Source organism: Phasianus colchicus, chromosome 3 (genome assembly GCF_987193195.1).
Source record: "Phasianus colchicus chromosome 3, bPhaCol1.hap1.1, whole genome shotgun sequence".
Taxonomy (NCBI): domain Eukaryota; kingdom Metazoa; phylum Chordata; class Aves; order Galliformes; family Phasianidae; genus Phasianus; species Phasianus colchicus.
The window spans coordinates 23,038,311-23,155,843 of record NC_143438.1 but is presented as its reverse complement, the minus strand read 5'-3'; the positions used below and the strand labels follow the sequence as shown (position 1 = coordinate 23,155,843).

Sequence of the window (117,533 nt, the reverse complement as noted above, 5' to 3'; positions counted from 1 at the left end):
TGGTGCCTTGCCACAGAAACACCAGACTCTCCAAAGAAGCACTGCATGGATGATGTGTGAATGATGGTGGTAATTGGGCATGGCATAGCGTCATCTGTTTTGGTTGTAAAAGAATACAGCAAGCAGGTGAAGAATGTTGTGTGTTGGTATTGCACCTGCCTGCAGTTGTGGACCCGTGGTTGAGGACCCATGTCTCAGGTCTCTTTGTGCCTTCTGAGAAAATAACCTGGATTAAACCTGGATTCAGTTCACTGAGGGAATGGCAAGTTGTCCTTGTTACCAGTGAAGGAGCAGTCAGGGACAACCTCTCTGCAGACATGAGGAGGATCTGCTTATAGGAGAGGAGAGTTCCAAGACTGCAAGCAAAGGTGAATCAATAGTGTTATTTGCCCTCTATTCTCTTTTTTACTTCTCACATGCTTATAGCCTGACTTCTTGCTTAGGGAGAGAGAAATAAAGCCTATATTGTCTGAAAAAAGTCAGACTTGCTGCATGTGACTGCCTGTTTCTTCACTTTCTGCAGAAACCCACAATGCAGCAGTGATCCCAGGACTTGTTTTGCAGCTGGGCTCCAGCCCTCCAGCAGTGGGTGCTGCCTACCAGCCCTGCGCTGAGCAGGGAATGCAATAGGGCTGTGCCTCTGCAGGGCCAGTCTGTGGCTGTGGCCATATGCCTGGGGCTGCTGAGTCCCTGCCTGAGGAAACGGAGAATGCTCTACCTTCCTTCTCCCTGTTGAGGGGAAGGAACATCAACCCAGGTTAAATCAGAAGCCCCAAACCCACGAGTTCATTGTAGAGATGAGGCAAATAGAAATGGCTCCAACACGTGTGTTCTACTGCTGCACAGAGTGTAGAAGCAACCTCTTTTTCTGTGCCCTATCCCAGCCCACCTGTTTAATGGTGCAGATTTTTTCTAGCACAGCCTCCTGCCAAGCCAGTGATCTCCACAGGGATAGCTGGGAGGGTCAGGCCATGCCCTCTGCAAGCGGCCTTGGGGAGGCTGTGCTGGGTGCCAACAGCTAATGAGTGCCTCAGGGAGTTATCTCTTGCTGATTTAAAGGCCCTAATTATATTTATGGCCATGTTCTGCATTCTTGGCCTTGGGCAGGAGCCAGCTATGAGGTGGCCAGGAATGAGCAGATCCTGCTTCAGGGACAGCTGTCAGTGACTGAAGAGAAGGGGCAGCCAAAGCAAGCCAAAGACCCCAGCCAATGCAGGGGTCTCCGGGGGCTCTCTGGGCAAAACATGGTGGCTGCTCCCAATGATGCCATAGATTGGACAGAACAAACCATACGGAGAGCTGCTGCCCAGCCTAAGCTAAAAACAGAAAATGGCATCTCATCTGGCCTCAGCAAGAGGACAGCGGAGGCAGCAGAGTCCCTGAAGCTGGCCACAGGTGTGAGCAGCACCTACAGACCTTTGTTAAGCCTTAAATACAGCAGCTGCTGTCACATCAGGAGAGCTACTCAGACTGTGATCCCACCTTCAGCCTCCTTGCTGCAGTGGGTGGTGCAGATTTGGTTGCTCTGGAGTGCCCAAGGGACAGAAATATTGTTCAAACACTAAACATTTTTGGTGAAGGAATGTTTTCACAGCTTTCTGAGACTGCCTTTGGGGGCTTGCCAGATGGGCGGATGAAGGATCTTCTCATGACTTTTGAGTTTATTCTGACATGATGAGAAGAATGCTCTACTTTAAGTAATAAGTATCTTTTTAACAAAATGAAAATTTTAGGGTTAGTGTGGAAAAAGTATTCTGAACATAGCTAGCAACTTATGAAGGCTTCACAGAAATAAAGTGCCTGCATCGTTTTATGGATACCTTTGGATTTCATTAGCTTCAAGTTGTCATGGTTTCAGCTGGGAGAGACTTTATTTTCTTTATAGTGTCTGGTATGATGTTATGTTTTGGCATTAGGAGAAAAACAATGTTGATAACACACTGATGATTTAGCTGTTGCTGAGCAGTGCTGTACCGAGCCAAGGACATTTCGGTTTTTCAGCTCCTCATGCTGTCCTGCCAGTGAGAGGGGCTGGAGGAGCACAAGGAGCTGTAAGGGGACAGAACCAGGACAGCTGACCCAAACCGGCCAGAGAGATGTCTCACACCATATGGTGTGATGTAAAAAAGCTTGAAAAATGGAGGGGAATTGGCCAGGGGAATAGCTGCTGTGTGGGTTCCGGCTGGGCATTGATCATCAGGCGGTGAGCAATTGCGTTGTGCATACCTTGTTTTGTGTGTATGTATTTATATATACATATATAGAATTATCATTACTATTATTATTTTTTTTTCCTTCATTTTCAGCTTTAGTAAATCATTTTCATCTCAACCCATGAGATCTACTTGGTTGTTTTTTCCCCCGACTCTCTTCCCCAAACCCTCTGCGAGGGGCAGTGAGCAAACGGCTGTGTGGTGCTGAGCTGCTGCCAGGCTAAACCACAACACAAGTCAAGACCTTACAGTTGGCAGCATTGAGCTCATAATTCAAAAACAATTTGAGTGTTGGATTAATTTCTCACCAGGAGGCATATTTTGATTATTCCACATGAGAAGAGTGCTTTAGACCATGTCAGATTGCAAGAATTAATAACACGGAAGCAATGAGAATCATATGCAAACTGTTAGAACTTTACTTAAAGTAATTAGAATATGAAAGCTGTTGGACAATATTGGAGCACAGATCTCCCCCCCTCCTAAAAGAAAGCATAGGTCATTCTTTTTAACAATGCAAAAACATACATCTCTGTTAAATACATAAACAACACTCAATTTTTAATGCAACACATACTTTAATACTTTCGACCTCAGCAGTCATTGAAAAAATGTACAAAGTTTTACCTTCATTGGTTTCTTTAGAGAAAACTACAGAAAACTCACATGTTCAAAGCAAAGCAAAACATTCATTAAAAAACGAACGGGTAGCTTTAGGTGTACAACTTCAAGAAAACAACACTTCTTTTGAGAGAAATCAATTGGAATTCTACAAAAGTATGGCAGAAAATGACGCATGAGGTAACATTTCTTTTAAAATCTAGGATCCCTGTACTGTAGTTCCAAATAGGGCTCTGACTTGACACCTACAGTCCTTGGAAAATTGACTTGTTTAAATAGTCAAGGATTGCTATTAGGCATACTGCTTTGCATAAAGATAGCTTTATCCTGAAAGACACTGAAAGAATCTGAATCTGATAGTGAAAGATACTCTGAAAGAAATGAAAAGCAAGTGATACCTCTGAGGTGAAATAACCATTTGCCTAGTTCTCAGATTTACCTTAAAATAAGAGAAATGAACAAAAAATCAGCTTTTTCCTTATGGAAAGGTGACCTTAACACCAGTGCAAACACAGCATTCCCTAAAGGGTGCCCAGCTGCTACTTACAAGCCTACTGAGAACAGAACAAGTCCTTGTCCTGCAGAATGCTCTCTGGACAGAGGCCCTCAAACATCCTCCTGCTCCTTCCCAAGAAAGCGTTCAGGCGCTGTGCTGCCCTTTCTTAGGATGCTGCTTCAAGACACTATTCCCCACTCTCGTTTTTTTAAAGTATTTCCATTAAACTAAAAACAAGTCAATTTTAGAGAACCCAAAGGCACAATTAGAACATGCAAATATGAGTTCAGTATTTATAGGCATTTCTGTGGTGCTGTTCCCTGCAGTATCCAAGCATTTTTCACCAGCATCAGTGAATTCTACCCTTAGAACACCTTTTGGAGATTGGAGAACCTGCTATCCTTGTTGTTACTAATTTACAGATGATGTACAATATGGTCAAAGCCATCCTGAACCTCTGCTCTAAAACAGATACTTTCTGAAGGGCATTTCTATGCAATTTAGCCCTTCTCCATGATGATCCCTGCTGCGGAGACAAAATACTTCTCATCTGCTGCTTTTCCCTCTGGGTTTTGCTCAGCCTTACAGTTCCTTCTAGAGCAACCTTGTGGCTGGCCGTTGCTCAACTATGTAAAGATGGAGAGAGTGGGACACGTGAAGCTTCCTTCTTTCTCCACTGCAAAAAGTGTGACAAAGTTTGGTGTTTTTTGTATTTCTAGCACCGCAAAGTTCAGGTTTATCTGATGTGAGCAGTGCTGCCTGGTAACCTTCATAGGTGAGTGAACCTCTAGTTAAAGATGATAAATGAGGGAGTTGCACCATTAAACGCATTTCATCTATGCCACCAAGCAGAACAGACTCCTTGGTCTCCAGTTGGGATTTCTGCAGCCTGTGGTATTAAGATGCTCTGCTAATGTCACAGCACAAAAAAACACCAAAAGCAGCATCAGAGGACCTGACAGTGGCTGCAATCCCAGCCACAAGTCCATCAATAAAAGGCAAAGTCTATTTTCCCTCTCTCAGAAGACCCAGCCCTAGGGAAGAGCGCTGCCCCCAGCTTGCTCATATTGGTGGAATGACAAACCACCAGGTTTTGTCCTAGAGAGGCTCTGTGTCTCGAGTCACCTCCCACTTGGCAGCCAAGACCTGGGGACCCATGGCCATGCTAGTGTACCCAACCAAACAGTGCCCTGGGTGCTTGGCTTCAAGAAAACAGAGGCAGCAGCAACAAAAGCAGATCTAAAGTTGCAGTAGTAGTGGGGCCAGTGTTCTGAATGAGTGACACCACCTGAGCTCAATTGTGTTTATGGTGGTGGTGGGAGCTCCTGTCCCATTGACAAAAACACAGGTTGAATTCTGCATCTTGTGCATTTGCTTTGTAATAATGTATGGTGTTTTATGGGTAGATTTTTATTAAAAATAAGGTAAGTGAAGTGCACTTTGAACTGTATTGTTGAAAAAGTGATTAATTTTAAAAAGCTTGTTGACATCCTCTATAAAAATGCATACGAACCTTCATTTTTTTGCAGGTTTTTCTTTTGCAACATTGTAGCATTCGCAAGGTTTGTAGATAAAATCAGTTGATGTAAGTAACCCTCTGGCCTGTAGCCTCCTAATTGCTTCATTACAGCTTAGGAAGGACATTGCGTTTACTGTAATAGGACACAAAACTAGAGTTGCATTAGTGCTGTCTTAGAGAGCAAACTACAAAGCTGAGCATGCTAGTTCAGGCTCTGCTGCTTTCTGCATGTGTACTCACACTCTGCTTTCCACCTAGGCAGGATACTCATTCAAAGCTGATGCTTTTTTTTCCATTTTTTTTTTGTTGTTGTTTGTGTTTTGGTGGAATTATGGATATAGCTGTCACTTCAATTTTAAAATACATCCTTTCCTAAGAGGGTATTTATATGCTCTGATTTGTAGACAGGCCAAGCTGTTATATTACATAAATTATTACTTTGCATTACCTTGATTACATGTATCAGAAAGCATAGCCTTTTTATAGTGATGAGTGATGCACATGAAAAGAGAGTGGTGCATGCAGTTTCTCGCTGGTTGCAGGCTTTTGTACTTAGAGAGTTAACTGTAAAAGTGCAGTGCAGTTCTCACATATTTTGTCTGCGTATACAATAGCTGATTTTTGCTTTGCCCTCACTGTGGGGCTCCCACAGGGTGGGAGGGTGCTTACAGCTGGCCCTGAAATATGAAAGTTTTGTCATCTGTGAAAGAATCTGTGAAGCTCAGATTTTGGCTTAGATATCTGCATTGTTGAGCCCTAGAGGGCACCATCTCTCAGCTCTGAAATCCTAAAAAAAAACCCCAAACAGTCTTGAGATGACAGGACTATTCTAGGTTCCTAAGTGAAGCAGAGAACAATTTAGGTCAGATGGAGATGGCAGGTATTTATCTATGTGACCCCAAAGCAGGGCCACTTTAGACATCCATCAGGTTGCACAAGTCCAGCTGAATTTTAAACTTAACAGATTCTTCCTATCAGCCTCTCCAAATCTTCTGGCTGTATTTTAGTTTTCATCTACACAAAGTCCTGTGCTTCCCAGTGCTTCAAACAGTGCACTGCTGCAGGGCTGTAGTGCCCTGGTAGAGCTGGGGCATGGTGCTCAGAAATCACCAGAAGATCAAAAAAATGGCTCGAGTTAAGTAGTGAATTTGAATTAATTCTCTAAATTCTTGATTTTAAATAAAGAACATCACCCAGTTCCTTCTATTTCTTGACTCCTTTTCAGCTTAGCAAATGAAAAGCAAAAAGCAGTTCACAAAAAAAACAGTTTTGTTTTAAGCTACATTTTAAAGACTACATTGCTTGACATTCAGCATGAAGACTACATTTTCCTTCTCAAAATGCCAGCAGACAAAATAAACCTAGCAGGAGCCTTCAGAAGAAAATAAAGAAATGTCTGATGATGCAGAACTGGAAATGAGAGAAAAAAACAAGGTGAAACTCAAGTTGATGTGAGGAGTAACAATGTCTAGTAATCATACAATGCCAAGGAGAAGTCTGGCAATGACTTTTTTGACTGTGCACTGTTTTCCAAAGCAAATCCAGACGAGCTGCCCAAAAATCACTCATGAGCCATGGCTCCCTAAGCACCCTGCTGCATCCCCCTGCTCTGCCGCACTCTGGCATGTGCGACCCAACTGTACCTGAGCTCATGGCTGACTTAATGTAGGTGCCTCACTTCATGCTGTGCATCAGCACTCAGTACAACAAGGCATGCTGCATGCTGCTGAGAAGCCAAGAAGTGCCTGTGGTGCTGGCGCTGCCTGGGAGACATGCAGCCCTTCAGTGGGCCCTCGCCGCGGCCTGCAAACACGGCAGTCTGCACGTGCATATGGCTAACTTGGTACTTGGGAAATGCCAGTTTGATATCAAAACTGTGTAATTCACTCTTTGTTACTCTGTTTAACTTTGTTTAACTAAAGGTTGTGACATTTGCCTGGTTTCTGCCAGTTACTTAGAATCAGCAGGCGATGTAAAGTCTCCTCCTTGCACGCCACAAAACCCACATATTGGTTCATTTCTGCTTCAATACTTTTCTGAGATGTTTTCATGCTTGTCTCTCTGATGATTCCTCCACTCTCAGAAACCCAAATACTCAAAGCTGTGTGTCATTTACACATCACTTCTCACCCTTCAGTTCCACTCCAGTGCAGTTAACAGGAGAATGGCGGAGCATTTCTGCTCTCTGTTGATTGACTTCCACCCCATGATGCTGTCTTTAGGCTGGCTATGCCACATCCATAAGCTTTTCCACGTTCCCCACTTCTCTCCCAGCTTACTGATCTAAATCCCACTTTTTCTTACTGGTATCATGGCTGACGAAAGGTCATTTTACTTATTTGTTTATGTAGCTTTAAACTGCAATTCTTTACACAACCTATTCCCTCTTTAAGATCTTATTTATACTTTGTTCCAGCAAACTACATACAGCCAGTAGTAAAAATGTGTGCATAAAACTCTTACATACACATTCATATATACATACCCTTACATATATATATATTCATCTATTTATGCATGGCTTTCTGATACACCAATGGCTACACTCAGGTATCCCCAGCCACACTGTCCCACTGATCACACCGTGCCCACACCTCAGTGAGAGGCCAAGGCGTGCTGCTGCCCTCCTGCTCCCACGCCATCCCGCACTGCCTACGCCTCGTGGCCTCTCCAAGCACCCCAAGGCGTCCTTTCACCCTTCCCTTTAAGCACGAGGCGCCAGCCCACAAAAAAAGAACTCTCTCCCTCAAAAGGCTCATCTGTGCGCTGTGGCCTGCACTGAATACACTGCATTCAGCAGCTCACCCTCCATCTCCAGCCACTGTCTGTCTGTCTGCAGCAGTTCGGCACAACCCGACCGAGAGCCAGATATAAATCTCTCCCATTCAAAGGAAATATTTAGCAGCAAAATGAGTAGGAAACAAAAGACTTCTCTGTTACTCACCCATACTCTTGCCCAGCACAGCTCTCACTCTCAACCGCGTGGCTGTGTAAGAGGGGTGGGACACGCAGAGCCTGCCTCACCAGGGCCATGGCCTGGTAAGCATGTGGGGGAGATAAAAAATACGTGTTTTCCAACTCCTATTGGGTCTGTGAAAGGAAAACTCAGACAATTAACACAATCTTAGGTACGTATTAAAAGCCTAGGAACATTAATCCACAATCTACCAGTGTCCCTTCTACTTCCTGCTGTGTGGTATGCTCCTTCATGGTCTAAAACATAAGATATAGCAGGCAGATCAACTTTTTTCCTCTTTTTATTGTAACTTCATTGATATCATTCAGTTACTCTCAAGAAAGTATCGAAAGGCTGAAACTTCCGTGAACTCAGTGAGATGATGGTGCTCTGTCTCTCCCTCTCAAAACAGACAACTAACAGATTTCTAATACTTCAAAATGTATCACACAGATAGAGATGTCATGAGCAACACCACAAAGGAGACAGTATTTCATCAAACTTCAAGAGTCCCTTTGTGTGGGAAGAAGCCAACATGTTCATGAGGGCCTGCTCAGCAGATACACTTGGGTGCGTAATGATTGCACCCATTTAGAGGGATTCGGTCGAGCTGGACATGGCAGCACACGCCTTTGCTCCAAAGGTCCAAAGGTTGGACACACCATCAAATGGGGCCCAGATTGTCACTGAAGCCCTTGAAGATGTCACCAGATGGAGTTCTGGGTGTTGCTGTGGCACATGGAGCTCCTTGTGGACCTGCCATCAGGTTGAGCATGCTAATGTGAGAAAGTATCTGCTGGGACACCAAGCTCCCACATGGAGTTACGTGTTGCAGATACATCAGCAGATTTGGTTAACCCAGCAATGTAAAAAATACACAATGCACAGGAAACACGAATCAGTATTATGCATGTGTCCTTAAACTTTGTGATACTTGCCCGAATCCAACCACTCCTGTGCTCTTTTTTTTTTGTGTGTGTGTGTGTGTGAAGTAAAGGAATATAACTACCCACAGAACTGAAATTTTGACTTTTACAATACCATTAGTTTCACTCTATATGACCAATAATTTACTCTTTGATGATTTTTCACTTTTCTATCTAAAACAAAAGACGCAGTGCTTCAACTAATTTGTTTTCAAATTCCTACTTTTTGGTGCAGTGATTACCTTGAACCCTACATCTGTCATGCTCAAAATTCCTCAAAAATACTGCTATTTGAATTTCATTCAAGTATCAAAAGAAATACTACACACAAATAATTATTGTTTTATCCCCACAGTTCCTGAAAAACTGCGTGTTGTGGATTTGGATACAAATGCACAGGAGGGTCATCCAAAACTACAGGAACAGAGAAGTCTTTAACTGGCCACTGTGATCCATAACAGTCTATATACATGTTACATATATATGACTGTTTGAGAGCATTCATGAATGCATATGTGTACAGTCTCCATACTGCACAAAGTTAATTTGTCTGAGGACATTTTTTTTTTGTCTTTAAAAAAAATCTCCTATAATAAACAATGAGAACAATCTTGTGGTGGCACAGAAAATGTGTGGCTACTAGGTTTAGTTTTGTCCTTTACTGCCACCACTAATTAACCACAGATTTTTCAAGTTTGTCATTGAACAAAATCACTTCTAAGTCTTCTCTTACTGCATCTGCACATATAACAAGTTGGTACAAATGTCTAAAATAAAATTCATTGATACAATGCCTTTCATTCTAGCTACACCTGGTTACTAGTCAACTCGGTAATGTTTATAGACATTTTTAGCTGAACTTGGAAAAATAAGAAATGCACTGTCGCTTAAAATAAAAGTACATAATATACAATATATATATTTATACACATGTGTATGTATATACACACATATATTGATATAACATTTTGAAGTAATGGCTAATTCTGCTCAATTTTTTGAGTGCTGGGACTACCTGGCAAATAATCTAGAAACTGAAGTTGTCCACAATTAAATAATCATTTCCACAACTTATAAAAATATATTTTTACTAAACAAAGTTTAAATTAACTGGTTTTAAGATATACCATGTAGGATAACTGTATCCAGAATCAGAATCTGGCACAGCTGCAAATGAAAGAACCCAAGCTACTACAAATTGGACACAGGAATGCTGCCCCGCAGCCAAACACAGAACAGCACAGCAATAGAAGCTGCTCCCGCAGCCATCATCAGTGGCACCCAAACCATCTCTGGTTCAGTAACCTCTTACATAGGCTTCATTTCCACTTGACAAGAACCGACCATCCAATCCCACACTCTACTGTTTAAGGCTCAATTAAACTGCACAGTGCCTGCCCTGTTTGCAAAGTGCAACTTGCTGGTTTGAGCAGCTTTCCACTTCCATGACACTGTTAGGAGCTAACAAGTGATCATGGTCCCTAATTGAGGACTTGGAGGATTACCAGTACTTGAGCTTCACCATACTGATTCTGATCTACTGCATAGGTAAATATATCATAGCAAAACATACATATATGTGTGTATATATATATATTTATATATATATATATATATACACATGTGTGTGTGAGCATGTGTACATCACCAAATTAAGAATTTCATGGAACTATGTGTAGTAATGTGACACAGCATGGTATCCTGCACAAATTATCTATATTTTTTCTTTCAATATATAGACACCAGAAATAAAAGTAGAGCAAATCAAAGTTAAATCAGTGGACAAGAACTTTGGTAAAGCTTGTCAATTTTTATTTTTTTTATTCAAATACAGTCAAATTATATCAGTTGCTATCACCCTCTTCAGAAGAGGAAAGTGCATGTTTTTTTTTTCCTAAAGAAAACTATGTGAGGTGATGCTTAGCTATTCAAATAGATTCTGAATTAAATGCTTACATTTTTCAAAAGATTTCTGTCTTTCAGATGGAATGAAAACTAAACAGAGTTCTTGTCCTGTGTGTATTTTATTTATCATATGCATATATATATAGATATATATACATGTATGTCTCTGTGTGTGTATATACACATCCACACACTTTTAACAGGAGAGAGGAACCTGTTTTTCCCTATATGGAGACTTACGTGTTCCTCCCTGTATTGTACCCTGTGCAGTATAAGCTCTAATGATGAGGCCAAACAAAAAGATATAGTTCACCATAGTATATTAGTTTATGTAGCAAAGTCATTTTCAAGCAAGTAAAATAAAGCTCTGTATTCCAAACTTCTTTTCCTTAACATTTCTCATAAAGAAAAGGAAGGAAAAGGAAAGAGGGGAAGGAGTAGGATTATGGCAGTAGCACTGAGCCAGTGGCACTTGTGTGTGTGCACACAGGCACACGCACACAGCAGGGCTTTGGTTGACAAATGCAGATTGTCCAGAGAAGATGGATGCATAAGTAAGGAAGACTCTACAGTGATGCAATTGTATCTTTTATGTTTGCATGGAGTGAGAAAACAAATTCAATTGAAAAAGAAAAAGCAAAGACCTCTTTTTAGGTCCCTCATCAGTGTGAGCATACTCAGTATGCTAGAGAATTTATCTGAAACCTTTTAAATCAAGGCCTCTTTATTACAAAAATAAAAACAAACAAACAAAAAAGTATGAGAGACGACAAGATGCTGAAGTGTCACTCCAATCGTCCCTGTAGAGAACAATTGCATCCCATTTCTTATTCATTCTCTTCTCTCATTTCTACGATGTCTGTCATTTCCTCCGTGTGGGGCATGTCGGTCATGGCAGAGTCTTCACCTTCTGCAGATGTTTCATTCTCATTCCGCTTCTTTTTCTGGATTGAAACAACCAGTCATAAACATACAAATATGTTGTTTGTGAACACAGCCCTACAAACTTTGGGCAATGGGAGAAGCAAGGTAGAAATAATACATTTGTTAGGGTATGTAATAAAGACCTGTAATATCTGTGTCATATTCACGGCTTGCCACTAACAAGTTGTCATAATTTAGAAGGTTTTCATAAACTTTGGGACTCAGCTTTCACCTTTCTAAAATAAATGCAATAATAGATGCATTTCTTATGCTAACAGACATCCAAGACAGGCGTCACTGTGACTGGAGGGAAGAAAGCATCTGGAATCTTTTACATCATAGACTTTTTATTATTTAAAAAAAGCAAGTAACATATTTGAGAAGATAGGTTGCTCTAGGGAGAAATCTGAATTTCTCAAATGTCAAACTTCAGTAATTTTTAAGATGTAAGCATTCTGGCTTTTCTTGGTATTGCTGATTGACTGTGAGCCCTCACCCCACCAAAGCCTAGTAATACTTGAGTATTTTTGGACAGCAGGAGCGGGAGGGCATTCAAGAGTCCTATGATTCATCCAGGATGTCCTGGATTAGTAAAGCTAAGAAGTATTCAGCCCCACTAAAAACAAATTGAAGCATCTGTTCCTTATTATCCATTTCTCAGCAGGCTGACTAGTCTTACTGAAAACACTTGTAATGCTGACAAAAATACCCCCATAGGTATTACTGATTCAGCTGAGTTTAGGCATATCAGAATTTCAGTATTTCAGAGGTGTCTACACAAGTCTTGATTTGCAGATCTCAAGTACTGAGCACTTTAGGTGAGAACAAGTTGATCCATACAGCTACTAGTTGGCTTTGCCACTGTCACAGTGGCTGTGGAGATGATGGTGTCAGTTACATGCTAATTCTGGTAAGGGAATAAATTAGCTTGGCACAGCAATTACTATCACTGCCTGCAAAAAAAATGAAGTACCATGTCCCTGGCTAAAAGCACTCTTTAAGCTACTACTGCAATAACAAACAATCAGAAGGTAAATGAAAAACAGATAGATGGACATTGCGAAACCTCAGGCCAACAATAGCCATCTCAAAGTCTATAGGTCTTACTCTGGTGGTCAGGAAAAGCGTAACAGATTAATCATGACAGAGATCAAGGCCCAAGTCTGAATTAAGATCTGCTTTCACCAGAATCTGCAGAGCCTACTTCTTACCTGTTTTCGATAGACGTAACAGGCCGCTATTGCAACCATAGTGGATTCTCCCACAAACCCTGCTAGAAGGGATCCTACTCCCAGGGTGGCTCCATGAACTCTGTGGGTAGCAGACAAAAGATCAGTCATGGTTGTGTGACAGTGCATAATGCATAATTATATTTCTACTGGCATGTAGAACCAATCAGTTTTTAGAACTATTTCTTTCAAAGAAAGGCACTAGCAAAGAGAATAACTGATATTTTAAAGAACTTTTTTGTTTCTTAACTTACTTCAGTATTTTGTAAAAAAACACATTCTGAACCCCATTCCCAACTCAGAAAAGCTGAATACAGAATTTAAAGACATGTGAAGCGTGCTGTAGAATAGATTCTTTAACTTTATAAACAGAATATTCTGATATCTTTCTTAACAATGCATTTAACATAATGGAAATAAATGACACATAGGACATGTTTTTGCCTCTCTGGCATTTGTGCATTTTTTTCAAAGTGGTCATCAGTATCTTGACTGCCTACAGCAAAGTCACACTTGTAAATCTGTAAATGTTTTTTTTTTTTCTTTTTTTTTTTTCCTAGATATTGCAACCATTTAGGGTCTATATTACAGTTAGTATTTGGGGAAAACATTCTGGGTTAAGCAAATTCAGGAGACAGGACAGAAGATAAATCAATTCCATCATCTCTGTGAAGAGCAGAGATACTTACCCCAAGTAAGGCAGAACAATGAGACTAGTGATGAGGACGATAATCCGCAGCACTGAGCTGGGTGCCAGCACAAATGTCTTCTTTAGAGTCATCAGCCAACCAGTCAGGTGTGCTCTGACTGTCACTGTTTACGAACAGAGGAAGGGAAGGGGAAAAGGAGGTAAAAGTAGTGAACATCAGTCATTTCATATGAAGATTCTGGCATGTAGAGAGCACTGTTCAGGAAAACATGTGATGAAACTTGTTTCCGGTAGCTCTGCACACTGGGAAACTCTACTAGAAATGAAGTAGCTTTAATGTGCAAATTGCTTAAACAACATGAGTTTAAATATATTTAGTGTATATATATATATATATTTAGGATAGGACAGGATATATATTTAGGAAAGTCAACAATCCTTCATGGGAGCTGTTCTCTTACAATAATTTTATTAGATGCTCCGTTCTGATTAATGCTACACTACATCACATAGCATTTGTTTCTGAAGTTAGAAATTTTTTTAGAGGAAACATTTTGAACAGTGCTGTTAAGCTTCTCGCCTGAAATAGGGACATTAACTAATATCCTGTTTTTTATGATGTGATGATATCTGAAAGTGCCATTCAGACTGGCTGCTGGAAGGGAGACTACTGGAGGCAGTGTCACTGTGCAGTTAGTCCTAGATGCTACAATGACGTTAATTGCAGCCCTGGTAGAAGAACAATACATGCACATATGTATCACTAATGCTAGTTGTATGTGTTCTCGTTCAACTACAATAGACAGAATTGAGGTCTTGCTTTGGACAGCCAGAAGTCCGCCTAATGACACACTGCTCTTACTGCAACCCTTGTATCTTGACTACTGATGTAAACAGTCCTGGTCTACACTGAGTTTGATAAAAACAGTGTTATCATGCTAGGCATGCACTTAATCATTCTTACACGTACAGCCAAGTCTGACTCTAAGGCCACAGCTCAAAGCTGAATTTTTGTTTTCTTGTTTTTACCTGGAACGGGGAAAAAGGAGAAGATGCGTAAAGGAACAACACACAGCTCTGCAAAAGCGAAGTCTACTCCAATTATGTCAACTAAAATCTTCTCTGATACATTTGGTGTCCAAAACATCACAAAACAGAGCTGGGAAGGAAAGCCAGAAGAACAAAATTAAGAAATGTTTATATTTTAGAAGCAAAGCACAATAAAAAATAGGACCTCCTGGTCAAAAACATTGCACATTTTTGTATTAAATGAAGGGAGAAGATGCATACAAAGTAAAAAAACAAAACAACTTGCCTTTCTATAGCATTAACAGATCTATAGCATGCAAGGATTAAGGTTTCATCATCACTAAGACAAACACTTTATTATTAACTTTAACCATTTTCTTTGAATATTCTCGGCGGTTTCTGCCTCTTTGGACGTAGACCAATGAAAGAATACAAAACCTACATGTTAAGCAACAGTTCTGACTCAACAGGTTATGAAGTAGTCATAGAAAAAATAACACATGTGCAAGCCTAACAATACTGGTTTCCTGTGCTTGGTTTCCAACAATTGGAATGTTATGGTTCAATCTGACCGTAACCAGGAAGAAATTGGAGGTAGGGTTTTTAAAAGGCTCTAGAGAGCCACCTGGACCATTACCAATTAGTGTCTTCAACAATAGCTGATGATGCTGAACCCTACAAAAGTTATGGGCAACCTTATTGTTCTCAAGAAAGTGGAAGACAAATTCTCATCTCTCTTAAATCAATCAGAATCACTGGAAAAGAAACAATCACAAGCAAAGCTCCGAAAGATAATGACTTGCTTTAAGAAGTGTATTCAAAGCAATATTTTCACAACAATTTAAAGAAGTTTTCAATAATTTACATGCAGAAAGACTCTAAGGTATAGTGTATTTATACTCAGCTTGCATTCAAAAACACAGATTATGCATGTGTACATGAGAAGTATGTTAACTTCAGAAACAATTCCTGCTGTACAGGTTCCTCACATAGCAAGGCTGACACACATGTAAGGACTTTTTTTTATGGTGCCTGCAAATGGATGTACTTGAATAGTCTAATTCATACAAACACAATAAGAAGCTTTGATATTTATAACACATGCTCTGTTTAAGACCTCTATTTCCCTAAAACAGATTATCATTTTAGCAAAATAAACAAGACCCAGAGACTTGATCTAGATCTAAGATCAGAGAACTAAACACATTGCTGTTCATAGAGCTGTTAGTATGCAATACCTGTGACAGTAAGGCAAAGGTCTTCAGCAGCCATAGCCCTGCAGACATGCTGCCTTGAGGCCACAAATCTACTGGGTCATGCCATTTAAGGAGTGTGCTGTTAAGACCATACATGAAAGAAAACCTTCCATAAAAAGCCCACAACAAATGGTACAGCAGCAGTACATGCCGTTTAACCTTCTGCTCAGTAGTGGGGCAGTGCTTTAGTCTGGACTGAGGAGCCTCTTTGCAGCTGGTGGTTCCAGCTTTGGTTCAAGGCACTCCCCAGGGAGCGGTACCAACAGCCTCTGCAGGACTTTGTTCTGTAAGAAGGTACACCAGAGCTCCTTTCAAGTATAAGTGTTTTTGTAATTAAAAAGGTGATTTCTTCCTGCTATTCTCCCAGTAGAACACACGTTAAGGAAGCAAGCTGACTGAAGAGGGCAGAACTTGGAAGCATAAATGCCAGTGTGCCATGTAAAATATGCACATTCACTGTTAAATTTGATGGCTCTCCATGATTCCCAAAGCATTCTTTTATTTTTTTAACCTATAAGTTAATATCATAGTACCTGTCTCTCTTATTATCCAGGTGTCACATCCATACACATTCAGATGGCTTCTAAGCCAGACTTTGAAGTCCACTGCCTCCAGGGCAGCCGGGATTTCACTCCAGCTCTTTGCTTGTGTGCCAGAGATTGTCCTTTCTATTAAGCCTACATGTATCCAGCACATAGAAGTTTCTAAAGGTCTGTCACTAAGCGACCTGCGGGAAGTCTCAAATTCTGACAGCCTGTGCAGTGGCAAAACCTTTTGTATTCCTGCAAGAGGAATAATAACTAGTTTTCTTCCCTATTTCTGAGTGTAGGAAACAGTTTTTTTTCCCCAACAATTGAACCTTCTACTCCATTACTTTGAATCCATCTTGCAGTGCATTCCATAGAATCATTAATATTGGAAAAAAACATTAAGATCATCTAGTCCAAACATCAACCCATCACCCATGCCCACTAAACCACATCCCTCAGTGCCAGAATAATACATAGAAGAAGGTAAGAGTGGAAGGCAAACTTGCATCATATTTTTTTTTTCTGCTTTAGCCAGCATTTCTGCTCCTGCTAAGCTATTTGTGTAGGACACAACTGAAGCAGAGGGGACAATCCAGAGCAGAGAAAGTTTTGTGGCTGAAAATCCAGTTATTAAAAAGTTACTGTAAAGTGTCAGAGCAAATTCTTTTCAGTATCATAGACAAGGCAGACTGCAGTGATTTATACAAGCTAACTGTAAAGCAACCATATTGAGAATATTTCCTCAAATCTATCTTCGAAGTCCAGTAAATAACATAAGATACAATCACGTCCACTCTTCAATTATAGCTTACCGTTTTCTGAAAACAATAACCTTTATGTGGCTGGTACTGCCCAATACAATTAGCATCCTACTGAGCAGTATAGTTACTACCACTGAAAGACTCTCTATAAAAAAGCTACGAAGAGAATTATTCTCAGTCATGTTCTCTTTGAAGTTAAAGTTTATTTCTAGCCTTGATACGAACAGACTCGATCTCCAGCCAACCCAGACAAGAGAAAGGCCAGCTTGCAAATCAGGGATAATGACTACTATCCAGCTGGCACGCAGGCATACCTCCTCAGCTGTTGCAAACTACAGACCCACCTCCAATCAGCAGTCAGTGCTGATAAATGGCTTCAAAGAGCACTTCTTACACAGTAGCTGATGGGTAAAGATCACAGTGATTGCTAAGCTTAAGGATAAGCAGTTTTGGGCCATGAGGTAGTAGAAGGGCCTTCTATTTCTGACTTGGCATGCTTTTGTCTTTTGGTTATAACATTGGTTGAACATTCATTTTGCTAAGAGATTCCTCTATGTCGTTTTACGTACAGATGACTTTCTCATTGCCAAAGGGTACAAAGCTGCACAAAAATAAATGAATACTTTGCATCGTGCAAGTTCTCTGTAATTTTGTTTCTAGATTGCTTTCAGTTTAAGAACTTTCAGTTTAAGAAGTTTCTTGATTACATCAAAGACAAATTCAAAAAAACCCCCAAGCCCTGCTTCAGGAAAACAGGAATGTTAAACACATAAAGCAGGAAAGCTATCTTGGCTATGGTAAGGTATACAGCAAATAGATGAGTCTCAGTTTTTTCTGATGCTAAGAGTTGTGACTATGTTGGTAGAGAATGAATAGTAATGGGGAAGGAGAGCAGAGAAAACAGATCCAAAGCAGATGCAAGCAGTGCAGTGAAAAAGTGTGGCATGCCCACTTGGAGATGGGACCTACTGGAGGAAGATCAGCTAACACCCTGATCTTAGAGAATGGATTTACACCTATGTCCCCTGTCTTTTTTGTAGGTAAAAGACTCTGTTTACCTTCTTCTGCCCCTTCTTTCCCCTATACGTATGCCTGCAATGTTAAAAATAGAGTAAATGAGCTTGGGTAGGTTACGCTTATAGCTTAATTTAATCTAATCAAGAGCTGAAGACACTACAGTAAAAGCTTCAGCATTGAGTAGCAGCATGCGTGCATGCTTATACTCTGCAGCTTCAGGCTGTGATTGCAGTTGCTTACAATGCCTGCAAACAGTAAAGAATATTGTACTTAAGAATTCTGCAGTTGAGCATTTTAATGCCTTGAAAGTAAGGATTTTTCTTGCAGAATTTTAGTAATTCAGCTAACTTGATTTTTCTCTCGTATAGTATGAGTGCAGGATGATATTAAAGCCTTTTGTCATTTAAATGGCACTTCAGCTGAGAAGTGATCACTTCAAAAACACAGAAAAAGAAGATAGAGGCAGAAGAGTGAAATAGTACAGAGAATATGGAGGTCTGAATAAATAAGGTAGCATTTATTACGGTGTTATCTCTGTATGAACACTAGCCTGAGTACTTCTGAAGATTTTTTAATCACTTGAAGTGATTTGAAGGGTTGTGCGATTAGGTAATGTGTCTTTACCTGATCTGATGTAGTGAAATTTGAAAGACATTATTAAATATGTCAACTTACAGCTGTGTGAGAACCAGTACAGCTGCACTGGATCAGATCAAAGCTCCAACTGGATTAGAGCTGTCTCCCTGCTCAGTATTGCTTGAGTATGCCTAAGGAAAGGGCACAAAGAGAAGAAAAAGGGCAGAATAGGAGATGCCCTTTCCCCAGTGCAGTCTGAGTTGCTGGCAGCTACAGATTTGGGCATTCTCACTTAGGCAAGGCATTTGTAGAAGCACTGTCAATAGCAGTCATGCACCATTATCCCGTGCAGCACTATTCTGGGCATACAAAGTATCTAATATTAGTGTTTTTCTTTTGCAATCAAATTGTGCATTAAAAATACCCCATCCCAAACCCTTCACTTGTGACTGAGATGCTCTCAGTAAGGACTTGTGCTTCCTTTCATGCCAAACCTTGTTTTTCTCATCTGGCAAATTCAATGTCCAGGCATACTGAAAGAAGATGCATTGAAAACTGTTGCTGTCAACAAGCCTGACAGAGCACACCAAACTGTTACTGCAGCTGGGAAAGCATCCAACTGGTAGTACTCAAACTTCTCCTTAATCTCTTATTAAGTGTACTGTGTGCATCTGACTTTCACAAAGGCTTGTAAAAGACTGTCCATGAAACTTTGCGTCAGATGCTGCACATGTGAGTTCTATGGTTTTCCAGAACTATCACCATTTGGTCTCTTCAAAGGCCCTAAAGCTTCTGGAAGCTATTTCCATTTTTTCTGTTGTTGACAGGGATTGCTAGACTTCAGAGACCCACTACATAACACATTATGCTAACAAAGGCCATTGTCATGTGTAGAGTAATCTGCAGGGTGCCAGATTGATTTGCTTTTAGGCACTTATGCAAAACCCTGCATCTCTTGGGAGATTCACTGACAAATACAAGGATTAGAGTATCCTGGTTAGCTATGAACAATGGTATAGCACTCTCAGACTTCAGTGCAACCTCCAGTTAGAAAAACACTGATGACAAAGACATGACTGTTCCTGAGGAAGAGGCTATGAAATCTAAAATGAATGTTTTTAAAAATGCGTTAGATGTAACCTTGTCTCATTCCAGATTGGTATAACAGATTTAACCATAGGGATTTAACCAAGTGGGTGGAACAGCGAACCTGCAAAAGGACCTTCTGTGTTGAAATGCAGTTCATAATTTTCCACTGCAAAACAACTGCACAGATGTTTCCTATCACTTTTTGAACTTAATATGTTTTCAGAAGTGTGGCTGTCCAAGAAAGGTCTTTACCCTCGAACTATTGTTTTGTGTGTGTATTGAAGTCTGCATCTTAACTAACTTACCCAATGCCTTGTTCATGACATCTCTCTGCCCTTTTATGGTATTTGATGCTTAATGAAGGCTTTATTACATATATCAGCTTTGATTTATCCCTCAGATATTTGAGACAATGAAGTTAATCATTTCTACTAATATGAAAGAACACTGCATGATTTTTACCATTTTAAATGTACAATAAATGAATTGTATGAAATAAACTTGTCATGTATTCTACACAGTCTGATCTCCTGAACTGCCAGTCATCTCCAAGATCTCTGTCATTCCCACACAAGCAGAACTTCCATAATTCTATCTCCTTTCAAGGCTTATAAACCAGGATGAACTGTTCTTGTAGATACCTTTGCAAGGTGAAAGAATGTCGTCTTCTAGCTTGAATCAATGTGACAAAAGAGGAGTAAACCTCATATTTTGCAAGATGTTGGGGATGGAGGGAAACTGCACCTGATTTTTGCTGAGTTTCTATGACCATTTTATATATACCTTAATTGAAGAACCTAGAAAATTGAGTCTTCTAAATCACTGTGTACTGGGATTTTTCTTAAACTTATTCTAGCATCTTAATGTTAAAGAAAATAGCACTTACTTTTATTCTCCATTATAAAAATACAAAGTTGTGTACTGTTAACTACTAGTACTGAAACTATGGAAATAGTTACTATTAATTAGTCATGCCTCTTTTCAGACTACATTTGGAATATGTTTTATCTGTTGCATAGCTTTATTCAACGCATAAACAATTTCCTAATACCTCCTGAAGCATTCATTCCACTATGCAATCTCTCAGGTAGTCAAACAACATGAAAAATGTTCAACAGGGTTCTTGCAGAGGAAGACAACCTAACCACACATCAGTTTACACAGACAAAGGTTTTCACGCTTTACTGCAGACCAGACAACAAAATGCCTTATCACAGACATATTATTCCTTGTTGATAGGAAATCAAATGCAAGTATAAGATGAAATTAATCAACAGAAACAACTTTTTGCCTTTTGAGATTAAGATTTTTCTATTCTTTTTTATTTAAAACCACACTACTATTAACTGCCAAAGTTATCTGGAAACTGTGTGGGAATTTCTTTTGTATGGCGTGAGAGCAAAGGCCAGCATCGTCATATTGTTCTGGGAGCTTGCTGCATACCAAATCCTGGCCCACACCAGAGACTTGCAGATTTCTCTCCTATCTTTTCATATATCATGTCAGAAAGCAGTTTCCACCCAGCCACCCCATTCTAGCAACTTCGAGGAATTTTAGAAAAGCCTTTTAAGATGAAGAATCTGATCAGCCCAAAGAGAAGTATTTAGGTTTTCCACTGTGTGCTGTTGAGGTTTAGCACAGTGATTTGCTCTTGTAACTTGGAAACAGACTAAAAGTCAGTCCTCTTCTTGTGTAAAGTTTTCTAGACAAGACTAGGTGAAGCTCCACGGAAAACCTGTCCTCACCTCACATCTGATTCTGCTTCAAGCCAGAGGCTGGTCCAGATGAACTCTAGAGGACCTTCCAACCTGACTAATCCTGTGATCCTGTGAAGCAGAAAGCCCCAGATCTGTGTGTAGTAAAAATGTCAGGGCACAGTTGCATTTGAAAGCTGTTTATCATAATAGTACTGATGTGAATTACCAGGACATTCTCTTACAGAAATTATCCCTCAGGCACTTGCAAGTCAGTACAGATTTCTGTGAACTTTCTTTTCTGTGAAGGGTGCTATAAAGCTGAAAACAGTTGTCATAAAATTTGTCAAGCAGCAGGGGGAGCAAAAGAATCCAGAGCCTGCCTGCAGGAAAACTATGACTTCACATCTTCTGACATAATTGGTTTCTGCAGATTTAAGTCTCTCCCTGCCTTCCCCAACTTACCTTACAATTCAGAGTGACGGAGCATGCCATTCTTTGGAAATAAAGCTAGGTCCAGCAGCTGCATGACAATCAACTCTCTGATAGCATTAGCACGATGTCACGGATACTTCTCCCCCAGCTGCCGCTGAAAATACTTGGGTAGTATTTTCAATTTCTCAATTTAGTCATTTTCTTCTGTCTTAAGTTTTCTGCAACACTTGCTTTTTCCTATCACGATTGCAGTGCCTGAGCAAAATATGCTGTAGGGATGATTTTTGACACTTCCTTTTCTGCTTGCTCCAGCCATTTGTGAGAATAGACCCTTTGTGCGAAACCTGAACAATCATGAAGGAGACATCAGTCTCCACCTCACTGCACCAAACAGAAATCCTTTGTTCTGCAACAAAGGCTCAGTGCGGTTCCACAGATGGGAGAAGGCCCCGGGCTCGCTCATGAGGATTTTATAAAGTCAGCATCTCGTGGTCCAACATCTTCCTGAACAGGCAGGAATACTTCCATCCGTATCTGAAATAATCTTTACTGGAGCAGGAAGTAAACCTGACCTTGAAAAGGTAAAAATCTTCAGCCAGTATTTCTGCCAATACTTCATTTCCAAATGGTTATTTTTGTGCCAGCAGCCTGAAGATGAAAAACATATCTGGGAGTTCCAAGATGGGCAAAAATCAAAGCAGTGAAAACCAGGTCATTCACCAGATGTATTATTTTAAAAGCTGTCCTTGGCATCCATATAATAGCTGATAGTAAATTAAAAAGAATGTAGATTTAATCTTCAGATTTAATGATTGCTTTTTTTTTTTCTATAATGTAGAAGTCCTAGATAGGATGTGTGATAGCTTCTCAGTATAATGAGGCTGTAATGAAGCCATTGATAAAATAAGACAGGGGAATGTGGAGGAAATCTATTCCTCTTTTTTTTTTATTGCTCTTCGTTGTATACTCATTAGAGATAATGACAATGAACCCAGTCACCCAGAGAAATTCAGACACTGGCACTGTCAGCAGCTGGGGCTGCATCCTCTGAGAGGGAACTGCTTCTTACTGTGACATTTCTTCCTGTGGTTTTTACTGCCCTGGTTCTATTATCCTGTGACTTCAATAAGGCCCAGTAGCAGCCCTTGGTAATAAAGCAATGCAGAGACAAAAGATGAAGACAGCCAATAAAAGACAGGATAAAATGAACGAACCCTGAACACAGCGGCTTCTGCACTGGCTTAAACTTTTGGCTGTCTTTTTATCCTACTGGAAGCTGCAGGTATATGTAGTGGCAGCAAAACAAAAACTATGTGGAAAGTTACATAACACTGTGCAGAATTTCAGTTCAGAAGAAAATAGGGTTTGTAATGTTTCTTAAAGCCAGTCACTAACCATGACTAGGCCCTGCTTTGTTACAAGAAGATACTCATGAAAGCACGCAATAAAATACAGAGGAACAACTATCCAAAATGGATGGAAACACTGTAGTGGCTGTTCAGCAATATATAAGGGGAAATTAATAACTCTCATAAGCAGAAAAGAAGATATTTAAGGAAAATCTCCTGCTGAGGAGAGTTGTAAGCATGGCAGGGGAGGATGAACTACTGCTTTAATCTGGACAAATAGGACGATGTGCTATGAAGTACAGTCGCTATAGATTTTGTGCACGGGGAACGAGGATAGGTGATATTGAACCATGATTTGATGTTGTGTGACGCATTTAAATATTTCAATTATCCTTCAAACTATCTACAGTCAAACTCAAATTTCTTAATAAACAGAAAAATACTCCTGCTCACATACTCTTGCTCAGCTTTAGAAAGCACAAGAATCACAGAATCACAGAATGTCTTGGGTTGGAAGGGAACTTAAGGATTATGAATCTCCAAGCCCCTGCCTCAGGCAGGACCACCAATCTCCCCATTTAATACTAGACCAGGCTGCCCAGGGCCCCATCCAATCTGGCCTTGAACACCTCCAGGGACGGGGCATCCACAACCTCTCTGGGCAGCCTGTTCCAGCACCTCACCACTCTCTCTGTAAAGAACTTCTCCCTGACATCCAACCTAAATCTTCCCTCCTTCAACTTAAAACCATTTCCCCTTGTCCAGCTGTTATCTACTCTTTCAAAGAGTTTACTCCCCTCCCGTTTATAGGCTCCTTTTAGGTACTAATACTTAAGTATTTTTCCACTTATAAATTATAGTGCAATTACAATATTGCAAAACTTTTGCTCATCCTCCAGGCCATGCTTATTCTAATGCGAAGACCTCAAAAACTTCCTCTTCTACAACTCACATTTTTTATTTCTATGGAGTAACTTGAGCAGTGTAGTGTTATAGTCTGGGTGGAGCACAATGGATACAGATAATCACACAGAGAAAGAAATCATCATAGTGTCTCCTGTCTTCCTATCTTCCCTGATTTGGTTAACCTGTTTCTTCTAGAGAGGCAGAACCACTGCAGTAGTCAAAGCCTCAGGCCAGAGAGATTAATAAGGTTTGCAAATGGGTGTCTCATTCTGTTCCCTTTTTGCAGAAAGGATGAGGCCAAGAGAGTTTAATTACTGCATTTTCTTTACAGACTGTGATGTTGCTGTCTATCATGACTTATAAATTCAAGATATAAAAGAGGCTTTGTTGACTTCAATCCACTTGGAACTACTTGTTCAGCTGCTAGACACTCCTGCACCTTCACTGCACAAAAACTGTGTTTGGCTCTCTCACTAATATTAAATAACCTCCCTCACATCTTTCTTCCCAACACCTTTCCCAATTCCCTACTGTAACCGTCTGTCCATTAAAGAAGATGCAAAGCAGCAGTGACATCATTTTTACAATAGCATTGGTGCTATTAAGCCTAAGCTGTAAAGTCCTTTGAGCTGTGTCTAATAAAACAAACGTTACAACTGCTCAGCTCTCCTCCTGTGCATTAACTTGGTGACAGACAATGAACGTGGTGTGGTGCATTCAGCCTGCCACCCTCAGCACTGTTAAGGAGAAAACTGGTAATACATACAGTGCTCGAAAACCTGAAGATGCAATTGGCAGTATGTTCTTGCATACACTTTATTTAATAGAAATCATGTAGCTAATTGGAGCTGTTGTTTGAAAATGCATCATTAAAGCACATGGCCTGCCCCAGCTGAACTGAACAGTGTAGTTCACTAACAAACTCTAAGAAATTATTTCCTCTTTTCCAGTGTTAAAATAACAAAACAAAAAAACAGATTGATACTGTTGAACAGATACCGTTCAGTAAAACTGACAGAAACTTTTGTGTCATCACAGAAGACCTACTTTAATAGAGTTCAACTGTGAAATGGGGATGGGATTTAAAGGAAAAAATAAAAAAGAGAGAGAAATTTATGTGGCATCAGCTCAGGTGTCAAGCTGCCCTGGAAAACCCCTGAATTATGCAGTCATGTCCGAGTTCAAAGACACTGCTGCTATTCTAAGAAAAATCCTTGCCGAAGACGAGTCCATTTGCTACTACTGCTGTGTAAGACAGAGTTGCCTTAAATAGCTTGTCACATAGCCTTTAGGCACATCTCACAAGGGAATGCTCTCCTCAACAGAACAAAGTTTTTCTGCAATGGAAAAGTGCAGTAATTCAGCACTTTTATTTGGAGATTTCAGCACTGTACTTAGACTGACACATGTCACAATTGCACAATGCGTAGTACAAACGCACTAGTTTTCATTTTCAGGGGCCCATGTCTTCACTTAGTTTACAACAGTACTACGGCTGGCTTCTAGGGTCATCTAAACAGGTCTAGCATTGAACCAAAATGTTCAGTTCTTTGACAGCCTTATCTAGCAATGGCAGCAAGATCGGCGCAATATCTTATTTATAGACCAAAGCATTTTTGTCAAAGTGTCTTATGACAATGAAATAATAAATAAGTAAAAGCAGCATTATCCACGCTCTTTAAGCCAAGAGAAAATTATCAAGTATGTCTTATTTTCTAAAATCAGAACTACTCAATTTTATGGGCAAGACTCTTCAGCTGAGTCCCTCCCCTCTGCTATACAGATTGTACATTCAATTACACAGCTGCAAAAATTATGACTGTTGGAAGGAATCACTGCTTGCTTTCAACTAAAACCACATCAGTATGACTAATCATATCAGCTCTTTTACATATGGGTAGTCTAATGACTATTGTTTCCAGCCTTTAAATAAAATGGCATATCCAGACTTTTTTTCACCAAGTAATACTACTAATTTCCATTTTTTGAAAAGGCAGCTTTAACACCAGCCTGGAGCTTCAAAATCGTGAGGCAATCCTTAGAGAACTTTTGCATGCTGCCCAGTTAACTCAGGAAAGTTCAAGTGCAGCCTTTGAGGTCCTATGCACATTTTTAAAACAAAACCAAAGTTCTGTTTCTTAATAGAACTATGCGTTTTATTATACTCTAGACCAACACTGTCAACTGTCAAAGGTGAAATAACATATTTGCTTGGTTTGGAGTATGTCTTGTGCAGGCATGAGTGCTCTGTGGAAGGAGATGGGGTATTTTTCTTCCAACTCTATGAAATCAATCTTCAATGACTGGGAGGTTTCACAGGGTTTTATACTGGGAAAATACCTTCTTACATGATCGCTGCTCATATTAAAAGTTTGACTACTAGAATGGAATTTTTTCATCTTCCCATCTTCTGGAAACCTTCTATCCAGTGAAGAATGGATTCATATAACATGTCTAAGTGTTTGTCTTGTTTTTACCTCCTGAACAACCTAGAAGCCCGTTTCCCACTTTCGCACTTATTCCAAAGAACAGGATGTTACCAACAGTGATGCCAGTAGTTTACTGCAATCCATTACAATAGAGTCTTGCCAGGAATACAAAATTACTGATGGTCATGGGAACTGTGGCCACCTGATCTAGATGCAACAGAAGGAAATTTTGAAGTCCCCTTCCTTATATCTATGGTACATGGTAACTCAGCTCGTCGCTTCACTGAGCTTGATGTGCTGAAGCATTTGTGACTTCAGGCCCTTGAATCAAACTGAGTCTTCAGAGCTCATGTGTCTATTTTTCCTCTCTGTCTACTGACAAGCAATCCTAAGAATTTATCACTAGTAGGCAAAAATAGAGACAGGACAGAAAAAGCTATGGACCTCAAAAGTGTTTCTGGAATGTCAGTGAGGACAAATCTCTCGGGACGAGCTTATGAAAGGACTGCCCTTGAGACCTATTGGAATGCATCCAGAGAGAGGCCACAAAAATAATCCAAGGGGATCCTTGGACCTCTCCTATGAGGACAGGCTGAGAGAGCTGGGGCTGTTCAGCCTGGAGAAGAGAAGGCTCCAGGAAGACCTAAGAGCAGTCTTTTGGTATCTAAAGGGGAACTGTAAGAAAGAAAGGGAGAGATTCTTTAGCATGGTCTGCTGTGATAGGACAAGGGAAAATGGTTTCAAGCTGAAAGATGGAAGATTTTCATTGGACAGGTGTTTTTTTGTTTTGTTTTGTTTTGTTTCTTTTTAACAATAAAAGTGGCAATGGAACAGTTTGCCTAGAGAGGCATCCACTGATGCCTTGTCCTTGGATACACTCAAGGTCAGGCTCAATGGGGCTCTGAGCAATCTGGTCTAGCTGTAGGTGTCCCTGTTCATTGCAGGGAAGTTGGACCAGATGACCTTTAAAGGTCCCTTTCAATTCAAACAATTATGTGATTCTACGATTATTATGGAGAACTTTTGAAAAAATATTCTGTAACATTATACAACAAAATCAATGATGAAAGGTTATTTTGCAGTGAGTGGTACTGATAATGTGAGACGATACCAAAATTCAAGTAGGTTAAGTGCCCAGAAGATTCAAGAAAATAATCTGTTCAGAGAAGGCTTTCAGATTGAAATAGTATTTTCAGAAAAAATGTATAAAGAAGAAAGCTTTTCCTTTGTGATCTTTTCCTCCGTGATCTCTGGGAACACCAACAGATGTCAGGGGAGGTTCCAGCTATAGCGAACATCACCATGCATGGACCTCAAATCTTCAAATGACTGTCATATAAAGTTCATAAGTCCAAGCAAACTGGTGGTTGCTTTATTGGGTCCCAGTACTATGGTTATCATCTACTCTATTATTTTCAGTATATCCATCCACGCATGCTGTGTGCGATTTTTTTCCCATGAGTATCGTTTTGTTGCGACTTGTGCAGAAATTTTTTCCTAAAGATGTAATATGTGAGTGTGCACATCTAAAAATACTGCAGGTTGAACAAAACTTCATCGTTAAGCCAAAACACAACCCAGACTTGTGATCCGCAGATACTTTCATCTGTGTTACTTCTCATTTAAGATGAAAAAGTGTCCCCCCCCAGTTATCATTCAGAGGAAATCTCAACAATCATCTCATGTGATTTTCCTATCTCTTAAATTCCAATCTCCAACAATCTCCAACAAACTGGCAGCAGACACGGACTTCATCTGGCACTCTCACAGCATCTGCAGTCATTTAGTAGTCTGCTGTACCTGCGCCCAACTGCAGGCTTCACAGATGAAGTAAAAAAAAATCCCAGTCAGTCTCTGATTTCCTACCTTAGTATTGCAAATATGTAGCAATATAGCACATTACAGATTTAATTAACAGAATACCATACTTTAACTTACCTGATAAGTTGATATTTTTAAGAGCATGAGCAAAATTGAGTAGATTAAAAAAAATAATAATAATCTGTGATAGTATCTTTCAATTGTTTGGTTATTTTTTGTTATAAAGCAATATAAAACTCTAATGGGAGGTTTGAAGAGGACTTAAATGAAAAGGCTGATAAATAGTCCTTATAGTATTCAGACCTTGAGTTATTGCAATGGATTTCATCTCCCTTTATGCTTTTTTAATGCTAGAGTAGATACTTCTAACTGTAATATCAGAATTAATCTCTCTATATGGAGTACAATCACTTGCACAAACCTAACAGACTACAGAATTCAGCCGTCAGCCTTGCAATTCTTCCAAGCATAGACATGACTTCAGATTTTTTCATCATTGTCAGCACCATCTCTGAGGTTTTCCTTGTTAGCTCATTTGCTCGTCAACTTGTATGCAAGTAGCCATAGCATGGAAGACAAGGGCCCAGTGAGCCAGCAGGGAATAGCTATGGCATGAACACATATGCTGTCTTTCCCATTATTCACAGTCAGTTTTGAAAGCCAGGGGATGGGCTGTCAATCCATACTGCATGAGACAAATGTACTTTTTCATTTTGCTGATAAGCCAGTTATCAGAAGTTTTGTTCATTAAAATAAAAAAAGGAGAGGGGAAAAAAAGAAAAGCAAATCTCTGATATCGCCTTCAATGTGGCAGCTGACTTGAAATGAAAAGTAATGAGAAGAATTAAAGAAAATAACTCTAGCCCTTAAGATATCTACTCTGAGTTAATCAATGCTGATTTTCTTAGTACTCTAATACTATGATCACCTCCAGATAAAAGCAACGCACTTAATAAGAAAAGTCACATGTTTTTCTTAAACTACTTTTAACGCTAGGAGATAAGTTTCTGGTTTAGATGAAAGCCAGACAGTTGAACAAAGGTTTCTTACCGTTAAGGACAAAGCCATGCAAACAAAAGTGAACTTCTTGATATGTGTTGCTGTGACGGTGCTATTGGTGTTCACCAGTTTATTGCTGGGGTTATTCTAGGGTAAGAGAAAGAGATAACAAGCATTAGCTTGGCTCCAGACTACTAAGAAGCTGACAGCACTCATGGTCATTTTATTGCATCTGACTGTGTGCATGTGTGTCTTTTTTTGCTTGCTTGCTTTTCAATCTAGAGCTTTCTGAGTATTGTGCAGCACCACAGAATATTTTCTGCTGAAAGTGACAGTAACTGCTCCTATGGTCACTGAGGGCTGAGGAATATCCCTGGTTTTCTAAAGAGTAAGTCCTATTTAACACATTCAGCTTTAAAAAAGAATGGTAACTCTTTCTAAGAAAACTCCATATGATTTTTTTTTTTTTAACTTAGTTTAAAAATTGTAGCAGTTTTTCACAGGGGAAATGAGATTCCATTCCTTTTTACTCCAGAGTGATACCAAATCCATATATGCTTGTAAGTACCCTTACTGATCCAATTAACCAGGGAGGTAATATAAACAAAGCTCCTCAAACAGCTGGCTCTGCTAATGCAGTTTAATGAACAGAACATAATTAGGACGATTAGATGTACCACCTTGAACATGGGCTCTGTACTCAAGTACACATGGCAGTGAAGTTTTGCTTAGAACAACAAAAACCCTTCCCCAAATGTCTAACGCACCAAATGAAGCTGAAGATTTAAAATTGCCCCCAGGGAACATGTTGAAACAAACTAAATGATCTGTGAAAGAACAGGAAGAGATATCAAAAGCAGGGCACCATTAGGAGCTCTACAGCAATAGGGTGTTGGATCATGTACTGCATTTATCCTGGGGCTGTTTGAGATACACTCACCTGTTACCAAACTGGTAAGATTGCTGGGGAGATGTAGCACCACACTTATTCATCCTTGTGTATCTCAAATAGAATACCAGTATCTATTACATCTTGCCTTACTGAAGTTTCTTGTATGAGAAATAGGAACTAGCACAGACACATCTTGGGAATGAACAGATTGAACATGAGTTCTGTGAAGGGCACACCATTATACGCACGTTTGAGAAGCTGATGAAATTTTGCGATTTAAAGATTCCGTAGCAATGAGTACAGGCATGCTGACAGCCTTACTCTCTCAATTAAATACTTACTTGGAAACTTGAGCACATGAAAATTCTTGACCTTTGGATATAAGCAAGCCAATCTCCAAAAGCAGGAAGCTACCCTCATGCTTGCCCTTTTGGGGTACAGGTTATGAAAGACTTCTGTAAATATTTTCTTTATGAGTATATCCTTATTTCTTGTGTTTTTGAAGAATATTTTGTTATCATTAATTTCCACATATGTGAAGATGGGCCCTATTTACATCACTCATCACAGTTTAAACAAACTGCCGCATGGCTCAGCTTTATGACATTTGTTCCTATCTCACGGCTGCTAACACTGCCCTTATTTTATTCTGCCCTTTGCTGTAACTCCTGCCCACACACTCTTTATTCCCATCTCTTGCACACTGCTTAACTCTTGAATCAAAGCACCATACACAATATAGAGTAAAAAAAGTATCCATTCCCAACTACTTATCAGTTAAATAGCATTCACAAATCATCTCATAGTCACTGTTGTTGCTCTGGATGAGATCCGTTAAGGATAATGACATTATCACCATATATTTTCAGGCTAGATGGAGCTCTGAGCAACCTGATCTAGCTGTAGATGTCCCTGTTCATTGCACGGGAGTTGGACCAGGTGGAAGCATTTGAAAATATGGTTCCCAGGATGCGATACCTTTTATATTGTTGATACTGCACTTAGTATCTTTTATGACAAAGTGCTCTTCAAACATACAACTAAAATGCCTGTTCCACATCTTTTTGGCAATTAGATCATTTGTACCAACTTCTGCCTTATCTTCACCCTTTCTGCCTCACATTTATTCCTCAAGAGTGCTATGAGAACTGAAATAAATTGACAACTCATGGTCTAACCCTGCCACCATCTTAGCCAGGAGGGCATCTTCTAGCAGGCAAGTGAGACCTGGATTTAAGCTTCTTAACTACTGTCAGTTTTGCAAGGCAAGAGTTTGAAAGAGATATGCATTTGGTTGTAGCTCATAAGACATACTCATTCCAGGAGCAGTCCTTGCCTTCTTATGTAATCACATCATTTGCCAACAAAATTCTTCATAGACTTGGTCAGCTAAGTCAACGCTACTAAAATAATGGTTTATCTGTGTTGTAAGAGACAATCTTTGTTAAATATTAATATATACCAAAGAACCCAAGCCCATGTCACATATACCTCACAATAGAAAGAACAAGCTGATTGGAACAGAGAGATGAACTCTTTCACTGCTGTATACTTTATGAGACCTCATTTCATTAGCTATGCAGCTAATGAAATGCACAGTTAGTGAGGATGTGTTTTAATCCCTAAAAAAACAGCATCTATCTATTCAAAAGATAGCTGAATACCTTGTTACACAGTTAAGGTTAAAATCATAAATTAGACAATCGCTTGAAGCCATTGAAAAACAATTCATTTTAACTAGGATTATAAGAAAACCTTATCAGTGAGAATAAGAACAATTGGTACCAAAAGCAAAAAATAAATAGAAACAAAACAATAGATGGCCATTAATATCACCCTATTTAAGCTCTGGTTGCTCCATTTTTTTAAAATAATCTATTACACTTGTTTATGGAGGGCCCTTCCATCTCTAAGGATTCTATGATTCCATGGAGACACGAACTAAGCTTCTTCGTATCTGTTTGGAAGAAATTTCTCAGATATCAACGAAGTTACCCTCAAATCAAAATGTTGCAATGCAGAAAAAAGGAGGACCGTGGATGTGAAATCACACTAGATGTATTTACTACATTCCTATGACAGGCACTCACCTTGTCAAAAGCTGGGTAAACTGCTCTAATTTCTGTCAGCCAGCCATACGGCATGTGTCCCACAGGATAGGTAGCTGTCAGAATTGCCACTGCCTATGAAATGAGACAAGGAAACATAGACCTCAGATCTTTGAGCACAATAGTTAGACTAACACAGTATGCCATCTTCCACAAATACTGCCACATTGACCTTGATGCAACGAGAAAAACAGGCATGCAACTGGAAGGTCTCTGCTTCAGGGGGGATGGCCATCACTCAGTCAGGCATTTGGAGCTTAGGAAATCCATCATGCAATATTGCTACATTACTCAGCTTTGCCATTTCACTGTCATGCTGATAACTCGGGGATGACAGACACCTTGAGCTGATGTGTGCCCCTTGCTCAGATGAACGCCACCCTCCCACATTTCTCCCAGGCTATTTTATCTAGAGATACTTGAGTAGCAGAATGCATTAGGGCCCCGTATCATATTTCATGATCTGAATTTAGATAGATTTTCCTTTATTATTCATATATAGAACAGTTTTAAGCAAGACTGATTCCAAAGCAATAGCACTCAGTGGCTGACTGAAGTTGAGTATCAAACTGCTGTGGGGCACGAGGCACTTATGAAACAAAAGAAATGTGCTCTCCCAACTTTGGTGCTAACCAACTAATTGATTGCACTTTGTTCACAGGATCAGATCTGTTATGATTCACCTAAATTCAGATTCATTTCTTGTCTCATGGTAGAGTTAAGAAAGACTTTTAACTACTGCTATGCGGTTCACTTCCAAACTTTCAAAGTACATTTTCTTGGTTATCTGACCACATTTTCCTGTTATAAATATAATTGCTGTCCTTGTGTGGTGAAAGATCTATCCAAACACAGGAAACTGACTATGCAACAATTTGTTCTCTGTGCTGTTTTGAAAAAAAAACCTGTTTTTCAAACAGTGTTAATGTGCTCTTTGTATCTGTAGCTTCCGCGGAAATGAATAGGAGGTATTGCTTTTGGAGCAACCTACGTATATGACATAGAACAGTGGCACCTGAGACTACTGGTAATTGTACTGAAACCTCTGAGATCAGAATGATCCAGAGCAGAGCTTGAAAACCTGAGATGTAGAAACTGTTCAGTGAAAAAAATGTACTGGTCTTGTTGAGGGTGAAAAGTTGGTAGGCCTGGCAGAAATGCCCATGTATTCAGGACTTTTTCTTGAAAGCATGGCTGAGAAACTCAGAGGCAAGTACATGTAAATGATCATTTGAAGTAACAGGGAACACTGACTTTCTCACCTCTGTGGCTGAAGAACTGCCACCTAGGTCCCGGGAGACAAAAAGGTTGACAATGGGCCTGCTTATTCGCTGAGTTGCCAAGATTAATGCCAAAGGCCACCAGAAGCTCAGCATCTTCCTGATGGTAGCCTCTCCCTGGAGAGAACAAATAAACAAATGGCTTTGAAAAGAAGCACACCGAACTGAATCAAAAGCACAGAGAAAGTATTTCTGCTTCTCTCACCCACTGTCAATTTAGTGCATTCATTTCATTAAGTTTAAATAGCAGGACTCCAGAATATACTCTTTCATTTTAGCAACACTGATTCAAAAGACGTTGTGTTGAGGATGTCAAAAAATAATGCATAAGGTACCTGAATAATTGTTCTGATTATTAATTAAGAAAAGTTATGTGAACTCCAATACAACATTCAAAGGAAAAGAGGAATTTTGAGACATTCTTCCCCATGAAATAAAGCATCTGCTTCACTTGGTGCTATCTTACAGCATTAGAAGGAGAGAGCTCAGCACTTGAAATGTTAAGCAGACTGCACATCAATACCACCTAATGCACTGTCTTACAAGCATTAATAGCTTTGTAATAGATTCCATCATCCCTTTTTAAACAAATCTCGTTTTCCATGCAGGATGGTACAAGCAAGCCCTTCATATATAGTGGTTTAATAGAGTATTGTAACACAAAAAGCAAGTTTAAAGTCACTTAACCACAACATCACCAAATATTAAGACATACCCCCATTTCAGGCCCACTTCTGTCAGGAATGACATCATGTATGTTCCTGTAGTATCCCAGGCATAATGTGGTACATCGGACAAGTGCTCCCATGTATAGGGACAAGATTGGGATCAGGAGAGGCTCCCTGCACTCCAAGTGACTGTGAAGCAAAATGGCTACAAAAACGACCTGCAGAGCAAACAAATAAAAGACATGTAGTTTGTCTGTCTGTTTCTTCAGGAATAATGTATCACCTATCTGACTCCAAGCAAGTCTGTCTGAGCCAACAACAACGTGTGACTATGCTATCTGACTTGCAGCATGTAGAAACTTCTGTCAAGATTCTTCCTTGCATTTGGTCACACAAACAAGAGTAATAAATTAACATCATACAGAAGCTGCATAAGAAGTACTTAAAGGCATGGGCAGATGTCAGACTAGAGTCTATAAATAGGAGGCTAGCATTCAAGTCTGGTAAAGTCTGGCACCAAGTATGTGTATGGGTGCCACCTCTCACAGGAGAATTAGGTATCCTAATATCAACTGAGGCTGAAGACATGCTTCTAGTGTCAGCTTCTAAGTCTTGCCTTCTGTATTTTCAGGGAGAGCATGTGAGAATTAAAAAGTCAGATGTCTTATTCAACTCAAAATTCAGAAGCAGGAAGTCATTTCAATTTTGTAATTTTCTGAATGCAATTTCAGTATTCTTTCATTTGCTCTTGAGCTGAGTGTTACACTGATGTAACCAAAATGGAAATTGGGCTAATGAACAGCTCATAATTAAAACATGCAAAATGAAAGGAATTGATTAATACAATATTATTCTCTTCCATATTAAGAGCTGATGGCATGCCTGTTAAATTCCTAGTGTCTCTGTGTGGTGGGCACAACTGGGAAACCAACTGCATTTGCTTTTGTGAACAGCAGCATCAAGAATAACCCTGCTAGAGGTTCTGTGAGTTCCAAGAAATATAAAACACATTGTTCAGGGGCAGGTTCTGTTTTTCATTGCTAGTGCTTAAGAAATGCTTAAATCACATTGTACACAGGTTTATTAGGCAGGCTGTGATGTTTGAAAGGATGTGTAAAATAGCTTTTTTGAACCCCACAAAAGAATTCTTCAGTAAACTGAAGAAAAATCAGTCATAAAATGTGCACACACAGCCATCTAAGGAGAATTATCTACTGCCTGTGCACCTATTGTTTGTGTAAGGTGTAGATGTAGGTGTAGGGAAAGTTAGGGCGTGGAGAATCATCACATTTTGTCTTCTAGATTTGTTCTTGCTCTGCGCAATACTTTTTTATAGACTGGAGACAGGTGTCTTATTCTTCACGAGCCTGGCACCCCACTCACTTGTGAAAAGGCCACACGTACCACGGCCAAAATAGGAATTTCAGTTTCTGTATTTAGGTGTAAATGACCTGACATGTATCTAAGGTTTGTCATGTCAGAACAAAAGCAGAGCCTGGGTGTTAAGGTCATTAAGAGTAATTGGTATTACCTTCAGGGATTTAATGTAGTACTGTAGAGGAGCAGACATGCCAAACATAGAATAACAGCTGACTGAATAGTTTAACCTGATTTATAGTTTTCTCCTATTTTGTATGAAGAAAATGTGATGGAAAATTGAACTAAGTGCTACTGACCTCATATTTCCTTTGATGCTGTTCTATTATTATACTCTTCCTTACCCAGTCACTCCCTCAGCTAGTAATGGGACAGTACGGTAACTGTTTACAGGCTCTGGGATCCTCCATTTAATAGTATGTTTATAAATACTCTAAAAAGAGGGCTCTACATTGGTTCTCAGAAGATACAGCACTGGACATCAGCAATGCATATGAATATTGTTTTGTAAGCATGTCTCGTAAGAAGCAAACAGGATATTTAAGACCTCCCTCACAATTGGAAGTTCAAATGCTTGGTCTTCCCTGCACGACCCAGGAGGTATCAGCACAGGCTTCTGCTGCAGTTCCAGGCTTTCATCTTTTGGTCTATTAGCAAGAGCAGTGCTACAGAGGCACTCAGAAGATGGTTTACACCACTGTGTTTCACTACATTAAACAGCATGTGCAAAACTGACGTGTGGACATCAAGTCTTCACTTCCCTGCCTACATACCCCACTCAGGATCACAGTACAACTGTGCAAAGTGTGGGGGAGAAGGCACATGGGGGAGAAAGGCCTCTGTCAAAGCCATCCATCAGCCCCAGAACTGGTAGCAGTCATCAGTCTCTCTGTCTGACCTTTCTATTTCCCAGATATGCAAGCATATATAACTTGATTCTCAACCATCCCAACACAGTATTTGGAGGTGCCCTAAACCTAACTGCCCTGGTTCCCTTCTTTTGACACTGCTTCAAGATTAATTTGATCCAGCCAAGTGAGTCCAGTCTACACCACAGCTGTCTGCAAAGAGCTTCTGCACAGTGGGGAAACTACTGGAGAGCAGCATGCAAAAGGCGATCCTGGTGTGATTCCCATGGTAGAGACAGAAGCCAATCTCTGTGCAAAAGCACTAGTGCTTAAGAAAGCATCTAGTTCATGGCACAGTGGAAACAGTCATTGCCAAGAGGAGCCATTACCTGAGCTATGACATCTGAGATGGAGGCACATCCCACCAGGAAACTGTACTTGTGTTTCAGAAGAATTCCAGCATGCGTCCATGCCTGGAAAAAAAAAGGCAGAACAGAATTTGGGAAATTATTATTATATTTGTTACAGATTTCAGGTTCCAGAATGCTGTTTTCAGTATGCTATATTATACACAAAAACAGTAGCATCTGGTGTGAACCTGGGTAAACGTTAAGCCAGTAGTGCAGAGAAAGTACTACAACACTTAGTTCCTTTAGGCCTGGGCTAGAAGGAAGAATAGAAATAAACTTACTAATTGCATAGAAATTTCTGAGGACGAGTGCCAGTAAGAAACTGTCCGTTCTTAATAAAACAGATGCTGCACAGGACAGATTATCACACTAAATAACCTATCAGAAAAGTGGTTCTTGTCATTCTCAAATTGGATGCATCTCAGAAATACAAAATTCATTGGCTAAACTGAGTCCCATCTGGAAAACAAAACTTAATGAATCAACATCTTTTTATTGTCAGCTACTGTTTTAAGAGGAGAAAGCAGTGGAGGCATGCCACAAAAAGGTTATCATTTTTACTTTTATATAGAAGTATAGGAATGAATAATTGCTGCCATATTTTTGTTTACATAGTGCCAGCCACATGCAGTAAGCCTGGTGATCAAGAGAGCAGCAGCCCACACACTTGAGATATGCTGGACTTAACTGTGCTTGAAAAAAAATGATGGTAACATATATCTTTTCAATACATTTGCTTAGAGAAAGTATTGAGCTCTGCAAGTAATCTGAGAATGTTCAGTAAATCTAACTCTTTCACTGCTAATTGCATTGAAAGAACACATGAACAGTCTGCATGGCTCATCACAAGATGATTAGTGCTTTCCAGCATGCATATGCACTAATTCTGACAAGGAAACTAAGGACTTTAACATTTGTCATGATCTCTGATGTTCAAATTCCACCCAGATGCTTTTTCCAGGTAGCAGAAGATTACATGTTCATGTATATCCAGAACTACTGCTTGCAAAGGACATGCCTTCCTCCTGCAGACCTTCATTTTCCCATCAAACAACAGACTTTGCAAACTAAGGGAACCAAAGAAAAAAACAGCATTGATATTAAAATTCAGCTGTGAATTATGCACTCACCATGGCATCCATAAAAGGGAAGGCAGCAAGATAAAGGAAGGCCCTCCGAGTTTTACTTCCCACTGATTCATCCACATGGTGTAGCTTATTAATTATGTAATACCCCAAATCGCTATACGCTGTAGAGATATAAGAATAGGAATGAATAATAAAGATTATATATGGATTCTGAGTAAGATGCCCCAAAGTACCTGAAAGAGGAGGATGCCTAGGAGCTCAGAGAGCATCTACTCAGCAAACAGCTGCAGGGGCTTCAGGATGTTACAGCCTCACCAGCTGCTGTTTATCACTAAGGAGTGCTTTCACAATCCTTTTCCAAGTAACCTTTGGCAGAGGAGTGATAACAAATGGCTGGGTAGGGAGATGGGTATAATAAATGCCACATCTGTTTGGTAAATGAACACACTGGTATTCCAGAAAATCTACCACTCTTTCATTAACTCAGAGCTCTTTGTTAGAAAAGCTGTTATCACCAGACACCATGTATTTCGTGGGTTATAGTGCCTTATAAATCCTGAAACCCCCTATTGCCACTGCATTCTCATGACATTACCTGTAAACCTGCCCAAAGCTATAAAAGGAGTACTATGAATTGCAGAGGCACGCAATAAATCACACTCATTATGCCCTGTGAGTGCCTCTCCCTCACTGCCTAATGACCACCTCTGCTGCAACTGTCAGGGCACTACACAGCCCCTAACAGCTGTTACTCTCCTTCCTTGTTTACAGCTGGCATCTCAGGAGCCACAAGTCAGAAAATGATTTTCTGCACTGCTGGGAATCTCTCTATTTGCTGTCCATTTTGAATCTGAGGAGAGTTTTTAGTGCTGGGTAAAACACTTCTCGCCAGATTTCATTTCTCAAGTGCAGGGTTGAAGACAGGACTATGATATGGAATAAGGAAAAACTAGCTATGTCTAGCATGCCTGAACTTCAGGACTTGCATAAATATGCATAGTTCAGTAATCCAAATAGCTTTCAACTTTTATAAATGATATTATAGATCTGCTTATTATCACATAGCTTCAACTATACCCTTGTAATGGTTGTCAAAAGAATGATTGAGTTGTACAGTCGAACTCCCAATGCAAGTAACTGAAAATTACCTATACCTGGGTAGTCCCACCTCACTTCTCTTCTGTCTGTGTCTCTCTTAAGATAAAGATTTCTAGTGTGAACACTTTCCTGTTTTTCAGTTTATAACAATTCTAGTATAATTGTACACAGAGTACTTTAGGAAAGTCATCCTTTTCATGAAAGCAGGCCACATCTTTGGATCCATAAATACTTGCACTAGTTGCACAATTCAATCATTTTAGCCCATAACTAACTCTCATAACTCATAAACAGTGTTTGGAAGCAACTAAAAAAGAGTTTAACTCATCACTGTTTCATGATGGCTTAGGCATACAGCAGCTAAATGGTTTACAGGACTGACAAGGGAGCAAAAGAAAGATGTAGCCCAATACCACTGGGAACAAATGTGAGACTCAATCCAGACAGGATTGAGGCTCACACCGCCCCAAATGTATTTAAATAGTAAAACTTCTCCATTTCCCTATGCTGGTCCCTATCTACTAAAGTTGGGCTCACAGTCTCTCATTTTACCCAGTAATCCTCAAGTTGGTGAGCTTTTCTTCTGAGGCTCTCCCCAACAATTGGACTCATTTCCTTTCAAAAGGTATAGGGAGAGAATTTCAGACTTTTGTGAGTTCAGAGAGCCCAGCTTAGTTCCTTAAGCACATTAGACACAAACAAAACCACAGCCCCTTCTTATTTTTGCACAAATATGTTTGCACAATTCATACCCTAATTTTCACTCAGTATTTTGAAAACTGTCAGTTATGTATGGATTGTTGTATGCTAACCTTGTAAAAAGCTGTCTTTTTTTGTGGCAGGGCGTTACATCAATGCTTCTAAATTAACTTACCTGAATAAATGAGAACAAGTTTGGAAAGCATGTGAGGCAAGCTACCTATGAGGGCCAGGCTCATTGAATTCTCCCTTAGGTCTTGCTGAAGTTGTGTTAAACGCCTCCTGCACAAAAGCTTAAAAACTGTTGTAGGGAACACACCAGTCTTATTCCCCACGTGGAAACAAAGAGAATCTGCGTCCAGGTGCTGAGGAGACTGCTTTTGTAGAGGAGTCACCATCATTGCAATGATGGGAAGACATCACGACATAGGAGTCAACATTTGTGTTCTCTACACACTCACCCTCTGGTCTTCTTTCCTACTTTAAAGGAGACTTTTAAAGAGTTTAGAAAATGAATAAGAAAAAACTTTTTTTTTGGCTTTGAAAGCTATTAGTGTATTTGTTTATTTATTTACTTTGAGTTTAAGTAAACATTAAGTTTCACAGAATTAGCAGGGTCAAAGGCTGAATTACTCTCATGTCTAGGAACACCCAGCTCACCACATGGTTGTAGTTTATTGGCAGGGCACTCTCAAAGGACTTACACAACCACAGCCCACAGCACCAATTTTTTAGGATTTCTAAGGATATCAGAGCTAGGCTTTGTAAGCTTTAAGATTCGTCCTCCTCTCCCACATTCGAAAGAAATCAACTCTACTGTGACTTTGATTTTAAAATAATAGTGGCTAAGCTAAGCTTAAAAGATAGTTTTAAAATACTTAACTATTTTCTTCCACCTGCCAGTGGAAGCACACGATCGCTTTTGCTGACATCAGTGAATGCTTCCATTCTCAGAAAGAAGGACTAAAAAAACTGAGATGTACTACAAATATACAGGCATGTGTCTCTGAGCTGTGATTAAAGCAACTGCTGATGCAATTAGAACTTAACCTTGGGCAACCTTACATACTTATTATGAAGCATGGTACAAAATTAATAACAGACAATAGGGCTGAAGAATATTACATGAATCTAAAGCAGATGGCTCTTCCCATTCCTTGCATCATTTCAGCGAAAACAGAGAAGTCCAACTCCAAGATAAACTGCCTGTTTGCTCTTGTAATAACTCATTTATTTTGATGTCTACGGATTGGTTTTGCTTCTGATACAACAACATTTAAGCAGGAATTTTTGCTTTTGTCTTTCCTAGTTTTGTTTTAAGATCCAGAAGCTTATAAAATGACACTGAAATATTGTGCACCTAACTAGATCTCCTCTTCTCTACACTGATTTCTGCAACAAGCTGATTACCACATAAACTTCAGACATCCTTGAAACAAGCGAACACACTCTTAATGATGCCAGTAGTCTCAAACAAATAGCTGCAGTGTAGTCATTTTGGGACTGTCTACACTCCAGCATGTTATACTTACATCATAAGGAAAAAAAAAAGAAACCCTCACAGGAAGTGATACCACTTATTTCCAGACACAAAACCTCAAATGTCAATATTTGCTTTTCACTAAGAAAAAAAAAAATCCAATAATGTTTTGGGGTTAAAGTGGTTTTTTTTGTTTTTTTTCTATAGATGTATTCCACATTCATACTTTGGTGCCAATTTTAAAAATGAATTTGGAGACTTAAGAAATAAAAATTGACTCTGCCACTATTCAAAATGATGTCTCACAGGGCCAAAACTGGCTAAGTAATTTGGGAAGGTAGCCAAATACCAATTTGCTAAAAATGTTAATGGCAAGTCTTCATTTGGAGATGGCACAGGTTACATAGATTTCTTTATGTCTTTGATTAGCTTAACTTATAGCAGAAGCTTGGGTCCCACATGCAGAAGGCCAGATGATCAGGGTGTCTTGAGCTCCACATTTCTCTTTTGCTCAAAGCAATGAATAAATAAGAAAACCAGCTCAGGAAAAACTCAGTGTGCACCAATAACTGCAATTGTTGTTCTTTGTGATCAGCCACAATTGCAAAATTGAATTAGTTATTTTTTCCTAACCTGCCACTGTCAAAAGGTCCCCAGTTTACCTTTGGATAGGCCAGCATCTTGCAAATTTCCAAATTAGTCTGTTTTAACTAAAAAGCAATAATATTCTAAAATAAAAAAATGCTGTTGTCACAGGTTTTCTTCATTCTTCCTTTGCCCTTGAATACTTTGCTGATAAGAAATTGCACCTGTTTTGTAAGAAAGTTGTGGGTCAGCTGGGGAAAGAAGTCATTGCTTTAGCAACAGCTACTTGAAGATGCTGAAGCAGGAAACTGTTTTTAATAAATAACATTTTATCATCTCTTTGAAGACAAAAATAAAAAGCAAGCCTGGTTTATATTCTGGTTTGTAGTCCTATGCTATCATCTTTTCCTCGGACAAAAAGTTTAGTACAAACCAGTACGGTGGCCATGTTAGAACAAGACTGACTGGAAAAAATAGCTCATTCTGGCATAAGTCCCACTATGATACCTAATCACTGAAAGATCTTTCACGTATATGAAGAGACCATGCATGCAGGTTCAAAAAAACTGCTAACAACTGATAAAGTTTATACCTGTACAATCTATGCATGAGAGGCTGGTGTCTGTTAGCACATCAGTAATAAATTGGAACAAAACAACAGGGTCACTTAAACTTACTGGACAGCCAGTCTGATGTGTTTGCCTTGTTACTGAAGTTCCCATCTTTTTTTTTCTGGTGATGCCAAATGATCCATTATAGAATTTTGATCAGCTGCAGTAGGCACCAGTCAAGGGTGTCTACTTAAGCAAAAAGGACGTTTTCCCAAAGTAACTTCGTGCCATTTCTAGAACCTCAGAGAGGTGTAGAAAGTAATATTAGCAACCAAAAGGAGATACACTTTTGCTGCACACCTTTTCTCAGTAAATTTGTGAAGCACTGAACAATGCTGTTTTCTTGCCAAAGAAAATGTACAGATCCTATATGACACAAGAGCTAAAAGGTCTCATTTAGTACGGAGGAACAACACCTATGAAATGCATTATGGAACATGATGTTCTATAAATGAAAGCACCATTCTCTCTCAAGTTGGTAATTTATTAAAAAGCCAAAAATATGCACACACAGGCTTATCATCTTGAATCGTTTCTCTTATAGCCCAATATTCCCACTCAAAAGCCAATCTCTGAAATAAATAGATGCTTTACATTCCTTCCCACAAGGAAACTAAACTGCTGGCAGTAGCTGCTCCTAAAATAGCACGGGAAGGAAGGCAGCATACTATCTTCTATTTCTAAATAACAACTGAAACAGCAAAGGCAGGAATAATGTACTGACCAAGGTTTACAGCAGCACTTAATGTGGGAAGAGAATATCTTTTCAGTTCTTTTTGGTCATGTCAATTAGTTTCTTGGTTCTTACTGCTACCTGCACAGGAGAATTACAGGAACTACTGGTAAGGTTGTTGTACATTAGAATGTGGTGCAGAGATGACTTAGGGACCCAACATTTCCAACTGTGAGTTTGGGCGGTTTGGCTCAGCCAGTCACTCCCACAGAGGAATGGGTTAGCCTCTAAGAAGGAGGAGTAGTGGGCAGCTGGTGCTGAAGCAATGAAGTTAGTTGGGTGAAATGGTCTATTTTGATATTTTAAGGAAGTAAAGACTGCTATTTGTGAGTAGCTGTGAGTACAAACTGCAAACAGTTGCAATCACAGTTAGAAATGTGGTGATTCATTGTGGTCACTGTGTTTCTACCATCACTTGTTTTCCTCCTTCTGACTTTCTGTACTTCTTGCTTCACTGGGATTTTTCTCTCCTTTTCCATCTCCTGGGCTTCACAGTCCACAGCAGGCAGTCATGCCATCTTCTTTACTTCCATACATATGGCACGTAAAAGAAATTAAGTCCTCTGAGTGGTATTTGTTTCAGTTTTTCATCTGCTGAACATCAGTAACCTGAATTTTTGTCTCCTGTAGAGTCTCAGGCTTGCAGCTGTTGGGGAGTAGTTGCAAATCCTAAGAGGTTGCCTGTTTGCCACTGGACTCCTTCTCTTCCTTCTGCTAGGAAAGCTGTGCATCTGAGGTTCAGAAAAGAATAATTAGGATTTGAAACATGTTCAAAGGAAACTTGAAACACAAAACTTGGCAACACTGCACCCAGGCAATTGGTGCTAGAATCTGACTAACTCCATTCTCTTGGGCACTCTGCCAGTCCCTGCTGTGGCCTTTGCATATTTTCAGGCATAGACAAGTTAAAATACTAAAAAATATTTTGCAGTCTGCCACCATAAGCAGCTGAAAGATTGCGGAAAGCCTTTTAACTAACAGCTTTAAGGCATGGAAAGTACAGCCGTTGTATTTTATTTATTTTTAAGTATCTACACAGAGGGCATTTCAGAGGTTCTGAACTCAGCTCCATTTCCAGGCAAAACCAAAAGACTTAGCTGGCATATTTTCAAGTGGCTGCCCAAACAGCTCCCTTCAATAAAAAGTCCCACATGGAAAATCCAGCTATGTCTTTTACCTCCAAACTCAATCGTTACACTCCAAATATTCTTATAATCTATAATAGTTTAAAATGAATTTTTGAATGACTAGAAAATATTTCATTTTTCCAGCTTGCTAAGCCAAAAACTTTGACCAGGAAAGCAAGCGTGCAACTAGAATAGCAGCTCTGGGGGCTGAAGAAACATTTTAAGAAATCAGAAAAACTTACAAATGACCCAAGTTTTTAACAGCGACTCACTGAAACAACCTCAACTGTAAACATACTGAGGAAGTGATCAATAGATGCTGGTGAAATAAATTGACTTGAATGCATGGGTTCAAGTTAGAAAATTAGCAACACCTCAATCCTGCCATGGATTTGCCATGGCTAGTAAGCCATTATTGAAATCATTTATTATGACTGTAACATAGAATAAAAATAAACTATATACAACTGCTGTATCAGTGGTGAAGTAATAGAGAAAACTGGAATGCTTGGGAGGCACACAGAGCCACTAATGATAGCTGGCACCCTGTTACAGGATACGAGCATGGGGCATTCATGTTTACCTGCTCTATCCAGGCAGAAACTACATGCTGAGCAAGAGCTGTTCTTCAGATGCATTAGTGTCTGACAGCAAATGGTGCCCCATTTCCAAATCACTTCATAATTTCACAGCAACTCTCAAAATTGCCACCAAACTTGCTTTTCCATTCACAAGCAATAGAATGATCCTCTGCTGCTGCGCAAGCAGCTCAAAGTTACTGCTGGTCAAACAGCAAGTGCCTCCACAGGCTATTGCATTAACTCCCTTCTCCCCCTCCACAGGCCTCCCAGCTTTGAGAATTGTACCTGTCGAACGCAATGCACTCTCTGCTTCTTCCTCCGGTGTCTTCTCTTCCTCACTGTTGAACTACAGAGGTTTCAACTCCATGGAATGAACGACAAGGTGCAGATGATCCAATGCAGTTCTTGGAGATGATGGATTTTAAGTCTTCCAGATCACATGGCTTTTTATTGTTATGGTCCCGTGTCATTGTTTTGGCCAACACATGACATCCTGGTTGATGCTTGGGTTGATATGACATTTCTCCAGGCTCTCAGGAACCGTCAAATCCTGTGGTTGCTTCACTTTTTATGTTCAGTTTAGGGTTACTTATGTATTTTTCTTGCTTCAGAGTGCACTCAAAGAGTTGACCTCAGTTTGGCATAAAGTACTTCTAGCAACTACTTCATCTCTCACAATTTAATTCCCAACAGAAGTGGATGATGTATTAGCACTAGTAATACCTGATATTTTAATGAGGTTACTGGCACCTACTAGCTTACGGTTTTGTACTGTATCGTAAGTAGAAAATGGACCAGTACAGAGGGAACACACCAACAGTGCCACTAAGCTCTGACAAATAGCTCTCCCTAAAACATTTTGCAGTCCTGCCACAAAACAATGTGCCAAACTCATGTGGGCAGATACTGCTAAGTTGATCATCACTACCTTATATTAACACTGAGCTATCTGCTTTACACAGCCTGTCAAACTTCCCAGAGTTCTGCTCATGCATTTGACTGAAAAAGATGAGCAAATTGAGCAGCCAGGCAGGTGAGCCCTGGAGGTGAAATCTGACACTTAATAAACTGCTGAAATGTTACTGAAAATTTGCATGCCTTCGGCATGATAGTGGTCCAAGCTTTCATCTCTTTTGCACTTTCCCTTGCACTTACCATAAAATCATAAAAGAACAAATTAATTAGTTTGAATACTAGCCAAGGGAAGTAAATTAAAAGATGTGTTAATTAGATTTGAAGTGACCTTACCTATTAAGGTATGGAATACAGCAGCTACAGCGCCAGCCACAACCATGCACAAAACTGCTTTGGTCCTGTCTCTCTTGCTGTTCACAAACACCAGACCTACATTTTTGAAGTCGCTCATCGGACCAGTGAAGAACTTCATCAGGGAGTACGCCAGCCCATAGCTGGCCAACATTTCCACAGCATCTTCCTTAACAGCAGCGATGCCCCTATTCAAGGCCTGTTGCAACAGATAAAGACAGAGAAAATAATGCAGCACATGTGGAAGCATACCAAAACAGTCTTCTGCAGCTGGTGTCTGAAAGAACAAGTTCAGTTCTTGCTGTTTCCCCCAAGTTGCGTCTTACTTCTTTGGGCTTAGCAGCAGTAAGTGATATGTAACGTGGGTAGCTTCATAATTTCATATGGACTGTAAGTTCAAGTCATACAGATTTGAAGATAAATTGTCCTTTAGGAGCTAAGGTAAATATCCACTTTTAGTGTTCAATGGAATTCTTGCTGTACCAGAAGTCAGTATTTTTTTCCCCTTTTAAAGTAATTTTATGATTATGCAAATAATCATAGGTGATACAATATCACTTAAATTGGCCTAAGGCCTCAATTGATCAGTGCCCAACCCTTGCAGGCATCTGCAAAGGTAAAAAAAAGCTCTGACATTACTTTATGCTGAAATTTAGGAGCTAAGAGTTTTTTCAGTGCAGTGAGCTTTCCACTCGATCTCTTATAACAGAATATTCTGAGTAACTGGGACTATCCCGTGATGTTTATTATGAAACTAGACCAAATACACACATAACTAAACATATCTGTTCTCCCTTCATGCATTTGGATTTAGAGTGAGGTTGAATATTAGGAATAATTTCTTTAGAGAGAAAGTGGAACAGGCTGCCCAGGGCACAGGTGGGGTCCTCATTCCTGGAGGTATTTAAGAGATGTGTGGAGGTGGTGTTAAGGGCATGATTTAGTAATGGGACTTGGAAGGTGAAGACAGTGGCCTTCAACGTTTTATCCAGCCTAGATGTTTCTGTGATTTCACAAAGTCCTGATCCTATATTCATTTACAGCACTTTGTAGCGTATTTAAAAATGAATACAACACATGTATATATGCATACTCAGGTTCAAATAACCTAACAATTAATTCTAGGTCTATATTTAGGAAATGTCACTGAGAACTAGACGGATTATTCTTATAGATAAGAACCACAAAAAAAAAAAGTGTAGTATTGTCTAAGATTTCAGCTTGCAACACGACTGTAAAATACTGAATACAAATGACAGAATGATAAATTTTATATGCAGTGTGACAACATCAATCATCTGATATATTCAGAAAACTGTTAAAATAGGATTAGATTTGAAAAGCATGAAGGATGAAATATGACTTGTTTTCACAAATACTTAGCTCCTATGGGTTACAACTGCTCTGTCCTGATAGGGTTGTGACAATGTCTTGCCAGGAACATCTCTGCAATCCATGCTGCAAATCTCAGTCTATCCACTTCTACAACACTTCTAACACTGCTTTTTCTGAACAAACAAAACACAGACAGAATATCATCAGGTAATCAGGGTGAAGTACTTCCATTTTTAATGCAAGCATGGTTTTTCTCTTGCAATCTTTTGCTATTTCTTTTCTTTTTGCAAAGACCCTATAAGCAAGCAATTTGTACCAACTTCAAAAACCCCACATTCATACAGCAGAAATTAGTATTTCTCCTAGTGTTCTTATCCACTCTTTCTGCAAAATATACTTAATTTTTGAAATAGAAGTTGCACCATTAGCATACTAAAATTTGTAGAAAACACCAATTTCTCCATCCATTGTATCTGCCAAATCTCTCTTGCAGTGTACTCTGCCCTGAAAACGTATGATTCCAGTGTTTTCATCTGTTCTACTCAAATCTGTCCCCTCTTGAAAATAACCTCTGCTAGGTACTGAATATTTGCAGCTGCTATCCAGAACCTTTTCTGCAATACAGATGACTCCATCTATTGGACTGATAAGAGTTCAAATTATATTAAATCTGCAGATGTCAACTGGATTAGTGGGTGAATAAACTGTAGTCAAAGAATCTGTGGAAAAGAATGTGGCCCGTGAAATGAATAGTTAAGTTTAGCTGCCATTTGTGATGGTGGTTGTAATGATACTGGATTTGGTATCAAGGTAAGCAGAGTTATAATCTGTTCATTTAAACATAACTTTAAGATGCTATATCTCCCTGTTGCTGTTGTCAATAATACATACATAGCCTTAAATTATTTCCTGTATGGGATTCCTTCCTTATAGCTCTTTCTTCTTTTTTTTTTCTTCTGTCTACACTGAAACATTTCTATCAGCTTAAGCTTAATGAGAAACTGCTAACCAATTTCAGGTTGTCTGCTTTAAAAGCTTCCTGTCACATGTAAACAGGTAAGTATCTTTTCCAGCACAGTTTCATATGTACAAGTACTTCCTTCCTTGTTTGGACAACTACTGAATATCAGTCCATGGAGGAAGACAATCCACTGCTGACAAGGTCCCTGGGGCAAGCAGTGTGGTTTTGAGAAACCACATTATCAACTGGCACAGCATGAAGGTCCCTCCTTAGAAATAGATACAAGCCTTTGCAGAGCACAGTGCTCAAGTCAGTGAAAGTAGCTGTGTGTCACCTTGGACCTAGTACCCCAGAGTCCCACTCTAAGTAGGATGGAGAGAAAGACTCAAGTGCTCCTCCTTCTCCCCCTCTCTGATTTTACATACAGGCTGATCTCTTTCATACCAGCAAATGATAGCCAAGTAGATACTTCTGAGTAATTTTCCCCAGACTTTTCCCCAGACACAGACTATGAACCAGGTGACATAAGCTGGCAAAATCCAAAAGGGACTTTGTAAAAGGTTTGCTGCCATTGATTTATACTCCTGTGGAACAGTTGGCTAACATGATGAAATACTCCAGAGGCTGCCTCTGAAAAAGCAATGCTTCTAAATGTTTATTTGGAAAGATTCTTAAGAAATGAACAGTCAATGGAGCTGTGTACAAATGGTTTAGATTCCGTAACTTTTTTTTTTCTTTAAGATAACGGTACAAAATGTTTTTTTATCCTGTGCTTCCAAGCACTCTAAGAGAACTAGCCTTTTTTTTTTGACTGCTAAAGCTCAGATATCATATTTGATATCCTTAAATCCACAAGAAATCCCAGATAGTTGAAAAAGTCTGTTTGGGGTGCTATAAGAAAGATACAAGCAGCTGATAAAACTTCCAGTCTAATTTCCTGATAGATTTTCAGTTAAGTCTCTCACAAAAGAAAAAAAACAAACATAAACCTGGGCAAGGTTTCCATTTTTTTTTTCATCTGATTCCATTTTGTACACTTTTTATATGCACAAAATTACTAACAAAAATTGATCAGTAGCATCTGTGTTCCACACTTGTTTCACACACAAAAGAGCATATCTCTGCAAAGACTTATATGGCTTGCCAAAAGAATCACAGAACTAGACGGTAATAACAATCATGATAATACTTACACATGAAGTTAGCTCAATTATACATATTTCAGATGCCATTCTACTTTCAGCTGGCTCATTCACATCAGTTTTGAAGGGAGAGCTAAGAAATCCATATGTTGGAAGAAAGACTGTCAGTGATGGCACAGTCTCCTCAGTTTTTAATGAAGAGCTAACCTAATTTGTCAGCTGGTGAAAATATCACAGTAAACTGCTTTTCTCCAAACAATGAAAACAGCCATGCCACTGCTCATTCCTCTTTTAGAAATATCATAAAACACAGAATACTTCCAGGCTGATCACTATTTTGTAGGTACACAAACCAGCTGGTCAAAGTAAATCATATTGCTCAAATACTCCTCCAAAAGGTAGCAGCCAGATTTATAGCTACTTCTATTCGATGTCTTGTATAACACATGATGGTATTACTATAAAGATGAGATCTTTGCTAGAGGACACATAAACACCTTGAGCCCTTTTTAATGAAAAAAGTGTGTGCTGCCTGTAATGTTCACTAAAATCAGAAAGGACTAGGCCATATCTTCAAAACTGGTACTGCTGCTCGCTTCCTTTTCTTAGAAGGAACATATGTGACCTCCATCAAATTTCTAGGAAATGCACAATGTATGAATAAAACAATCTTTTGCAAGAGAAGGCAATGATTTAAAGAGCAACAATTGTTAAGAAAAAAGGCAGAGGTTTGGCTTGTTCTATTTTGCATGAGCTTTCAACACTATTCACTAATATTGGCAGAAAAAGTTTGGTTCCAATCAACAGCTTCATATCCTGTTGCTAAAAATTCTGTTTCTGAGACTTGTTCTAAAGAGTTTGATCTCTTCTCACACGATCCTCTCACAAAATGGTTCAGAAAACATTTATAGGATGTTCTCCCTCCCCCTGTCTTTCTTCCAACCTGCCCTCTCCTCAGAAAGTGGAAAAGAGCCAAAATATTTGGTCAAAGAGCAAGCCAACTTAAGGGACAGTCCTTCTCCAGTGTCCAGTAATCCCTCTCTTTATAATTGTTGGCAGCATTTTCATTTCGTAAATCCTGACGCTGAAGTCTTTGGTATCAAATTTACCAGTTGTCTTTGGCAGTTCAGCATTGCCCAGTCACACCTGCACAAACTACACCACCAAAATAGCATGTGGCAGATCCAATAGCCCATCGGCGTGGAATAATCAGACCACTGTATCAGTGCTGTCTGAGCGCTGGTGTATCTGTAACTGTGCCTCACAAAGGCAGGAGCCAATGGTAAGTAACTAGACAGAAACAAAGTGTTGTGTCTATGACTTTCACAGACATAGGGACTGAGGTGGGAGAAATTGGGGTAAAATTGTCTCTCAGACATTTATTTTGGCTCAAGAAGGTTTTCCAAACAAAGTGTACGAAGAGACAGCCCTGAGGAGGTAGAAGTGTCTGATCTTGTAGTTAGAAAACAATGACTAATAAGTGCTCAATGTTATGTGCTTTGTTGTTGATCACATGTCACATAACTGAAGGGCCATCCAAGGCCAGCTCCTCTTGGCCCCCTACCAGAACACCCCTCCGTGCTCCTGTGCTGAGGCATGTCCCAGGCAGCAGCCATGCCATCCACTTGGCTGTCCCTGCCCACACTGCTGCACGTGCCCAGATCATCTCAGCTACAATCGCTTAGGGGCAGGGACAACTCCACAGCCCACAGTGTGGTGTCTGTTTTTTGGAGACCATTGGGGCTGCCCTGAAAATGTGGGTTTGAAGGGTTTTTTATCTCTTGCTGCTTCCTAACACCCCTCCTCAAAAACAAACAAACAAACAAAAACCACAAACAAACCACCACCAACAAAAAAATACAAACTCACAAAAAAAAACCCCAACAAACTGGCCTAGAAAAGAAAAGCAAGAACAAGAATTTTTGCAAGACTCCTACCCTTATCTGAATGCAGGGTACACTGTGACCATCACCAGGCTCATGACTTTACTTGTTGACACTATCCACTCACTACCTAGTGTCAGAGCTGTAAGAAAGTGTGCCCTGGAAGAAGTTTAAATAAGTTTAAATAAAGACTCTAAATCCAAAATTACATAATTTTCAAGCACTGACTGGTTTTCCTTGACCAGAGGTAGATGAGGGAACAGCACTTTCTAACAGGCATTCAGGAGACATAGGGCAGCTGTGGCACAGAGCACCAGTGAAAAAGGGAACCCTTCTCACTGCAAGAGCACTTCTCACTGGTGAGAAATTAGATAAAGCACAACACCTGAGAGCCTTAGTGCCTGCATGTAGATACAATAACTGGCATAATAAGGCAGAGAATAATCAAACAACAAAGCAGAAGACAATCATGGGAAATAAACTAAAATGGTGAAACCAAAATGTTCTTCACTTGAAACATCTGACAAAGTGCCAGAACATTCACAACACCGGAGGAGTGAATGGGTTTGCTGGAGATGATCATTATCCCAGAGAGGTGGAGGACACTGATCCTGAAGTCAAGAGCGCCACGAACCATGATAGTGGGAAGCTCTTCAGGATGCATACCCCACCAAGTGTCCACTGAATGTGTGTCACTGACATAAGCAGGAAGCAGACCTAAACCATTGCTGCTTCTACTGACTGTAGCAGATCTCATTCCTTGAGGGGGACCACAGGCATTGACTTTCCTGACCTTTTTTAGATAAGCAGTGCTCACAGCAGCACAGGACAGAAGCAGAATCAGCATGTCCAATCTGCTTCCCTGCATTGTGACCTCCCTGGTACTCCCTGGCTGATGTTAATTAATCAATTGAACAAAATCTATTTGAAGTAAAACTCACAAGGGAGATCCTCTGCTCTCAAAACAGCATGCAAGCTTTTCATTCAGGTTTCCCTGAGAGCGAAATGCAGTTTTACCATAAAGGCAACCGTGGTTGCTACCGAAGTATGGCTAGCTCCAGTTTGCATTTATTTGTCTTCAGATATTTTTCATGTGGTAGCCAGGGACAAACTTTCTCTCAAAAGCTATTTATATTTCTAAACCTGTGAGCAGAGACAAATAAAACTGAGACATAAACTGAAACATATAACACTGGGAGGTCTGCTCCCTCTTGTTTCAAAATGCCCTGAGGAATAGCTATTATTTTTTCACCAAATTCCATTTTGATTGCTTCTAAGCATAGAAAACACCAGAGATGATACAAAATAATATCACACATACATAGACACAAAGAATATTTGTGATACAGTATCTGCAGCAGTGCTCCTTCTGTTCTTCATTTCCCACAGAAAGCCTTGTGGCTACTGGATCTTTCTTTTCCTGCATTATATCCCCATAGAAAAAACAAGCTGATTTACTATCAGCTGCTTATTTCATAAAATCATATTTTCTCATGTTTATAAATTAAATCTCTGCAAAGACTGTTATAACACTTGTTTGTATGCATGCAGCAAATTTAATCTACGCAGGTCCTGTGCCTGTCAGTCTGGCAACTCTAGTATATTGCCTTTTTATTAATATTCACTCTGTCTCTGCTGATGAATTCCTCACAGCTCTGTGTTTCTGAAATGGATATTGCCACTGTTTCCCTGATCAAATCTTCTTATGGCAGCCAGGTGGAAGGGGCCTTTAGGGGCCAAATTAGGGCAGGCAGTCCAGGGCTGCAATGAGAGATGTTGTGAAAGATGTGCACTTGAATCTAAGCATGCAATTGGAAGTGAATCAGAACATCCAGGGCCATGCAGCTAGGGCCCATACTCTTAGTTTCAGTCAATTTATGTTCTCCCATATTTACCCCTTCTTTTCAGCAGGCTCCACAGTATCACTGCTTCGTACCACTTTGCTGTTGTCTTTCACCAAAGATCTTGTCAGTAGTTCAACAGACCAAAATTTGGCCAACCATCTGCTATTTATCAGCTGTACTGGTTTAGCAGAACCTGTTAGACTACTTGAACTGCACAGAAATCTTGTCAGTTTTTCCAGCTGTACTGAGTGTGCTCCTGAGCATTATGCTTGGAGCACTGAAGGCAAAGCTCCTCATGGCAAAGACCGTGTAGGTTCACGTCCTTAAGCTGCCAGGAGAACAAGGAAGCTCTACCTTTAGCGAAAGTGAAAGCATTTCTCTTCTCACAGACTGAAGAACCCTATGAGATTTCTTTCTCTCTGCAATTGTGAAGTGATTATTCTCCTATCTTGGCTCTTGTAAGAAATATGTGGGACACCAGATCCATAAAATTTACTTTTATTACTTCAGCTCCCCTATTTCTGTACACTCCCCATGCTTTGTTAGTGATTAAGATGCCACAGTCTCCTACTTGGAAGACAAGTAATTGGCATTTCCTCTCATTTTTCAAAGGGATGAAATAACACACAGGTAATTGTGACAGCCAGCAACTGAATTCTAAGCTGTCAATATTGAAGCAAGATGTTATAGTACCACTACGAGGAATGCTTTACCACTTCATAGCAGCTCTAGAGATTAACCTACTCCTGCTTCTGTTTAGATTTACTGATTTTACCACTTCCAAAAATGGTAATTAGCTGGAAGGGGTGGGTTACTTCATGGGTTACTTTGCTGGAGTATGGCTCTGCAAACAGATGGTGCAACTAAGTTTGGTACAACTCAGAAGTGGAAGCCCCCTAAAATGGATCTCCTGCTAGGGGAACCTTCTGTAACATGAACAGCCAATCTCTTTCAGAAATAATCCTTTAAAAAACTTAGCTCAAGTGGTACATGGCCAGGATGTTTTGACTGCAGAAGAGGGTGAAGTTCAGGCTCAGTGACAATGTGCAGGATGGGACCAAAATGGTTTAGAATTATGGGACTTTAAAGGAAGATACTAACTGTACCAAAATAGTTTTTTGCCTAAATCCTCTTATAGCTATACTAAGTGTAAGTTAGTCACTCAAAAGTTGATTATGTTAGAATTATGAAGAGGTCACCTTTAGTTGTCTGCCCATCTCTCCCTCCCACAATGTAGTTCAAACTCATCTGCAGCCAGCTGCAGGCTGAAGTAAATGTAGCTTGCAAACTCCAATCCTTCTTTTGTCAATGAAGCTTCCCAAGTCATTCAGAGCTCCTTGTAAGCTTCATCATGTATGTGTGATTAAGCCTCTGCTATTTAATGAGCATCACTTGTATATACTGAAAGGCTAAAGCAAATTGAAGCAAGTGTCTCCAGACTTTGTTCATTCAGCTTGGGTAAATGTTCTCTCTCTCACTGGAGACAGAAGAGGTAAGGAGTTTGCTTTACAAGTACACAAAATTCTTGGCTTGGCATATGGCAGAACTTATAATGAAAGGCAAATAACTGCAGCTAGGTCACTGGGTCTTTCATTGTCCTCAGTACTGCATTATGTCCAAAAAAAAAAAAAAAAAAAAAAAGGAAAGAACAATCTATAAAGTCTATGTCAAAGCTGCCATGATTACAAAAATATATATAACAATCAAATAAGAATTCTGTGCCTGACTTGAGAGGTAGGAACTTGTCCAGCTGTCCCTAAGCACACAGTACAGCACTACCATTAGGTGTACTTAGTGCACTACACAATCATTCACTCTCTTTAAATGTACTCTTTAAGCACTTATCTCCCCATGTAACATAAGTAACAAAGCTGTTACTTATGTGCTAGGACTGTTCCCAACTTCAGCTGAGCGGAGCATATCTGAGGTCTGTGATTCCCATCAGCTGCTGTCAGGAGCACAGAACAGGGCTGGTGAAGGTCTGTCACGAACCAGCTGTTCTCTCGAGCACACTGCCAGCTGCACAAAGCAGTTTGTTAGGTGTGAGTACTGGTACTGGTGGGAGTAGAGCTGCCAGATTAGCTCATGTCTTAATTGTTCAGGAGAGAGAAATAGAGGGCACCCAGATTACCAGCCTAAGTGCAAATTGTTTCCGCTGTTGGAAACATCTGTTGTAAATTAACTCCGTGACACCAGTAAGAAAACCCTTCATTTGTATCTGTTTATCTTTCCCTTCCATTCTTATTTTTTATACCAGTTATTTGCTTAGGATGAGATTAAAGCTATTCAGTTTAATTGGAAACAAACTCTGAAGAGTGACAATGATTTCCTTTCTCTAGGACTGGTGAATGTATTGCAAAACACGCTTTGAAGCACTTCCAGTTATTACAGCATTTTCCGATACCTGCAGAAAGCAAAAGTCTCACTATGCCAGTGATTCCGCCTGTAGACTCTGACCCAAAGTACCTGTTTAAAATAAATGGGAAGTGAGTGAAAAAGATGTGGGAGTGCAGGAAGATAGAAAGGTAAACTGGCAAAGTTTCTGCGAAGCAAATTTCTTCTCTTAGAAAATCACCTATGCCCGCAGCCTAAGTTCTGAGAATCTTGAACTTCTTTGCCGGTTCTTGCAGGTGGTGTTTACAGGATTGGCTAACATTTCCTTTTAAAAATAGCTTGACTATTTCTCTCGGTATCCAATGACATGAAGTCAACAAGTTAACTCACAATGAAATTATTGCACATGGTTTTTTCCAGACGTTTCCAGTGTATGTGGATCACAAATAACTACAAGGTTCATCTAGAAATTGGGAATCTTTTTGAAAACAGTTATCTTCCATAAGGGGAACCCAGCAGAATTTCTGTGTGAGCAAGGCAGAAAATACCCTCTCTGACAAAGGAGAGCAAGAAGCCAGGGGAGAACGTGATTGCTGTTGCTTATGGGATCTTATGGCAGCTGCAAGCCCAACTGCTGCTGTTATTATAAATGACCTTCCACAGTAATGGAAATGAAGGTAAAATACTAATTAAACTGAAATGCAATCAAGCTACATATGCTCTGTCCTAACTGGATAATAGTAAAGGGGAGAAATGGAAAACATATCAGTGTTTCAGTCTTTTCCTCTGTACCTCTTGAGAACACGTATGTTACACAGAGATACAAAAAAGACTTCTTTCTTAATATACTCAGATGGAAGAACTCTAGAGACAGGCAATAATTAACACTGCTATATCTTCACCAAAGCCTTGGCTAATGCTTTCACTAAGAATTCCTTATCTAGTAACTGGTAGGTCTTTTCCTGAGGGAAAAAGAGACTTAGAAATGCACGGGGAGGTGTAGCAAGCCTTGCAAATTTATTTCTTTGTATCTGGCAGAGGTGAATTTTAACAATAAGTGCAATCCCAAGAGCATTCTTGATTATGCTAAGTATGTTGTGCAATTTGGCACTTAATCTAATCTCAGAGATGTCTACCCAGGGTTCATAAAATCCTCACTTAAAAATACATGTCTTTAAATCACCTCCAGCTGAAGGGGCAATCAGACATATAGCGGATGGGTTTCTCTGCTGAGGAGCCGTCAATGTTGCCATAGTAATTCTCAAATGGGTTCTGTTGTCTAATAGCATCTCTTCAGACACTTCCACAGTGCACCACTTGTCATGAGTTATTTTATGCATAATAAATAAGCTCAATGGTCATTTAGCTCTGCGCTTACTCCAAACTTAACTCTAAGCATAAAACTATCTATCTTTACTGACCCCCTTTCTCAGTCTTACATTTCATTTGACCTTGTGCAATAATTCCTTTTTATTAAAATACACTATTTTTCTACTAACTCTTTCCCTTACACTTCTCTATTTGAATTGGACAGTTAAACCTTACAGCTCATTTTCATTTATCTCACACAAGCACAAGACCTTGACTTGCTAAGTTCAGTAAGAACAGACAAATTTCCAGAAGCTTAAATAAAGGTAATGCTGAAATATTCTAGTACAGCAGATAATTTTGCCTAGTAAGTTTTCTCTGAGTCACTGCTTCTTATCAGTCTGTCTCATCATGCTTTAAAATGGATGTATTCAGTGAGAATATTATTCTATTTTTCTAGGTAGACAAATGTTGCTCATAAATAAACATATGAATGAGGACAGAATACATCTGCAAGTTATGCAGGCAGGAGGGTATTAAAACTCTATTGTCAAACCCCAAGAATGAAGCCATTAGTTTCTTCTGATACACTTTCTGAAGACCTACAAACACAATGTAAGCTGTTTACATGCACAGTTTCAGAAAGCAAAGCTAAGATGAAACATGCTATTTGACTTCTGCTTTATTGCCCTGAGTTGTCAGTACAGTGAGGCAGAACACAGGCAACTAGGGTAGATTTTCACAGACACAAGCCACAGTTGGATCTATATACACCACCCTACTCACCTTCCTCAGTTTTCAAGTTTTGTTTAGGCAAAATACAGCTATTTACAGGTTATCAATTATATGTGCTAACATTGCCTCCTTTATTATCTGAGCACCCAAAGCTTTGCAAAGGAGTCTTTTTTTATCCTTTCTTTTTTTTTTCCTTTTTTTTTTTTTTTCCAGCCTTGTACCTTACATTGTGTTTTATCCTCTGGCTTTGAAGATTTCAGCAAAGGATAAGTTTTAATCCACTGTTTTTGTAGACAGCAGTGTTTTGAAGAATTCACTGATTAAAACTTGCTAATAGTCTGTACTACACTATAAAAGCAAGACAGCTCAACTATTCAATCCCTGCTCTTCAGTAGTGTGATGCTCAACTCAACTCTCTCCCCCTCAGTAAGAATCATGGCAGGATGCCCATCCAAAGCCAATTTTATATTTCAGATTAAAGCTGCTCAGAGATAAATTTTAGCTGTGCTGATTTAATGTTTTAGATCCTCTGCACTTCGCTGCACATCAATGAGAGGACAAAAAAAAAAAGCAGTTATGGAAAAAAACAGAAGAGATTGCAGCTCCTCCAACTTTATGGCAACAGCGTGCTACATGACTCAGAAAGCAAAATAAGAATGGCCTGGGAGTTGGGGGGCTGTGGCAGATGACTGCTCTTCTGGTCAGGCCTCTGCATAATATATGAAAGAGTGGTAGGTAGTCTGTCTTCATTACATTTGTTATCAATTTTCAAATCCAGAAGTAAGGAAATGGATGACAAAATCACTGAGTGTCTATCTAGAATAATAACCTCACTGGATACAAGCTTTTAAAATAAGATGGGACAGACTGATAAGAAGGTAGTTGTCCTGCTTCTTATCATGCTTCCATGGGCTCCAGCTTCTGCACTGGTGAAATCCAAGTCCATTTTGCCTGGCTGCTGGGCTTTGTTCAGTCACACAGTGTGGTTGGGACAAAGTGTGAATGCTCCCAAAACAACCTGTGAAGTGTCATAATGCTAAAAGAACTAGCTTGAACTACAGTGGGCATTACCAACTTGGGGTAAATATAATGAAGGTCTTGTAGGGGTAAGGCAGTAGAATATAAACACTGCAGAAGCAAGCACAAAGCCAACAAAATATGGTGATCCTGGCAGGACTCTCCTTTTTGACTTATGTGGTAGAAGAACTGAAATGAGGATAACCACGGTGACTATAGAACACTTCTGGAAAGTAAGTGTCAGAAATGCACAGAGACTGTTGAGTCTCAAGGTGGAGGTCAGGAACAAATTACTCTGGGCTGGTTTTGACTAATAAAGGCTTTTGGTCTTCAAGAAAATGAGGTTCTGGAACAAACCGTGTAGAGTGGCAGTGGGAGCAAACATCTGAAATATTTTGAAGCATTTGATGCTGCTTGCTGTCTTACAACAAAAGCGAGAAGTATGCTTGCAAAGAAAACTAAGATTTGAGATAACGTCTCTTGTTGGTTTTAATCACTACTCTCTCTGCCCAAATTCCTGCAGATAAACTGTTTGTTTTGAGAAAGCTAGAACAAGACACCTATTTGCATTAGTCACAGGTCTCAAAGGACAATTTTTAATTGGAGCTAAAACCGGCTTATATTCTAGTGGAGTGAAAGTACTCTAGTCTAGAAACTAGAGCTCCTTAACGGCTGTAGGAGTTTGGTGGGGTGGTCCCACAGTACCTCCAAAAGCACTGTCATTTGGAAGTCATGATCCTAAAAAGAGATTTCAAAACTGGCTTACCAGAATGTAAAATCATAGTTTTCTATTTCTATTTCTATTCCTTTCTACTTAAGAAACTTCAGAGATGCTGCTTAGCACTTATCTTTTTTATCTATTTGAAACTGTTTGCCCCAAAGAGTCAAAAATCTTGACTAAGGTTTCTGCTACTCACAAAATTTAGGTTAATTAGGCTGTAAAGTGGCTGAATGTGAAGAAACAGCATGCTTATGAGCTTGGTACATCAAGCAAGTTATCTCCTCTTAGATCTCCTGTTTCCAAAATGGTTTTACAGTTCTTGTAGTCTCTGGTATCAATCCTAATAGATCCTTCAAAAGCACGTAAGTGCTGCTACTGTTTCTGAATTAGAGCCCAGGCAAAAGAGGGCTCCTGAATTTCTTCAGTGCAACTGAAAGTCACCAGCACCTAGGAGCAGTCCTGGCTCTCCTGCAACCTGGTGTCCAATGACAGGGAGGTCTATACTGTGAAGCCATTCGTTATAGGCTTTTGAAACAGAGATAAAGGTTCTCAAGTGAGAGCAGAAGAAAATAATGTGTTCTTCAGAGAGGTTAATTTGAAACAATCCTGACAAAGCTTACCTGTTTCTCTTGAACTTTAGAGGAAAGACAGCTCTTTTGATGGGACTCTGGATCTGAAATAATCACTTTGGGTTTTTGCTTCTGGTCAGATGACTCAAAAAGAGCAATTTTCCCCAGGTCATCCTAGATTTACTGTAGACAGTGATTTCCTGAAATTGGTTACTCTGTCTTGACAGTGTACAGTAACCCCCACTGAGTCCCAGAGTCCAAACAGGAAAGTACACCTCTAAAGCTGCTATTAGTGGGTAGCACAGAAATCCTAATGGGTTTCTCTCTTGTGAGTTAACCTAAGAGCAACAGATTCAGCTTTCTTTACGTGATCATGCACTCTACCAAAGTGCAGTTGGTGGTGTCGTAGAAAACATCTGCTCACTGCTGTCTCTTCTCTGATGCTTGGAGCCTTCAAACTTTCTTCCTCTCGCCCTTCCCATCCTCCACTGCCTTTCTCTGCAGCCTGCATTCAGGAGTGGAGCAGCTGCTCACACACACAGCAGTTACCCAGTCAGCCCCTTGTGGATTCTGGCCACCCTAAAGTCTTGGACCTTGCATCAGACAGATTAATTAGCTTTAAAACCACTGCAAATTACCCCCTGCCTTGCCATTGGCTAAGATCAAAGTGCTTCAAATACAACAAAAGGACTATATTTTCATAAACTCAGAGGTTTGTGAAATCATTTCAATAGAACTTCTCCTTCGCACTTTTATCTACTCGTACATACTCCATCTGTAAGGCAACTCCTTCAGCACTTGTGTTCTGTTTTTGGAAAAGACTTTGTTATTGGAGGACATTTTCTGTTTCTACCTAATTTTAGTGTACAATATTGTGGGAAATACATAGGTGATGTAAAAGCGGAGGAAGTGAAGTGACTGTTGTCACTTCAAATTTAAGCTGCACTTGTCAACTCCACAGAAGACTGCCAAAATCTCATTTTATAAAAGGAATTGAGCTGAAATAATTCTGTGAGTCAATAAATAATCGCTTAAACAAATCCAGTCAAAATCTGGGCGAATACTTCTTTAGCTACATGACTTATTTCATTCCAAACAAAAGAACATTGAAGCCACTAACAAAGCTGCTGATGTTGGTCAAAAGGGTTTAAGGAAAATAAGGTATTTCTTTTTATCATAGGGCTTTCGTGATGTCTGTCCCTCAGGAGGCTATCTTGATTCCTTTAATAAAGATGCCTTTGAGGAAGCAGATACTTGTCACAGTAGTATCCAGTGGATTAAGTCTTTTCTCCTTGAAAGTTGGGGGCTTTATAATTGAAGAGCCGTGAATTATAGGCATTGTAAAATTAAAAGGCAGCTCTGCTCTGAAGCTCAGTTGTGTACTTATCTTGTAACCCTGAAAAGCATATGACAAAGTACAATTGTTTTAAGTTTTTCATACATGGTATTTATTTGGGAATCAAATTGTGAGCCTCAATTTGGGCTAGCACAGTTGTGTTTGCTCTCATACTTTTGGAGGAAGATCTACCGATGTACTATCAATGATGCTAAAAGCCAAAGTTTTCTGCTAAGCCTCAGACAGCTGTGACGGGATGAATTGGCACTGTCTTCACACTTCATGCTTTTGTATCATGACTCTCAATGCCAATGTTCAGCCTAGGCCAGTTCCCAAACCTAGCAAGAACCATCCTTGCTGCCTGTGGCAGGAAAATGATCATCCTTGCAGTGAGCATAAGGGCAGGTACTAACTGACTTGACAGAAAGCAACACTGAATATCAAACCATGTTGTCAGAAGCATCTCAGAAGTGCAGAAGCATCAGAAGTGCTACAAGCTAAGCAAAGGGAATAAAGATTAAAGGCCTTTAAAAAGGCTATTATACTTCCTAATTAAAATTTTATGGTAGCAACACAGACTTATAGAATCAGTAAATCATAGAATAGCATGGGTTGGAAGGGACCCTAGAGATCATCCAGACCCTCTTGGGCAGGGGAATCTCCTAATAGACCAGGCTGCCCAGGACTCCATCCAACCTGGCCTGCCTTGAACACCTCCAGGGACTGGGCATCCACAGCTTCTCTGGGCAGCCTCATCCAGTGCCTCACCATCCTCTAAATAAAGAATTTCCCTTTAACATCTAACCTAAATTTCCCCTTTTTTAGTCTAAAATCCTTCTCTCTTGTTCTATCAGTTACTGCAGGCCCTAGTAAAAAGTCTCTCACAATCTTTCTTATAAGCTTCCTTTAATACTGAGAGGCTGAAATAAGGTCACCCCTGACCTCCTGAGATGAGGCTCAAACTGGAAACAAAGCAGCAGTAACTCTTTTTTTTCTAGCTCACACTTCATGAATGGAACATAAATGTATATAAAGTGCTGTTTTATGCATGTGGTAAGTCCTGATCCTGTTGCTCCTGAATTCACAGCAGCTCAAGAAGCACTTTTTCCTTGAGGAAGAAGTTTTCTTGAGTGCTTCTGCTTCCCCAGGTATCCTGCCGGAAGACATGGAAGGATGTATCAAGCTTTGATACCCCCCCTCTGATCTTGTCCAGCCTCAAACTCAAGTGGATAAAATGTTATAAGGAATAGGAAGTGGGAAACAGCACAGTTCTGCATAAAGTGGTGCTGATAAGTTTGGCGTTGTTGAATATCAATGTATTAAGAACATGTTTATCTTACAGCTGTCTAGCTAAACATTCCTGAAGTTTCAGTTGAATAACAGTCTTTGTTTTCTGTCCCAAATTCTCATGTTCATAAAGGTGACATAATCTTCCAGGCAAGTTTACATTTCAAAGCAATGTTTATCTATCTGGAGAATTTCAGTTAGGTAGTTCTATGATGAAGGAATGGTGTGTCATTTATTTATTTATTTCATCTGAAACATTGGCTCAGATTAGGATTACAGGTCTTCTCCAGACATTTGAAGAACTAAAGTGGCTTAAAGCATCGAGGAACGTAACAGGCTTTGTTCTGCACTACTGCATGCTGAGTGCTAGCTGAGGTGCTACAGCTGCACAGGCGAACACACAGGAACTTCGATTCTGAGAGCCTTTGGCAAGCCTTTGCCAAGCAACTTTCAAACTTTCTGATTCTTAACTGTGAGCTCTCCAGGCCAGCTGTTTGTCCAGAGTAAATGAACAGACAGAATAATTGTACAAAACACCAGTACAAGAGAATATTTCAATAATTTGCTTTTAACCAGATTTTTTTTTTTCCTGCTCCAAGAGAACCTGATATTACTACATTAAACCTTTGCTATTTATTTTTGTGACAGTATTACGTCACATTCCTAAAGATAATGATTTCTTTTTAGGACAGGTTTGTTTGAAATAAAGTATGCCTGCAACATGAAAGCAAAGAGTCACAATTTGTTGCTAGTTGGAAGGCAGCAAAACATATAGAAATATTTGTCTGGTCTTGCGGAGGGGGGATATGTGGAACGGAGAGAACATACAGGTTTGGAAGATGCTGTGAGAAAAGGCTCATTAGGCTTACACAAGAATAGACTTCAGGACATCCCAACAAACACTGGTTACAAGGCAAGGCTTTGGCAGAGCCAAAGATTCATCATTTTCCCCTTACCTCTGCAGAAGTGATGCCTCTGTATTTCTATTGACAGCAGTAATGACAGGTTCATGAAGCAAACTGGGGAAACTAAGCTGCATACATATTGCAAGTGTCCTTTGCACAACCCTATTGGGTTGGACAGGCACATTTTATTTTCTAGGTGACTGGATCTCATAGTGGAATGCCACCCAGTCAGTGGGAAGCAGGACTGCGGGTTTCAGCTCATAAAAACCCCCAGTTTACTGCAGATGCCTTTGGGTGGCTCTGTGGGAGTATTCCTGGAACTGATACTCCCATGCACTCTGACCATCTTACATACTTTGCCCACATGAAGTAAACAACCAAGCTTGCCTTCACAACAGTGAAAACAAAGGAAAAAAGGGAGAAAATCTTCAAGCAGTGACAGCACAAGAGAAAAAGTCATGACTAACACTTCAGAAAATGGTCACCAAAGCAGAATATTCTCCTCCTCTTATTATTACTTCAAATGTTTCAAACAGTAATAAACATCATCCCAAAATTAAAAGAATCCTTCACTACATTTTCAGCAAATACAGCCATGTTGAACAAAGGAACTGAGGACAGAAACTACACTCAGCAAGCTTAATGCCAAATCCAGACAACAACAACAACAGCTACACAGTCCACATTTTAGAACTTTGAAAGAACCAGTGCATGAAATTGCGGGGGGTTTAATTAATTTGTCATGCTGGTGTTTGTAAAAACTGATTAGGTAACAGCATCTGATATGGTATCACATACGAGAGGATTCATCAGACTGAATAATTACATGGATTAGAAGCAGACCTCTGAATTGCTTATGGGACTGGCTCAAAGAGAAATGCAATCAGCAATGTCTGATGGGGATGCTCTGATCTCAAATGAATTTACTGGCAGGGCTCCCTAAGATCAAGCTGATATTCTTTAGTATTTTCATTAATTTTTATTCACCACACCACAAAGAGTATGAATATGCACTTACAACTGTTAAAGATGCAAATGTATCATGCACCACCAGTACAGATGACTTTGAAACTTGTGTAATAGAAAGGGGATGAAAACAAAGTATGAAATGCCAAACCAAATACTGGGGACTAATAACAAGAATTTTTGCCACAAGCCAGGAGTTCATCAGTTAGAGTGGGTGTATTAATGCGTTGCCAAATGACTGACTGGCAATGTGATGCAGCCATGGAAAAAAAAGCAAACATAATTGGAGGATGGATCTGGTGAGGCATTTCTGGTAGAAACTGAGAAATATTGTTGCCATTGTAAGGCTTTGCTAATATTGCAGGAGGAACACTGCACCAGATCAAGGACACTGCCAGAGTATCCCCAGTACAGTGGAAGGTTACTGAGCTGATCCAGGGGTGCAGAGAAACCTGATCAAGCAAAAGGAATCTCAAAGAGCTTGTTTTCCATAGCAAAGCGAAGACTGAGAGGCTGCTCTGTTTCAATACAACCATGGAAAAAAGGGCTGTTTAATTTAGAAGATGGTGCTAGCATTAGAACAAATTGGTATAAACAGGATTTTGGCTGTGATTTAGAAGAAGACTCTCTCACCACTGAAACAGAAAACTGTTCTTCCTCCATAGGTAACAAGAGCAAAAAGATTATGTGGCATAATCTCTCTTAGCAAAATATAATTTGATCACCTGAAGATAGGAAAACATGACCTGGAAACCCAGCTGGGCACCTCAATCTTATTTTTTATTTATTTTCACTGGTACAAGTGTCATAGGATCTCTTGCCCCTTTTATCCTTACACATAAAATTAGGATCAGAAAACATTTTCAGAAGGCAGCTTTCAACCAAGTGGACCTTCCTCCATTTGCAGAGGATGCTCCCAGGGACATCCTCAGCAGTAGGCTCTGGCTGAGGATGGCTCCTGTACCAGGCACACTTCCTCTCATTCTCCAGCTGTTTTCTAACACAAAAAGCAAGGCCAGCCTCTCAGGCAGCATGTTTCAGAGGCAGGCACACGTGCAACAGCTCTCTTATATTGGGGAGTTGTATTTTTGTTTTCACTCCATGGTGTGGCTATAGCTTCCTCTTTCTTCTCTTCATCATGTAACAGGGCAAATCTACAATCTTTCAAAAGAAGCTTGTGAGGGAGGGATGAGTGACATCTGCATTGACTCTCTTTCTTGTGCCCTCACCGCTCTCACCACCTGGCTCTCCCTTCTCTATGTACTATGCTAATGTTGCGGGAGGATACTAGCAGCATTCACCACTGTACACTTAGAGATATTACTTTCTATTTTCTTGAATCATGCTGGTTTCAGTTTTTATTAGCCTTGCCCAAAGCTATCTCCTTTAGCATCAACAAAGCCAATATTTTATCAGTATCACTGTTTTTGCTTGAGTGCATGTACAAACAAAACATATGAATATATATTAAAAGATATAAAGGAAATTACTATGTATGTACTGCAAGCCAAGACAATGAGAAATTTGATTAAGGACTTCATGCTGTATTTTTTAGAAGTGAAATATTAAACGAGGTTTCTGCATTCACTATATTGCTCAGGCTTAAAAGGGTGCAGGCTCAGAAGCATATTTTAGTAGGAGAGTGTTATAGATGGGAAGATCTGTGATCTTCCCATTTAAATCCTAGAAAGATTTTAAGTGGGGGAGATGGGATGGGGGAAGGCATAAAATACCTACTGTTAGACTGTGCCTATTATCTAAGCCTGCAAAAGGCTAGATATTTTATTCAATTTGTGTCATGCCTGTCTTTCTTTAGACTTAACCGTCAGGAATCCTCAGCAGAAGGGTAATCATCATGATGTATAGATATAAAAGGATGACAATTAAACAGCAAATACAGTGCAAGTTTAGAGAGCTGGATGATAGAAGCTTTGAGACAACACACTGTAGTTTATAGTCTTCTCTGTCAGTTGTGTTATCCTTACACAGAAATGGCTTGGTGTCAGCAGAGAAAGCATGCAAGGGGAAGAGAAGCATGTATCAGGAGGCCAAGGTCTCCTTTGAAATGCACTGTGATGTGCTTCTAGGCAAGGAACTTTTAAAAGGCCCCAGTTAGTTTGATATCTCAGGCCATTTGAAATAAGTACTTCCTTTTCCTACAAGGTTCGTTCCTTTTGTTTTCTGTTTTTGAGTTTTGTTTTGTTGGGGTTTTTTTTGGGGGGGAGGGGGTTATTTTGATTTTTTCTTCCATGATTTGGTTTTGCTTTCTTTTGTTTACATTATACTTTTTGGTCTTCAATGGCTAAAGAGCCTGGCCAGCTGATAACAACAGTCCTTTTCAACACTTCTGGATGCAACATATATGCTGGGACAAACTTAGCCAGAATGCCTGATTAATAAGTGGTTGTGTATGTTTTCTAAAGCAGCTGCACAGGCTTCAGTGGTGAATCCTAAGTGTCCTCTGCGATTCCAGAAATCCCTTCAAACAAAGTTCTGCATGAAGAACACAGCAGTATGAAATTTCAAGGACAAATCTTCACTGCCTTCTATTTTCTACAGATATTTGCACCTATATAAAATGAAAAAAGGAAGCTTACCTCATGAGGTATAAGATGGAGGAGAACTGAAATGGAAAATGAAATAAATCATTCTGTTTTGACTTGTGAGTAATAACTGCTGAAGCCAACCTTTCCACACAAAATGCTCCATGGGTTTATGTGGCCAGGATGTTTTGCCACCAAAATCTAGGTGGAGTCAATTGAAATCTGTCCTGTGGGTTTTGCGGTAAGTTAATATGTTTTCTAAATTTAATTTACTCCTGGGTAGAAGTCCTGAATTCCTGAAGATAGCAACCCCTGTATTTTTTTCCTTTTCCTTTTCCTTTTTTTTTTCTTTTTTTTTCTCTTTATTTGCAAATAGACCTACATGGAAAGGTTTCTTACTGCTTTCACTTCTTCCTACCACAGGCTAGTTAATTAACCTAAATTTATTCACTTTGTCATTTTGTGAGTGATGTTCACCTATCTCTATGTCTGAAAGAGTGAATGGCAACTGAAGTGAGAATAGAAATCCTGTAAATGTGTGTAGGAAACAGAAGCAACTTGGACATCTTTTAATGTAAATAAAAACTGAGTGTTATCTTCTTTGTGACGGTCCTTTGAAATGATAATTGGTGAACAGTTAATTGGGTGTCATGAACTTTATTCCACTGCATGTGCTGCTGAAAAAACTCATCAGCACACAAACAGTTCAAAGAATTGTACCAAAAAGTGACAACAGGAAAGGCAGAACTATGATTTGTCTGGCAGTGCACTTCCTGATGACTAAGCATTCACAACATACAAACGGAAAAATCTGATAATACACTTGAAGACCAGAGGCCATAGTAAAAAAAAAAAATCTCCTGTAACAAGGAAAAGGTCAGTGAGACTAAGATTTCATTCAGTCTGTGAAAGCATCTTCAGTTTTTCATAGGCACGAGGACAGGCATGACTTCAAATGCCAGACTTGAAACTCTGATACAGGAAATTTGGCTAAGAATGAATGAAAACTTACTATTCTATTCCCCAGAGATGTAAAGCCTAAATAGCTTTAAAAGATATCCGATGCAGAGAAGAGAGTATTCACTTCTTTTAAGTGAAGGTGATACAAAGATCTAAGTAGTCACATGGGCTCTGAAGAAATTTCTTCTCTCTGGTTGGACAAGTTCAGTGTTATATTTTATCTATGCTCAGGCACTGTAACATGCTAACAGCCAAGGGTGAAAAAGACAAAAGGATGACATTAATTTTAAAATTTCATATATAAGCAAAAAATTCATAGACAATTATCTTGTAGATACTAACAGAAGTTTAGAAGTCCTTATCTGGAAGTCAAACCAAACAGTGGAGATTAAACCACAGCTCTGAAGTTTTGTTTAACTAAGGTTGAGACTTATTGGAGCAATTTGAGCCGCTGCTGAACTTCAAGTCGATCTGAAATGGAAAACAGGCTTGTTTGCCTCCTTCCCTGGCAAACATTCATACTTCTACAGACCTTTCTGTTAGAGGTCAACCTCTCAACCCTCACTCAATTTTTTGCCAAAAAAGTGAGGATAGGAGCAATTCTCTAGAAAGCTAGTAAGTCTTTTGAGGATGATGAAAAGAAAATAATGCATACATTTTACTCTAAGATCTTGGATGCCAGACCTTAACCTTATTCATAAATACTGCAGTGTTTTCCTTTAACCTACTCGTGCACTTAAGGACCACACCTGCAATGACAGGGACTACCTCCTCTACATTATGATAACTGAATATACTATTCCCAGTCTTTTTTTGCTGATGGAAGGAGGACTGGGCTGGGCTGACTTGCACTGACTGAAACACAGTTTTGTGAAATAATGATTCTATAAGCAGAAATGTAGGTGAATCATTTCACGTGCATCAGAAGTCCTTCTCAATTGCTTTAAGTATTTGTAGTTCAACATCTATCATGTCTTTTTTCAGCATGCATTATTCCCCTCACCTTGAAACAGGAACAAAAAGCACTCACATTTAAAAAAAAAAACAAAACTGGGACACCATAGCTTTCAAAGGTAACTCCATGTGCTTTTTCAAACGTGCTTATCTGTCACTTATCTGCTATTCTATTCTATAGTGAATTGTAACAGATAACCTGGCACTTTCTTAATGCACCAATGCACAATTGAGCTCATTTTATTTCCTCACTACTGTGCAGCTAAAATAAGGCATAAATTGTTGCTATGCTTAAAGTGTAACACACTGCAATGAAGCAGATATATAGTCTTCAATGTAAAGTAGCTCTTAAGCATTAAATAAATTACAAGGGCATTCTGAGTACAATGAAAAAGAGCAGGTATTTTCCAAGATACTACCATTGTAATTCACCCATCACTGTTTTCCTGTGCAGCTCTGCTAAGAGCAAAACTGGAGGCAGAGAAGGGAAAATAAGTTTATTTTATTTATGTATAAGCTCAGCTATGCATGCAGGAAATGGCTTTACCAAGTTTTCTTTCACTTTCTCTTTCAGATCTAGTAACATCTTCCTACCAGTATTCTCTAAAAACAACCCAAACTTGAGGCAAACTAAAGAAACAACATGCCAGGCATCCAGGCCTATTTCTTTAGAAGCACTGAAGGAATGAGGAAATAGATCTACAACCACTATGAAAGTATCTATCAATCAGCTTAAAAAATTAAAGTTGGTATTGTTTTAACCCTCTGAAGTGATTTTTTTTCACTCCTTGAAACTGCACTGTTGTCAACTTTGAAAAACTGATCAGTTGGTAAAATCAGAAAACTCAAGAAGGAAATATCGAATATAACAAAATTTGATTACAGTGAATGCCTGAACAATTTTTATATTTATATTTATATTGCTGACATTGTTTTCCCCAAAGCATCCGTACAACATATCTCTAGATCAATTTAATCAAAATACTTCAACGTATTACTTCCTCAAAAGGCTGAATTCTAGTGCTAGGGTAACTTTATTCCACCCTGCCATGCAAACACTTATCACTTCTGTATTTGTATTTAAGTGAATCATCTTTTTTTTTTTTTTTTTTTGTCCTAAGCCAAGTTCTCTCTTTCAGTCTGAACATCTGAACATCAAATGGAAAAGAAAGCACATGCTCTGATGCAGATCCAACTTCATCAACTGGACATGGGATCTGGAAAGGCAATTTCCTTCTGCTTCAAATGCCTTCTTACATTGGTTCACAGCCACTTAATTGATTTCAAAGGTATCTAGCAGTGTTTAGAAAATCTGATTTAGTGTGTTTTAAGCTGACTCTTTTCATGTGCTTCTCAGTAATGTGCTCAGCTGGGATTTCCTAGGAAGAGATTAATTAATCTTTTTTTTTTTTTCTTTTTTTTTTTTCCTGGTTATAGCTTAGATGCTCATTAGAGTCAGTTCATTAATAAATCACTTGTCAGTATCATTACTTTCTGCCAGTGGTTCATTAGGTGATTTGCCTTACCAGAAGAAGACAAACCAAAGGATACAATTTCTTGACATTAATTCCCTTCAGTGAAACAGGCAAAATACAGACGTTGAAGGGAAGCAGCTTTGAGAAGTGGCAGCCATCCAAGTGGCTACCAGTGCTTTGAGATTTCTTTAAAACTACTGCCTTGGTAAAAGGCAATGCCCAAGCAATCCCTCCAGAGCCATTGTACGCATTCTATTAGGTATTGTGTATCAGATGTCTGCCTCGTGGATATAAATTTTCCTCCTTAAAGGAATAAATCTTCCACAAATCAAGGCAAGAGGAGATATGGTTTCTAAATGAATGATTCATTGTTGGAGGGTGCCGCTGTGATTTGCTGGAGTTGCTATGATACCTCAGCAGCAATGCCAACTTGTAATAGTCCTCAACGCCTTTCTGGAAGCTGAAAAGGCACTGGTGAGGGCAATTATTTCTTTATTTTTAAGCAGGACAAGTCTATCTACAGTGCAGCTCCTTTCCATCTCCTACCTTTCTCCATCAGATAGCCTGAAATTGTAGCCCTGTTTTCCCCCATGGGCTCTGAAGGACTGAAGGGTATAAACAGGAAGACAGCATATGCTGAGAAAGATGGCAGGATGCCCCAAAACAGTAATTGAAAAAACTCTCCTAGTTGTGCCTGCCAAAACTTGGGTTTAGGCCTTTTTTTCTGATAAAAAATATGTCAACAACTTTCCATTGCAGTGAACGCACATGTGGCTTTGCTGATTCATGTTTACCCAGAAGAAGAATGAGGGCGTATGGTGCATATTCTTTGTGAATAAGCACAGCAAAGTTTTTAAGAGAATAAAGCGGGAATTTCTTTTGGGAATTCTCACCTTTAATATTGTAGCTATAGTAAAATCCATCTTCTAGCAGCATAAAAATTGCATCTTGCACAAACTGTCACCTAACTGGTGACAGTGAGCTGGCACTAACTAAACACTAAAGCACCTTAATAACAAAAATGGATAGTAGAGATGGGAGTGAAGGAGAGAAAGAATTTAACTGCCAGCATACAAATTTGTGACACACTGAACTGCAAGGAGAAATTGAACTTAAATGCTAATGTTGCTGAAATAAACTTGGCTTCTGTTCTAAATCTGTGACTGTCCTAAAAAGAGGAAGACAAATGTCACAACCTTGAATTCCTATGAAAAATGTCACAGATTTCAGACTTTCAGAGAAAGTAAAATATTAAAATTAATTTAGGAAATAACTAATGCCAGAGAATCGTTTCATAAGAACAAAAAGGTAACAGACTCTAGCTAAAGATTACTTATGTACATATTTCCTGTGTTGCAAAACCAATTTGCAAAAACCAATAGATTTTCTACAAAGAGCTGTAGTGCATGCTGCCACCTTCTTTCTTCAGAAGTTCTCATTAGTACTTTTAAATCCAGAAGACAGATAGTATTATGAAAGTGGGAAGTCAGAGGGGACTGCTATTTAATGTCTTTTGCTCCTGCCAAGTCACAAAGTGCAAATAAAGAAAGTAGGATGGAAACCAAAGAAGGAAAATTGCTTGCAGAGAATAGCTTAGGTAACAGGGGAATTGATACCCAGCCTCGGCTACTGAAAGAAAAAGAAGTGATTTTTAGATAGTCTTAGGGTTGTTTGGTTTTTGTTGTAGTTGAGAGAGTTGAAGTTGTCTTTAAAAAAAAAAAAAAAAAAAAAAATTAAAGAAAAGACAGATTCCTTTCTGAATTGGTGACTTATCTGGCATGGGAATCATCTTTGTGTGGTTCTTCAAAAAGCTCAGTAGCTTCTAGTTTGACTCCATGTTTAGTGAAGTAGTGTGCTTTTGAATAGGTTGTGCTTCTTGACTGACAGCTCAGTCACATTTCACTTTTAGTACCTCCAGAGAATTTACCAAGAGTGATGAGATACCAACAGGCATGGTTTTGTAAAGGTAGAGCTTCATTTTAGTAACTTTTTTTTTCCAGTTCATTAATTCATTTTAGTAATTTCTTTTTAAGTTGCCAGTAAGTCTTTACACCACAATTAAAAAGCCTGCCTAAGTTAGAATAGTAGGCTCAGAAGTACATTCATTCATTTATTCATAAAAATGACTTACTGAGAACTAATTCACAGTGCCTGACTCTCTTCTACCTGTTCTGCATCTATATGGATTGCAATTAAGAGATTTTCTGTGTGCTGACCAGTACTGGCTTCTTAAGCAGAAATTTCTATAAAGTTTATACTATTATTACTAAACTCCATGCAGTATTCTTGGCTTTAATTCCATTGGCCATTCCTGAGCCCTAACATTACTGTACTTTATTCAGTTAGAGACTTTCCTCACTTTATTGTTGCTTCCTGACAATGAATGAGTGTTCAGAAATACCTCATTAAAGTGATACAAAATGACTCAACTAAAAGGGAGAGCTGGCATTACCTGGAACAAATGGGCTTCAAAATATATAGTTTGAATCTAAATATACTGAAACTGTTGGTGAGTTGGTTTTTCATTTTAGAGTTTGCTTCTAAAGCTGAACAAGGAGATGTTTCACCCTCAAACTACTCTGTATCTATGTTTTTCAGCCCTGTTCTTCCCAGTCTTTCCTCTTGGTATTCTGAAATCTGATTCCTTTGGTGCTTGGCAGTAGCAACCCAGGAAAACAGGGATGTTAAAAAAGCAAATAATATTTACAAGGACTGAAAGGGAGTACCAGCAATGTCAGGAGGAAAATACGCTTTCTGAATTAATGCAATACTTCCCTCATCATCTTTGGCCTTTGACTATGCCCAGCCCCCATGGACAGAGACATCTGAAAGAATCACAAAGGATACACAGAAAAATGGCATGAATTGATGAGAGTCTTCCCAGATGGTCTTTACCATTTGCTTTCCTAATGAGGCTCGTAAGGTTTAAAAAAAAAAAAAAAAAAAAAAAAAAGAAAGAAGAAAAAGAAATAAAAGAAGTGCCATACACAATAACAGAGATGGAGCTAGATTTACCATAGTGGCAATTTTGTCAGATTTGGGGATTTGGGTTGGGTTGCCATCACAGGGACCGCACTGCATAAAAGGAGGCTATAATATTAAAGAGGGGTCATCTCTCAGAAGTCACTCCTTGGAGTGTCTGTGAAAGGGTATAGGAAGGCAGAAGTTCTCAAACAAGGCTACAGTGTTGCTATACCTTTTCCAATACAGCTCAGGGAAAATTGCATGAATAATTTGACTAGGTGATCTGATAGACCAAAGTGTGAGAAAAAGTGATGCTTTCTTCCTTTGCTGCCAGTATTCAGAAAATGTACTTTGCATTTTTTTCCTTTGTTGGTAATTTTTATGCTTTTCTCTGACACCGGATTAATTATGAGGTTGGCACAAAGTCTGCAAAACAGAGTGCAGTGACACTGCAAAGTAAAAAGTAAAAGGAGAAAAAATTGATCTGCCTGCACCAGCAGCTGAAATACAAATTACAATGGAAAAAAACAACAGCACCTTCAATGTAAGCTGCTCAGACTGTAGAGTTTATATCTAAAGGAAGCTCAGTCTACAAATAGCTACTGCTGGAATTTATTACATTATACCTAGCTTAACAAGAACATTCTCTGACAATAGCAGAGATAAGAATCAATTTTTTACTTGGGATGACAAAGGAGATACAATAAATGACAACAACCATGATACAGCTGTCCCAACAGAAGGAGCTGTTGCAGCAGCAGCCATCCCTGAGCTGTGGCTGACACAAGCTAGAAGATTTAACGTGATGTATCTCTGGGTGTATCTGCAACTACATTCATATAAACTGGATTAGGAATCATGTGTGAAAGAAGAGTTCTGCCTCCAAGGGCTGTCCTCCACCTGAAAGTGATACCTGCTTCTTTTAAATCTACTTTAAATACTGTTTTAAACTGTAAAAGATTTTGTAATTCTTTCAGTGCTGCTAGAAACAAAGTTCCAAATTCAGGCCCAGAATTAATACAGGCATAGAACACAGAGTAGTGCATGAAAGCCCATTTAGTTGGCCGTGAGATGAAGCAGAGACTGTGTTAAAAAGAAAGATGAGCAAGTGATAGCATCATGCCAAAGAGTGAGCTGTTTAACTGAGAGAAATACAGCCTGGAAATTTTAAGGTGATCTGAACTGAAGAAACTGGGTCTTTGATCTTGCCCAGTTACAGATGTGCATGACCTTGATTATAGTAGTGTCTTTGCAACACACATTGGGAATTTAAGTATAAAGAAATAATATAGAAGAAAAAAAAATACTACAGAAAAAAACAAAAACACCTGAGGCTGACTTTCACTGTGTGGATTTGGATACCCCATTTTTATACACAAAAAAAACTGTGATTTTCAGAGAAGGATAGGAAGCTTGCACACTGTCAGGAGGAATAAAGCACCTTAATCTGGAGGGACAACTGAGTGCACTTTACAAAAGCAAGGTCTGCACAAGCATCTGCATAATACAAGGTTAACAAAACTGAAGTATATAAAATTTAGATCTGAATTCTAATATTTATTTTTTTTACAGAATAAAAGTAAACTCATGCTTAGCAGTATCACTAAAGCCAGAGCTCTTACACCAATATTATGATTTGGTGTGCTTTTGAGAAGAGTTGTATGCTCCAAGTATATGTTTACATTTATGGGGTGTAATCTGCCTTATATTCAGTTAAGGTATTTCAAAGACAACACGCATATGGAATGCTGGTTTGCTTAAAAACACCAGCAACTAAAACTATGACAAGCTCAGGTCATTTGGCATTTGCAGGTTAAAATTTTTTATTTAAAAAATCATCATCAACATGTTATTCCATCTGTAAACTTTCAGCTGTTTTTAGATGCTTGCTTCTGAGGTGATCAACCAAATAATTTCTATGACATTCATATAGGAATCAACAAACTGACATCAAGCAAATCGCACTAATTGATCTCCTTTTTTTTTTAATGTACACTTGAGCTGACATTCCAAGCAGTGTTTTTCCCCAGTGCAATTAGGAGAGAGAGGATTTTTTTCCAAAACCTCTCCAGACAATTAGGCACCCAGCTGCTCCAGAGTCTCAGCAGCCAGACGTGGCCCAAATCTCTCAGCTGATGCGGAGCTGGGTATTCATTACCTTCCGAAGCTCTGCATTATCACCCCTCAATTAAATTGGGAAATTTCAGATTGAAATAAATGTACTATGTCATGTTGAATACGTTTTTTGGCAAATAGCAATACCACGTATGAACAATCGTTGCTCTTCACTTCAAAATGCAGATCAAGAAACTGCAGGGAGGCTCCCACCAGCGCGGTGATCTCTCTGATTGCACCATGGGACAGCAGGCCTTGCTCAGAGGGCCTCCGCCACATTGCTCCCAGTAGCACTTCTCCCTTGACAACCCAAGTTTCCATTTAATCAACAAAAACACTTCTCTTCCTTAAATTGGTACCAGACCATGTTCTCTTCTGCTAAGTAAACTTGTTTGTTTTCTTTTGCTTCTGTAGTTATTCACACCTGAAAACGTGATCACAGAATCACAGAATCACAGAATTGTAGGGGTTGGGAGCACAATAAATCACAATAAACCTAAGTCCAGATGGAAAATAAGAGAGGTCCACTCAGCATTCCCATTCTGTCAGGGCACACAGCAACAACAGCAGCAAGTGGGAGTGGGACTCAAGCCCTCAGTACCTCTCTGTCTGGTGTAAGAGAAGGCTAAGCAATAAATGCAGCCAATACAGAGGAGAGAAGGAAGAAGTCTGAGAGGAAAACCACCATGTGTACATCGTATTTGGTTTTGGTCCAAATGGGGCCATGTGTATGGATGTAAAACAAGAAGACTGGAAAAACATGTTGCAGAATTATGCTGTGAAGAATTTGCACGAAATGAATCCTAATTCACTCCTTAAGCACATTAACTCCAAGAGGACCAAATCTGGCTTGAGATACTTACAGAAATACGTTTGTATCTGAATGAAGAAATGTAAAATATTCTCAAAAGTGTTCTAACAGGCACTCTTTACTCTAAATTCGCTAATCAGTTTCCAAATTGAGTAGATATACAGTTCACCTATGAATACGGTTGTATGCTACTATAACGTTTTGATAAAACTTTATCTTTTTAAAGTCTTGTCATTTGACATGTAAGAATACTTCAGGTCCTCCAGGTCCCCCCGCCCTCCAGGGGGAATGTCTGACTTGTTCTTATGCAGCTTTAATAATTTAAAAGCCAGTGTAAAAATCCAGGAATGGAAACAGCATGTTCCAGGAAAGTTGTGGTAAATTAGTAATTGTGATCTGCTTGTAATTGCTGATTATCCCAATGAGTTCTACCCAGACTAGTGAAGTGAAAGGCTTTCATGGAAGAAAAGAAACTTAACAAAATTCAAATGAACAGTAGCCTGCAATTTTCAAAAGGATTTTCTGTCTCTTTAGCAATTGTATGAGACCTGCTCTGAAAGTAATGCCTCTGATTATACTATGTTGGCCCATGACATCAGAGGCGGATGTTGGTAGTATGGCACTATTGCCAAGCTTGAACCTTCCCACCTACATCCTGTTACATTTTGTTGCTACATGACAGATGGCAGCAGAGGGGCAGTCTGACAAAATGATGTCTGACATGGAAGTGCGTACAAAGCAAACATATCACTGAATTCCTCTATGTGAAAATAATGGCATCCGTTGACATTCATCAACACTTGCTGAATGTCTATGGAGACCAAAGAGTGGATGTGAGCACAATGAGGTGGTGGGTGGTGCATTTCAGCGATGTAAAAGTCAGGCCATGTTCCAGACAGCCATGCAGATTTTTATGAGAGCAGCATGCAGGCTCTTGTTCATCACTGGCAAAAACTGCATAGCTAATGACGGTGACTATGTTGAAAAATAGTGTTTTGTTGCTGAAAATACACTCTATCCAACAGTATTATTGTGCTCTTTGTATCTTTGTAGTTTCCATGGAAATAAAGAAGAGACATTAATTTTGGAGCACTTTATGTATAAATAATTGCATATGCAACAAGAGACCTTACTTCTAGAGCAGGGAAGGGGCAAGAGCCATGTATTGCTCTTTATGTAAATAAAGGATTCTGTTACCAGGCTCTTACATTACAATGTCAACACAAATACAGTAGCTATGGAAAGAGGAAAAGCAAGCAGGACTGTAAGGGAAATCAGCTGGATAGAAGGTAAGGTAGCAGAGTGATGTATCCTCAGCAGTTTTTGTATATGCCAAAAAAGAAAGATATAAATGACACAGGGGATGTGATGCAAAAAGAATATATTAATTTTGATGTGTTTTTCCTCCTGACTGTCTCACTCCATCTCTTTTCTCCCTCATTTCAAGGAAAGAATTCATGTCTTGGAGGAGGTAATAAACACAGAATCGATGTGGATTTGAATGAGCAGATGCTGGGTTTACTGCACAGCAGGCTGATACCAGATGATGTCATCAAAAAGTACCAATAAGAGTGCCCGTGCATTCTGAGGTATAATTACACAAGAAAATGCTAAAAAGAGGAGACAAAGATAACAGATGGTTAAACAGAAGATGAACTAACAAAACTGGAGAAGAAAGCTAACAAATGACAATAGTGGTGACCTGTAATGCAGATTAAGAAATGGAAAAAAGGAAGAGGAAAGCAAAGGCCATTTAACCTTTTGAGGGACCAGTCGCTGAAGATGATGAAATTAATTTCACTGAAATGAAATGGATGTCTGTAGTGAATTCAAGAGATGATTCATGAACTAAAGACGTTAGATAGGTCAGCTCTTGCAGGTAGGTCAGAGCACTGGAAAGCTGGCAGCTTGTAAAATAGTCCTTTACTCAAGGAAATTAGGAAAGTAGGCAAGAGGTAGATGAAGCTGCTGGAGGAAGGCAAATGGAAGCATAGACGAGTAGGAAGTATCGAGGGAAAAGCCATATAGAAAAGTATAAAATCACCTTAGCAAAACTCACTACATATCATGTTGGACAAAGCATGCATTTTAGCAGCCCAAGATGTGAACACTCACACTCAAACATGAATCCATAAACCATACCTGTTGCCTTTTTCTACTCTATCTGTGAGTCACATTCAACTACACTTGACTGGCACTAAATGTCTTCAGCCTGACCATTAAATAATATTCCGAGGCATGCACAAAGCTGCTTGGAAGTCAGTGGAGCACTACAGACATCTGCTTACATGCATCAAAATGCAGAGGACCACATGTGGAGAGAATGCTCATTCTTATTGCAAAATTATGAACCTTGTCTTCCTCTTTTCCTCCACACAAAAAATGAGAATACTATTGGAGCAAGAGTGAAGCTATTCACATGTTCTTCCTGAAGTGAAAAGGTTAGCTTTAAAACATCCATGCTTAGAAACAATAAAGTCTATATGTCTAAGTCACTTCACTGTCACTCAGAATAAGTTTGGCAAAGCAAAAGAACTTTGCCTTTCTCTTGCTCTGTTACTCAACATATTTACCTAATCCACCATTGAAATCACTGTAAAGACACAATATATTTGGCAGGACTAGAAAGCCATTTTTATCCTAGTGCACTCTTTCAAGTGCGCTAGTTGCAAAACCATCTCTACACATATTTTTCGTAAACTATCAATAATCACAATTTGGTGTCCTCTAAAAACTAAGAGCTTCTATCTGAATACAGTTGCAAGTGTTTTTCCTCAATTGAATGCATACGAACAAAGATACCAAACCCAATGGTGGCTTTTAGGCAGGAATTAGAGCATTTCACTAGTAAGAATGCTTTCATAATCTTGGAGCTCAAACTTCTGAGTTTGTGCTGAATGACTGAGTTTTCAGAGCCCTAAGATAATACGGAAAATTGTAGAACCTTCCATTTCAAACTCCAATTTGTCCAAAGAAACAAAGACAATGGAATGAAAATAAAGATAAAATGTTCAGGAAACAGTGTGTGTTTCCTGAAACAAAATTTCACAAGAGGCATGAGATGAGGGATGAGAGGAGGCATGAGAGGAGGCATCTTTAACTGATGCCACCACCACATAAGCCATGCCATGCTAAACATTGGTTCATTAAATGTTGAGGATTATTTGTTATCTGAACACGTCAGCTTACACATTAACAAACAGTAAGCTAAAATCTGGCTCTGAAGTATCAGCAAACACTGATAACATCAGTATGTGAAAAAAAAAAAAAGAATAAATATAAAAACAGGCCTCCACAATTGGATCTGCTTGTTGTCATCCCAGAGGTCCTTTGTGTCCAGTGTGTCAACTTTCATGTATTATTTTTTTTTATTATGAATCACATAGAACATTTCCAGAGTTTTATGCTTGCCAGGAAACTGCTTGGATGGGGACAAGGGATATTTCTCCTTGGTCTAGGATACCTCCAGAAGTGTATCTTTCTCTTCTTAAGAGAGAAAGACATGTTGGTAACCTTAAGACATGTTTCTTTCATGTAAATTCAGTCTGTTAACATATAACGAAGTAGAACTTCATGGACCAAGTTTCTAGTCAGAGCTATTCCTCACCCCACACAATGCTGCATGCCTACTTTTACAGACTCACATGAGCAAAGCTATTCACCTTTGTTGAGGTACTTGGCTTTCCATTTTCTTTGTGTTTGCTCATGCCTGGTTTGTAAACACAGAGCAGATAACGCTTGAGATACAACACAGAGATTTTGCAAGTTTCAGTTATGATTGCACAAGAAATAGACAGAATTAGGTAAAAGAAAAATTGTCATTTGCGTTTTCCAGATTTGGAAATTTTCCTTTTCATCACTGTTTGCTAGAGAATTTGGAGCCCGTGGAGAATTTAGGAACCTTCACTGACATAGCTTTGCCTCCTGAATCTCCTCTCCAAAAACAGCTAGCAAGATAAGTTCTCCCTGATAACCATTGGGCCATCAAAGTTTAGTGACCTGCCATGGGCACCCTTGCAACATCACTGCTTGGAACTTCATCTAAATGTGGACTGTGAATGTAGTTAAGATAGCAGGAGGGATGAGGCCTACAAATAAAATGGAGCTTACTGTATGACAAAGGTCTTTACACAGAGCTTACAACCTCCAAAATAGAGCTCACAATTTGCATTTGCCCTGAACAACCAGAATTGAGAAGTTCTTTCTCCAGTCTGCAGCAGTCAGCATTCATGCTCATAAAGAGGAAGGAACAGAAGAGAAGCAGAAATAGTGTTTCACCATATCAGTATTCTATAATCAGACTATGCACTGCAAAGAGCTATCTTTATTTTTTGGTGTGATGGGGGAAGGGGGAAGGATGGCATTTTATCTCACATGTTACTTGGTGACTTTTCTCTTTAACCTGGAAGAGCCTCTCAACTGCAACATGAACGCATCTTCTGAGGGTCATCAGAGCATCACTCAGCCCATGGCTCTGAGCCATGGCACAGCAGGTCACTGCCTCTGCCCACCGCAGGTCAGGACACAGCTCTGTTCTTTAACCAGAGTATCCACAGTAGACTACCTTGTTTCAAAGTGGCACATTTTCTTAATACATTTTGCTTCTTTGTTTCAAAGGCAATGACTTAAATTTTGGCTAAGGACAGTTCTCAGTATGTCAGTGAAAAGCGGGAGACTGGCTGTTACCATAAAGAGAAACGTAAGGGGAAAAAAGAGGGAATGACATTCTTAGTTCACAATGCAGGCTTAAAATATCTTATTTATATTCTGACTTTTAAAGATCCCTTCTGTTGTCAGATACATCTTCATTCTGCTAGCAAGAATCTCCATTCTGTCAGAAACATAAAATGGCCTAGAGTTCAAAGTGGGAAAAATCATTACGCATATTTCATTTTGCTGCATATACACAATTGGCTACATTTGCTTCTACATAATAGTCTGCAACTCAACTTTAGTATTTACATACTAATTGTCATTCACTTTTAAATACTCATTGAATGGGGAGGAACAAATAGAGCACAGCGGCAAATGACTGGCAGAGTACAATTCCAGGTACCAGACATGGCAGATGAAGTGATTGTCTCCTCCTGCTCTGCCCTTGTGAGGCCCCATCTGCAGTACTGAGCCCAGACCTGGGGCTCGCAGCACAAGACATACACAGAACTGTTAAAGTGGGTCCAGAGGAACAATACGAAGATGATCCGAGGGCTAGATCACCTCTACTCTGAAGAGAGACTGAGGGAGCTGGGCTTGTTATGCCTGGGGAAGAGAAGGCTCCAGGAAGACCTCACTGCAGCCTTCCAGTACTTAAAGAGAGCTTATGAACAGGAGGAAAACTGACTTTTTACATAATCTGATAGTGATAGGACAAGGGGGAACGGCTTTCAAGTGAAAGAGGGGAAATTCAGGCAGATATTAGGAAGAAATTCTTTACTCAAGGTGGTGAGGCTCTGGCATAGCTGTCCACAGAAGCTGTGGTGCCCCATCCCTGGAGGCACTCAAGGCCAGGCTGGATGGGGCCCTGGGCAGCCCGGGCTGGTGGGTGACAGCCCTGCCCATGGCACGGGGTTGGAACTCAATGGTCATTAAGGTCCCTTCCCATGCAAGCCATTCTACAATTTTATGATTCTAAGCGGTGACAACAAGTTACTAACATAAGATAAATCTAAAAATGGAGTTCTTTATCGTTGCAAACTTTCAGCAACTAATTATAATTATCATTCTATCATATTACATTATATTATCATATAGTGTAATCTGGTCTCTCAACTTTTAATTCCTCAGTTGATGATTTATCAAATGAATCAATTATTTAAGCAAAAACTAGTTTAATGTTAATAAGCTTACTTCTACCAGAAAACAGCTGGAGGAGACTGTGCCTCCTCTGTTTGTCCTTGCTCCCCAGTTCACAGATGAACTACATTTTGACTGAGTTTTCTAAACACATATAATGAAGTTGATAAGCACAGGTTTGAGACCAAGGTGAGAGCAAGTGAGTCAACAAAGTGAACATCCAGTGTTTTCCAGCTGTGGAAGGGAAGGAGAGAAAACCAGGTGTTATTGAATAAGAAGTCCTCAGATCTGGCAGGGACTTCTTATGGAAAAGGGAATTTCCTTAGGACTGTGAGGTAGCCTGAGACATGTATTTTATTCACATTTTGTTTTCAATGGTACTGACCACACAGTTATGAATTACTGAGAGCTAACACCTATACTGAGACTACAGCAACACCCTAGCTCACTGAGAAGAGTGCTACCCAACTAAAGGAAGCAGTGAATAGCTGGCAGTTCAGTGGAATACCAAGTCAGCTTGATATTTAGAGAATTCATTACATATGTTTCCAAAAGAAGTATGACTCAGATACATGTGATCAAGAGCATTTGCATAGAAATTGGAGGCAGGTGTTTGCTAGCAGGCAAAGCACAAACTATCAAAGCAATGAATTGAGTTGAAAAGGTGGCTCTTTGGGTTACTGCAAAAAAAAATCCTTTGACTATGACTGTAATAGTAAATAAGGGATTAAAGTTTTAAAGTTCCAGTGCCTAACTATCTTAAAAAAAAAAAAAAAAAAAAAAAAAAGAAAATTTATACACTCTGTGGTATTTTTTAAATAGAAGATGCTAAATTTTCAGATACTAAAAAACAACAGCCTATATGATCTAGAATGAAACACGACTTTAACATACAGAATACTGTTACTGAACTATAGCAATGTGTATTTAAAGACAAAAAATGCTTTTCAAAGTCCGCATTATCCAGATACAAGATACAGTAAGTCAACCAAGATGTCATAATGAAATAATCCCCTCCTATGCACAAGAACACTTAATAATTTTTTTGTTAAGCTTTGCTTTAGTATCTATAAATCTGCGTGCTCACCACTTAACAGATACTGTAACTCTATGGAAAAAGCTGAAATACAGACTTGTTAATTGTGGTGAATTGAGTAAGTCACTTTAATTGTACAGCGGAGGCATTTTTCTTCCTTTGAATAGGACTATATATTTGCTCAGGGCTATATCTTCTCATCATCAGCAACTTTTTCCATTAATCTTTTTTTTCTGAAACACAGTACTGCAACTGATACTGTTTGTTCTCTACAGCTCTTGCATAGCCCTTCTGATTTTGAGATGTCTAAGGCTTGTTCACAACCTGTTACTAAATTTGTCTGAACCAATCCTCTTCCCTGTTTCTGATATTAGTTTTATAAATACAACTGAGCCAGTTCCACTGGTAGGCAAAACCAACTTCTTTGGAAGGAGACCCAGCAGCCCACACATCTTGGAGACCCTGTGGCAGCAGATTGTTTCCTGAGAGCTGTGCGTCTTATAGTGATAATGATTGCTCCACAGATGTAAACTTCTATTATGAAGAACAGTCTATTAGAGCAGTAAAAACACTTCCTTTGCCTGTCTTGTTACTTTCATTAAAATCTGTGTGATTTCGCTACTGTTTTCTACGACTGACATCCCACTGTCTCACTAGGATGATCTGGTAACAGTGAACTAATAAAGATGACTTCTTGCATATTGCTGCTGCCTCTTTTTCTGGTGAGTGCTGGCCACTTTCCTTTTTATTACTGAGTTCTTGGTCTATGGCAAAAAAGAACCTGGTGACAGCGCTAGTACAAGACAAAGGTATTTTTAAGGCAGTAATACAAAGACAGGTATTTCAACCATCAGTTTCTCTATTCTTACATCTCCCTTTTTTCTGAAATACTATTAATATGCAATAAGCACTTTGTAATGATTTCAACTCTATACTATTGGAAATAAATGAAGTTCAATCGTGTTATATGAAGAATTACAACTCCCTGGCTCTTACTACAGCACAAACTTCTGCAAGAAGATGAAGATGTTAAGAGTCAATGCCTTTGATTATGCAAGTGAAAATGTAAGGGGAACAGATGGCCTAATTCCCTGTAGGTGAAAAATAGTGGACCTTCATCCTAAATCCACACTGGTCTGGCTGGCTAACAGACTGCTGTTTGAAAACTTGCATTTGTTCCTCTCGCCTGATCTTTTCTTTTTTCTTGTCTGAGTAAAGAAAGATTTGCTTATTGGCATATCCTGAGCTCTTGAGTTTTATTCTGCTTTTTACATAATAAGTTCTTTGTCCTGAAAGAAAAGAAATGTGATGACTATAGCTTTTGTTCCAAGATCTGGGCTGAGTTTTGGGCCATTAAGGCTCTTTCCAATTGTAAGATGTCACTCCCTCAGGCTTTCTATGTAATGGGTGATAAAGGAGTTGGAAAGCAAATTTATTGCCTCTCTTTCTTAAAGGCCTTCTTTTTCATCCTTGACAGTGGTAACGAGACCTTTACAGCTGATGCTATTGGGTTTCTCCTGAGTGTCTTATTCTTCGGTGTCATTAAGAAGATAAGTTATCCTTTCTAAAATCTCCTCCTCCTGTTCACTTTCAAGGTCATGTTTTTGCATGGCTTCAATGTTAATGTGCAAGAAGTTCCCACCAAGCGTACGGAAACTCTACAGATTGTTCTGGATTAGCATTTATTTATCATGGATCTTGAGGTATTTTTTCTGGGGGTATCGGACATTACAGACAACCACAATTTTCCAGTGAGCCTGTAAGAACTGGAGCTGCTTTTATGTCATGTGATATTCCTCTTCATCCTTTTTCCCAGACCTCTGCTTCTCTGGAAGCTCATCATTGTGCACAATATTCATGTTCCTAGAGCAGATTATTTCTGATGATTCCATAGTTTCAGTGGCTGAAATATCTCTGCTCAGGCGGTATCAATTTCTATTTGCAGATGGTCTTTATTCTGCTTAGTTAACAATGATACAGCAAATTTCCAATTCCCTACCAACAGTGAATTAAAAAGATCGCAATCTTTAAAGACTGAAAAAAAACCCGAAAAACATTTTCTCCAAATTCTAAGGAGTTTTCTATCTACCAATGGCTTTTGGGAGCATTGTGCCTCTCTCAATGAGGGGCACATATTCAGGAAAATACCCAAACTGCACCGTTTTTCACATGCATGTAGTCTATGAAGAATGATCATTAGAGATGATGAGCACAGCCACACTGTAGAACGACTTAAACTTCACTGAGTCTAGGGTGTAAACAGTGCAGTAAGTAGACTTGCCACTCTATTTGTGGAAGAGTTGTTCCCAGTGGACCAGAATATGCACAACTGAGTGCACTGTAAGGATTCCAGCCTCATTCTGAGACATCCAGAGCTGGGGATGGTTGGAGACAAAGGCTACTACTTTGTAAAAACTGTTAAGTGCCAACACTAATTAATCCCAGTGTATTTTGGGGACAGGAATCCTCTCTTCGTTGTACACATCCAGTCCACTTGCACATAGGCCAGGGCCTACTGCCAGTCCTGCAATACAAACATTTCTTCACAATCATAAAAGCATGGGATTTGAAAAAAGTCCTTGAGAACAAGAGTGACAGAAGGATTCACATCCCTGCTTGTACCATGGAAGGCAGACTCAGACAAAACCGTTGCCTTGCCCTCTCCCAGGCTGTTCCTCTTTGGCAGTGTTGAACACGGAGCAGGGGCAGAGTGGCCAGCAGGCTGAAGCAGATACTATGCTCCTGATGCTCTGTCTGTTTGCTTCTCTTCACTGTAAGCAGAGTGCTCAGTCAGCACTCAAACACTCAGAAACACATGACACAGCTAAAAAAAAAAACAGAAACACCCTAACCAAACACAATTCCCTTTTACCTCAATCTTGATTCAACCAGATGAGGATGCTAAGCTTCTGAGACACAGAAGTAAGCCTCTAGTGTCTCATCATCTGCTCTTCTTACAAGACACCTTGTTCCATTCACATCATAAAATCATTTTAAAAGCTCATTTTTAATTAACTAGAGCAACATAACTAGAGCTTCTTGGTCACTGCATTTATGCAGACACCAGCATATTTAATACCCTTGTTTCTAAAATGTCACATTTCCGAAGTGAATATACTGCATCATATAGAGCTTGTGATAGATATTTTTCTTGTAATGGGTCATTACTGTAATTGCGGTTGCTTTGCTTTCAGAAGGACTAAAGCAGCGTAATTCAAATGGATGGAAATATACAGACTGTGATTTTCAAAGTGCCCTAAGGGAGTTAAGCAATTCTCTCTTAGTGTAGACTGCATGCTTTCCCCTTCAATGTTCTTTAGGCACTTCTGAATATTACTAAGAATATGCTATAGCAGCAATGTTTAAAAGGATTTTCAAACCAGAATACTTGCCTGCTATTTGGAATGCTGGGAGAACACATAAGCAAAGAGAAAATGGGAAGGTATTTCAAGTATTGAGATTATCCTAAACCAAGCTCAATAGCAATGACAAAGCAAACATTGAAGCTCAGCTTTGATTTATCATTAGCGTGCAAAATAGAAGAAATGAACAGATAAGCTACCCTGCGAGCAGTGATAAAAGGGCATTGCTAAACCCTCGCAAATTTTGTTTAACGTGTTATCTTTGAAAATCCTTCTTTATGAACTTGAATCTCCGTTGTCTTCCCTCATTATATTTTTCCTCATGTGATTGAGCAGCCTCCATCCTCAAGCTCATCTCTCTCCTGTCACCCCCCCACCCCCACGCTCGTTCTGCTGGAGCAGAAAATGAACAGAGCTTCATTTGTTCACCCGCGCCAGCACCAGCAGTAATGTCAGTGCAGCAGAAGCAGCAGCCCTGCCTCCACAGCTCTGGGTGAGGGGACATCTCGTGTTTCCGGGAACCAGGCATCCTAATTATCAGCTGTTTCTCCAGGGGAACAGCTAGTGGTTTTGTGTGGGTCTCTTGTAAGCACTGATTTCTTTTGGTAAAAAAAATAGGCATTAAAAAACAGTATTTTAGAACTGCTGCATATTCAGTTAGATTTTAAAAATATGCTTTAAGAAAAAAAAAGCCGTCAAAATTAAGGCTTAAACTGAACTGGCAGGTTCTCTTAGATAATGACTACAACAGCATAAGCTAAAGTCAGAGCATCTGATTTCTTGAAACTCCACTAAAGGATTCTCTTCTTTTAGATATATGGATCAAACATTGGAGATAGATACATATAAAATGATAGTGGTCTGTACCAAGTTCTTCTTCCTTCTTCCAAGAGCATAGGCTTCAGTTCTTTGCTGTGCTCCTGGGACACGTACAACAGAATGGCTTTCATTAACTCAGTCTTAAAACCATATAGTTCAGTTTGCCTGTCCCTGATCTGTCCAGAGCCCTCATTCTTTTGGTACCCTGAAACCTTCCTCATTTCCAGCATTAAAGTACAGCTTGCTCTTGTCTGTGGGTAGGCAAACACCTTACCTTACCTACCTCCAAAGAACAACCTTATTCATGCTCTGATCATCTTCACTGGGATACAGTAATCAAATTCTTTCACCTTCTCCTTCCCAGATAAGATAATAAGAAATGGAGAAACTAATTGTTGGAGGGTTTTATTTTGCTGGGTTTTTTTGTTTCCTAATTTTTTGAACAAGCTTCAATTGGCCTGTTTTAAGCATGTCTAGCCAGAACTGTGCGAAGAACCCCAGATGAAATCTCAGTTGAGTCATATATTAATATATATTTTTTTATCTCTGCTGGGAGGCAGACCACCAGATAAACCCACCAAGCTTTCCAATTTTCTCCCCTTTATGTCATCGTTGTGTATTTCATATACTTCTTTCTTTTTCCAGAGAACTGAAGCCCTTTGCAGTGATATTTCAAACAGTTTGCAGTGCCTCAGTAGAGAAACACCCATTCATTTTCATTAGGAGATGAACCTACTTTGGTAAACATAGAAATCTACAATCTGAACTCTTGGGAGTGCTAGGCAAGCCAAAAAATCTATCCCCTGAAGCTGTTATTTCAGTAACTTTTTTATTCCGAGTATTTACTTTTTGTTGAATGTTTTCGTTCTTTCCTGCATGCTAGTCAGCTTGTTGCTTCTTTACTGTTCCCAGCTCTTCTGCTTTACTTTTTCTTCACTATAAAATGAGAAATGTCATCAGTTTCTGTGAAGTGGAGAGATTTTCACAGTCTTAAGATCAATCTTGGCTCAGGACAAGTTTAATTTAGAACAGGTAATGGGTCTGACTCACACCATGCTGTTCATGTCATTCATCTCCGATTTGGAACAAGCTTACTAATTTACTTATGACCTGAAAATGTCTGAAATCAAATTATATATAGCATTTTAAAAATATTTATATTGTTAAGAATGGTTATAAACATCGCCAAATTCCCTCAAGATGAAACTTTGTTGTGCAAGTTTACAATGGATACATCTCTTTCTGAAACCTACCCTGAACGCCTACTTCACAACATCTGGGATGCTTCACACAATATATTCATGACATTTACAAATGACTGTGTTCGACATGCTTCTCCCAGGCTTCCAAAAAGAACTGCTTTTAAAAGAATACACCAATGAGCAGAATGATTCTGTGATCCAAAGGAGGCTTTGGTGAGATTAGATTCCCTCAGCACTTCAACATCTTTATCTCTGACCTTGCAGGTAAGAAAACATCATCGGTCAGCTACAGCTGGATGAGCAGTCATGTAAGGAATGCAGGCAATGATATTCTCGTCTGTGATCCAGAAATTGGCTTTAAGACTTAGTGAGAGAATAATCACTTTGACCTTTGTGTGCAACATCTTAAAAAGCAGTGAAGAGAGCAGGCACTCACCATGTGTCATCAGATGCTAGCGTGCAGGGAGAAAAATTTCACTGTTCCCCCTACACAGCATTGTGCTGAGCAGGAATCTAAAACAAGCAACTGGGGTGAGGACAAGAGGGAGCCACAGGTCACTGGCAGTGGCAGAGCAGTCCCAGCCACACTGCCAGCACTGCAACATGCCAGCTAGGAGAGAAAGCCTCTGAACAACACTGACCCAGGGCTTGCTCAGGCACAGTGGGATGGGAAGGAGAAATAAAGTTAGCCAGACAGCAGATTTCCTGGCACCTCAACTGCATGTTTGCAGGAGTAAGAAGAGGCAAGCATGGAATGTTTGCTACATAAAGTCCTGTAGCTTTGCAAAGCATACATTCTTAATTGAAGCCTTGCTGCCTCATATGAGATAAATACCAATGCACATGCTTAGCTTGGGCCTAAAATCAAAGCACACAAGTATCAAAAAGATGTCAAGTTAAGCATTCCTCTTCTGGAGCTGGGCCGTCTTTATGAGGGGCTTAGCAATGGGAACCTCGCTGTCGTTACCGTGGTGGCAGTTTGCCTGCAAATGCTAAGAGAACATACTCTGAGGGAAGCCCTTGGAAAAGGCACAGCAAAGGAAAATTAGATTTATGAGACGACAACAAGTTAGCAGGTCCCTGAAGATTACAGACAGCTCTGGAGACTAGAGCGTTAGTCAATGACGCTACGGAAAGAAGTGGTGGCTGAGGAGCTCAGGAGCTGTCCAGTGTTGGAGCCAGCGAGGCACAGGACCTGACAGTGGGCTCAGCTGAAGCCAGACAATGTGACACACAGCCACTTTTACATAAACATATGTAAGCACGTACAGAGGCCAAAATGTGTAGTAGAAGCTTAAACTGATGATGGTAGGTCCTCTTGGGTTCAACTTGTCAGGCTGCAGATGGCCGCTTGTGCTTCACTGGTGCGACACCATGCAGTGGAAGAGAAAAAAAAGGATTGAGTTATATGCAGGGCTCCTTATTTTTATATCCTGTTTCTCTTTCTCAATAGGATGCAGTCTTGCTTTCACAAAGGAATATGAAGCAAAGGGACAGACACAGTAGACTTGAGGCTTATCTAGTCAAAACAGAAAGACGTGTATTTGATGCTAAATGTCATGAGACAGAGGCACTACTCCTTACAGAGAGCAAATGAGAGATGCTAAAGCTTGGAGCTGTCTTTGAAACCAACTCCTAGAAGTTGCACTAATAACCTCTTGCAAAATGGCTACTAATCTCTCTTTCTTCGTAATCATTCCAAGCTGCTTGTGTATCACTCCCCCTACCCTGTGTCAACAGCAAAGTGTTTAGAGTCCCTAATGCTATGAGCCTGTTAAGACTAAAAAAACCTTAAAACACTCTTTATTCTTCCAGCTGTAGACATGCATAGGCAATTTACTTACTTCTTGCCATACAGCTCATACTCAAGAGTTCTCAAGAGGTAAGGCAAACCCTTCTAGATATCAGTATTGATATATAATGGTTTCTTTTCGGGTGCAGCTACTATAATTATCTGCACTTGAAAAAAGATCAGCGATAGTAGTGAGTCATGATTTTCTTTCCATATATTTCTACAGTTCGAGGCAGACTATCCTTTATCACCAGTTGGACTTGTATTGCTTAACATTCTCCTCTGTAGTGGTCATAGAGAAGCCAACTGCCTTCATGTTAATCTAAGTTTATACTGGCTTTGTCTGCTTTAGACTTAGAGCGGAATGAGGGAGGAAAAATGTCTGTTACTCAGCAAGATATCAGTCATGAAAGTATGGCCACACAGCCACATGGTATGTAAATATCTTAGTTTTTCTTTTGAGGTGAAAAGATCTTGTGACATGAGACAGGCATTAGTTGCACACTTCTGGGATGTGCTGGTACTGCTAAAGCAAAAGTTGTCAGGCTTTTTCCTTTCCTGCAGATTCCTCCTTAATCTAGACCTTTCTTTAACCACTTGCCCCATTTCCACCTTTAAATCAGTAGATACATTCTATACAGAGGAATTCACATTTGCAGATTACCACAAGCCTGAGTGAACCCTCACAAATACGCAGCTTAACATACTTTCTCTTCACTAACTCCAGAGGCAAGGATTGTGCCTTTGCTAGCTAAGATGTCTTTGGCAATACAACTGCTCATAAGAAGGCTGGAGATTGCAGGTGACAAAAAAGGGACACTGTGAATTGGAGAAACTAGCCCACAGCTGCACAGGTCATTTCTGGACAGTAATTCAAAGTTCACCAATAGGTTGATCCTAGAATAAGAAAGTGTCAAGCAGGCTACCTGCTCTGTTTTCTCATCAATTTATTGAAGAGAGAAATGTTGGCCTCTGAACAGTATCAGCAGCAAAAAAAAAAAAAAAAAAAAAAAAACAACAACACTGCTTATTACAAATCCAGAAGGCATTGCTGAAGAAAGCTCTTGCAAAGATGATTACAATGCTGGAGTATGTCCTAAGCAGTAGACCGTTGACTGTATCTCAGAAAGCTCATATAAGAACAAGCCGGTGAATGCTGAAAGGTCGTCATGCTTTCATGCTTTGAAATAAAAAGCTCTGAAGCAAAATGTCTGCCCACAAGTATATAAAGAACAGTGGTGCAGGAGTGCTTCAAGGTTATATTTCAAGAAGATGAGAATCATGTAGAAAATCAATTATTCAAAAATGAAGCCACATTTGCACATGCAATCACAACTGCAGCCATGTAACCAGAGGTGTCTCAAAGTACAGGAGGCAGTCATGCACACATGAAAATACCTAGATAGTTCCACATGCAGCTTTTGTCCTTTCTGTAAGCACCTTGCCTCACATGCAATGTAGTGAGTAATCAGCACAGTAGTTAGGACCACTTAGTGAACTATTGTTCTATAAATGTATTCTCTTTTCATGCTCACAAATAAGACTCTAAGTACATGTTTATATGCATTTATCTTTTGTATTAGAGAAGCAATTGAGAAATGTATTTACCTGGAGCAAACAGAATCTTTTTAAGATCTGCGGATCTTAAAAATGTTTTATGGTTTAAACTTCCTTTCTCCTCTAAAACAAATGCTTCAGACTGTGAAACCGTCACGACTTGACATAAACATGGGCAAGCTGATCACGCTGCCATAGTAGACTTGTGGCTACATCTTATCACTCATTTTGTACTATTGAAAAGCAGAGTAAAATGGCCAGAAACATCTCTGTGACTAAAAAACTGAAGTTATTTTAATGGGCTTCAAAAAAAGTATGAGCAAGAGATGGTAAAATTAAAGTTTGATAGAGAAGATGATCTATACATTGAGAAGGGAAGATTTATTCCCCACCAACTGTGGGGCAGCCTACAGACAGTGCACAGGTGCTAGTGAATAAGGGAAACCAACTGTCCTCCCAAGCACACCCCATGTTTAGCACGTTCTTCCTGCTATCATTGACAGCAGGTTTGAACTCCTCTCCTTAAGCAGCCTCTTGGTCAATAGATTGCAGTTAACTCAAGTGTTCCAAGTCATTTCCAGAATGCTAGAGTGGGTGAGGAAGTGGGGTGGTTTGATGGAGTAAATTACGAAAACTAATAACAGGGCAAGGGCCAAATGACTGTTTGAGACAATCATGGTGTGATCCCTCAAGGAAGGCAAGAGTTTGAAGGGGATGAAAACAAGGAGAGATGTGCTTACCCACACTTCCCTTCCAGAGGCTGAGACTGGAACAAGGGCTCTGAGGCCTGCCTTCCCTCTGCTGCCAGCAAATTAACTGGGAAATCCATGTGCACAGGACCTATTATGATGCCCCTCCCTGCCCAAGTCAGAGACTGGTAGCTACCTGTGAGCAGATATGATGCCCATGTAACTAAATTGCTTCAGTATCCAAGAGACAACAAGGCAAAGCAAATGAACCACAGTAGTGAACTGAAAAGACTACCGTATTTCAAAGTACAAGGCTGGAAAGGACATGCACTTTATGTCATCACAGTAACCAAAACATCCCTTGTGTCTGCTGAATGTCTTCTCAACACAGCTATCTCTGTAAGTCCTTTAAAACACTCTGCAAACCTCCACTGTAAAATGAGAGGTAAGATCTCTCTTATTTCCACACTGAGGAAATTCCAACATTCAATTTCCTTCATACTGGAAGGCTCCTTGGATCCTGAGAACTTCAAATTGTTTGCATTTTTTCCCCAGCTCTGCCCCCAAGACTCCAGAGTTGCATACCGCTTGCTCAGGTAGCAAAGAATAAGCTGTTCCATTGCACATTTCTAAAATGAACATGACAGGGACCTCACAGTCAATACTTAATTAAGTACATAACTGTTTTCCTAGCAAGTCATCTCTGTTCATTGAACTTGGGAATTGTTGTGTTAAAAAACAGAATAATATCATGTAAGAAAACCGTATCATAATCACAAAAGTGACTGAAATTAATATCAGAAATTCCAAACGTCTGAGTCGTACGAGATACAAGGAAGAGGCCATGTTAACTGTTCTTAACTACACTGCCCTTCTAGATTGCACTGATCATTTCTGAGAAGTTCATAGACTCCCAGTTGCTTGACTCTCTCACCAGAAGACGTAGTCTTCAGGTTTGATTTATCATGTGCAGTACGTTACATCGATCACAATATTATTTGCTTTCAGCAATTCACTGAATTTGAGCCTATGTAAAATGTCACCAACATCTAATGCCATATAAAGCCTAGCACTCTTCATGCCAACATATTTTAGAACTAAATAATGTATGAGCTGGAACAACCACTGCATTTTACTTGAAAAATTATCTGGAAACGTTTTTGGTCTAAATTATGTTTAATTGCTTCAATCTCTTCTACTGCTCTGGGACACAATCTCCTCTGCAGCACTGACCTAGCTAACACTGTTACTTCTCCTCCATAATCACACTGCAGTTCATAGAACTGCAGACAGCTATCAAGTTCCTTTTTTTTTTTTTTTTTGTCCAAGCTATAAATGTTTCATTTCTATAATATTTCTCCTTATGTAACTGACATTTTATTCCTTGTTAACAGAACTGAAAATGTGAAGTGTCTTCCTGCCCTGTAATACGGTAATATTGTTAACTACCTATTTTCTCTTCAAATGTGCTAAACACTTTTTAATTGGTGACAGAGGGAATGGTAATGCTGGACTTGTGCAAGCCTGTCTTTCATCTGCAGAACTACAGTTCCAGATCAAAGGCTCCTAACTTCTTGGAGCATGCTGGTATGGCACAGCACTGAAAATCAGGCAGGGAGCTGCCTGAGGCCTGCCTCAGTTCAGCTCACCTTATTCACCATGGCTAGAGAAGCAGCATACAGGTTATAAAATTAAGACACTGTCCCCTGATTTACAGCAGAATGAAAGAAGGGCGAACACAGTGAGACTACTACTACTATGCAGATAGGGAAAATAATCTAATAAAATACAAACATAAATCCTATATTTTCAAGGAAGTAAATGTCAAATACTGTCACTAAAAACAACAGTGGATGCAGTGAAATTTTGCCCCTTGTGCCTACATACTCTACTTATCTGACTTTATTCAGGAAAAAAAAAATGATCGTAATTACGGTGTTGTACGCATTTGACATATGGCCCACAAAACTGCACTAAAAAAACTACGTACAAGACATCAGAGGCAAGTAACTAAGAAAAATGTAAACACTAATACTCCATCCAACTTGTATGGATGTTCTTTCTGCATCTCCCTGGAAGATTTTCAGAGCAGTAAAATTGAAAAAGGTTGGAAACAACGGCCATAGCAATCCAATCGCAAAGCAAAAGAGCTCTCTAGATCGAGTCATTTGAAATTAAGTTGTGTGTTACAGTTTATTCTTGCCAGTTCCAACAATGTAGTCAAAACACTTCCCACACTAAAAGCTGGACTCTTGTCGAGCCACCAACAAGAAATGGTGCCATATCAGCAAAGCAAACTGGGCATGCCATCACCCTTTCTCCAGCAGTAATATTCCTGCCAAACAAGAAACAGTGAGTTACTCACATAATATTGGAGAAAATAATTAAATATGATTTCATTCCATTCTAACACTATGTTTTATTTTTAGCAAACTGTTGTTTACTCTCCAGCATTTTTCCTTTGTCTTTCCCAGTATGCTCTTGAAATGGGTATGGAAATCAACTGCGTTCACAAATAGCAATGCTGTACTTCAGCATTCCTTGAAACCAAAGGCTCGTTTACACCTTGAATTAATTTGTAGTTAACATTTTATGCAGGCACTTTTATTTTACTGTATATCAGAAAGGAACTAATCAAGAAAAACTGCACATGCAAACAAATTCTAATGTAGGGTAACAAGGCTCTGTGCAAAACCTTCCACAGGAGTGATACCACAGAGCAAACAGAAGGTGGAGAACTGCATAGCTTTGCTGTTTCGGAAGCAGAAGTTCATGGGTCATTGAGGTCTCTTGTTCTTATGGCCATTCTTCTTAATTCTCAAGCTAATGGTTATTGGAAGAGGCAGCAGCTTATACCATAGGTACAGGAACATGTCAGTAGAAAATAAAGCAAGCAGAAGAAAGTAAAATCTGATAGTGTACTTGCATATTAATATCGCTGCTTCCCCCTCCCCAGTATCCACAGCATTTTGTGTACCAAAAGGATAAGTTAGATTAATTCACTGAAATCTAAGGTCATCACAAATTTTCCTTTTCTCTGTTGCACAAATGTATGTTCTGACATGCCATTTAAACTGGAATTGAGCTTAGCAGTAATACATGTTATTTAAGAACATCACAGATTTCTGAAAGTAGCTACAAAGCAAAATCTGTTTGGAATTGCTCAGTTTTATGCACGGAGGCTTCTGCATGAGTTGGCAGCTATATTTACATTTTCTATTTATACAGCAACTTACATCCATGTTTTACAAACATGAAGGAATAAACTTTGTAACTGCCTTGTGAAACACATCTCTATTTTGGAACTGACAAGACTCACACAAAGAAAGGGATAAATGCCTTGTCTAGGATCAAGTCAATTAATAGTTAGAATCTACACTTTCAGAGCTGGAGCCTAGCATCTGTGCCTTCTTTGCATATAGAAGCAGTCACTTATCTTCAAATAGTCATAAGATTGGTCATGTCATTCAAGGTTTTGTACACCAAGTTATCCACGTAGCAGCAAAGTGAGCAAAGATTAAAAACAAATGAGTTCAGATCAAATCAAATGCAAACAGAAATGCTTTTGAGAAAAAAATGAACAAAAGACCTGAAACTATTTGAATGGCCAGTTCGACTCAGAAAAAGAAGTTTTGCTTTTTCTTCTATGACGCAGAGTATGGTGGTCCAAAACCCTTTCAAAACTCAAGTTTTGAAACAATGCTTTAAAATTAGACTTGGGGTATATATTTCCTTACTGATGTTGTTTTCATCTACTGGACTTCACTGAAGGAAGGGGAAGACTTCAAGTGCCCTGTCCCCTAACATGCAGCTGGAGTACTTGGCCCCAACATGATCCTTTCCCAGTGAGGGACCGAGATAAGTCCAGAAAGAACCCTCTGTCCAAGCGGGATCACTAGGGCAATGTGGTAAATACCCCTGCTCTCCCAGCACACCACTTAATCTTCTGCTAGGGAGAATAGCACAGATCAAGAAGTTTTCTAACAACCTACTGGGCAAATGCTGACTAGGGGGGGAGGGAGGGGAACACTGAGGGTGGAAAGCAGGAAGCTGACCAATTTTGTGAAGGAAGGAGAGGGCTGCATGAAAAAAATAGATGAAAAAAATGATGAAGCATGCTACAGATCCTACATCTAGTTTAGATATTCTACAGCACAGCAGCAAAGAGCACTGCAAGGAATTGGCTCCTCATTCTGAGGATCGTTCTGACAATTTCTAGTAATGTCCAAACAGATCCGCAACTCTTCATTACCTGTTTATTTTGTATCATACATGCTACCAAATGAAAATACGGATCAGTTCAGCTGCTGAGATAATGCATCTATGTTACAGTTAAGAACAATAATGCACTGCTGAGATTTGGCTTTCGTCTGCTAGAGCTTTATTAAATCCTTGACTTCTCCCTGGATCGCACTGTGTGCCGCTTGCTGTGAAACTCTAGCAAATGCTCTGTATGACTGGTGTGTCTGACATCTAATGCCCACTGCAACTAACCACGTAACCACGTAGCCACGTAAACATAATTAATCACTCACGTATTCTCAAGAACTATCCACAGGGTCTGCAGAACATTTAGCACTGCCCTGAAACCTCCAAGTGCTTGGCAGACAACTGTTTAGCAGCCAGGGCTGTAGGACTCAAGCTGGCATAGAAGACGCACTTTGCCTAGAAACAGAAAGTCTCTGGAGCATGAGTGTTCAGATCAACAACCTGCAAATCACAACTTTGTGCAGGTTTAGTTTCTGATTCTATACGATGCCTTCAGAAAAGACTTAATTTACTAATTTAATTTAAAATTTCACGTAGTTCACATTAGTTAAAAACAAATTGAGTATTTCCATCATACTCATACTTTGCTAGTGGTAATAGCATACAGTCAGCATCCACACTAATTACAAGACCTTGCTGGGTTCCTTGTTTGTGTGATACTAAAGTCCTGCAAGATTTCAGTGAGTCACTGGCCTCTGGCAGCAGCAGTAGCAGGAATACTTTGCACTTGCACCGCACCTTTCATCTTAGAGCACTCCTGAAACACACATTCTCCTCATGGTCCTGTGACACAGAGGCAGGCATCGGAATACACTTCAAAGTCAGATGAACTGTGGCACAATGAGGTCACAAAACCTGGCCCAAATCCCTCCCAATACTTGTTCTGAAAGTCCAGACAATAACACTTACCCCAAAAATGAGCTTCATAAAGTATTAATCAAAATGTTTAACCCCCTACCAGTTTGCAAATGGCACGGACAGAAGACAAGCTCACTAATTCTTTTTGATACATTATTCATGACTTGTTCAGCTTTTCTGGCAACTTCTTTTTTTTTTTTTTTAAGGAAAAACAAAGAGAAATGCATTTAAATACAACAAAAAAAAGGTTTGTTTTTTTGAACAATTATTAGAAAAAAAAATATATTAGAATCCAAAATCTGTATCACCTCCTTTATAGTTCACCTGCCTGATCCCAGCTACTGAACTGTGCTCTATTCTCTGCAGGACACAAACTCTCCTGTGATTTCAGGAGAAATTGGCAGTTGGACTCTGCTTGCCTGGGTTCAATTTCCAAGTAGCTGCATGCCACTGAACACTATGTCTGCATGCCTAATACTAGTGTTTGTAAATAAAATTACCCAGCCAACATCGGTTGAAATTAAAGATTCAGGGCCCAGCTGCATTGTAGTGTGGAAGGACAAAGCACCCCTGTTCCAGTAGATAACTAGAACAAATAAGGGACTACTGCAGATAGGACACTGAGGGTCCAGATACTGCAAAGTATTGCCATCTGCCTGATCTCCCATGAGCAGCAGACAGTCACCAGCTGTACTTGCAAACTGTATTTCATCCTGCTGAAGGCTAACAGTGCACTTCTGAGGAAGCCATTTAAATAAACTGCACCTCACTCAACCCCTTGGTAATAGCTCTAATACAATACATAAACTACAAATTAGCCCATCACGGCATACGTGAGCAACTCTGAAAGTGCGTTACAAAGAAAACTGATGAGGAAAGTAACAGATTTCTGAATGCATGGGGTTACAGCAGTGCTGTTTGCTGGGTGAGTTGTTTGAGGCTGTGCTCCACTCCCCTGCATGGGAGCAGTTGATCTATTTCTTTCCGAGCAACTACACTTAACAACATTTTCCACAGAAGTCAGGAATTTTAGTGCAAATCCTGATCTAAAGTACCCAGTAATAGTGAATCCGGGGATAAGGTTCTAAGAGTGAAACGCTCTTGCCGGCAGAACGAAGGGGCTAACCTTTCTTCTGCTGGTGTCAAGCTCTTTGGATAAATGCTCTGTCCTGTGCATTTGTGGGCGTACGTAAGGATAAGTAAATAAACACATACCTGCACATGCATGCATACACACAAACACAATGTTTCTGCAGAAAAGGGAAAATGAAGTAAAATATTTGGGATTATTTTCCTGAAGGCCTTTCTCTCAGAATAAATTTTCCTAAAAGATATGTGAATAAATCGTAAGAGAAATGGGTTGCAGAAGGTAATGGAAATGGATCAGAAATGGTTTACTTCACCAGTCTGCTGGCAATTTATCCTGTCATACATCAGGATTACTTTTTTTAGTACAAAAAGATATCAGGTATTTGTCTAAGAAGGTTTCACGAGGTGAACAGACGAGGTCAGATGACCGAACTGGAATAGCTCAGTAATACAGCCTTGGCATGAAGTGCTGGTGGATGAGGGTTCCAGGGTCACCAGGAGACTCCTCTCTGGCTACAGTGGTGCTGAGCAATCTGCAGGAGATGAGCCTGCCAGCTTTCATGAGCACTGCTCCAGCATTTTTTACTTCCTACCAACTAAATAAAATTGTCAAAGAAATGGTATAGGACAAGGATGGCAGTCACAAAATATGTTCTGCAAGTACTCTGTATCCCTTAGAGTTGCAAGAAATCCAGAGACAGCAACATTAACAACTATCTGGCAGCTTCCTACTGATGTTGGCTGTTGAACAAAACTAATCGACACCTAGAAAAGTCTCTCCAACAAAAAAAGGCTGACTTTGTTTTGCACTCTTCAGTCCCAGGCTAATATTGTTAGGTTTTGTTACAAAGGCTGTGCTTTGAATACTTCTTCCAAATGTCTTCCTGCTTGAGAAAGCAATGTATGAATACAACATATCAAAAAGGTTTCTGACTTAAGGTATTTTTAAACACTTTTTCCTCCCTGCTCACGCAACGTGCATTCTCTGTCTCATTTCTGCAGTCATCTCTTACTTCTGATCTCTAGTTCTCCTGTTTCTTTTACAGTACTGTCCAGAGGGGTTCACTTTACTTCATGATAATTTGACTGCCATTATCATTCCTAGAAATCTTTTTTATCTGAAGCGTACATTCACTGAGGGACGTACCGGAGCCCTTTCAGAGCTATCAGTTGGCACATCCATTCTTTTATGTGGCTTCCTTTCATGCCTGTTATTATGACTATTACAGTTTTGGAGAGCAGAAAGGTGACTGGCTCAGAAAGCCAATGTATTTTCAGCTACACAAGTCCTAATGTCCTATGGGTGTTAAAAATAATGCACGTAATACAAGTAAAACTTCAAGTATGTATGCAATTACTGTCCTTTTGACAGTAAGAGGATTTCTTCTGACCTGGAGTGACTTTGTCCCTGTCTCAGTTTCCTGATTTCCATGTAGGTAAGCTCCCGCTGGGCTGGTACAAAATATCTCTTTCCAGCTCCCACTACTGATCACAGGTTTTCTTCAGCAGTCTCGCTACTTGCTAGATTTTTCCCTCTTTAATTAAACACCTACCCAGTCACCCATCTCAAAAACAAGTACCCTAACACCCGCAGAGGGCCAGTCTCAACCTATGCCATGGCTATCAAACAAAATCCACTTTCTGAGATGTCTTTTGCACGCTGTTGTAAAAGATAGATAAGATAGATAAGTCCCATCCATATATTAACATCTCTGCTGTGTAATTCATTCCAGATCAGGCAGAAGAACCCTCACTTATACAATTGCAGTCTTTTGTTTGCTATTTTTTCATATTCTAGTCCAGAGCATACCGAAGATGGGATGTTTCTAACAGGCTGATGTGGGTTTTGAATGAAGCTGACCTTGTATGAATTAACTGAATACACGCACCTGTCACATGGCATTTGCTGAACGAACTATTTTCAATTTAACTTCTGTTGTATGCTATTTATGTGGCATAGTTATTAGCATTTAAGTCACCATTTCCCTTGTTGTTTCTCTTTTTTTCCCTAAGCATGATTTACAAAAGACTGATACAGTAGGAATGTACTCAGTTATTAGACAAGGATGGAACTGCAATTTTTTCACATCACGGCTTATTTAAATTTAAAGGACTAGGAAGCAAAATGAGATTAAGATAAGCATGATAAACACATGATAACTGTTTTTTCCTACTGTAATACGTGTCCTTTGGTATTCCTCTTCATAAACAGGTGAAAGTATGCATCAGTTTTCTGGTATCTTTGCTTATGGAGTATGGGAGCAGGTGCCTACTCTGGTTAGAAACCAAGAGCTTCTGAGCAAAACTGAGTGATCTGGAGCAAGGAGAAAAGCTGTATAGGATGCAGTACTTATTGTGGCTGCCCAGTTTAACATCACGAGTGTACAGTGTCCTAATAAAAAGGTGGTGTGAGCCCCTGTACCACAGCCGGACACATGGCTGGGGCCTTACATGTCATAAGCACCGAACAGAGAGACCACAGATGCAGCATGATGCTGTGACAGACGAGCATCCTTAATGAAGAGCATAAGAGCAGAGGGTGTCAAGTAGGAAAGGTAGTAAGCCGGGATCAGGACAGCCCGGGATTGCCCACGGGTATCTGAGCAGGGCTGAGGTGCACGCACGCTAGCAGTCTCAAGCGGGGCCGCGGCCAGCCGAAGCGCAGCAGCACGGTGTCACCGGCCCGCAGCCCCGCGGCCACCCCCGGGCCGGCCGCCGCACGCCCTCCCTTCGGGACGGCCCCGCAGGGGGACCGCGCCGCTGCGGCAGCGCCGGGCGGGGACGGGGGAAAGAAGCGCAGAACCCCTCGAATGCATTATGTAATGTCACGTTATATAATCCCGAAATGCAGGGGGAATTAAAAAGTCCTTCCCCGTCAGCCTGAGGTCGGGGCAGCCCCGGTGCTGCCGGGCTGGCGGCAGAGCACGGCGGGGCCCGGCCCGGCTGCGCTTTGCGTCGCGTCCCTTCCCGCCGCGGCCCTGGGGGATGGCGGGCGGCGGCGCCTTACCTGCTCCCCGAAGTCGATGGCGATGTTGGTGATGCCCAGAGGGACCAGGAAGCGGATGAGGGGCCAGTAGTTAGTGAGCGCTGGAAATTTCACCATAGTCCCAGCTGCGCGGTGGCCCCAAGCACATCTGCCGCCGCGGGAGACCGCGAGGGAGGACGCCGGGACGAAGGATGAAAGGGCAGAGGAGGAGGAGGGCGCTGCGTGTCCGCGTGCGGGAGGACGGGAGCGGCGAGGTGGACGCGGACCCCCGGCCGCCGGGGCCGTCGCTCGCTGCTCGGCGCGGCGCGGCCCTGCCGGGTGCTGGCTGACGGCGGGCGCTGTGCTGCCGCCTCAGCAGGAGACCCGGGAGATCAAGTCCATCACCGCTGCCCTCCTCCCACACAACAATGATCCGCCGCCGCCGCCGCCGCCGCTGCCGCCGCCGGAAAAAAAAAGAGGAGGGACGCGGCCGCCAGCCTCTTCTGCGGGCAGCGCTGCCATCCTCGGGGCGCGGGGGCAAGGGGAAGGGCGCGGAGCGGGCCCCCCCTCGCCCCGCCTGACGCTCGCCGGCGGCAGGGCGACGGCCGCGGCGCCGCGGAGGAAAACACCGCCCTGCCCTCCCCTCCCCGCCGCCGCCGCCGCCGCCGCCGCCGCGGGGCCGGCGCAGGCCGCGGGCCCGCGGTACGGGGCCGAACGCCGCCGGGGGCCCGGGCCGGGGCGGCGGGGCGAGGCGGGCGGCCGTGCGGTGGGGCCCGGCCGCTCGGCGCCGCTCTCCGCGCCGGGCGCCCGAAACACGTGGGTTTGACACACGCACCGCACACGGTCTGCCTGGCGGCGGCGGAGGGGGAAAGAGCGGCACCGAGCGGCTCCTCCTGCCGCCGGAGCGCCGGCGCGGTTCCCCCGGCCGGGCGGGCTGCCTCAGCCGGGGCTTCTGGCCCCGGCACCTGTCAGCCGGCAGGGCGGGGAGGGGGCCCGCGGGCGCTGTGCCCGCTGTACGCCGGCCCGGGGCCATCTTGAGGCGGTGGGCGTCGGCGTGGCGGCTGGCACGCCATGGGTCGGGTGCGGGCCGGTTTCCGTTGTCTTTCAGTTCTCGCAAGCAGAAGGCCCCAGCGACAGCACCGCAGCACTGTGTGAGAGCCTGGCTGCGCTCGGCGTTTGCTTAGTCCTCTGGCTTAGAGTGCCGGGCAGCCCCAGCTCCCTGCAGGGCCTGCTGCACAGTCTCACGATGCCTTGTGTTGCCCTCATGCAACTGGGTGCAAACGGAGCTGTGCAAAAGCAGCTGCTGGCTGCTTCGTGCCCTGTGAAGAGGTGGAATCAGAATCATTAAGGTTGGAAAAGACCTCTAAGACCATCTATTCCAACCATTAACCGGTCACCACCATGCCTGCTCAACCATGTCTACCCATGCCACATCTCCGCCATTTCTTGAACACTTCCAGAATTGATGATTCCACCACCTCCCTAGGTAGCCTATTCTAGCAACTCGTCACTCTTTCTGAGAATAAATTTTTCCTTATACCCAACCTGAACCTCCCCTGGTGCAACTTGAGGCCATTTCTTCTTATTCCATTGCTGTTACCTGGGAGAAGAGGCTGACCCCCACCTCACCACAACCTTTCAGGGCGTTGTAGAGAACAATAAAGTCTTCCCTGATTCTCCTCTAGACTGAACAATCCAAGTTCCTTCATCTGCTCCTGATAAGAACTGTGCTTCAGATCCTCCACCGGTTTCATTGCCCTTCACTGGCTGTGCCAGGGCCTTGATGTCTTTCTTGTAGTGAGGGGCCCAAAACTGAACACAGTACTCGAGTACTTCTTTGCCACCTGCACACACTGCTGGCTGATGTTCACCTGGCTGTTAGCTAACATCCCCAGATCCTTTTACTCTGTGGTACTCATGCATCAAGAGAAAAGCTGAGTGGGATCTGTAGCTATCCCTCAATCAAGGAGATGTCTAGTCCATGGCTTTTCATCTGATATAAAAGTGCATTATCTCCCTTATTTGTATAAAGGAAGAATGTTTGCCAGTATCCTCTGTTCATGTTTTTCAAAGTCTGCCTGAGTTCTGGACAAAAGGAATGTGTTTGAGGCCCAGCCCTGATCCTTGTAGACTGAGAGCACACATGGCTTTCCAACCCACAGCACTGAAAAACTGAGAGGCTCTTTCAGTTCAGCGGATAAGAGGAAAGACACAAAGCCCTTCTAAGAATTTTACGGAAGTTTCTCAACATTTTAAAACTCACGGGGGATTTTGCGGTCTCATTACAATTGAGTTTTCTGGTAGCATTTCGCTCAGTTATGTCACCTTTCACATCTCAAGAAGTCAATGGTCAAAAAGAGGGGCTGGCAAAGAGTTCAGGAAGGCCAAGGTCATGCGATGACTGATGTCTGTGTCTGATCCTCAGAGGAGCAAAGCACAGCAGAGGAGTGGTGGGCAGATGTCCTAGCCAAAGGCTTGTGTGAAGCATTCACATTAGAAAGATCCCTTCTGTGTGTTTTGGAGAGTCACTGGGAGCTCAGAAGATCTGAACAGGCAGATGTGAGGCCATGGGGTGGAGTGACAGCTGACATGGCAAAGCCAGCCTGCTGCTAGAGGTTTTGTCCCTCCCATGGCTGGAGCTGTCCCACCTCATAGCCTTCATGCCAGCACAGGGCATGGCCTTCCTTGTGGCACACAGGATTCAACTCAGAATGCTTATGTGAGGATGCAAACATGCCTGTAGATCAATTAACATGCCACAGGCATGGTGTCATAGGAATGAGGCCATGTAGCAGTGTGAAGCAGGAGAGGACATTAAACAGAGATTGTGTATGTATTTTTGTACTAACAGCAACATTATCTTCGATAAGAAGGTCCCCTTCTTTGTCCTGTGGTGAGTGTACGGCATGCTCCTGAAGCATAAATGAGAGTAAATCATTAAAGCATAAATCATGTTCAGTGCCCCAGCGTGACCTGTGGCTGCACTCATGTGAATGTTTTGTGATTATTTTTCAAGGTTGTGGTGAAAAGTACAAACTCGTTTGTTTTCCAAAGAAAGTAAACTGTAAGCTCTGCTCTAGGTAGGTACCTATCTAACCACCTCCAGTTCTTGCTGGACATCATGAGGCTTTGAATCAGCGGCTGGTCCATAGGACCATTTTGAACCAAAGCCATGATGGGGAACATTAAGACCAAGCAACTTGACTGAAGTTAGGCTGAAGTAGAAACTCCAAGGTAGAGGTAAGGGTTCTAGTGCTAGCTGCCTTTCTTCACTTGCTCATGTCAGCTGAACTGAACTGCCTGCGAGGTTAGACACAGCCTGTGCCTTTGCTTATGTGCCAGGCTGCAGATGACCCATGTAGTAGGGCCCTTTCTTTGAAGGAAGTCTCATGGCTTTTGAAGACAAGATTAGATGTATCTCAAAGCGTTAAATCAATATTTGATTCCCTCTCCTGAGATTGCATTTGGTTTTAGATAACTGTATCACCAGTAATGTATTTATTCCTGATAGAACTAGGTTTTACTGTGAGTGAGGTCATTCTGCATTGTCATAGGTCTGAGAAAAACTTAAAACTGAAACTGCGGAATAACATTGTTCAGAACTCTCTACTTTTACACATTTTTTAGTTAAAGTTACTGTTTTGTTTCAGTTCAGAGGGACTTTTTTTAGAGGAAAGAAACCTTTAGTGCTTTCCCTAAATCAGAAAAGAAGTGGCAGAGGAGCTTCCAGACTGCTTGTAAATGCACGATTTTAACTCGCCGTCTAGATGAGTTGATGTTTGAGAACTGCCTCTTCTCATGTCCAGCAAAAACAAACCACCACAAAATTAAAACTTCCTAAATCAAGACATTTCAGCATTGCACATGTGCTTCACGGTACTAATTATAAAGCATCCATAGTGATTAATTACTTTGTCACAAAATTATGCTCAGGCCTAGAAATTCTGAGACACCTGAGAAGTTTAATGGAGTGTGACTGAAGTAGGTCCATTTGGGAATTTATTATGTATTCATAAAGTAGTTAATACTTCTTAGCACCAGTAGATAGTGGATCAGATCCCTTAAATCTGCTATTAATTTCCATCTGATTAGGTCACTTGAGAGCTCTGCTTAACTTTTTATCTTCCTACTGCCTAAAGAAATAGAATAGTTTCACTTTAAGAATGGTTTCCATTTAGCTCATAACCTGTACTGAGGTGTCCTGGGAAAATGTTCACAAAACTGATTCTCTCTGAGTTCTATATATTAAAAGTATTAAACGTTTTTAATAAATAGTTGGGCTATTTTTTAGGTTTGTCTGTCTGTCTTCTCATTCATCTCTTCTGTTTATGGAATGAATGTGGTTCTTGTGTGCTTCTTTTCCAGTCCAGATCATATTTACGGTCATAAAACTTAGTCCCTCGGATTCATTACAGAAACAAAATTGTATTTGGAACCTAAGAACAAGAACAGTTTCTTACATCTTGAAGTCAGTAGTTTGCTCAGCTGATGAGCTGAGGAAATAGGTCATTTTAGCTGTCTTGGGCAAAAAGCAGTGATTACTAATCGTTTCCTTTCTAGCATGTTTTCTGTTACACTACGTTACTTACTCATATACCAAACACTGTCTGTTTGTTTAATGGAATAATAAGACGTAGAGAGGACAGCAGGAAATAATTAGACACAATATCTCTACTTTTTATAGAAGAATAATCTAGTCCAGGAATATCTTGAAGCAGGGCAGTCAATGGAGATGGAAGTCCATATGGATCATATATGATCCTGTAATGTTTATTATGTTGTGTACTATAACCCTCTGCAGAGGGTTGTAATATGAATGATGAAACATATCATCAGAAAAGTTCCTTGTGCCTGGTAGCAATATGTGCCTTTAGCAATATGTGCCTTTAACTTCTGTTTACATAATAGGGTCAAAGTCTGGAGTTGTCTCCGTAGCAGATTGTATGAGGACAATGCACTTTAGCTTTACTCATGCTGTCAGAAATGCAATGTGCAGGTCAGTGCATGAGCTTCAACATGCCTAAAAATTCACAGTCCTTTCCTGAGTTTAAGGCAGGTTCATCACCTCAGACTACAAGATGGGAATCCTGAGAGGACCCTGTTGTGCATCTTGCTTCAGAAAAATGTCCCTATTTCTTCATTGAGATGAAGCTAACTAGCTATGAGAAAAAAAAAAGAAAAAAAAAAAAGGCTTGTGTTTTTTAATTTCTGGTCTTCATCTTCCCATCTCCTGTTGCTATTTAGCTGTCACCTATGCTTTGTGGAGTCACTGGCTCTCTTCCAAACCTTATATTCTACCTAGATTTCCCCCCCCCCCCCCCTTATAGTCCAGTGATTGAGAAGCATTCAACATAGCAGAAATTCAAACTAGTAGTTAACAAAAATTGTGAGCCCACTGCTCCATGGAGGACAGACAAAGTCAGTATACTAGCCTACAGAATGGCCAATGATTCTGATCTCTGAATGGCCTTGGGCTGGAAGAGAGTAGATGGCAACTGTCCTTTACTGCCCGTTATCTGAGAAATTGGAAGGATATTGCTGTGGTCATGTTCTGCTTCTATCCTCAGTTATTCTTCACCTTGCAACATCTGCTTCTTGCAGTCAGAAGTTTAATTTTTAACGAAATCCGGTGCATATTTCAAGCTCTTTCTACAACAGTAGTTAAAACAATAAGATTGTAATTTCAAAAGGTTGTCAAACTATGACTATGTGAATTCTCAGAATTTGTATTTATTTACAGAATCTTTAAGGTTATATTCTGATTCATATTTAGTATTGAGCAATAAAAGTGAAAAACATCTACTCACTTACTTTTTTAGTGGATTGGCCAGGCCCAAAGACTGGTTTTAAAGAATCTCCATGACCCAGCTAAAGAACGATGCAGCCCTTCTTTCCTCAAACTCCAGTTCTGCAGAACGGAAAGAAATATGCTTGGCCTCTTCTTTTCCTGCAGGGCCAAGGAAACACATATGCACAACACCTTTTCTTCTTGCGTGCAAACTAGGTCTATATAACTGCAGTTACTGTGAGCTCATTCTTCTTCTGAAGAGGCTTCATCTCATGGAGTTAGTAGAACTCACTTTGTCTTATGGGCACCATGTTCTTGGGCTGTGTGCCTGGCTGTACCTTCTAGGCTATTGCAGTTCATAACCAGAAAGAATGCAGAAATGCTGTGAGAAAAGGCCGTATATATAACATTCTACTGCATAAAGAGATAGAGCTGAAAGAAAAGATCAGAGAACAGCCAAAGGAATTAGGGTTACCAGGCAGACAAATGTCCAAGTAATCAAATTCTAAATTAACTACAAGCTCAGTGTGAAGAATAAAAATGATCTTTCCTGTTGTCCGATGTCCCCTCCCTAAGGCCAGTCTGCTCTGGCCTCAGCTGGCTTGTCAAGTTAAATGATAAAGATGATGGCCCTGCAGGAAGCCCGTGTCTTTCATTTTTGGCTGACATAAATGCACTGGGAGCTCCAGGCAGATGTTTCCCAGCTCATGATGTGGGAGAATGTTCCTATTAATACTTAACAGGCCAGGATAAAAAGAATGGCAATTTTCAGTGGCACAAGGAGATCTGGGTCAGTCAGAAGTGCCTAACTCATTTTGCAGGTAAATATCACAATGCTGTCCTGCGTCACCCGCAGCAGGAGACCAGCACAGAAAGTGCCTTCTACCACAGAACATCCAGGAATTTTTGTTCTGCACACCTTGTCTATGCTATAGTATGTGCTCCACAGCTCACTGAGGCTTGCAGCCTAGGATAATCCCAGCTGTCTGTATGATCTGTGAACTGGAGTTAAAAACCTTATTTTTATTTGGGGTTGTGTTCTGAGTCCAAAACTTTATCTTCCTCTGAAATGACACCAGGCACATGACTCTGCAGCATCTCCAAAATGAGGGAACTGGTAGGAGCAGCTGGTGTTAAGCTGGAGGCTGTCAGCAGGGACGTGCAGCAATGCCCAGCTGCAGTACCGCTAGGACAATGCTGTGCCATGTCTTAGAAAATTAATCCTAGTGTCTTCTTTCTCAGCACTGGGATTGCATAAATGCTAATACAGCCTTGCAGAAAGCTGTCTGGACCAGGCTGTGCCTGAATTAAAGATTTCTCTCTTTAAGTGTATGTAGCTGGCATCTGCATTCCTTAGGGATTTCGGTGTTTATGAACCTTGTACACTACAGAGAGGACTGCATTGTCCTTACATCATGCCTGAGGCTTTGGCATTGTTTTACAATCAGTGTGAGGGAAGAAGGAGAGAGATCTCCTCTTTAGCTTTCTTATAATCAAAGCAAACATATACAAATGTTGTTTTTTCTCCTCATAGGGGAATTTAAGCCTTTAAACAGAGAGCTTTTGTTGTTGTTGTTGTTTGCAGAGTTTCACTCCAGTCATTACTTAGGAGTGTGGGTGTGCTACAGAGAGGTGAAAGGGGTTTTATGCTTATCTGAAATTGTGAAATTTGAATTTTATTTTTAATAGATAAAGACATTTGAATTTTACATCATACAGTTTACTTGATGATTATGGTTGGTGCATTCAAATGTCTTGAAAGAAATGTAAATAATGATTTGAAAAATATTTTTCTGAAACTTATTTCTAGTTAATAATTTAAAATTTATTTGTGCATTTGATTATCTTTGATTCACCAGGAATTCAGAATAATTTTTATGTATATTCAGGATCTTTGGTCCAAGCATTAGGTCTTTTTCAAGCTATTTTCTCTAAAACATCTACATGTAATATTGGTTATTTTGTTATACAGTAAGCACATAACCTTACCACTATAGTAAGAGTTGCAAAGGTCAATCTTTATGACTGTATGTATCTTTAAAGTGAAAATCAATATTATACTCAGCTGTCTATGGCAATTGCAGGCGTAGTTGAACACCTTCAGCTAAAACTTGTAGAAGAAGACATTGAATTTCTGTTCCAAACTCTTCTCTTCCATATTCTTTTATGATTTTGAGCTCAGTAATGAGATTAATTGTTGAGAATACATTTGAATGTTTCAGAAATATGCATTTATGAGATTGTAATAAATCATGCTCCCCAGTTTCTACAGGAAGAGGTCATTTTATCCTACATAGGCATCGTGCCAAGTACAGCTTCTGTATTATTGCAGCAATCATAAAAATAGCCTCTGTACAGCATGTGTAGCAAAGCAATGAATAATCTAACATATTTGTGAACAGATAGCGATGTGCAAATGCATAAGCATTATTTATTAGTTTTTCTGTGACTTAAAATGTTATTGTGTGTGCATGCTTAGAGACAGTATTCCCAAAGTACTTTAGGACTTAAAAATAACAGTAAGTTTTATCCTTAAAATATACAGTGCTGCTCTTTGACATCTTAGACATTGCTACCCTCTGGTCATCTGATATTTGATAAAATATGCTTATTTTAGAGAAATGTTATTTTGTTCTTACTTTCCTTTTACTCCCTGGGAGTTTTAAATAAGGATTTGCTTTTCCTTTTTGGAATGAGCACTTTGTGCTTTTAAGATATGGATGTTGTTGAAGAGGATGTACAAAAATGTTAAAATGCCAAAGTAGCTGATTTAAGAAACTATACAAAAACACGTATCTGCTCTTTCATTGCCTTTCTGCCAAACGCTAAATGTTCCACAAACCTGGGGCTGTCCTCACATGATATGTGCTGCAATAGCAGAAATAGCAGTGTCAATAGAGCCCCTTTCTTTACAGATGAGCACAATATAGTGTAACTAATGGCGTGTGCACATTTAGTTGGAGGACTTATCTGTAACTGATGCTGTTCTGATGTATTCTGATGTATGATATTTTTGCTGAATTTAAATGGGAAAAAAAAAAAGAAAAAGAAGAATTTGCTCACAGACAGGACGTCCAGTCCAACCAATTAGTTTAGAAGTATTTAGAGAAAAGAACTTTGAAATCAAGTATAGTCAGCTATTTGTGTGTGGATAATGTTCTTATGCAAGGTCTCAGAATTTTATTTTTCGTGTATAGATTTTTATCTACTTGCTTCCCTCACAAAGAAATAAAGGGGAAAAAAAGCAACAAAAACCAGTTTCATCTGAAAACTTGAAGTGTTTCCTCCAAGGCCTGGATATTTTTGATTCTTTGAGAAAATAAAATAGAAGTATGTGTTACTGATAGAATAATGCAAGCTGCTCTCACAGTCTAGTTAGTATCTTATATTACTTTTCAAAATGCTTACTACTGAAAAATGGATTGACCCTTGGCCATCTCTCTTCTGTCCTTGCAGGGTGTTCACCTCCTCCTCAAATAAAGGGAGGGTAGATACTGGATAGTTAAACGATGTCTGCTCATTTTTTTTCTCTGATCAGGGAGACAAATCAATATGTCCTATTCAAACAAATGTAGTTGGTAGATAAAGGTGAATGAGTAAATGATAAAAATCTAAAAGCAATTCAACTTCAGCTAATATAAAAATTCCTCTTTAATATGCTATTTATAGATATCCAAAAGAAACAGGATGGTCAGGTCCTCTGTAAAAGGAAGCTGTAATGACTGATGGAAGAGAATTCAGTTTGCATAACTGTTCGTTACTGAAACTGTCTAGTAGTTGACAGATTTCAGCAGAAGATGTCTCTGACAAATTCTGTAATTTTGATCAAATGCATTTCAAAATAGAAATGAATTTGAGATTTAAAAAATTTCCAGTACTTATTGTACTTTCTTTCAAATGCAGTATGAGAGGAGAGGCCCAGTAAGCTTGTTAAAAACATGTAGATATAACTATGCTAAATAACATAACTATTGGCATTATTCCTTCTCTCAGCATTTTTGCTGTCATTCTTTTCTGTAGTTTTCTGCAGCATTATGGAGGGACAGGGAAGACTAGGCCAAGTATTCTCATCATTTGCATGTGGATACAAAGTACCTTAGGTTCTGCTGGATTCTCTTAGATTCCCCCAGCTTTCTTATCAATGACATACACCTTGGGACCCTCAACAACTTTGCTGATGACATGCAGTTGGCATGATAGAAGGAAAGAATGCCATCCAGAGGGATGTAGGCATGCTCAAAAAATGGGTACAGGAGAGTCTAATGAGGTTTAACAAGGTCAAGTGCAAGGTGTTGGACTTAGGTTAAGGCAATCCCAGATATGAGTCAAACTGGGAGAAGAACTCGGTGAGAGCAGCCCTGCAAAGAACTTGGGGGTCTTGATGGACAAAAGGTTGGACATGAGTCTGTGAGCCTATGAGTCTATAAGCCTATGATTCTCCTGAAGATTCACATCCTTAGTGTACACACTGCTCAGCAACAAACAAAGCATTGTTGTGTTTTCAACATTATTCTCAATCTAAATCCAAAAAGCATAACCATGCCAGATGCTAGTAAGAAAATTAATTCCATCCTAGCCAAAAGCAGGATACTGTCCAAAACCATAGGAAAAACTCTGCAGTGGGGGAGGCTCATTTTGGTGATGGGTAATGACTTGGAGGTGTTCAATGGAGATGTTAAAGGCCAGGTTGGATGGGGCCCTGAGCAACCTGGTGTAATACTAGATATGGAGGTTGGCAGCAGAGAGGTTGGAGCTTGATGATCCTTGAGGTCCCTTCCAGTCCAAGCCATTCTGTGATTCTGTGACTTGAGACTTTGCTGATTAAGATCAGCCCTGCAGAGGAAAGAAGATGTGAATTTCTTGAACTGGTAGAATTTTGTTGTGAGTGGTCATGGAAAGGTCTTTGTCCTTGTTAGTTGAAGGACAGAAAAAGATTCCATATTTTAAAAATGGATCATGTGAGGCTGATATCTTCTATCAGTCTTTCCATGAAACAGCTGTGTGGCACTATGGTTGTTGCTGTAAGCAACAGCCAGTAGTGATGTAGTTAGCAGGAATGGCTAACAAACCAGTAGTAGCAGACGACTTAGGCACCAAGAACAGCACTTTAGTGATTGAATTGTACTGAATTGTACCACTCTGATCAAGCAGATATTGGAGTTGTCAAAACCAAACAGTCATCAAAGGTAATAGGGTTACCTCCCTTCCAGCTGAAATCTGCAGTCTAATTCTTAATCACTCTGGTCCACCAGGATGGGAAATATCTTCCTAGCCACTAACTGTGGAAGAAGGCAGACTAGGTCAGGTCTTTTGCCAGTCTGCTCTGAAGTATGGCAGTATTATCTGCTGTTATTTTTTTCAGTTTTTTCCTATTTTTTTCCCAGTAAAATTTGGTTTTCTTACAAACAAAAAGCTATTCAACATTCTTGAATGCCTATAAGATACAATTTGGTTGATCAGATGCTCTTGTGTTCCCCAAATGCCTAGCTACTAATCCCTAGAGAACTTGAAAGGTTTTCTGATTTTTACTCCTCTGTTAAAAATTAGTTGAAGATGATCATATGATTTAAAGAGGTCAGGCAAGGACAAATGGATGAACTGGCAGAGTGGCAGACTGCCTTATATGTTTAGGAAACACTTATTCATACTCACTGTGGCCTGAAACGACTATGCCTTCAGCCTGCAAGCTTTATTGGTCTATAGAATAGAATAACAAAAAAAAAAAAGTCTTTAATGTTATCAGATATTTTATATCAAATTATTAACTTTCGAGTTATATTTCTATAAAAGCAGAATGGATTCATAAGACTTACTAATGTAGACAAAAGACATTTCACTAAGACCTAATATGATATACAAAAGCACGTAAAAAAAGAAACCATGGTCATTGATTGGCTCAGATGAATCACTGGGAATACGGTGTAAGAATCAATACCGTTTGCCTAAAGATTAATCTCCCTGTTAAGTTTAAGTATTGTTTGATTCACAGCACGCCAACTCTCTAAGCAAATTCTTTTAACTTTGAGCTTTGGTAGTGAAAGATGTTATAAATGCAGTGAGTTAATTTGCCATCCCCAATCCTTGTCATGTGATCTTACAGCTCTGGGGGCTCATGTATCCATTGGGTAAAGTGACAAGGCTCTGTTATGTGCACTGAACTGAAACTATGTGAATAAAGCACAGCCTTTAATGTTTTGGAGTATTGTGTTATGTACTTTGACAAATTTAGTTGAATCTTAATTATTTATATAGCTCCAGAATGTAAAGTGATTCATTTCTGCAAAAAGTAATTGCCTTTGCTGTGTGAGAGCAAGTGCTGTTAGTAAGACTCTGTGACAAATTAAGACCTGTCACCAACAAGCTGGCAATGTCTGCTTGTTTCCACTGGGGGGTATCTTTGTTTCTGTACCGACTTTATATATTTTAGCATAGAAAAATACTCTTTTATCTGTATGCGACATTTTAATTATTCACTTAATAGTTATCGTGCTACAATCACTTCCTTGTGTGTGTTAATTAAGATGACTGGGTGAAGAAAATGCATTTCTTTTAGACTGCTCTGTGTTGTTAGGGCCCTGCTGCTGATCACTTCTATGGCATCATCAATGGGAGTCAGGGTGAACAGGGTGAGTGTTGCTCCTGTAGCTGTTTTACACAGATTTTCCAGGCTTTCAGCATTTCTCCTAAGCATGAAAATAGGAACTAAGCTGGCCAAGGACATGCTCCACACTGTGAAACAGCAGTTCCTTACTGCGTTTGATAACCCTAACGTGACAGAAATATCCCTCTGGTAGCTTTGTGCTAGACTGATGAGAAGCAGTTATTTGCATTGTTAAATTTGGGGCTGATCTGTTGCTCATAGTGGTCAGATGTCCAGAATCTATTTTTGGACTCTGGCTGCTGAGATGTGATTCAGAAGAGACTGGTTATTGTGAGGAAATTATGAAGCCTTGGTATTTGTATGTATTTAGGTAATTCTGAGACAGACTTGTTACTTCATTTCAGAATTTGCCTTCTGAGGATAGATAATATGTGTAAGTTTTTAAATGATTAATGCTGAACTCTTCATGTTCACATTATCACTTAGGTCGTTGGAGATGTTGGTGTCTTACTGCCCTGGAGAGAGAGAGTTGAGAAGAGTCTGAGTTTTTACTTTTGAAAGTCCAGTCCCCCTTACCAACCAAAGTCAGTCTTCAGAAACTGATCTTTATTCTTTTATGCTATCAAGTGCGATTTTATTTAAAAAAAAAAAAAGGAAAAAAAAAAAAGGAATATTTTCTTTTCAAGTGTGAATCAAGCTGATACCCAGTTCTCCATTAACTGACTGTAAATCCTTGGTTTTGTTTTAAATACGAAGATACTTACTAGCATGTTCTAAACCACTACATCTAATGGGATTTCCTCTTCTGCTGAATGTCAGTGCAGAAATGGTTAGGTCAGCCAGAGACACCAGATTTCATGAAAGAATCATTGTTAAAGCTCCATGTGAAACCTGACTAAATTTTTTTGTACATTTTATAATATGTCTGACAGTTCTAGTGCTATAACAAATAATTGAATGAATCTTGATATTTCTTCCTCACAGTTCTTTTTCTTCATGCACATTTAGACATGTTTGGAGTACAGGATTGAAAAAAAACACTACAGATATTTTATATTGATTATGACATATGTATTGAATCGGATTCCTTCTGATGCCTCTGGTACTTCAGCAATAGTATTGATTAATTTTTTTCACAACTACTGTCATGTTTGCTGCTTTTTTTTTGCAAAACACATTTTTGCATTGCATTTTTTGGCCAGCTGTTGAGGTAAAGCAGGAAATGCCTTTTGTTTAAAGATAGTGGTAGATAGGACACTGAGGTGCTCCCCAACTGAGGGTTTTCTCTAGTTTCTGGATCCTTCTACATGGTTACAAAAGTTGTCTCCAGAAGTGATAGGTTAATAGATTGGTACAACTGAGGTTTGCAACTACTTTTCTGTTGTTGATTTCTAAAACATCTCTAAGAGGTTTCCCACTTAGGAAAAGATACTTGAGGAATCTAAAAAGACATAAGCTTAGTTTGTTTACTATGTGCAGCCATTCAGGCTTCTGACTGAAAATTGCTTAAGCTCTGTTACACATAATGATAATTTGGAGACTCTTGCTCCATAAGCACATAGTGTTAAATGGTTCCTTTGCTGTTGCTGATGACAGTGGCTGGTCAATGCACAACATCTGCTTGGGCTGCCGAGCCCTATTTCTTCTCTGTCTGTGCATGCTGGCACCTTATTCTCATTAAGTAAAAAAGCTGCTGCGACATAGCTTCCATAGCTTCCATAGAGAGTCATTTATTTGCTTCACATTGCAGAATAAGTGAAAATATTAATTTGCAGAGTAAAATGTAATGTGTTCATTAGCATTAGAAAATTGTGAATGTTGATTTCTTTCTACGGGGTATGAGGGCACCAAAGGGCTCCCCTGGTAGGACAGGTGGTGATGGGCCCTGCCTGCCTGTCCTCACCAGGAGCAGGGCACTGGGGGCATCAGGGCAGCCTCAGTCTGTGGCACTGGGCACGTCCCTGTCCCTGCAGCTGGGCTGAGTCCAGGCCATGACTTGGGCTTGAGGCTGGGCCCATCTGAGAGGGAACAATGGCCAGGCACAGATGGGTCATGGCCTACAACATGGCAGAGGCTGTAGGTCAGGTGGGGACCACAGGACAGAGGCTAAGATCAAATGCAGCCCCCATGGGCAGAGGTCAACCTCACCACTGTCCTCAGACAGAATGAAGGAGACAGCATAGAGCTGCTCTGGCCCTGGGACCAGGGAGCCAACCCTCCAGGAAAGGCCCTAACAAAGGACTATCCCCCTGACATAGATTTATCAAAGTTAAATTATCTGAGATTGGCTAGTTACTGGATATGTTTCGTGAGTATTAATTGATAGAATAGAGATTTATATGCAATGCTTATTTTTAATCTTTTACAGATCCCTATTGATCTATCCTCTTTACACTTCCACACTCTCAGCCGAAACAGTTCTTGCAAATCTGTATGCCGGTTTTCTGTTTTATCTAGGAAGGAAACAGAGATTTGTTGTCTGCCTGCTTTGTTCACAGGGATAAAGCTGCTGGAATCCCACGAGCCTGCATCAGAAGGCATCTGGGAGTTAGACAAGCCTTGCAGTTAAGCAGATTAACGATGATTCCTTTTCTTCAATCTGGCAGCAGGTGTCTGTAACTGATTCTGAGCTTTGCAAGATGATACTTTATCAAATAAATGTGCTGTCAAAGTTAATTAGTTATTTTTTGTTTTACTATTCACCCCCATGATGACAACCTGCCAACAGTGAAAAGTGTTCAGAAAAAAACATCACTTACTGGATTTCATGGATGCATGAAAAAACAGAGTTCTGGAAAATAAATATGAAGGTTATATTGGATTTTGCTTCCCTGGTTGTTGCCGACAATATAAATGATTAAAAGCTTTTGGAAATTTTGACCATTCTGGCACATTTCAGTGGTCTGTCATCTGTCTTCATTTGATGTCTCTCACCCTTGCAATGATGCCATGCACGCACAGAAACCTATGAACTGTGATTACCACAAGACTGACCATTGCTGCCATGTATCATTTGTGATGGTATGGAGAAAAACTATTCTTCAAAACAATTGGTAAAGCATGCCTTAGAGCTTGTCTCATAATCTGTGAAAAGGGGTTTGTCTACCTACTTGATACCATCTCTAATGAAAACAACACACTGACCATTTATTTCATAACTGCCAAACTGCTTGTCAAGTGGTTCAAGACAAACACCTGTGTATTCACAACACTTTGAGCTATCTTCCTAGAGACAAGGACTCTGCAACCACAAGGAATGGCGCAAATAAAGTGTATAGGAAAATTCTCACAATTGAAATAGGGTGGTTTTTTTCACTTTCTACCCCAGGTACTGACTGAAGACAGGGTTCACTGAAAAAGTCAAAAGC

The 117,533-nt window shown here is 40.1% G+C and overlaps 1 protein-coding gene across 1 annotated transcript; it reads right to left on the bottom strand.

Annotated features, from left to right (window-relative positions):
• Positions 1 to 10,939: 10,939 nt before the first annotated feature.
• On the bottom strand, positions 10,940 to 102,393 carry ANKH (ANKH inorganic pyrophosphate transport regulator). The gene is made up of 12 exons (XM_031589226.2): positions 101,819 to 102,393; positions 46,163 to 46,379; positions 38,043 to 38,161; positions 36,892 to 36,975; positions 34,325 to 34,495; positions 33,592 to 33,726; positions 32,312 to 32,404; positions 29,381 to 29,476; positions 14,468 to 14,597; positions 13,479 to 13,602; positions 12,772 to 12,871; positions 10,940 to 11,580 (listed from the first exon to the last, which is right to left on the bottom strand). The coding sequence occupies exons 1-12, from the start codon at positions 101,912 to 101,914 to the stop codon at positions 11,464 to 11,466; spliced, it is 1,482 nt and encodes a 493-aa protein (XP_031445086.1). The 5' UTR covers positions 101,915 to 102,393; the 3' UTR covers positions 10,940 to 11,463.
• Positions 102,394 to 117,533: the final 15,140 nt, after the last annotated feature.

Coding starts and splice junctions, on each gene's coding strand:
- ANKH (XM_031589226.2), bottom strand. CDS start 101,914: ATGGTGAAATTTCCAGCGCTCACTAACTACTGGCCCCTCATCCGCTTC. Junction 46,380..101,818: donor CCATCGACTTCGGGGAGCAG/GTAAGGCGCCGC, acceptor CTGTTGCAACAG/GCCTTGAATAGGGGCATCGC. Junction 36,976..38,042: donor TCCCTTTTATGGATGCCATG/GTGAGTGCATAA, acceptor TTTTTTTTCCAG/GCATGGACGCATGCTGGAAT.